Source organism: Saimiri boliviensis, chromosome 4 (assembly GCF_048565385.1).
Source record: "Saimiri boliviensis isolate mSaiBol1 chromosome 4, mSaiBol1.pri, whole genome shotgun sequence".
Taxonomy (NCBI): Eukaryota; Metazoa; Chordata; class Mammalia; order Primates; family Cebidae; genus Saimiri; species Saimiri boliviensis.
The window spans coordinates 158,353,602-158,497,780 of NC_133452.1; the positions used below are offsets into that span (position 1 = coordinate 158,353,602).

Consider the following 144,179-nt stretch of genomic DNA (forward strand, 5'->3'; position numbering starts at 1 on the left):
TGTCACCCAGGTTGGAGTGCAGTGGTGCGATCTCAGCTCACTGCAACCTCTGCCCCTGAGTCCAAGCGATTCTCCTGCCTCAGCCTCCCAAGTACCTGGGACTACAGGCATGTGCCACCACACCTGGCTAATTTTTGTATTTTTAATAGAGACGGGGTTTCACCATGTTGTCCAGGCTGGTCTCAACCTCCTGACCTCAGGTGATTCACCTGTCTCGGCTTCGTAAAGTGCTGGAATTGCAAGCATGAACCACTATGCCTGGACTAATTTTTGTATTTTTAGCAGAGATGGGGTTTCATCATGTTGGGCAGACTGGTCTCAAACTCCTGAACTTAGGTGATCCACCTTCCTTGGCTTCCCAAAGTGCTGGGATTACAGGCATGAGCCACCACCCCTAGCTATATAGCTTTAATCTTTAAAAGCCTTTAAAACAGGCTTTAAAATAGGCTTTTAAAGATTAAAGCTATATAGCTAGTAAATGGCACAGCCAGAATTTAAACCCAGATCACTCTGACTCCAAAGCTCATTCTTTCTACTGAAACATGCTACCTCTTCCACAAATTAATAGCCTACCTCGGATTTTAGCATCTTATCTTCCACTACCTTCTCTTTGAACTCTTCTCTCCACCTGCTCATCCTGGAGTTCACTAGACATAAAATGTCAAAACATCTGTTTCTCTACCAAATACCCTACATTAAAAAATTTTGGGTAAGGTAGAATGATAAATATCTCAAACCAGAATTGCAGGTGTGGGGCTAGAGTGTGAACACTTTCTTGTGGCTGTGTCGTATTTACCTTACTGCAATCACTTGGAGCTCAAGCCGGGATTCTCCCCACAGCCCCAGTCCCAGGCTGGTCTCTAATCATAAGGCGCAGGTCTATAATTACTGTGTATGTTGCCCCACTCCTCCCTCACAAACCCCACTACCGCCACCAAATGCATACTGCCAGTGATGCTCTGCAGGTGGTAATACCCACGTAGTGACAGTACTAATCTCCTCCACAGGTATACCCATAGAGGAAAGCAACAGTGATGGAACAAGAGCAGGGAAGCTGGTGGTATGTTACACCTCTAGTTCATGCACTTTGAGTACCACTTAATCTGCCCTAAAGATAGTAGTGTCACTTCTGGCTGAGCGCGGTGGCTCACGCCTGTAATCCCAGCACTTTGGGAGGCCAAGCGGGCGGATCACCTAGGGTGAGGAGTTCCAGACCAGCCTGGCTGACATGATGAAACCCCGTCTCTACTAAAAATACAAAAATTAGCCAGGTGTGGTGGCGCACACCTGTAGTCCCAGCTACTCGGGAAGCTCAGGCAGAAGAATTGCTTGAACCCGGGAGGTGGAGGTTGCAGTGACCTGAGATCACGCCACTGCACTCCAGCCTGGGCAACCAGAGGTAGACTGCCTCAAAAAAAAAAAAAAAAAAAAAAAAAAATGTGTCACGTCTACCAGTGTCAACAAATGTTTAGGGCTATGGCTCCTCAACTAGCTTGAATGTAAGACTAAAATATTCCTGAGCCTGGTGCAAGGTTTCATAGGACTTTTAACTCATCTGTTTCAGAAAAGGTAACAAGACTAAAATATTAAGGAGTCCTAGCCTGAGCTGACACATCTTATCAGGTCTTTCACAGCATTCTGAGTTTTGGGAAATTAATAATGATAATAATGAAAATCTTGTGAAAGGGCTCAAGGTGTTGCAATCCTCATCACCTATGAGCAGCGGCAATTCAGGAGCTGTTTTGCACATAACTATAAATTATGAGCTACTCTCTACATATATACCTTTCCCCACATTCCTGCAGGGGTCTCTTTTCCTGCTCAGTCTTAGGAGCAATATTTAAGACCCATGAATATTTGCACCAATTCAGGAGTCAGTTTGACAATCATTTCACATTTTTCTGATGACAATTTCTAGTTTACTAAGCAAACAAACAAACACAAAACACTATTTAAAAAATGTTTTGGGATAGGTTTGAGTCGTTGTGTGTGCTTCCAGTCGGAGAACTTCCTACAAAACTGAAGATATAAAGTGCTGATGCCCGGGCGTGCCAGCGTTCGTTGGGGGCACGACGTCATCGTGGGAAGCGTGTTCTTTTTCGGATTACTGCTTGGAGGATTAGAAACCCGCAGATCAGTTCTAGGTTAGCCCTGATTAACTGCCCTGGGTGTTTCTGGGCCAGATGGGAGGAACGTATGCTGGATTCAAACCAATGCTCGTTGTAAGACAAAAGAGTTAATTTTTTACTTCACCCCTATCCAGGCCAATAATGAAGGTACTGGGAATGATCTGGAATGTTAACTGGTGCCCGCAACCGCGTCTGCTGAACCTTCTGCCCCCACGATTCTGCCTGCCCACATGCTTCTGTCTGTCAGCCCCGACCTCGGGATCAGCTCTCGCCTTGTCATTGGTTGGATTTCAGGAAGGGAGAAGCCCACGATTTAAAGGGCTCCTTTTCCACCTGCCAGGCATCGGCCGCATGGTCCAACTTGCTTTTGGCACATATTTGGAAGAATCTCCTGCTGTCGTTCGTATATTGCACTGACTGGTCAAAGGAAAAAGAGTGTCCCCTTAGTCACCTTGACAATTCCCAAAAGCGAAACTTGCGCTCTAGACTAGATCTACACTGAGTCTGCGGGGCGCGGAGTCCCTGCCCAGGTCAGTAGCGCCGGCCCGGCGGGCGGGCGGGGACAGGGGCGGAGCCTAGGCCAGGCGTGGTCTTCCGTGGGAGAGAAGGAACGTCTTTGCCCCACCCCCTAAAAAAACTGCTCTTCTCCCAGCCAATCAAGGAGAGCTATGCAAATAGGGTCCCTGTCGCCCCGGTAACCATAATGCACGGCGGCCAATGGAAACCAGCAAGTCGCGGCCCTGCTCCAGGATTGGGACTGAATTAAAAAGACAGAGGCCCAATGGGCTGTGGAAACGGTCCTCGGCGGGTTGAGGGGCGGGGATATGCAAATATGGTTTGAAAAGCCGGCGGGAAATCTGAGTTTCGCGGGAGGACCTTGGCGCGTAAACCGTATCCCTTCATTCATTGTCAGCAGCAGCTTCCTGGAGCCATTTTTCAGCTGCCGGCCGCAGCACCCGGGCTGCCGCCGCCGCCTCGCAATCCGTTGCATCGGCCGCCCCCGACGCCTCCATCCCCGTTTGGGGCCCGATATCCGTGCGACCGGGACCCTCCTCTCTCCAGAGCCCCGATTATTTTTGGCCCCCGGGGCCTGTGCGGTGCGGAAAAATAAAAAGAAAAGAGAGAGAGGGGGCTCGGAAGCGCCGGGCGGGGAGGAGAGAAGGAGGAGAGACTTGGAAACTCCGACCGCAAATAATAAAGAAATTGAAAAAATACATTAATATACCGTAACACTAAAAAGAGCAGGAGCGAGAGATGAGAAAGGGGATCCAGCCCGCTCTGGAGCCGTACCTGGTGACCGCCGGGGGTGGGGAGGGGGCGGCTGTCGTCGCCGCCGCCGCTGCAGCCTCCATGGACAAAAGGGCACTGCTAGCCAGCCCCGGCTTCGCCGCCGCCGCCCCGGGCGCGTACATCCAGATCCTCACCACGAACACTTCCACCACCTCCTGTTCCTCCTCCCTCCACGGCGGCGCCGTCGCCGCCGGCCCCCTCCTCCCCAGTGCCCCCGGCGCGGAGCAGACCGCCGGCAGCCTCCTCTACACCACGCCGCACGGACCCTCCAGCAGAGCCGGGCTGCTGCAGCAGCCACCAGCACTGGGACGCGGCGGCAGCGGCGGCGGCGGCCCTCCGGTAATCCCCTTCCTCCCCACCGTCCCCGGCCCAGGCGGGAGGTGGGCTTGCACCGCGCGGGTCGTGGGCGCGCGGCAGGGCGAGCATCGTGGGCCTCGGGGGCTGCCCCTCCGGCGAGGGTTCATTGTGGACCTGAGTGCTCTCCCCAGCGCCAGGAGGGTCGGGGGGCTCGGCCAGGCGCGCGGGGCGGCGGGGGTTGCCTTGGCGCGAACCACATCCGACACTCCGAAACTTTTCTCGGCCCCCCTCTTCTTTCCCTGCACTTTTCCCTACCCCCACTGTCCCTTCCCCTCCAACTCGAAGCTTCCTCTTTCTCGGGCGTAGGAAGGGGTCACGCCCCGGATGGAGAAGGGGGTGGGGGAGGGAGTAGTGAACCGGGGTGCGGGGGGCTCCGAGGGGTGGAAACCGGGGGACTCTTGGGGTGCACGCCCCCAGCCGGCCTCGGAGGCCCGATGGCGGCCGGGGGTCCCTGCGGCGTGCTCCGAGCGCAGGGGATCGGCGGGGCTGCGCTTGACACATTTTAGGATCTGTAACTCCCGGCAACAAAGGGGCTGGGGGAGGTGGAGGGGAGTCGGGCGTGGGAGAGGTGGGGCTGGAAGCCGGGTGCGGACTGGGGCGTGGGCTCTCTGGGGTGAGGGGCTCGCGGGCTGGCGCTCCGGCCTGGGCGCATCCTGGCGGTGGCAGCGGCGGCGCCCGCGTGGCCCGAGTGCCCAGGCCTTCCTCGCCGGGCCCCGGGCCTGCCCTTGACCCGCCTCTCCACTTGCCCCTTCCTACCCCGCCCTGTCCCCCTCTCCGCCCTCCGGCGACGGAGGGCGGGGGCAGCCGGTTCCCGTCCCGCCGCCTGGGTCTGTCCCTCTCTCCGGGACCCGCCGGTGACGTTTCGCACACGTGCGCGGAGGACGCGCCTGTGACTGGGGAGGAGGCGGCGGCGGGAGGGGGCGCTGGAGGGGGAGAGGGGGGCACCCACTTCCTCCTGCTCGCCGGCTCCCTGGCCTGGGACGGTCCCGGCGCCCTCGCACCCGTCCCCGGCACCGCCACCCTCCCTCTCCTCTCCCCACCCCCCCACCGGCGCCCGCCCTCGCCCGGCGCCGCCGGTCTCTTCGGCCCTCCGGGCCCCCTCTCCAGCCGGTCCCCCACCTCCCCCTGGAGCTAGGCTGGTTTCGGAAATGCCCTTACAGCAGCAGGTTAGTGACCGGGACGGCTCGGGGGCCGCCGACGCCGCGGGGGCACCGAATTCTGTTGGGGGCTGGAGCGGTGAGGGTAGGCGGTTGAGCGGGGTTTTGGAGTGGGAACGGGGGGTTGGGTGCTCGAGGGAAATGAGTAAGCAAGAAAAATCTAACTAAGTAAATGCCCCGGCCTCCTGTTCTAGGAACCTCGGAGCGGGAGTGTCTGCCCCAGGGGGTGGCTGTGGTGTTTACGTGGATTTTTTTTCTAGGGGACGAATGGATGGGCGATAGAAAACCGGAGGGGGCTTGTCGCCAATGGCCGAGTTGAGCTCTGTTTTCTGTGTTCTTTCCCTTGTGCTGGAGGGGGAGGGGGGCGGGTCAGAGGGTAGGGTGTCCGTAGGATTCCCCGGCCACCCGCCACCCCCTCCCTTTGTCCCTGTAATTTATAAAGCGCCTTTGAGAGATGATTTAGGTCAGTATGCGGCTTCTCTTTTTGTTGGTACTAGAAAGAAGTGTGGCCCGGAGGTCTCCCCCTTTCTCCTTTTCTCGCCTTCATTCCCTTCCTCCATGCCTCCGGGTCTTCACCCTCGTGGTGAGGCTTGGCCTCCACGGGGCTAGAACCGAACCAGACTCGGTGAGATCCATAGTAGCCTGATCATACCAGGCGTGGACCTCACCTTGTCTCAGCTCCAAATGGGTTTAATTTTCGGAGAATCAAGATTTTGCGGGAGTCTTTAAGAAAGTCAGCACATAGGCAGCACTTAGGGCAGTGGGATGGGTTTGGGAATAATTTGGCATTTTAAAATTTCCTTTCTGTGCCCAATTTCTCCCTAGGTTCGATCTTAACTGCTTTCAACCCCCAGAGATACTTGCTGGGCATGTGTGATGTAGTCTAGTCAAAGAAGCTCATCGTTTTTTTAGTGACGAGGGTCTGCCAGCAGGGGGGAAACGGAGCACTGTACCTGCTTACACATAACAGTATCCGGTGTGCTGGGTTTTCAGTCACAAGAATATGCCATGCTTTTATTAGCTTCAAGTACTCTTACTGACTTCACCGAAGCATGTTTGGGCATATTTTAAGCATATTTGACCCCTGCACAGTTCTGTTACTATTTCATAAACCCAACCTTAAACAACTAGCTATTGACATACTTCTTGGATTAGATTCACAGATTTATGGGGGGTAGTTTGATAATGGAAAATTATGAGACCATCAAATGGCTTTTTAAAAAATCTTAACAGTGCTTGTCGGGCCAAGTCCCTTGACTATCTTTCTAGCCAAGTTTATTACATATCGTTCATTGTATTTAAGTATTTAAAGTATACAAAATTAATCCTCATCATCTTCCTATTTCAAAACTTTTTCAAAACTTTAGGCTCCTTGACATGAAATTATTATTTCAGTAATAATATCCTTTTGAGTTTGTGTGCACACAAAAGATTTTTCATTACAGGAATGTAAATATTACTCGTATACATATTCAGAAATTTTTTTATATATAAGATTGCAATGTATGCTGAATCATTGGTTATCTACCCTGGTTTTTCCTTTTTTTTTTGAGATGAAGTCTCGCTATGTTGTTCAGGCTGGAGTGCAGTGGCGTGATCTCGGCTCACTGCAACCTCCACCTCTCGGATTCAAGCAATTCTGCCTCCACCTCCAGAGTGGCTTGAATTATGTGCATGCTGGCAGCACCTGTGGTCCCAGCTACTCAGGGAGGCTGAGGCAGGAGAATCGCTTGGACCTGGGAGGCGGAGGTTGCAGTGAGCCAAGATCACATCACCGTACTCCAGCCTAGTGACAAAGTGAGACTCCCTCTCAAAAAAAAAAAAAAAAAAAAAGCAGGCTGGGCGCGGTGACTCATGCCTATAATCCCAGCACTTTGGAAAGCCAAGGCTGGTGGATCACGAGGTCCAGACATCAAGACCATCCTGGTCAACACGGTGAAACCCCGTCTCTACTAAACATACAAAAAATTAGCCGAGCATGGTGGTGCGCGCCTGTAGTCCCAGCTACTCAGGAGGCTGAGGCAGGAGAGTTGCTCGAACCCAGGAGGAGGAGGTTGCGGTGAGCGGAGATCGCACCATTGATTGCACTCCAGCCTGGGTAACAAGAGCGAAACTCCGGCTCAAAAAAAAAAAAAAAAAAAAAAAAAAGAGCAATTTCTTCTGGGACGATGTAGGAAATTTATCTAGTCAGTGTATACAAAGCACTGAGTATAGATTTATTGTTTTTCTTCTCAAAATTATATTAGACTTACACATAAGTCTTTGAATTTTGAATTTTGTTGATAACTCTTTCCCTAAGCAGGAAGGAGAGAATGGGGAAAGCTAAGTGATTGGCTGAACAAAGACCATCTGAACACTCTGTGTCCAAGAAGAGGTTGAAAAGTTCAGGTGGCCAGAGTTGCAGACCCATCTGGTTCTGATCCCAAGTTCAGTCTCAAGAATACCTAAGAATTTAACCAGAAGAAACTTACTTCTTCACCTTTTTTTCAATGGGGGGGAAAATATGAGTACTACTTTCCCAGCTGTAAAGCATCTGTTATTTATAAATTATATGTCCCTTGGCAAATAATCTCTCAGTTTCTTCTTCTGTAACATAGGGACAATAACAGTGTCACCTTTAAGGTTCTTTGGAAGAGTTGAGTGCGGTAATGCAGGCAAAATGCTTAGCGCGGAGCCTGGCCAAAAGTAGACACCCAGGGCAATTCATATTTATTATACAAATGTTAATTTTTTTCTCACTTAGCGACATAGTGTAAGGCCAGGTGCACTTGGTCCCTTTGTTGACATATATGAACAGAACTGTTAAAAAAGACTTGAAAGTCATATGTAATTATTTATGCCCAATTAATTTGGGTTTTTAAACATATAAAACATGGACATCCTAGGGGTAAAATAGGGGCATTTCAGTAAGACATGGCTATGTATTGTGATGCTGAACTCCCAAGCATATGCCTTGACTTGTGACAGGTTAAGGCTGTGTCATCCTCACTTTTTTGCCTGAGTTGTACCCTGTCCATGATTCCACAGCCCTGCCAACTTTTGGGTGCAGTTCATGCTTAGTGGCTTTTGTTAGAGCTGAAACTCTCAATCTTCACCATGTCGGAGACATGCATTACATAAATTCCGTTTTAGTTGGGGAACGGTTGGAAATGTAGGAACTCCAGAGAAACCATAGTCAGAAGTGCTATTCAATGGAGCAGACAAGGCTTCATCATTTTCCGCTGCTGCTTCTAAAAAGAAGCTAAAATGATTTTATTCTAGAAAATTTGGGATCTAGTAATGCAAGAGATGATGGCCTGTCACAGTCATGGCAACCTACTGATTATACTTTGGGAAAGAGCCCTCAATGCTTGAAATTTTCATCTAAGAATGGAGGAACCATAGGTGCTATTTCAGCAGGGTCTCTTTTCCTTCACAAGTATAAAAAGAAAAGTGCTGGGTTCCTGTGGTTCTATACTCAATAATCTTGCTTCTGCTGAGATATATGGTTGATGCCAAGTTTAAGCTGGGAAACAATTTTTAGTCACTACATACCCCAAAATGGAAGTTTTAATATAATGCGGTGCCCAGACTTGGGCAGTACAAATAGCTCCACTATAATCAGTACCAAGGGCGCCACTCTAATCATCCTCTGAAACAAAGCACCCTTAAATATGGCACTGAGCTGAAGAACTCCAGATTGTGAAGAGGAAAGAATTTTTTTGTTTTTCTATAAATCACCGCCTTGTGTATTACTTGGAAGAGTGGGTTCTGAGATTAATGTTGTGCTGTGTAAAGCGAACTTGAAAACAGAAAATAATAGTCTAAGCCTAGACATGAATAAATAAAAATACCTGGAGACCGAAAGATGGTGTAAAAGCTTTTATTGCGGTTTCTTAGAAATACATAAAGCAGTAGTTTTCCTTTAACTCTTCTGTCTTTAATGCCATCTGCAAAAGTATTTCATCCATACCTTTAACCTCTTTCTTAGGGACGTGGACTCATTTGGCAAATAGCTTTAAGTATTCATAGTTAATTTTTTGGCTGGTTTTCCTAACTTAACCTGATTTAAACGTTATTCCATTTGTAGGAGCAGTTTACATCTACTTTCCCAAGCTAACCAACTTCGATTCCCTTTTAACCATCTATTTTCTATTAACAGTTTTAAGTAGGATGGGTGAAAATCAGTTGCCTATGCTCACCAAGTCCCTGATAGATTTCCATGAAACCACTTGAAATGGTGCATGGTTAAGAAGGTAGATTTCAAAATTTTGTTTCTTAAAGAGGGGGAATGTCCCTGAGTTCTTTGAGGTACGAAGTATGTGGTTTAATGTGTATTTTCATTCTTGTTATTAGTTATAACAGAATGTTTCAGGAACTGTATTTGCAATTGCTAAAAAGCATTTTTTCTACTAATCATTTTTCATGAGACTTAACAAGGGAAGATAACTGGGAAAGAGGTAAATATAGGAAACCACTAATAGTATCTTCCTTCCTCCTACCCTGACCCTCTCTTTGGCTTCAAAAAGTGACTAGGAAAATGTGTCTTCCACAAAGAAAAGTTATACAACAGAACGTACGGAAAAGCAACAACTGCCTTTGGACAGGAAACCTGAAGAGCAGGGGTTATTATAGGGGGATAACACACCTCGTTTTTGTTTCACTAAGAGGGAAACTGATTTATTTTCTGCTCACACTTATTTCAAACCCTCTCCTCTAAAAGCAATGTGTTTTTGGAATTCAAGAATGCATTCTTTCCCCAGCCCTAACTGGGGGTCAGTCTTATGGCCACCGTATTTATCTACAATATAACTTTTAAAAAATACAATTTTGCCCTCAAATACTCTCCTATCCAATGCAATGTAACTTTGAAGAAGTGATAAAGGCCACTGGTTGCCAGATTATATCACAAAGCCCAGATGCGCTTTGCTTTGCTGAAGAATCTGAGTAACTAACACAGGTCCCCACTTAGCTTTGTAAACTAAGGCAGGGTTCATGTCATCTCGAGGTGGAAAGCAGTGAGAATTGACCGCTGATGGAACAGGAAGGGGATAAAAAGAATAAAAAATAATTGACTTTAGTCTGCTTTCTATTACTGTAGCCCAACTGTCTGGGGCCATTGGTATGGTCCAGACAACATTCTTAGAACTTGACAGTCCCTGAGAACAATACTTCGGGTTGGCATGGACAATAGTCGGTATTTACACTGGTCGTGGAATTGTAATGTTTGAGAGCTGTAAGGCACCAGAGTCCTGATCTGCCCAATCCCCTTCATTTTGCAGGAGAGGAAATTCAGGCCCAGTGCTGTTAAATTACTTGCCCAAGGTCACAGGTCTTTGCTAGTGGCAAAGCCAGAACTGAAACTGGAGACTCTTGAATTCTTAGAAGCCTCATTCACCAAGAGAAGGTTAACTGTGTCTTATGGGCCCTACATGGGAAAATTGGGGTGTGCAGAACACATTTTAGATTTCCATCAGGAGTGGTTACATTTTGGTTTTGAAAGGTGCACATGAAGAAGTGTCCTTTAAGCAGCTGGCTGTGGAGTTAATGACCTATTCCCCAAGATACAAAATAAGCAAGCCTACTTTGGTTGTTAAATGAAAGGGAATTCTTTAAAAAATGAAAGAATGACTGACTCTTCAAAACATGATAGTATTTTTAAAGATTTATTTGATATTTGCAAATTTATCTTCTGTGATTATTATAATTTCTGTTGCTCAAAAAGTAAAACATGCTTTATAGGGAATAGAATTGGAAAGGATTTTTGCAACTTTCTAGGGGATAGACAGTGCCCCTCTGGTAGTAATAGGGGGTTTTGTCCTGGGCCATCCATGTCCTGAGTGACTGTCATGGCTTCCAAAGGTCCCCAGCCCTGGCCCAGCCATTGAACAGGGTGTTCTTCCTCTGTGGTTAGCTCCGTAATTTCTGCTTTAGCAAAGCGGGTAATCAGTTAACTCTTTGAGAGAAAGTTGTCATTCCTTTGGCCAAAGCTAAATTTCCTTAAAATGCCTTTTTTCCTTTTTGGAACTGAGAAAGCTTAAAAATAGAATTGCTTCAAGCCCTGAGGCCTGAAAGTGAAACATAATCTAACATGGCTGTAGTGCACTGACTCATTAGGGACAGGGATATATGGCTTATCTGTTATCCACAAACCAGAAAGGTGTCCAGTGTAGATACGGTCTAACAGTCAGTGAAGCTGATTTCCTCCGGAAAGTTTTTTGGCGAAGTAGAGTTTGTCTTAGAGAGTGGAGGACTTGAATGCCTTGGGTCCTCCAGGCCAGTTGCTCTTGACTTGCTGCTGAGGAGAGCCTCTCTCTGCTCTAGTTTTTATGATCCTCAAGGGTGGTAGCTCTGGACTCTGAGAATAGCGGGCAGTGAACTCAGGACCTACATGTTTTCGTTCGACTCTGCCCTTCCCCATTTCTGATGCTTTGGGGCTCCATTTCTGATACATAACCAGAGCAGCATCCCTGAGGCCCACGCTGCCTCCTGTGTGTCTTTCTGCATCTGGCAGCCCCTTGGAGAGGAGGAGACGCCTGTGTTTATCACCTGCACTCTGTCCTAAAGGGCACTGAGGGGTAGCTGAGTGTAAGGTCGGGCCACTTAGCCTGGAGTGAGTGCCTGTGTTCTTGTTCTGGCTCTTCTAGCCCTGCGACTTTGGGCAAGAAACTTGGGCCTCTGTTTTCATTTCCTCATCGGTAAATTGGAAACAACGGTAATGTCTACCTTATGGGGTTAGGAAGTTGAAATGAGTTTTTGTAAAGTGCTTAGACCAGTGTCTGGCACATAAGAAGGATTATTATGTGTTAAGTAGAAACATGGGGAATTGCCCTTACCTTCCACAGCCATCTCATGGGCTGTCCTTTTGTGATCTATTATCTTGGTTTTTCTTTCCCTTTTTTTTGGAGACCAAGTCTTGCTCTGTCGCCCAGCAGGCTGGAGCGCAGTGGTGCCATCTCGGCTCACCCCAACCTCTGCCTCCCAGGTTCAAGCCATTCGCCAGCCTCAGCCTCTCCAGTAACTGGTATTACAGGTGTGCACCACCACACCCGGCGAATTTTTTTGTATTTTGTTAGAGACGGTGTTTCACCATTGATGGCCAGGCTGGTCTTGAACTCCTGAGCTTCCCAAAGTGCTGGGATTACAGGTGTGAGCCACCGTTCCTGGCCTGATCTATTTTCTTAAGTAGCCCTTACTGTTCATTTTAGCCCATTGCACCTCTCTAAACATGCTGAGGATGGGAAGAAGCAAACCGTGGAATGGCTCTCCCCTAATGCAGTCTTTAGGGTCTAGGGTCTTTGTATTTCTTTATAAGCTGCCCATTGACTTGGGAGAAAGAACAGAAGAATAAGCTTCTTATAGTAGTACTATCAGTAGTGATAGTGTCATGAATAAAACCTTTATTTCTGTGATTAAATGTGTTAATAAAACGGCACTATTAGCATGAATGACGCTATTAACAGAATTTCACTCCTGTACAGTAAACCATAGCTTAAGCCTGAATGGCAAGAATCAGGGTGTCTGGGCTCCTGGGCCTGCCAGACTCGGAGCCCCTGCCAGTGTGTGTATATCGAGGCAGGGCAGGGGGTTGTCTTGCTCTCCAGAGGCAATGGAGCCTGCCTCTGGGCCTCCCTTTCCCCTTCTCATCTCCTCACCCCTCCTTTTTTGTTGTTTTTTGAGATGGAGTCTTGCTCTATCGCCAGGGTGAGTACAGTGGTGCAGTTTCAGCTCACTGCAACCTCTGCCTTCCAGATTCAAGCGATTCCCCTGCCTCAGCTGCCCAAGTGGCTGGCACTACAGGCCTAAGTCACTACACCCAGCTAATTTTTTGTGTTTTAGTAGAGATGGGGTTTCACCATGTTGGCCGGGATGGTCTCGATTTCGATTTCCTGATCTCGTGATCCGCCCACCTCCGGGAAGTGCTGGGATTACAAGCTGAGCCACCGCGCGCGACCCACCCCTCCTTTTTTACGTTCTGTCTGTTCTTCCCCTTCCCCCTCACCTTGCCCTCGGCCTGGCTCTTAGAAAAAAAGCAGCCTTGCCGCCTTCAGTGGCTGCTTCCCGGACTCACCAAGTTAATTACCACCTTTTCCTGGCATCAAGGGATGGTGAAATGCTGCCTTTCCTGTCCTGCTTCCCATTCCCTCGGCTGCTGCAATGGTGTGGTGCCGCCCTCGACCGCGGCTTCCCTCTGGTGAGTTGCCCGCGGCTGCCCCCTCTCCACCTTGCTCCTTCTGTGGCCCTCCACCCACCGGCCCACATCAAGGGAAGGCGTAGGCACAGCCTCCCCGGTTTCCCAGGGGCTTGGGCCTCTCCCTTCCCTCGGGTTACTGCTGCTTCTCCGTAGCACCTCGGATCCTATCTTTCCTGTTCTCAACTGACTCCTCCAAACCTGTAAGCTCCGAAAATCGGTCTCGCTTGCTTCTTCATCACGTGGTACCTGCAGTGACTGCCACACTGTAGACTCGGATACCTGAAGAGGCGCGTTCATTAGACACCTTCCATGTGCTTGGCACCCCATGAGCCCTGCCGGGGCTGCAGAGGTATGAGGTGTGAGCCGCCCACTCTTGAGTTTACAGTCTGTTGAGGAGACAAGCTTTAAACACAAATTGATCTGCAAGGAAGACTAGGCAGGCGGCTGGGAGACAACAAGACTCATCCAGTCCTCGGTTGTGTGGTGTGGACAGGAGGTGCCGGAGGAGCAGGTGAGAGTCCCCGGACTCCAGCTGGGCCGTGGGGGTGGGGAGGCCAAGGCCTCCGTGGTTGTTAATCTCGGAGCACATTAGGGCGCACGCTTGACTCTCCTGGGGCGCTTTTTAAAAATCCTGATACCCAGGCCCCACCCAGACTAATCAGAATGTCTGGGGGTGAGATTAAGACATGGATTTTTTTTTTTTTTTTTTTTTTTTTTAATGTGCTCAGTTGGAACCACTGGGGTCGGTGGAAAGGGAAGATTGAGGAGGCCCTTCCTGGCAGGGAAACAGAAGTCAAAGGCAGGCAGGCAGGCAGAAAGGTTGGCGTCAGGAGGCAGCATTCTGGACTAGAGTCATCGGTATGGGGAAACAGCTGGACCGAAGGTTGGATGTGTTGGCAAAACGGATCTAGAATTGGGGTGCCTTCCTAGGCAGGGAGTTAACTGGGAAGTTTGAGTGATGTGGGGGTTCTTCCTGAACAAAGAAGAAACGTGCTATCAGAAGGAAGCCTTGGGACCTGGGCGCAGGCGGTGGCTGCCAGAGAGGGAAGAGCAGGCCCAGTGTTGTGCCAGGTCTTCAACCTTCTCAAAACGCCTCAAATTTACCAGTTTTAAAATGTTGGCTCAATTTAAAAGGAAATTGCGCAGGCCAAACAAAATAGGTCTCTCGGCCAGATCTGGCTTAAGGGCTGTCACCCGGCAGTCTCTGGTCTATGGCATAATAATAGCTAATGTGTATCGAGTGCCTGCATGTATCGAGGGCATGAAACTAAGTGCTTTCCTCGCATTAGCACATTATCCACATAACAACCTATGAAGTGGGTATCATTATCATCCCTATTCCACACGGGGAAACAGACAACCAGGGGTTAATGGCCTGGCTCAGGGCTCCACCAATAAGTGGGGCAACTGAAATTAAACCCAAGGAGCCTGGCTCCACAATCTCAGTTTATTCGTAGTATTCGTCCTCTGTGGTCTCTGGCATCGTATTAAGTACTAAAAACCCAAGATACCTGTCAAAAAGAAAGAATCCAGTGTTTCTCAAGTTTACCTGAATTCAGATACAGATTCCCTAGTCCATCCCTATCCTCAATCAGAGAAGTGCTAAGATCTTCTGAGGAAACATTCTGGAAGCGCCGCTAGTTGAGCACAGGGAAAGGTTATTGAAACTAGATTGTCCAGGTGAAGGCAGGAGCCGCATCCACGTGCGTTATACTCATCCCAGTACTCATCTCAGCTGTTTCTCGGTTGGAGCGAACAGGCCTGCAGACTCCAGGGCCCCCAAGCCTCTTGCTCGGTCTTGTGGTTCCAAAACCTGTGGACTTCCAGGTTGTAGCCAAGGCAAACCGTACAAAGATGAGTCACCCAGGCCGGGCGCAGTGGCTCACGCCTGTAATCCCAGCACTTTTGGAGGCTAAGGCGGGTGGATCATGTGGTCAAGAGATTGAGACCATCTTGGCCAACATGGTGAAACCTCGTCTCTACTTAAAGTACAAAAATTAGCAGGGTGTGTGGCACATGCCTGTAATCCCAGCTACTCGGGAGGCTGAGGCAGGAGAATCACTTGAACCCAGGAGGCAGAGGGTGCAGATAGCTGAGATTGCGCTGCTATACTCCAGCCCTGGTGACAGAGCTAGCCCTGTCCTCCCCCCAGAAAAGACAGGTCACCCAAAACTTAAAAGACGTGAAACAAGAAGTAGCCCCCCAAGCAATTGTGACTCCAAGCCCAGGAAGTCAAAGTGGGTTTGGCGGCTGCATGCCAGGCACCAGTACTAGCTGGGTACCCTTGAGTCGTTTTTCTGCCTTAACAATAGGAAAGCTTTTCATTCTGTCGAATCTAGACCTGCCTGTAACACAGGTAACCAAGTGGACCGAGCCAGAAATATGAGTCAGAGGACCAGAGCACACTCTTTAGAGTACAGGTGTTACAGAGCTGATGAGTCTGGAGGCAGGATGGCAACAGTGATGGTGTGAAAAGGCAGGTGGAAGTGAAGGGCAAGTTAAGGGAGTAAAGTACAAGACCTTTGACTCCCAAATGTTTGACTTCGGGGGCTAGAAGGATGGGTGAGGCCAACTTCTGTGTCTGGGATGTGCATGGTATAGAAGGCATGGTTAGTTAGAACGGATGGGGTGCTTGTAAGTGACACTGTAGGCCATCCGGTTTTGGGGAGGGCTAAGGCTGAGCACTGGAAATGTGACTTTGGCATAGGGGTTATAGTGGAAGTCTTGATGAACAGTGGCAGGCCAAGACCTGGTCTCCTTAGCTTACACATGAAAGAAATTGAACATGGTGCCACAGACACCTTCCATCATTTTCACTTCTCCCTCTGTAATATGAAAATGAGACAAATTCATCAGGTTGATTTTTGGGGATCGATACTGTCAGGGCTTGCAGAGTCGAGCCATCAGATGTTATTTATTACATGCTTCGCCCCGTCTCCCAGCTGCCGTGAGAAAGCCCACAGTTTGCAACCTCACAAAGCAAAGAGCCAGCTGGAGAGGGCTGTGCGTCCAGAAAGATCACATAGTCATGTCCTGAACCAAGATAGCTCTTTTTGCCATGATTTCCTAAACTGTCTGATTTTGCTGATTAAAAAAGAAAATCTTCAATTTATTTTCTTAAGGTATAGCACCCTGAAGTTTAGACATACGAGCCTTTGAATACTCCTGTGGAGGAAAGAGCCATGTAAATTTTAAGTATCTCTATAATTGATTTTTAAATACATTACTTGTGTTTAAACCCAATTTGCAACACCCCTTCCATTGATTAATTTTGTCGCTATGCTGGGTAGCAAGACTTGTGGCAGTCACACTAATAACAAAGTTTTCCACCTTTCACGTTGCTGCTTTCCTTGTTAGCATCTCAGACATCCCAATTCTAGGAATAGTCTGTAGGAGGCAAGGTTTTCAGCTTTGGAAACCTGTGCGTACCTCAGTGGTGTGGTATGGAAGACGTGTGGACTCGAAGCTCTGGCTCCAGAAACACGCTCTGCCAGTTACCAGTGTGTGACCTTTTATAAATTACATCCATGAGCCGTAGTTACCTAAAATAGTGATCCTCTCTCCTTCACTGGCTGGAAGGATTAAATGAGATAGCGTTTACACGAAATGTTCCTTAGTTCCCTCCCCTCCCGCCCTCCCCATAGTAGGAACTCTTGAGTACTCATCAAATCTGAACTTTCAGCATTTTTGCCTCCTTCAGAGGAAACAAACCTATTGGACAGGCTCTTACTGAATACCCACTTTTGTGCAGAATGCAATTCCTGATACTCTGGGAGTTTCAGAGGCTAAGAGGTCGTGGTCCTGAAAGAGTTCATCAGGAGACAGGGGAGATGACACATTTTCTTCAATAACTAAGAGAAGAAAGGACAATGAAGACCATAAGGAAATAGAAAGTTTCTTAGGCATCCAAACTTGATGGACAAAGGAGCCTTCAGGAGGTTTTACGCTAGAGCAGGATCCTAGCACTGTTGACATTTGGGTCAGGTGCTTCTTTCTGGTGTCGAACTGTCCTGTGGACCGTAGCAAATTTAGCAGGATCCCTGGCCTCCACCCACCTAGGTGCCAGTAGCATCCCCAGTTAACAACAATTGAAATTCTCTCCATACTGGGGCCGGGCGTGGTGGCTCACACCTGTAATCCCAGCACTTTGGGAGACCAAGGTGGGTGGATCACCTGAGGTCAGGAGTTTGAGACCGGCCTGACCAACATGGTGAAACCCCGTTTCTACTAAAAATACAAAAAATTGCCCAGGCGTGGTGGCACATGCCTATAATCGAAGCTGCTCGGGAGGCTGAGGTAGGAGAATCGCTTGAACCCGGGAGGCAGAGGTTGGGGTGAGCTGAGAATGCGCCACTGCACTCCAGCCTGGGCAACAAGAGCGAAACTCTGTCTCAAAAGAAAGAAAGAAATTGTCTTCACACTGTCTTGAAGAAACGGCAGAAGAGGATATCATGTTTGCATTTTCTATATATAGTACATATTTAAATTTTAAAATATGGTGTACATTTTAAAAGCCGTGGATTTCTCTTGGCTGGATTAACTTTGGAATGCCTGACCGTCCCATGGCACCCCAGAACTGGGCTTTGCTGCTCCCACTGTTAGTGGTGCTCTGTGCAGGCCACCTAAGCCCTGTCTTTTTAATGATCAGGCGTGATATTAATTGGCTGCTAGAATCCTCTCTAACTTGCAGAAGAAAGGGTCAAAGTCTGCAGTTCAGGGAAGGAAGTTTTGCTTTTATCATTGACTCAACTGGGTAATTAAGAGCAACTTTCTGCTCAGGATCAACTTCTCATCGTGGTTTTTTTTTTTTTAATTATTATTTATTTATTTATTTATTTGAGATGGAATCTTGCTCTGTCTTCAGGCTGGAGTGCAGTGGTGCCATCTTGGCTCACTGCAACCCCTGCCTCTTGGGTTCTCAAGTGCTTCTCCTGCCTTACCCTCCCCAGTAGCTGGGACTACAGGCACCTGCCACCATACCTGACTAATTTTTGTATTTCTAGTATAGACGGAGTTTTACCATGTTGGCCAGGATGGTCTCAATTTCTCGACCTCACGATCCGCCAACCTCGGCCTCCCAAAGTACTGGGATTGCAGGCGTGAGCCACCGCGCCTGGCCTCAGCGTGGTTTTTAAGCCCACTTCATAGTTAGATGATTTGGCCACATCACTTCCCTCCAAACCCTGTTTCTTCATCTCTTAAATGAGGAAAGTCGTGGTTCTGACCTCACTGCGTTACTATAAGGATTGAATGCAGTAATGTGTGTGAAGCGCTGCCTCCGTCCCTGGCCATGTGCTAAACACTCTGCCATTTGTTGTCTCCGTCATGTATATTGTCATTGTCATTAAGCTGGGCTTCCCTTCCAGGGCAGTTGAGCCCTGAGCAGCCATTCCCGTCGTTGCTGGCGCTTCTGCAGCTGTTCCTGCTCACCGACACCCACGCTGGCCCCAGTTTCAGCCGCAGGGCCCACCGACTCACTCATGTAGCAGGTATGGATTGAGTCCCCAGCATATGCCAGCCACCGATTTAGGCACCAGGAATATAGCAGTGTCAGAACAGACAAAATTCCCTGCCTTTGTGTGGCTTGTGTCATAGCTGATGAAGATTTTGCCACATCGTAAATACCCTGGTCTTGTCTTTGATGGATTCTGTTTTTTTGTTTTTGTTTTTTTTAAAAAAAAAAAAAAAAAAAAGCTGGGTATGGTGGCTCACACATGTAATCCCAGCACTCTGGGAGGCCAACGCAGGTGGATTATCTGAGGCCAGGAGTTTGACACCAGACTGGCCAATGGCGAAACCCCATCTCTACCAAAAATACAAAAATTAGCTGGCTGTGGTGACGTGTGCCTGCAGTCCCAGCTACTCGGGAGGCTGCGGCAGGAGAATTGCTTGAACCCGGGAGGTGGAGGTTGCAGTGAGCCAAGGTCATGCCTTTGCACTCCAGCCAGGGCAACAGAGCGAGACTCCATCTCAAAAAACCAAACCAAACCAAACAAAGAAACAATGGTTCTTAAGTATGTGGGGCTGGACCGGCAGCATTACCTGGGAGCTTGTTAGAAATGAGTTTTCAGGTTGTACTCCAGACCCACGGAGTCAGAAACTCAGCAGTGGGAGTGGGCAGCACTGGTGTATGGCTTAGCACGTCCCTGAGGTCACGCCAGTGCACCAGTTTGTGTGTCACTGTTTGGGAAAAGAAAGAAGTAGGGGGAAACCCCAGACCCTAATTGGGCTGTGGTGTCACATGGTGCCATCCAGTAAGGCCTTGCTCATCTCATGAGGTTCTAATAGCATCAGAGTTTACAAAGGATAGTCTTAGGTACACTGAGACAGTTAAAACTGGCAGTACCCTTTGATCTCTCTCCTGGGCCTGGCCGCCCCTCCTCTAAATGGGAGGGCTTTGGGAGGCGTCCTGAGTCCCACAGCACGCAGGACTCAGTCACAGAAATTCTTAGCCTTCCCTGGGCTTTTTCTTGCCTGGTATGCAAGGAAGTTGCTTTCCCCACTTTTCTTCAGACTTTTGACATGTTTGACAGTGACTTTTTCTTGTAATTCCTTCAGTTTTTATTGTCTGCTTACCTAGCATCCTTAAAAAACTTTATAGCTTCAGTCAAATTGCCAGCTGGGTGGATAAGGCTTATCTGGAAATGAAATGGTAGCTGTCCTTTGTATATCTGGTAATTTGGGTATTTAAAGATACAGTGAAGAGTAAATGAGATGAGAGATCATGGGCAGGTGTCCAGCAGCCATGCAGTTTGCCCCCATCCCAACTCATTATAAAAACCAGTAAAGGCATTAAGTAGACACCACGATTCTTTGTGTGAGAAGCTTGGATTACATACAGTCTGAATGAGGGAATACCATGATGTACATTATAACCAAAATAATAGAATCCAAAATCTTATTACTTAACCTTAAAAAAGTATAATTAAATAAACTTTTAAATGTTAAAAAAAAACTTGATTTTTATTTCCTTATGATGGATTAAAAAAAAAAAAAAAAAAGAAGCCCAGATCAGATTGGCAGAAATACTTTTATTTCTTCACTAGGCCAAAGCCTGGGTGTGCTTATAAGTAACCTGTCCATTTAACAGCCATCATTTAATTCACAAATAGTCATTAATTACAGTGGTGTTAAAAGGAGTGTTTGGGGTGGTCTGGTAGTTCCGTCTGAAGAAAAACTGTGTCTTGAAAATGCATATGAAAGATTACCAGCTTCTGTTATATATAGTCCAGCTTTGTCTTGGTGGTTTTATTCTAAAAATATCTCCCTGACCATCGCTGGTCATTTCCTCTCTTTCTGTGTACCTTCAGCCCAAACAAGTTCTAGTTACAGTGACAGTTTTAAGTTTGCCATTTGTGGCTGGTTCTTTTACAGAGGCTGGGAGCAGAAGGCAGGCAGTCCCAACTTCTTGCTGCCTGCCTTGCTCCAGAGGGTAAGGAGCAGCTTCTCGAATCCCTTGACTTTCAGTTCCCTGCACTGTGTGGAAAGGGGAGACAAGGGCTGGCTTTCAAACACCAGCCACCTCTGGAGGTCTAGTGTGACGAAATCACTGTCAGTCTTTCCCAAACCCAGCACGGGGGACCAAGGCGTGGGCCTCCCATCAGACTCGTGGAGTGAAATTAATTGGAAGAGGGCATCGCTGTCCAGATAGTTGAGCTTTGGAAATATTTACCAGGTGGAACTAGAGATGCATGATCACATTTGACAGTAACAAGTGGCAAGTGTTGAGCTCTTTTGAGTCTGACTTTTCATTTCTTATAATATGCAAATAGCAGTGTAAAAATGGCCAGGCAGTTGGCTGTCAGTTTTAGCTAAGGTAGGTGTCTTGCAATTTTGGCACCCTAGGGAGATCTCAGTAGGAGTAGGTCTAGCCCTTAACTGTGCAGGATGAGGAATGCTGACCTATTGCTCTGGAGGACGACTCTGTGTTCATCAGAGTTCCAAAGGCTGATAAACTTGACCGTGAACTTAATACTTACCCTGAGAAATACAACTGTCAAGTAAGGACAGTTGCAGAAATTGGTATTGCCTGTGTTCTGATCAGAAGCCTATTAGCTGTGTCAGAGTCAAGGCGCTGAGTGATCCCATTAGTATCTTCCAGCTGGGGTCGCCTCTCTAGGGTGTACCTTCAGGGGACGGGGTACTGATGGCCCCATGTGTAGCATACGGACACTGTCATTCACCCAGGTGTCCAGTTCTATGACTCTGGTGTGAAACATGGAATTTGTTTGTTACCTTTTTTTTTTTTTTTTTTTTTTTGTAACAAAGTGTTTTTAGTACCTGCTTCTTATTTTTTAAAAATTAAAAATAGGAAGTGGAGTGAAAACGGAAACACTTTCCTCATTCCTCTGAATCTTGTTTCCTTCCCAGAGATAAGCACAATCATGGCTTGGCCTTTCCTTTTTATAATAATTTGCACATCTACATTTTATTAATATAAAAGGAAAAATGATTCAAAAATACAAAAGTGCACGTCATGGCTTGCCGTTTTTGCTTAGTAAGGTATTTCCATAGGGAGAATTCCATATCTGTATGTACCGATCCGCCTTATTCTTTGTAATAGCTGCACTGCCTCTCATATAGATATGCCAAAATGTGTTTAGTTATTCCCATTTGATGGTCATTTCTGTCATTTTTTATTTCAGCTGTTGCTATTATAAACAGTGCTACGTTGTGCTTGTGTGTATTTCTGTACACTGCATTTCTAAGTGTGGAATTTTTATATCACAGGGCATGTATATTAAAATGCTCATAGATTAGGTAGGTCCCAATTACCCTCCAAAAAGGCTGAATCAATTTATATCCCTACCACAAGTGTAGAGAGTTGCCTGTTTTCTCGTACTTTTTCCAACACTAGGTAATATTAGTCTTTTTGCAGTTGTGGCTCATGCTAGATAGTACCTCCATTCATTCATTCATTTAGACAGAGTTTCACTCTGTTGACCACACTGAAGAGCAATGGTGCAGTCTCGGCTCTCTGTAACCTGTCTCCGAGCTCAAGTGATCCTCCCTCCTTAGCCTCCTCAGTAGCTGGGACTATTTATGCATGCCTGACTACTTTTTGTATTTTTTGTAGAGATGAAGTTTCACCATGTTGCCCAGACTGCCTCCTTATTTTAATTGTGTGTTTTTAAAATTATTGCTGCTGATACCAACACCACCGCTACTATTACTGCTACTGACTAATGCTCATTGAGTGTTTTTATGAGTTATGGATAGTTTTAAGCACTTCACATGAAATTACTAATTTAAACTTTAATATCGCTATAAATTGGGTGTGATTGTGGTCCACCGTTTACAGATGATGCAAAAGGCAGATTAGTAAATTTAACTATCTCTACCCTAATTTGCATTTCTGTGAGTGGCCTCTTTGAATTCTTTATCATTTTTGTGTCCAAGGCTATTTACAGTTTTCTTACTGAATCACTAGAACTTTTAATGAATTATAGATAATGGGCTTTCTCTGGTGTGTGTGCGTGTGCACGTAGTAAATACAGGCACACCTCAGAAATACTGCAGGTCTGATTCTGAAGCACAGCAATAAAGTAAATGTCGCAATAAAGCAAGTCACGTGGATTTTTTGGTTTCCCAGTGCATATAAAGTGTACACTACACTGTAGTCTCTTCAGCGTGCAATAGCATTATGTTGTTCGAAATCCGAGGTACATATTTGAACTTAAAAATACTATATTATCTGGGCGTGGTGGCTCACGCCTGTAATCCAAGCACTTTGGAGGCCAAGGCAGGCGGATCACCTGAGGTCGGGAGTTCAAGACCAGCCTGACCAACATGGTGAAACCCCGTCTTAAAACAAAACAAAACAAAACAAAACAAAACAAAATAAAAATACCGTATTACTACAGAGTGCCAGCGATCTCCTGAGCCGTTAGCGAGTCGTAATCTTTTTGCTGGTGCAGGGTTTTGCCTTCACATTGAAGACGATTGCTATTTAGGGAAGAAGTCATTGAATGCTGGGGTGGCCGTGGCAAGTTCTTAAAATAAGAAAAAAATAAAGTCTTCCACATTGATTGACTCTTCTTTTCTCAGGCTGGAGTGGCGCGATCCCGGCTCACTGCGACTTCCGTTTTCCAGCTTCAAGCAATTCTCCTGCCTCAGCCTCTCGAATAGCTGAGATTACAGGCACGCACCACCATGCCCAGCTAATCTTTTGTACTTTTAGTAGAGACGGGGTTTCACCACCTTGACCAGGATGGTCTCGATTTCTTTTTTTCTTTTTTTTTTTTTTTTTTGAGACGGAGTTTCGCTCTTGTTACCCAGGCTGGAGTGCAATGGCGCGATCTCGGCTCACCGCAACCTCCGCCTCCTGGGTTCAGGCAATTCTCCTGCCTCAGCCTCCTGAGTAGCTGGGATTACAGGCACGCACCACCATGCCCAGCTAGTTTTTTGTATTTTTAGTAGAGACGGGGTTTCACCATGTTGACCAGGATGGTCTTGATCTCTCGACCTCGTGATCCACCCGGCTCGGCCTCCCAAAGTGCTGGGATTACAGGCTTGAGCCACCGCGCCCGGCCTCGATTTCTTGAAGACCTCGTGATCCACCCGCCTCGGCCTCCCAAAGTTCTGGGATTACAAACGTGAGCCACCGCGCGCTACCTGACTCTTCCTTTCATAAAAGATTTCTCTGTCGTATGTGATGCTATTTGATAGCATTTTCCCCACACTAGAACTTCTTTCAAAATTGGATTAATCCTTTCCAAACTCTCCTGCTGCTTTAGCAACTAAATGTATATAACATCCCAAATCCTTTGTTGTCATTTCAGCAGTGTGCACAGTATCTTCCATCTCAAGAAATCGCTTTATTTGCTTATCTGTTAGAAGCAATTCCTCATCTCTTCAGGTTTGATCATGAGATTGTAGCAATTCAGCCGCCTTTCATTCTAGTCCTCTTGCCACTTCCACCACAGCTGCAGTTTCTCCAGTAAGTCTTAAACCCCTGTCATCCGTGAGGGTTGAGGTCAACTACTTCTAAACTCCTGTTAATACTGATATTTTGGCCTGGGCGCAGTGGCTCATGCCTGTAATCCCAGCGCTTTGGGAGGCGAGACAGGCAGATCACCTGAGGTCGCGAGTTCGAGACCAGCCTGACCAACATGGAAAAACCCCGTCTCTACTAAAAATACAAAATTAGCCAGGCATGGTGGTACATGCCTGTAATCCCAGCTACTCAGGAGGCTGAGGCAGGAGAATCGCTTGAACCTGGGAGGCAGAGGTTGCAGTGAGCTGAGATAGTGCCATTGCACTCCAGCCTGGGCAACGAAAGCGAAACTCTGTCTCCAAAAAAAAAAAAAAGATATTTTGGCTTTCTCCCATCAATCATGAGTTTTGATACTGGCATCTAGAATGGAGAATCCTTTCCAGAGAGTTTGTAGTCTACTTTATCCAGATCCTTCCGAGGAATCACTATTGATGGCAGCTATAACATTACAAAATGTATTTCTTAAATAATAAGACCAGAAATTGAAAACGACCCCTTGATTTATGGGCTACAGAATGGACGTTGTATTACCAGGCATGAAAAATTTCATCTCCTCGTACATCTCCATCAGAGCTCTTGCCGTGACCAGGTCTGCTGTCAGTGAGTCGTAATATTTTGAAAGGAATCTTTTTTTCTGAGCAGTAATTATCAACAGTGGGCTTAAAATAGTAAGCCATGCTGTAAACAGATGTGCTGTCATTCCGGCTTTATTTCGTCACTGATAGATCACAGAGTAAATTTAGCATAGTTCTTAAGGGCCCCCAGGATTTTTGACATGGTAAATGAGCGTTGGCTTCAACTGAATGTCACCACCTGCATTAGCCCCTAACAAAAAAGTCAGCTTTTCCTTTGATGCTTTGAAGCCAGCCATTGACTTCTCCTCTCTAGCTATGCAAGTACTAGATGGTATCTTCTTCCAGTAGAAAGCTGTTATCATCCACGTTGAAGATCTGTTGTTTAGTGTAGCCGCTAGCTCTTCTGAAGAACCTGCCGCTGCCTCTGCGTTCACCTTGGACCTCCATGACATGGAGAAGGCTTCTTTCCTTGAAGCTGATGAGCCAACCTCTGCTGCCTTCCAACTCTGCAGCTCCCGCACCTCTCAGCCTTCAAAGAACTGAAGAGATTTAGGGCCTTGATCTAGATGAGGCTTTGGCTTAAGGGAATGTTGTGGCTGCTTTGATCTTCTCTCCAGACCACTCAAACTTTTCTCCATATCAGTAGTAAGGCTGGTTTTGTATCAGTAATAATGATTCCTATCATTTGTGTAAGACCTTTGCCTTCGCCTTCACAACTTGGCCATTTGATGCAGGAGGCCTACCTGTGCCTATTTCAGCTTTTGACATGCATTCCTCACCAAGCTTAATAGTTTCTAGCTTTTGATTTAAAGGGAGGGATGTGTGATTCTTTCACGTGAACACTTCAGAGACCATTGTGGGATTACTAATTAGCCTAATTTCAGTATTCTTGTGTCTCAAGGAATAGGGATGCCGGAGAAGAAGAGGGGAAGAGACAGAACAGCTGGAAGGTGGAGCTGTCAGAGCATACACCACGGCTATCCATTAAGTTTGCTGTGATATTGCTTAGTGACTAAACGTTATTATTAGTGACGTGACATCAAAGATCACTGATCACGGATCACCATAACAGATATACTAGAAATGAAAAAGTTTGAAGTAATATGAGAATTACCAAAATTTGACAGATACGTAGTGAGCACGTGCTGTTGGGAAAATGGTGCTGACAGACTAGCTTGAAACCCGGTTATCACGAACCTTCCTTCAGTTTGTAAAACACTGCAGTAGCACAATGAAATGTGGTATCTCTGTATTTTTTTGCCCAAGCCTATTATGTTATTTTGATTTTTCTATGATGTCTTCCCTCCCCTCCCCTCCCCTCTTGTTACCCAGGCTGGAGTGTAACGGTGCAATCTCAGCTCACTGCAACCTCTGCCTCCTAGGTTCAAGCAATTCTCCTGCCTCAGCTCCCCACGTAGCTGGGATTACAGGCATGCACCACCACCCCTGGCTAATTTTATATTTTTAGCAGAGGTGAGGTTTCTCCATGTTAGTCAGGCTGGTCTCGAACTCCCGACCTCAGGCGATCCGCCTGTCTTGGCCTCCCAAAGTGCTGGGATTACAGGTGTGAGCCACCATGCCCAGCTGATGTATTTCTTTCTACCTATGTTCGGTTCATTTTTATAAAGTCAAGTGTCACTTGATGGGGGTATACTCCGAGAAATGTGTCATTGGAAAATTTCATTATTGTGTAGACATCATAGAGTGTACTTACACAAACCTCATGGTATAGCTCTGTGGTCTAGCCTCTTGCTCCTAGGCTACAAACCTGTACTGCATGTTAGTGTGCTGAATACTGTAGGCGACTTAAACCCAGTGATATTTATGTATCCAAATATAGCAATAGTACAGTAAAAATACAGTTTTATAATCTTACGGGGCCACTGGAATATATACAGTCTGTTGTTGACCAAAAGCATCATTGTTTGGCAGATAATTACATGTAAAATTACAGCTTTTTAATTTTTTTAAAATTTTTTAGATGGAGTTTCACTCTTGTTGCCCAGGCTAGAGTGCAATGGTGCAATCTCAGCTCATTGCAACCTGACTCCCGGGTTCAAGTGATTCTCCTGCCTTGGCCTTCTGAGTAGCTGGGATTACAAGCGCCTGCCACCATGCCTGGCTAATTTTTTGTATTTTTAGTAGAGATGGACTTTTTTTTTTTTTTTTTGAGACGGAGTTTCGCTCTTGTTACCCAGGCTGGAGTGCAATGGCGCGATCTCGGCTCACCGCAACCTTGGCCTCCTGGGCTCAGGCAATTCTCCTGCCTCAGCCTCCTGAGTAGCTGGGATTACAGGCACGTGCCACCATGCCCAGCTAATTTTTTGCACTTTTAGTAGAGACGGGGTTTCACCATGTTGACCAGGATGGTCTCGATCTCTGGACCTCGTGATCCACCCGCCTCGGCCTCCCAAAGTGCTGGGATTACAGGCTTGAGCCACCGCGCCCGGCGAGATGGACTTTCAACATGTTAGTCAGGCTGGTCTCGAACTCCTGACCTCAGGTTGTTGGGTACCAGCCCCAACCCGGTACGTGGGTGCCCTTAGTCCCAGCGGTGATGAGGGATTGAGAAAAGGAAATACAGAGACACAACAGTGGAATTTACAGCATGGGTCCAGGGGACCAAAGCAAGCCTGGGAATCCAGTTGCCCCCTCCCCCCAGCTCTGGGCTCCAAACACTTTTATTATGTGCATAATCTCGTTGACCTTATGGGTGTGGAAGGAGTAGGTAAGATAGCCCTGCCGAGAGCACTTGAGACGGTTCTAAGACATGGTAAACTAGTGCTCTGAGCATTTAACAGTACTTGAGATCCTTCTAAGACATGCTAAACTAGTACTCTGAGTTTATCACTGATGGTTATCAGGGTACAGCTGCATCAGAAGTCTATTGGATGAGGAGCCACCCTGTCTGACCACTCCCAATGCATCAATGGGCTTTTATCTCCAGAGCTTTGGGGACATAGAGCAATTAAAATCACCCCATACTCTGAGAACCTAGGTAGAGCCTGAGGCGTTGTTCGGTGATCTCTGCCCGGCAAGGCTTTTCTCCTCCTTACCAGCTCCCATCTGCAAAGACCCTCCCGGATATTGTGAGCAGAAGTCGGCCTGCCTTCTCAGAGTTCACCTCCCTTCTCAGAGATCTGCACAAGCCCTCTTTACAAGGCCGTCCTGCAGTCTCCATGTTGAGAAGGCATTCGTGGGCCCGGAGCAGTGTTCCCTGCTCTGCCATCACCCCGAGTGTTCCCTGGCGTTACTGTGCCCCTGGATGGTCTTTACCTTAGGCCCCCTGTTGCCAATGATTTCTAATTAACTGCACCGATAGTATAATTTAGTTCAGTGTATAAACTTCAGTGTATTCTGAGCCAAGCAAGCTTATAATTATTTAGATCGAATTAACATAGGTCTCCCCTGGCCATCTTGACCCACATCAGGTGATCCACCCGCCTCGGCCTCCCAAAGTGCTGGGATTACAGGCATGAGCTAACACACCCGGCTGAAATTACTGCTTTTACAGTTTGAGTTTGGTGGCTTGCTTTGGGAAGGCCTTCCCTAATCTGCATATCATAACAATATTCTATATATTTTTCCCCTGGCTTCATAATTTTATTATTTTGATCTTTAAACTCAGTGGAAGGGTGTGTGTATGTATTTTAAAGGTGTGACTTTATTTTTTTCTACGTGGTTAGCTAAATTAGTGCCATTTATGGAATGGTTGAGCTTTCCTCATGCATGCATTTGAAATGCCCTTTTCTCATATTAAAGAGAGAGTATGTGTCTGTGTGTACAGGCATGCACGCATGTATGTGCCGTGTGCACGTGTCTGCGTTATTCTGTATCTGAACTTTCTACTCTGCTCCACTGATACCTTTATCCCTTTTAAAGAAGGAGCACAGCGTTTTGAATACAGTGGCTTTGTGATATGTTTTGCTATAGATAGGGAAAATCTGCTTCCTGTTACATACTTGTTTTTTTCTTCATTAAAATTGCAATTTTTATGTTCACGCTTACTTGCATTTTTACAAATTGGGCTTCTTCTTCCCCATCCACTGTGAGTTCAGTGTTATAAGAAAGATTAAAACTGCCTTTATTAGATAGTCTACTGCTCTGGGGATGGCAGCAAGCGGTTTACGTTTTTTATTTCGTCTGGTAGAACAAACCTGGAGAGTTGGTGCCAGTAGCCTCCTCTGCAGATGAGGAAGGTGAGGTTCGGTGCTGAAGCAGCTTTTCTAAGGCTGCACTTCCTGGACATTGGCAGAACTAGGATTCCAGACCAAGTCCAGGAGATTTCAAAACCTCTCTTAACCATTATGCAACGCACATGGGGTTCTCTCCCACGGGAGGACAAGCCATTGTCTAGGATGGGTTATCAGGTGTTTCTCCATGCCCTGCAGGGCGATCAGGGGCCTTTACAGAGTAGAGTGTTTATTGCATGAAGGGAGGGACCTAACAAGATCTCTCTGAAGGATGTACCCCTTGGGGCAGCAAGAGTTGGAAAAATTTGATTTTGCCAAGGGTATTTGTTCAGATGGAGGATGCAAGTCAAGGTGGCATCATACTCTAAAGTTTGAGTGAGTGGGGAGAGACATTATTTACCAGATGCTTTTTTTTTTTTTTTTTAATGCCAGACACTGTGTAACCCTTCCTCAACTCTTTTCTAGAGGTGGGTCTGTGATTTGGAATCGAAAGGTGAGGAAGACGCAGGCCTGGGCGTTAAGGATGGGGCCGTCCACTGGGAGGAGCAGTGTATCCAACCCCAGGAACCTTCGCCCCTTTCAGAAGAAAGTGCAGCGAGCCTTAGCTCTCTAGTTGGGGAGCAGAGGTCTCAGGTGGATCCAGAAATGCTTTGCTGTAGAGAGGCATTTAAACGGGGACGTTATTCATGTGTCTAAATTACCCTACAGGTTGAGCCCTCCTCTCCTCCCAGGTGGCTGCCTCTTCATTTGGATTCTCGCAGGTGCCTTCTGTTGGCTCTTAGAGGTGAACATCAGGAAAGTAATTTTCTTTGGAGAAGCTGGAAGCAGCCTCCCAAACAGAAGTCCCGCTGAGCTCCCACTGGGGAGTTTTGGAAAAGTAATCCTATTTATTAGGAATAGTGTATTGATTTTGTATGTAAAATGGACTCAGAGGCCTGTGACAATGAGTCCATTTGAAATTGCAGTTTTAAATATCTAATACAGTAGCTGTGCAGAAATACTATGCTAGAATATAAATGATTAGCTGCTTAGTGAATTTCTCATGTGCATGTAATTAATTGGCAGTGGTGGTGGGGGTCAAGTTGGTTTTCATATCCTGAGTCCTTTAATTTACCTTTTCTTCAACAATTACGGGTGTAAGCACAGGGGAATGAAATCTTAGTGGCGTTTAGAAAAATAAATAGTTGTGCTTTGTCATTCATTTAGTTGTTTATTGGTCTACATTACTCGAGTTTGTATTACGCAATAGAAGGCACCTAATCAAAGACTTCTCCTTTTTACTGCATGACTACGCTCCTAGTTTTGTGAAAGCATAGGTTTACTTCCAGACTGGGAGGTGAATGAGTAAGTATTTTGTACTTGATTTACACCTGCCGATCTTGTTTGTCGGGTCTGCAGTTACGGCTGACGTGCCGGTTCCGTTCCCAGCCTCTCTTGGTGGTATCTGCCCAGTCACCACCTAGTGTCACTTTGGGATCGTGGCCACCCGTGGGCCTTCCAGGACTGTGCTGTTGGTGACCAGTGGTGTTTGTAACGCTGAAGCGTGGGCTTGGCTTTGGTTGACCCAGCGCTCCCAGGTGCCCGGGGTTTACACTTAAACGCTGCCTGCTCTGTTAGCAGTTTTTCTCTCCATTTTCTTTAAAATAGACTTTCACTCCTTCCTTCCCATCCCCCCCAATACAGCTGCCCTGGCATCCTGGCTTTTTCCATTCTTGACAAATGATCTGTCCACTGTAACTGTAGCTCCGTTGTGCTGATATCTGTTGAAATTAGACCTAGAATCTAAATGTGGCTTCATGAAACTATGGGCGAGACATTTTTTTTTTCTTCAAATAGTCTGTTTCATTGGCACCCCAAACCACCCCTATCCATACCTTCTCCACTGTGATGCTGGGGACAGAAAATGGGGTAATATGTGTGTAAAAGTGATTGAGAATGGAAAGTTCTGCATAAGGTATGATGTTAGCTGGGGGCTTTTGCATGTATAATAAAGAAGAGAAATGTTCACTACCATTCCTCTTTGCTTCCCCCAGGCGTATTAAACTGACTCCAACCTAATAACATTGCTTATCTTGTAATGGGAATCACAAACCCTCCCTATGTCCACTGCTGCAACACCCTCTTACCCTAATGAGGCTTTGTAACCCAAAGATTAAACATTTCATTTATGCTTCATTGACTGAGTTAACCAGACACGTTGTATTTGACCCTTTCCTCTTAGAAGTTCAAAACAATAATTTGGTCCTGCAACTACTCCTGCAAAATCTAGGTCCATGACAAATGTGACAGTTATGCTGGAGGTGGGCCAGAGTGCACGGTGGTGACTTGGATCCTGTGCTGAGAGAACGGCCGGCTGCTTGGGGAGGAAGGGTCGGCCAGGGCGGGGGTTTACGTTGAGGTTTGCAGTGTAGGCTGGCACCTGGGACGGGCAGGTTGCGTGGGATCAGTTGTTTCTCCTCTGGGCTCCAGCTTCTCATCTGTCAAATAAAAGTGATTTGTAAGGCCTCCTTCTGCTCGGACCTTCTGTGACTATCCATTAAGCCACAGAGGCTCACTGTGGCCATTGAGTCTTGGGGACTTTAGGGAGATTTTGCTTCCAGAGTGATTGCCCATTCCACCAGCATTCATTTGGACTCCCATTCGAGGAGACTTGGAGAGAATGTCACTGTGGAAGTTGGCCGTCCTGACACCTGCCACACACCTTCCTATTCTGCTATTTACATTTGCATCCCTGAGAGTGCTCTTTCCTAGTGAGTGGGCAGCAGTTCATCTAAATCCTAAAGCAGGTCCCTGAGTTAGGGTGTGGTTCTTCTGGCCTTTGAGATGGGTGCTGCCCAGCACAGCGGGCCTCAGGGATCACCGATATTCACCGAGGGACTTTGGTCCCTCCTGCAAAGACTCAGTGAAGTGCCTTTAAGCTCGCGCAGGGACTCTGAAATACTGAAATGTTGATTTCTAAGTTAGAGGCAAGGAAATGAAACTCAGGTCACAGACATTTAGTGATTTTCTTTTCCCCCAAGGTGGGGTAAGTGGTCACAGGCTTGGACTTTGGAGTTTAAAGTCTCACCAGCTGTGGGAATGCAGGCAGTCATTTCTTTTTCTAGACCCAAGCTTCCTTTTTTTTTTTTGACATGGAGTCTTAACTGTGATGCCCAGGCTGGAGTGCCTGATCTTGGCTCACTGCAACCTCTGCTTCCCGGATTCTCCTGCCTCAGCCTCTTAAGTAGCTGGGATTACAGGCGCATGCCACCATGCCTGGGTAATTTTTGTATTTTTAGTGGAGATGGGGTTTCACCATATTGACCAGGCTGATCTCAAACTCCTGACCTCAAGTCATCCACCTGCCTCAGCCCCCCAAAGTACTGGGATTATAGGCGTGAGTCGCCGTGCCTGGAACCCAAGCTTCCTCATCTAACACGGGACGGTTAATGACTTACCTCTCGGGGTTGACTGGGGAGGGGCGGCTGAATAAGAACTAATGTTGGGAATATAGACAGTCAGAAAGCTTAGCCCTTCTGATATGTGGCAAGCAAGGAGTAGAGTTGGGGCCGAAAACAGGTCTCCTGCCTAAATCTTGGACTAGCACACAACTTCCGCATATAAAGAGAGTTAGAGGCATCTTTAGGTAGATAAATCTATTTTAATTGTTCTGTAAATATATTTAGAACAATTTTGGTCAGCACAGATTCGGTGCAAATTTTGTTGCAGCTTCCCCCCCCCCCCCTTTTGTTATTCTAAGCTGCCCTACAATGATATTTTTAGAAATTTCTGGGAACTCAAGACTGTCATTGCCAGGGCAGAGTCACAGCACCGGCGATTCTCCTAAGACCAGTGGTTCTCAGCTGGGGAGCGCTCTCTGCCCCCGCCCCCCCTGCCCGGTGACCTCTGGCAGTGTCTGGAGACATTTTTGATTTTTGTAACTGAGGGTGGGAGATGCTACTGGCATCTAGATACTGCTAAACATCCTGTAATATGTGTGGCTGCCCGCCCACCCCCCCCAACCAACAGCAAAGAATTTTCCAGCCCAAACTGTCACGTGTGCCAAGGCTAACAAGTCTTGCTGTCAGACTGTGCCAGTCCCAGGCCTTGTTTGCCACGAGCTGCACTGTCGTGTAAGCCATCTCCAGCAAGGGTACAGTCGTCGTCCTCGTACCCACGGTGTCGCTTTTTGTGCTTTCAGTTACCTAAGGTCCAACGATACTCACTGAAAAATTCCAGAAATACACAACTCCTCAGTTTTAAATGGCACACCGTTCTGCGTAGCGTCGTTAAATCCCACCTGGGACGTGAATCCTCCCCTATATCCCGTGTATTCGCTATGACACTATTCCCCAAGCCCCGCTCCGTACTGTATAGGAAAAAACATAGTATATAAGGGTTCGGTGCTGTCTGAGGTTTCAGGCATCCGGTAGGAGTCTTGGAATGTATCCTCCGAGGATGAGGAGAGACTACTGTATTTTTGTCCTGAAAGTCTCGGACCATTTCTCAAACTAAGAGAAGGAGAGAGTTCGAGTGCCACCTGTTTCTGTTCTTCTGCATAGTTTGAGATAATGCACGATTTTGGGCTGGGCACGGTGGGTCACGCTCGTAAACCCAGCACTTTTGGAGGCCAAGGTGGGCACGTTGCCTGAGCTCAGGAGTTCGAGATCTGTCTGGGCAACACAGTGAAACCCCGTGTCTACTTAAATACAAAAAATTATCCAGGCATGGTGGCGCGTGCCTGTAATACCGGCTACTCAGGAGGCTGAAGCAGGAGAATTGCTTGAACCTGGGAGGAGGAGGTCACAGTGAGCTGAGATCGTGCCACTGCACTCCAGCCTGGGCAATAGAGCGAGACTCTGTCTAAAAAAAAAAGAGAGAGAGATACAATTTTGAGATCCAGTTAAATTTTTTTCAGCTGCTTTCTTCTTTTTGTTTATTTTTTTTCTGTATCTTAACCCACACTGATGTTTTAGCTTCTGTAAGCTAGTGCTTACAGAACACTTGCTAAACAGTGGCAAATTATACAAATAAAATGCATACTTACTACATTTTAATTGCTCTTTTTTATGTAAATAATAATACATAGTTTTTTGTTCTTACACACTGATTCTCGAGGAAATTTTAATGTTTTATTAAATATTAAATAAAATGGCCTATTTTTTCTCTTTCAGATTGAACCACCCTAGCTGTTATGAGCCATCAGTTCTAAAATGAATCCTCTCTGTTAAAATAGCTTGTTCTAACTAATCATGCTTTGAGTATTCTGCTGTGGTTAATCAAAGTGAAAACAGGAGTTTATATTTTAAATATAAATTCTACTTTTAAATTCTCATTTTGCTATTTTTCCATTCTGGAATATTAAGACAGGGTTACCGGATAAAATATACGATGCCAAGTTCAGTTTGAATTTCAGAAAAACAACAAATACCTTTTTTAGTATAAGTAGGTCCCAGACAGTAATGGGGATATAGATATTTTTAAAATTTGTTGTTTGTTTGAAATTCTAATTTAAATTACCTAGTGCTCTGTATTTTTCTTTGCTAAATCTGATAATTCTAAAGATAGGACTCAGGGTAATTGGAAAATACCAGGAAATACCATTCATGTCTCACATCTCCCCACATAACTTTATCTTGGATGTTGTACTTTACAAAGTATTAAGTAATAAATCTCAGATAGTTATTTGCCAAAAAGAAGGAAATAAATTCCTGAAGGTAATTTAGAAAATTTGTACCATAAGCACATTTGTTGGTCTTAAAGGGAAGCTTGAAGAAACTGGAGTTAGTTATTCACATGATATTCAGAAGTACTGTATTTCACCTAACACCTCAGTTCCATAGAGGAAACCTTGGATGGGAAAGAAAAATCCTTTTTATGGGTTGGCTTTTAGAGATTATTTAGAACTTAAGTGAGGTGATTTTACTCTTTATGCTTTTCTTAAATAGGATTCATTTTAGCGCTGAGGGCCAGTTGCAATAGAGGGACAGCTTGATTATAAAAGAATTAGGTCATTTTTGGCTGAGGCAGGCAGATCACCCGAGGTCAGGAGTTCGAGACCAGCCTGGCCAACATGGCAAAACCCTGTCTCTACTAAAAATAGAAAAATTAGCTGAAAGTGGTGGCATGCACATGTAATCTCAGCTACTTGGGTGGCTGAGGCAGGAGAATCACTTGAACCGGGAGGCGGAGGTTGCAGTGAGCCGAGATCACACCACCTGTACTCCACTCTGGGCAACAGAGAGAGACCCTGTCTCAAAAAAAAAAAAGGAAAAAAAATTAGATTATCTTTGGAAAATAGCAGAAAGGCCCAATCAAAATTCTCTCTTAAAACAATTCACATGAGCATGCTGAAACTGAGCATGCCAGAGACTGAGAATTCCTCAGCACTTCTTGCCATGAGCTAACGACACCCACCTGACTCTCCCTCCATCCAGGCCCACTTCCCGGGAAACTACCTGCACCCAAGTCCTTGTCTCAGCCTCTGCTTTTGGAAATACCTAAATTGAGACACGTATTCCATTTGTTCAGTAGGGCTGCCATAAGAAAGGACACAGCCTGGGTGGCTTAAACAGCAGAAATGTGTTCTCTCCCTGTTCTGGAGACAGAGTCCAGGGTGTCGTCAGGGGATTTCCTCTGAGACGCCCCCTCAGCTCGAAGGTGGCTGCCTCTTCCCCTGGTCATTCCTCTGTCAGAAGACAAAGACACCAGGTGTGTTTTCCTTCAGATTGGATTTGGGCCTACCCCGGTGGCCTCCTTGCAACTGAGTCACCTCTTTAAAGGTTCATCTCCAAATACAGCCCCATTCTGAGGCACTGGGGGTTGTGACTCCAACATAGGAATTTTTGTTTTTTAGACAGTCACCCTTTGTCGCCAGGCTGAGTGCAGTGGCACGATCTCGGCTCACTACGACATTCACCTCCTTGGTTGAAGCAATTCTCCTGCCTCAGCCTCCCGAGTAGTTGGGATTACAGGCACGCACCACCACGCCCAGCCAATTTTTGTATTTTTAGTAGAGACGGGATTGCATCATGTTGGCCAGGACGGTCTCGATCTCCTGACCTCATGATCCGTCCACCTCGGCCTCCCAAAGTGCCGGGATTACATTTGTGAGCCACTGTGCCCGGCCCAACATAGGAATGCAACAGGGATGTTGGGGGGTGGGGGTATAGCTCATGGCACCTGTGAAGGAGAAAAATCCATTTTAGAGTATAAGCTGCCCCAGCATAATTCTCTGGCCTCAAGATTGTGGCTGTTTTCACAGAACTCTTCCATCTTGTCTAGAACTTACCACCTCTGGGGCCTTGGGGAGGGGAGTCTGTGAACCCGGAGGCCATGGTGTTCGCCTCCTTTTAGATTCACCGCGCTGTCCCCGTGTTCGCTTCCGCTCTGGATGTGCGGGAGAAGGGGACGGTCAAGCTGCTGCTTGCCTGAAGGAGCTCAGTGTGTAAATAAGCCCATTCGATGTATCTGGGAAAGCAGTGTAGGCCGGTTTGAGACAAGATATATGGCACAGACCACAGATTTTACATTCGGGGGAAACATACAGCTTCAGCGGGCTGAGTTTCTTGTCACGGAAGGTGTGGTCGGGGGCTTACAGCTGTGGTTTTGGAACAGTTTCTGCCCTGAAATTGTCTGACTGAGAGATGGATGTGATCTGGAGTACGTGGAAATGGGATAGACGGAGGGAAGGTTACGGGAGAGAAGTGAACAGGCCCTTTTCCAGGTGATGAGGCCCTTGCAGGGTGTGGTATGGCCCCGTGTGTCAGGCTTAGGGAACACAAGGTGAGAAAGGCCTGCACCAAGCATCTTCCTGCCTCGGGGCCTTTGCACTTGCTGTGCCATCTGCCTGGAATGGCCTTGCCTCACATTTTCACATGACCTTGGCTCCTTGTCATCGGTTGACTCACCTGTCAGTTCAGAAAAGCCCTTGCTACCATCTGGTCCACCAGTCACTCTTTATCCTGTTGTAGTGTTTTACTAACATTCGTCACCATCAGTGGTTAGACTCTTGTGTTTGCCTGGTGTCTACAAAGTGGCCTGAAACTCACTAGGTGCTCTATGAATATTTGCTAAATGAATGAAGAACTCAAAGGAAGCTGGCAGAGGGAGTGGATTCGCTGAGATTAAGGGGGTTGGAAGGTTACTCAAGGCAGCCTCAGCTCCTTTCTAGTTTTTTTTTTTTTTAATTCAGACTATTGACTCAGTTCAGTTCATACATGTACCAAGTGCCCATCTGTGTCATACATTATGCCAGTTTGAGCTCAGGAATCAAATGAATTAGACCTTAAGGAGATCACAGACTAGCTCTGTAGCCCAGGTTGTTAATGTGGGTCCCTGGACAGAATTCTAGATATTACTTTTTTTTTTATTACTACCCTCTACCTGAAATTTAGCATTTTCTTCTAGTATGAATGTTGGCAATAAACCACAGTAGAACTGGCGATATGTTTCACTGTCACCCATAGAAATAGATATTTTCATATCATATTACACATGTTGCAGCTGTCTTGAAATATTGTTTATGCTCCTCATGACTTCGAAATTACAGTAATTTTTGACCTGCTGCTGGATCTTTTCATTTAATGCACTAACACAGAAAACATAGATTACTGTATGATAAATTGCTTTTTACTATTTTGAATAGCTGTATTTCAGTCAACTTATTTCCTTTGTAATCCTATATATATATATTTTTAAGGCATAAAAATCACTAGTCTGAAGAAAAGGGTCCAATAGACTTCATCAGGAGGCCAAAGGAGGAGTCTATGGCATGAAAACATTATGAGTTCTGTTGGAATTACGTAAAAAGAGAAGTCCTATCACTTGTTAAAATCATGTTAATGAAGATTCCTATCAAATGTGGACCCCACCTTCTGCTCTGAGTTTACTGCTTCCCTGTGAATCTTCTCCCCACTTTTGTTAATTTCGGGATGGAAGTTTGCGAGGGGTTCTTTTTTTATAGGTCGGTTGGAAGCAGTGCTCACCTTATCAGGACTGTAAGAGGATATGGCAAGCTTTGATGATTGAGCAGAAAAATCTTCGGACAGCTGGTCAGAACAAGCTTGTCCTGCCTTGTGGGAGCAACAGAGTTTTCCAAATGATCTTTTGGTTAAGACCTTAATTAAAAACAGCATAAATTCACTTGTAGCAAGAGTGTGTTAAAGGAAAACAACCACGAGCAAATCCGTGTTGTGGTATAAAAAAGGAAGCCCCGTCGTGGAAGCCAGAGGCTTGAATTCTGGTGAACTTAACACGAAGGAGCAAGAAACTTTAGACTGGTTACTTCACCAGTTTGTGATCTCTGTAATTGGGGGTGAACTGATCCCTAAGACCTAAGAATCTGTGGACTTAAAGACACTGATTTGTAGCATAATTAGATGTAGTTGAAACTGGAATATCAAGGTGTCAGAAGAAAAATGTACCGTAATACACCTCAGTTTCTTTTCTCCTGAGCCACTTAAACCTTAGACCCACCAAAAGCTCTAAATGTATCAGTGGATTTTTCATTATTTCCAAAAATATTCTGCTTGCTCTTTCTCTATCAACTATAGAGAGAAACCGGGTTTCTCCTCAGACGCCTTATGAAGTTTAATTGTTGTATAGTACAGCCTTGCTTCTTTGTTTCATTTAGGACCAGAAGGGGTCCAGGAAGCTGATTATCCCTTCCCTGCCCTGACACCCCCATTCACTGCTGCAAGCTTTATAATCCTTGTGGTCACCCTTGGTAGCAGTGAGCACTGGAGACCCCACCATGGGTAACACGAAGCAGAATCAGGCTTCTGTTCATCAGAATGAACAAAGGCACATGCGTAGAATGAGAGCATGGCAGATGGAGAGGGGTGGGGGGCCTAGAGGGTGACTGGCTTCAGGCCTCAGCAGTGGAGAGGAGAGCACAGGAGCATGGTGCCAGAGCGAACACACTTGGGACCAGCCCTGGATGCTCTGCACAGCACCCATTTTTAAATGGGTGTGCCCCTGGACAGGTGAGGTCCTACTGGATTATTTAAGAATATTTTTGGATGAGCTGTATTTGTTCTTCCCAGCAACAGCTGTTTGAAGTAGTTTAGTGGTATTTTACAGTCAGCACATGCCCCAAGTCTCCAACTCCTGGGCTCAAGCAGTCCTCCCTCCTTGGCCTCCTGAAGTGCTGGGATTGCAGGCATGAGCTACTGCACTCGGACGATATGCCCCAAGTCATATAAAAAATGAATAGACAATGCAGAATCTGTGGGAGACTAACGTATGGCTGGGCCTTTTGATTTGCTAGTGAGACCAGAACACTTTAACATAACAAAAGTTATAGCTGGTTACCAAGCCAACTTTTTAACTTCAAAAGAGAGGCAACAGTAAGTAAGCATTATTAAAATTCACTGAATTGCTGAACCCCATAATTAAAGGGATTCTGGAGGTAAGAAAAATGTGCTCCTTTCGTTGTGATGTAACAATAATAAACATTATTATTACTATTAGTACAGCTCTTTTCTTACTTTCTTTTTTTGTCCCTATCAACCTTCCCTGGGAGAAAGAGAACTTCTCCAGACTAAGATTATACGTTAAAGGATTGTTTTGTTTATTTATTTATTTATTTATTTATTTATTTATTTATTTTTTTGAGACGGAGTTTCGCTCTTGTTACCCAGGCTGGAGTGCAATGGCACGATCTCGGCTCACCGCAACCTCCGCCTCCCGGGTTCAGGCAATTCTCCTGTCTCAGCCTCCTGAGTAGCTGGGATTACAGGCACGCGCCACCATGCCCAGCTAATTTTTTTGTATTTTTAGTAGAGACGGGGTTTCACCATGTTGACCAGGATGGTCTCGATCTCTTGACTTCATGATCCACCAGCCTCGGCCTCCCAAAATGCTGGGATTACAGGCGTGAGCCACCGCGCCCGGCCCTTTTTTTTAATTTTTAAGACAGAGTCTCACTCTTGCCCAGGCTGGAGTCCAGGGGTTGCATCTCGGCTCACTGCAATCTCCGCCTCCCGGATTCAAGCGATTCTCTTGCTGCGGCCTCCCGAGTAGCTGGCATTGCAGGCGAATATCACCACGCCCAACTAAATTTTACATTTTTAGTAGAGATGGGGTTTCACCAAGTTGGCCAGGTTGGTCTCAAACTCCTGACTTCAAGTGATCCGCCTGCCTCGGCCTCCCAAAATGCTAGGACTACAGGTGTGAGCCACTGTGCCCGGCTTGACGAATTGTCTTTATGATAAAGAAATGTTTGACTTTAGCACATTTATGGTAAAATCAAGGGCCACACATAAAATACACTAACACTAATGATAGCTGGTGAGCTTAAAAAAAAAAAAATCATAGTAATGTTTTCTAATGTTTTAAGAAAGTTCATGAATTTCTCTTGGGCCGCATTCAAAGCTGTCTTGGCCACAGGCAGCCCATGGGCCAGGGGTTGGAGAAGCTAGTTCTAGTTGTTCTTCCTTCTGTCTCTGTATGTTAGATGCTTTCCCACATTAGCAGTCCTTTACCCTCTCTCTTAAAATGACCAAGCAGGACCAAGAAAGCATAAAGGCAACAAGAACACGCGGACTGGGATTGAAGCCCTTGAATTCCAGTACGTTTCTGATACGGACTTCTACGAAAGCATAATGGTTAATTCCGTTAGGGAGTGGGAACATCTTTCATACTTTTTTTAAGTGCAGGTGCAGAGGCTCCTGTAATCCCCGTGCTTTGGGAGGCTGAGGTGGGAGGATCACCTGAAACCAGGAGTTTGAAACCAGCCTGGGCAACACTGTGAAACCCCATCTCCAGGAAACCATTAAAAATTAGCCAGGGGTGGTGGCATGTACCTGGAATCCCAGCTCTTTGGGAGGCTGAAGTAGGAGGATCCCTTGAGCCCAGGAGTTCAAGGCTGCAGTGGCTGCAGTAAGCAATGACTGTGCTGCTGTACTTCAGCTTGGGCGCAGAGTGAGACCCGGTGTCTTAAAAATTTAAAGGCATTATTCCCAGGTGGACTGTACTACTGAGAAACTGTAAAACAGACATTGCCAACTGCAGGTGTTTGCTAATTTGAACAACATACAAAATTTCATAGCTTTTGAAATGGCATCAATTTTAAAGAAGGAGGTTTTTTTCTTGATCCAGGGCAAGGCTCTTATTGTGGTTTCAATACCCTTTATCCATCTGAAGAGCCTCAAAATTGGCGGGTGCCAATCAAGTTTGGAAATGGAACTGAGCAGCATAGTAACCTATAGAAAACAATTAATAACTCGAAAAATGTTTGTCCTGTAGTGTTTACATATTGTTGTTCTGTCTAATTTGGGCAAAAGTTGGTAAAATGTATTTTAGAACCTTATTTTCATTTAGTTAAGGAGAACGGAGAGCCACTGGCTTTGAGAAACTCGTAATATCCAGAAGAGAAGGAAAAGGGACGCTTGTCGTTCTGAGTTCACGGGAACAGGAGAAACTGAACGCTTTTAGGCTGATCGTCAGCCTGATGTGAAGCGACTTGAGAGACTCTCGAATCTCTTCTTTCCCTCAACCGGTTAGGAAGCCAAGTCCAAGAGAAATCCCCTGCCCAGGGCCTGGCAGAGCTGACACACAGAGAGTGGCCCTCATGGCTACCATCTTCACATAAAGTCCGTGCTCTCCAGCTGTGCTTGGTGATAAGATTTATTTAACGACATGTGTGACTCTAAGACTATTTGTGATGGCAGACACCACAGATTTGACTGGGTAATGTGATATTTGTTATTTGCTTTAAGTTAACTTTAGCCTTTCGCACGGCGTGATGGAAAGGGCACCGAACTTGTGATCCAGAAGACTTGGGTTCAAGTTTCAGATTTGACCTTAGTTTTGCTTCTGCAAATCTGAGGACCCTATTTTCTTAATCCATGAAATGGGAATAAGAATACTCACCCGATTTACGTTACACAGTTGTGAGGATTAATTGTAGGCGGCTTTGGAAAAGTATAAAGTGCTATATAAACATAAAGGGCTTAACTCACATCTCTGGTGACAGACTAAAAAGACATGCTTGTTTCAAATTTTGGATGCTCCAATTTGCAGGCTCTTACACATTCTCTTTCTCTTATTTTTACTCTGTTTTTTTCCCCTTTAGATTTCTTTCTGTAAGGAGTTACAATCTCTCTCTTCATCTGGGCTTTGTCTCTAGGTGTATAAACTTAAAGCATTACCTCCAGGGCAGTTTGTCAGTGTCTTTGTATGTTTGAATTTTTTAGTACTGTGTTCAGTACATGAAACCTGCATCCTTGGCTGGGCGTGGTGGCTCACGCCTGTAGTCCCAGCACTTTGGGAGTCTGAGGTGGGCAGATCACGAGGTCAGGAGATCAAGACCATCCTGGCTAACACAGTGAAACCTCATCTCTACTAAGATTTAAAAAAATTTAGCCAGGCCTGGTGGCACACGCCTGTAATCGCACCACTGCACTTCATCCTGGGCAACAGAGTGAGACTGGGTCTCAAAATAACAAACAAACGAAGAAAGCTGCATGTTATGTAAGACCATAGGACATTTAAACAGATATTCAAATTTCTGTTGTGAAAATCCAGGCACATTCCTTGCTAGAGATGAAGCACTGAGGACAGTATAATCACCACCTTAAAACAAACCACCCAAGCACAGCTTTGGCGGCACAGATTGGAAGGGAATTTGGTAATTACACTCTTTAGTTGTTCTGTGGATATAACTGATCTGGGCAATTTGGGCACTAGAGTGGATTTTTAGGCATGAATTATCTGGTTAAGTTAGCCAGATCATTGCCAGCTGTCTCCCGTGCTTTCTGCTCTGGAGACCCCAGCGTGAGTAATTGTCTTCTGTTTACTCATGCAAGCAAGTTGCTGGTTTCCATTTTCAAACAAAAACTAACTGCATGTTAGAATGGTATTTTAATTGAGCTATTTTTGTTGCTGATTCAGAGATTCCCCCACCCTTTGCCAAAGGAGTTGCCCAGATCAGAACCTATTAATTTAGTTGATTTGGGGGGTTCCCTTGTTGACTTTGAGGAAGACGTAAATATGATAATAGAGATTTAGAAGTTGATGGTATGAAATTTTCCGAAACTTTCAAAAGTTATGTCAAATTCGGACCAAACATTTTTCTACTGATTTTCCTAACTAAGTGAAAACTCCAGCTGTATAAATAATGATTTTTGTTTGAAAATATTTCTTCTCTTGATTTTAGAACCATCGAGGGAATTAAATTATAAGTAAGTAGCAGTAGAGATCAACTTCGTCAATGTGAAACAGAATGCAAAATTAATCACATTTTGAACTGAGTTCCAGAATATAAAGCAACTCTTTAGCATGAGTCGCTGAAGCCAGCTGCTTTTCAGGGAGGGGAAGAGGCTTACTGAGATGTTTTGTTTCTTTTTCTTTATTTATTAGTGTATTTGCCATTTCTCTGTTAGATCTGATTTTAATACTTCACGTCTTTCTGCTGTTGAGAAGTACAGTGACATGTCCCTCTACAACCATCATTTTCCTCCCATTTTTTTCTTTTCTTTTCTTCTTTTTTTTTTTTTTTTTTTGAGACAGTCTTACTCTCGCCAGGTGCCAGGCTGGAGTACAGTGGCGCCATTTTGGCTCACTACAACCTCCGCCTCCGGGGTTAAAGCAATTCTTCCGAGTAGCTGGGACTACAGAGTAGCTGGGACTACAGGCACACACCACCACACCCAGCTAATTTTTGTATTTTAGTAGAGATGGGATTTCACTATGTTGGCCAGGATGGTCTTGATCTCTTGACCTCATGATCCGCCCACCTCAGCCTCCCAAAGTGCTGGGATTACAGGCTTGAGCCACTGCCCCTGACTTTCTTTTCTCTTTTTTTTAAAGAGTCGGGGTCTAACTCTGTCACCTGGGCTGGAATACAGTGGCGTGACCATAGCTCCTCACTGCAGGCTCAAACTCTTGAGTTCAAGTGATCCTCCCACCTCAGCTTCCTGAGTAACTAGGACTAGGTGCATGCCGCCAACACCTGGCTAATTTTTACAATTTCTTTGTGGAGAGGGGTCTCACTATGTTGCCCAGGCTGGTCTGAAACTCTTGGGCTCAAGGAATCCGCCTGCCCCGGCCTCCCAGAACACTGGGATTATAAGCATGAGCCACTGTGCCAGGCCCTCCTCCAAGTTTTTCTTAAGAAAAAAGAGAATTCATGCTTCATTTACCGGACACTCCGCATCCCATTTAAGTGAATATAATGAAATACGTAAATGTATGACCAGTGTTGGTCCCTTTCTTACTGTAGGTTTGAGTTTTGATTGTCAACTTTGATGGGGAAAGCAATGGCGCCTCAACCCAGCCTGGGTGCTCTGCTGGTACTTCCTTGTCTGTTGCAGTGAAACCTCCTTAGCAGACATTACGTCCTCGCCGGCCCTCTGCATACTTGCTTGCACTCCGTTGATGACGTATCAAGGATTTACCATGTTGTGGAACAATTGGTTTCATCACATATTTTGAACTCTTATTTAAGGGAGTTGTTTTTTTATATTCTTCATTCCACAAATACTTAACCAAGGCATTTTTTTTGTTGCCACAGGTACATGACTTCCAAAACAAATCATAACAGTAGTTATTCAAAAAAATTAAAATAGTCTAGTAGTGTCCATGTCGTCTTACTTTAAACGCTCACTTTTCTAGAATGTGCCAAAGGAACAAATGGCTCTGGTGACTTTTAACCTTAGTCGCAGCCTACTTCCAGCGAAGGCAGTTCTCACTGCAGATATATGTATTCATCAGTCCAAAGAAAGAGAGAGGGAAACGTGGCTCCTGAGTATTCAGTGTGAGTGATTCACAATTCCGTACATGGAAGGCTTGGCTCCTTCTCTGTCTCTCAGGCTGCTTAGTAGGAAGTCAATGATACCAGTAGGAAAAGGCTGTGTTTTCTTTTTCTTTTCTTTTCTTTTCTTTTTTTTTTGAGATGGAGTCTTGCTCTGTCACCAGCCTGGAGTGCAGTGGCACAATCTCGGCTCACTGCAACCTCCGCCTCCTGGGTTAAGCGATTCTTCCACCTCAGCCTCCCGAGTAGCTGGGACCACAGGCACGTGGTATTTTTAGTAGAGATGGGGTTTCACCGTCTTGGCTAGGATGGTCTTGATCTCTTGACCTCATGGTCCACCTGCCTCGGCCTCCCAAAGTGCTGGGATTACAGGCAGGAGCCACTGCGCCTGGCCCCAAGGCTGTTTTTCTTACTTGGGGTTTGGTCTGCTCTCTGCAAACCACTAGAGAAACTTTTCTTTCCATAATGATCTGAAGTGTTGATAGTTACCATCTCTGTGAAAGCTCATTAAAAAGGACTTATTTTCCTTTGGAAGGAGAGGTCTCGTGCTGGAGCTAGCAGTGGAATATCAAGACCAAGGATCATAAGCCTCTTGCTGTAACTCTGGTTTCCAGATTTCGTTGAGCCTCCTTCTGCCAGAAGTAAATTTAGTGGGCATCTTGAATGGAAAAATGAACAGATGGTCAAGGAGAGAGAAAAGAGTCAGGGGTAGGGATGGGAATACCCCCAAAATCCAGTGTAGCAGGGAAGGGAAGGCTCTGCAGGGGTGAGGGCATCCAAAACACACAGTTTACTGTTTGAACCATTTTTGGGTGTCTGATTCAGTAGCATTAGCTGCATTCACAATGTTACACAGCCGTCATCCATGTCCAGAGTTCTTTCACCGTCTCTAACAGGAAATCTACCATTGAACAATAACTCCCCTCCCATCCCTCCAGTCCCTGGTAAGCTCTGTTCTACTTTCTGTCCATGTGATTTTGACTACTCTAGGTACCTCATATAAGTGGAATCATAAAATACTTGTCCTTCTGTATCTACCTTATTTCACTTAGCACAATGTCTTCAAGTTTCATTCATACCGTAGCATGTATCAGAATCTGATTCTTTTCCCACCTGAATGATATTCCATGGCATGTATAAGGCCCCATTTTGTTTATGTTTTCATTCATCAGTGGACATTGGAGTTGTTTCCATCTCTTTTTTCTTCTTCTTCTTTTTTTTTTTTTTTGGCTGAAAATTCCAAAAACCATCATTGGCTATCATGAATAATGCTGCAGTGAACATTGATGTATGATAGTATCTTCTGTTTGAGGCTCTTTTTTCAATTCCTTTGGGCATATACTCAAAAGTGGAGTTGCTGGTCATATGATAACTGTGTTTAACTTGTGTTTTTTGTTTGTTTGTTTGTTTTTGAGACAGATTCTTGCTCTGTTGCCCAGGCTGGAGTGTAGTGGCGTGATCTCGGCTCACTGCAACCTCCACCTCCCAGGTTCAAGCGATTCTCCTGCCTCAGCTTCCTGAGTAGCTGAGATCCCGCCCAGCTAAATTTTTTTTGTTTTTTTGTTTTTTTTGTATTTTTGGTAGAGACTGTGTTTCACCATGTTGGCTGGGCTGGTCTTGAACCCTTGACCTCAAGTGATCCACCGCCTCGGCCTCCCAAAGTGCTGGGATCATAGGCATGAGCCACTGTACCTGGCCGTATATTTAACTTTCTGAGGAACTATCAAACTGTTTTCCACAGCGGGTGCCCCATCTTACAATCCAACTAGCCCTGCACAAGGGAGTGGGGGCGGATCCTTGCTCTGACCCATCTACACGTCACCCAATTCTAATTTGCTAACCACGCCTCATCCTCATTCATCATTGGGTCACCTATAATTGCTTTTGCCCTTTGCTGAATCCGCCTGCCCCTTGGTGTTGGCTTTGGCTGGGGAAAGGAGCCTATCTGCTTTGCTGCTGACCTGGTTGGACATGTATGCCAGCCTGTTTATGAGGTGCTTTCTCTGGCTGAGGGAGTCAGGGGGGTATACGACTGTATTCTTCAGTGTAAGGGTGAGTCAGCACAGCAAAGTGTGCTTGCCCTGTCTCTCCAGAAACAATCTCCTTTGAGTCTTTTCATTCTCCTAGTAACCATCTTCTTAATAGCTGTGGCTTCATCTAAATGAAAAATTTATCTTGTGCTGCTTACCCAAAGGAGAGGCTCCTCACATGTCAGATATTATTTCACCAATTATCTCAGCAACTTCTGTACTTTTTATTCCTGATAGCAAAGTTTAGAATGATGCAGGTTTTCACAACATGCAGTGTTTTACGCATTTTTATCCCTACGTAGTTATAAGAAACAAAGAATTATTTAAAATAGTTTTAATACCTTCCATTTGATATGTTATTGTGTGTATATTTATATCTGGACACAATTCTTTTCATTGATCAGTACAGACAAAGCCTTTAGAGGAGAGTTAAGTTTCTCCAGTAATCATGTTTAAGGTATCTCAGGCCAGTCGCGGTGGCTCATGCCTGCAATCCCAGTATTTTGGGAGGCTGAGGCAAGTGTATCACCTAAGGTCAGGAGTTTGAGACCAGCCTGGACAACCTGGTGAAACCCCGTCTCTACTAAAAATACAAAAATTAGCCAGACATGGTGGAGGGTGCCTGTAATCCCAGCTACGTGGGAGACTGAGGCAGGAGAATCGCTTGAACCCAGGAGGCAAAGGTTGCAGTGAGCCGAGATCACGCCCTTGCACTCCAGCCTAGGCGACAAGAACAAACTGTCTCAAAAAAAAAAAAAACCCTTCAAATCTGTTTTTTAAATTTAACCTTTGAAACACTTGTGTAGCACAGGTGGCTCATGGGCACCACCATCTTCTTTTGGCAGATAACTAAACAAGCCTGTGTGTCAACACAGAAAGCTGGGTCTGCTCAAGAATTGCTGTGGGGTGCAGTGGCAGTGGGAGGGCAAGAGGGACGCAGGGGCCCCGCCTCCGTGTCTGTGGACCAGCCCTTCTCACAGTCCGTCGCTGCCTGTCTTGGCTCTATTCTCTTTCTCTTCATGGAATTATTCTGTGGGGTCTGCATATAATGATTCTGCATTCTAACATCTAACTTCCCTGTGGCTTCCTGGTTACCAAAGGCAGTTTCTTGACCTGAAATCCCCAGTCTGGGATTGTTAATAACCTTTGTTTTGTAGCCTGTTGTGCTTCAGATACTGTCTCAGCTTGTGTGAATTCCTGGTAGCATTATTGCCATATAGAAATTAGGCCGGATGCAGTGGCTCATACCCATAATCCCAGTGCTTTGGGAGGCCAAGGTAGGCTGGTCGGTTGAGCCCGAGAGTTTGAGATAAGCCTGGACACTATAGCCAGACCCCCATTCCTACAAAAAATTAATGGGACAGGGTGTTGCACACCTGTAGTCCTAGATACTTGGGAGGCTGAGGTGAGAGAATCACTTGAGCCCAAAAGTTCCAGGTTACAATGAGCTGTGATCAAACCACTGACTCTAGTCTGGGTGACAGAGTGAGATCCCATCTCTAAAAAGAGCAATGCTAGGGGCAAGAAAGTCTGTCTTTTTTTTTTTTTTTTTTTTTTTTGAGACGGAGTTTCGCTCTTGTTACCCAGGCTGGAGTGCAATGGCGCGATCCCGGCTCACCGCAACCTCCGCCTCCTGGGTTCAGGCAATTCTCCTGCCTCAGCCTCCTGAGTAGCTGGGATTACAGGCACGCGCCACCATGCCCAGCTAATTTTTTGTATTTTGAGTAGAGACGGGGTTTCACCATGTTGACCAGGATGGTCTCGATCTCTTGACCTCATGATCCACCCGCCTCGGCCTCCCAAAGTGCTGGGATTGCAGGCTTGAGCCACCGCGCCCGGCTACATTTTAGTTTTTAAAATGACAGAGGCGGGGCTCACGGACCCACCCCTGAAATCCCAGCACCTGAAGCGGCTGAGGTGGGAGGATAACTTAAGCCCAGTAGTTGAAGACCAGGCTGGGCAACATAGTGAAACCTGGTATCTACAAAAAAAAATTAGCCAGGCATGGTGGTCTGGGCCCGTGTTCCTAGCTACTGGGAATGCTGGGGTGGAAGATCACTTGAGCCCAGGAGACAGAGTGCAGTGAGCCACGTTCATGGAGCCTGGACGACAGAGCGCAACCTTGTCTTGAAAAATAAAAATAAAATGAAATAATAGAATGCCCTTCCCATCCAGATTGTAAGGCTTTTATATGTTAGCGTCTCCGTGGTATATTGTATGTTGTAGGTACACACCCCTGTTGATTACATGTTATGGTGTTTTTAGGCAGTGCGGTTTTTAATATCAGCTACTCATGATTCATAACAACTTCAGTCTTTATGAAATAAACTTTATTTGAATCCTTGAATTCCATTTTTAAGTGCAGCTACAGTTGGCACCTTAGACAAATGAAGGGTTTGTCTACACCTTAGTTCATTCCTTCAGAAAACAACGACATCTAGGATCTAATAGGATCTCTCGTGGGCCCTCAAAAACTACTCGTCTTTTTTAGAAAGCGTAGTTGTGGGTGCGTTTCTCTTTGTTCCATTGTGTCTGCCTGCCTTGTTACCGCTGTGTCTGGAAGAAAATGCAGAAAATTAGCATGGCTCCTTTCCTTGCTGTTTTGTATAACCTTTATGTCCTCACCCATAAGCAAGATCCTTGGAAATGAAATGTTATGTCAAAAAACAGACCAAAAAAAAAAACAAACAAACAAAAAACCCACAACAACAGAAAACACATTTTCTTAACTGTTGGATTCAAGGGTTTGTGACTAGGTCTTGGAAAATGAAAAAGGTCTTGGGAATTCCCCCTGAGTCATGAATGGGTGTGGTGGGACTGGGACACGGACCTCTGGGCTTTGGTTCTGATGCTGGCTTCTCCGAGGACAGCAGTCATGCTGGGGACAGCTGTTTTGTCCATTTATTCCTAGGCCCTGCCCTGTTCCTGACATACAGTAGACGCTCAATATATGCCTTTTGAAGTGAACTGCATTGGCCTGGCCAAGGCTTGAGCGCTTGGACTAATAGCAAGCTGAGTGTCAAGTTCCTCCCCAATCGGGCTGGGGAGTCAGGAGCAGGTCATGGTGAGTTGGTCCTTTTGTGTAGGCACCCCTGGTGGCAGCAGTGCCTTGTACTTAAAAATAGCTACCAACAGCCGGGCGCGGTGGCTCCAGCCTGTAATCCCAGCACTTTGGGAGGCCGAGGCGGGTGGATCACGAGGTTAAGAGATCGAGACCATCCTGGTCAACATGGTGAAACCCCGTCTCTACTTAAAAAAAAAAAAAAAAAAACATTAGCTGGGCATGGTGGCACGTGCCTGTAGTCCCAGCTATGAGGAGGCTGAGGCAGGAGAATTGCCTGAACCCAGGAGGTGGAGGTTGCGGTGAGCCGAGATCGCGCCATTGCACTCCAGCCTGGGTAACAAGAGCGAAACTCCATCTCAAAAAAAAAAAAAAAAAAAAATAGCTAGCAGCATCATCTTCCTTCCCAGGATGACAAGGCATTGAGAAAATTAGAATGTGTATATATTCTGCATTTTTTTTTTTTTTTGCAATGGAGTTCCACTCTGTCCCCCAGACTGGGCTCACTGCACCCTCCGCCTCCTGGGTTCAAGCAGTTCTCCTGCCTCAGCCTCCTGAGTAGCTGGGATCACAGTCTTGCACCACCATACATAGCTGTTTTTTTCTATTTTTAGTAGAGACGGTGTTTCATCATGTTGGTCAAGCTGGTCTCGAACCCCTGACCTCGTGATCTGCCCACCTCGACCTCCAAAAGTGCTGGGGTTACAGGCATGGGCCACTGCACCGGACCTCTCTGTTTTCTAAGACATACATTTTTTCATTTGTATATTTTATTTTAGCCTTGATCTCCCTCTACATTTGTTTATAAAACAGTGGTACCTCTTGTAATCACTTGCTTCTTAGTACTGAGGCATTTGTTTTCTCATCACTCTGAAAGGCAGTTTAGCACAGTACAGTAAGTCCTCACTCCATAGGTTCTTGAAAACCAGTTTTAAATGAATGCCGTATAATGAAACCAATTTGACCACAGACTAATTGATAAAAATAAGACTTCAGTTCCTACGAAACTACTTACAATATTAAACATTGAAATAAAGGTAAGCCATACATACGTTTAAGAAAGACTGGCAGAGTGCGGTGGCTCATGCCTGTAATCCCAGCACTTTGGGACGCCAAGGTGGGCAGATCATGAGGTCAGGAGATCGAGACCATCTGACCAACACGGTGAAACCCTGTCTCTACTAGCAAAAAATACCAAAATTAGCTGGTCATGGTGGTGTGCCTATAGTCCCAGCTACTCGGGAGGCTGAGTCAGGAGAATGGCTTGAACCCAGGAGGTGGAGGTTGCAGTGAGCCGAGATCACACCAGTGCACTCCAGCCTGGGCAGCAGAGCGAGACTCCGTATCAAAAAGAAAAAAAAAAGAAGATTAATTAAAAAACAAGTAAGATGATTATTTAATCATTTATTCCAGCTCAGGATTTCTGATGGATAGAGCCTGTCCCAGCAGCTTAGGGTGTCAGGCGGGGCAGCAGCGCTGAACAGGATGCCATCCCATCAGAGGGCACATTCGTACACAGCCTCAGTCACTCAGACCAGGGCATATCCCATCACGGGGCACATTCATACACAGCCTCGGTCACTCAGGCCGGGGCACGTCCCATCCCAGGGCACGTTCATACACAGCTTCGGTCACTCAGACTGGGACACTGTAGATCCGCCACTTCACCCCATGTGCACAGCCTTGGGGTGTGAGAGGAAACCTGAGGACCCAGAGAAAACCCACACAGACGTGGTGAAAACCTGGAAACTCCACAAATAGTGGCCATGGGCAAGAATCCATTTTTTTCCTCAACAATGTTATAACAAAATGACATTGATGAAATGCTATTCAAAGACCTGCTGTAGTTACAAATCGGTTATTAGACGGATTTAGGTCTCTACCTTGCTAGTTGCTTGCTGACATTAAGTTTCTCATCTGCAACTTAAAAATCCAGAAATGATGAAATGATACTGTTTAGCAGAGTCCGAATATATTAGCTCTAGTTGTTCTCATGAAATTATTTGACCCGAAGTTTAGGGATTTCTCCTGGAAGGCAGTCGGAGTGCCTACTCACCACGTGTGGGCATTGTTCTGTCAGACCACAGGTAGCGCTTAAGGTTGGAATCATTGCTGACCCCAACGTAAAATGCCTCTTTCTGGACAAGGAAATGGAGAGTGAATTTTGTAATTCCCCCCGTGTTATTTATTTCTTTAAAGTCATAGTCTTGCTGTGTCACCCAGGCTGGAGCTGGGGTGCAGTGGCCCAGTCTTGGCTCACTGCAACCTCCGCCTCCGAGGTTCAAGCAATTCTGCTGCCTCAGCCTCCCAAGTAACTGGGACCACAAGCATGCGCTACCACACCTGGCTAATCTTTGTAATCGTAGTAGAGACAGGGTTTCACCATGTTGGCCAGGCTGGCCTCAACTCCCGGACTCCGGTGATCTGCCTGCGTCAGCCTCTCAAAACGCAGGATTACAGGCGTGAACCACCATGCCCAGCCCTCTGTATTTTTGATGGGATGGATGGCTGAACATTTAGAGAGAACCTAAAAAGTTAAAAGTAAAAGCAAAGAAATCTTAGTAACAAAAAGCAATTTCATGCAATGTCATTGTTTTACTGCATCTTAATAAAGAAATGTGGCCACGTTAGAGCCAGAATCTGATTGATTTTTAATAGTCTTTCTTGGATAATATCAGTATAGAGAGTTTAAATTAGATTAACATATTAGCTTGCATCTTGTCCGGGAAAATAGGTAGATTCTCTGCACACGGAGGAAGGAGGGGCCTCCATGTTGTCCTGTTTAGTTTCATACTAAGGAAGAGTATGGCCAGCCGGTGCCTGGCGTTCTGCAGCTTGGGACAGTTGGTGGGGAAGGGCACTGCCTCTCTTGTGAGCTTTCTTGCCCAGGGGACAAATGAGCTAAGCAGTACTACATCATTACTGGGGTGTGTGTGTGTGTGCATGTGTGTAAATGTGAGAGAACAGAGCCTCTAAGTCTTGCCGTTTTGCTTTATCAGGCATCCCACTCCTACCCCTCAGCATAGGAATGTAGTCTTAACCCCAAGCCACTGCTTTTTCCACATGTACTTCTAATCTTGACCAGGTCTTGGGGGCAGTTCACTGCTGCACCAGCAGACTACACGACTCACAGCAATCTTTTTTTTTTTTTTTTTTTTTAAAGCAGTGATTTGCACTGGTCTAGCCTCCAAAGGGTAAAGGCCCAGATGAAACAGAGAATTTATTTTTATATCATGTCATCGTGTGCAAAGACTGCTACATAATCAGGAGTCAGAAATCTAAGGGAATAGGCTGTGAAGTCATTTTGTCCATGAGTTGTGTTACAACACATTCATTCATTGTAAACAATCACCAACAGTCGTTGCCATAATTTATTCTTGGCAGTAAATTGGGTTTTCAAGTGACAGAGTAAGGTATCAGAATTAAGCAACCAGGAGCTCCAGTTACGCGTGCTGGAAAAGATGTCTGGGAGACTTCGGGTACCACTGCCTCATATTAGAGATGAGCAAGTGGAGGCCCAGGGAAGGCGGGTGACTTGCCCACGGCGACCCAGTGGGTTAGAGCCACATCAAGAACTAGAATATTGGTCATTCATCACATTCTGTCCTTAAGCCTTTCTGCTCCACTTCCTGTTGACACAATGGGCAGGATTTTGAAATCCACTTTCATTCCTGGGGATGGATGCGAAAGGCTTTTCACTTGTCCAGTCCCATTTTCTTTCTCCAGGCAGATGACGGGTAGCAATTTCAGAAACTGAGCAGGGAATGGTGAAAGCTAGATTGTAGTGGGCTCTTTTTGGTTTGGTTGTCATGAGTGCTCTCAATGCAGAGCTTAGAAACCTCTCCAGAGAAATAATCATCAGCTCTCCAAGGAGTGCTCTTGCAGGCTAGCATGTTGCTGGCTGGTGTGTGTCTTCCTGTAAACTCCCGGCATCCAGTGTCCACACAGAGAAAAACCGGCTGACTTAGTTTCTTGCTCTGCTGTATGACAGACAATCAGAATGTAGCTCTGGTGCCTTGTCGTGTACCCACAGTCAGTTAAATGTGTTTGTCTTTAATATATAAATGTGTTTGCCTTTTATACACACACACACACACACACACACACACACACACACACACAGCAATGGAACAGATGTTTTTAAAATATGATTTTCAAGGAAATATGTAAAACCTGGCATCTCTTCAGATAGACATAGAGGTACTAAAAACTCTTGGTTAATGTGACTTGTTTGTACACTCCATGTGGTGAATTTTACACAGTATCTCAAGGTGTTTCCTTATTTTGAATTAGTTAAAAGACAGGTTTGAGATGTGGGAGAAGAGTATGTTGTATCTCTTGTCTGATCCGAGGAATTCTGTGTTCCCGAAGTCTGTAATTAGGGGCTTGTGTTGATTATTTATTGAAACAAAGCTGAAGGTGGGGGTGAGGGGAGGACCACACAGTGGAAAACGTTCTGTGGCAGACATCTGAGCTTGACTTAAAAGCATGGGCTGCAAAGAAATGTAAATTCATTGGCTTAATTGGAAGAGAGTATTTATAGAAATTGAATGATCCAGTAAAACTGAAAGCCTGGCTTCTTTCATCTTCAGAGACCTGCTTTAGTAAATGCTGTTCTGAAAATCCCTCGCCTGCAAAGTGGACTTTGCCATCGAATATCTGGCCTCCTGGCAGTCAGTAACTTTGACGTGACCCTATTGCCTGACTTGTATGGACTAAGTACTTTTCTTTTTTGGCTTTGGGTTTCTACTGAAAACATACATATAAAGAAAAAAATGGCCGTATACACTGAAGTTTTCTGATTTTTTTTAAATGGAGCTCCATAATTTGATTTCAATAACTATTATAAAGAAACTTTTATAAGAAGATAGAATTAGAAAATCTTGCTGTCCAGCCTGTTCCCACCTAACCTGCCCACCCGCGCCTTCTATAGTTTACCATTTCCATTAAATTTTCAAAAATTCTTCCACGGTTTATGCAAATCTCAAAAATTTTCTAATGCTTTTTATTTTCCCTCTTTTCTTAGAAAAGTTGACAACTAGATGTTATCTTGGTTTTACATGGGGACCATGTACTTTAATGAGCTTTTCATGTACCTAAGCTTTTATGAGCTTTTTACGTGAGATCACGTACTTTAATGAGATTTTCACATACATACGAGCTTTTCAGTACACGCAAACCTGCCTCATCCTTTTTGGAGCTGTGCAGTATTCCATTGTATGCAAGTCCTGGAATTATTTACATCAGTCTCCCAAATAGACTTTGATTCTTTCAGTCTTCTGCTATTATGAAGGTGCCATGAATAACCTTGTATGTCACTTCAAACGTGCTCAGGTGTGTCTGTAGGGTAGCTTCCTATGAAAGGGATTTGGGCCAGTAGATGTGTGCATATGTATTTGTGGTAGTATTGCTAGCCCCCTTTTTTTTTAGCTTTTAAGTTTTGGGGTACATGTGCAGGTTTGTTATCTAGGGAAACTGTGTCATGATGGTTTGTTGTACAGATTATTTCATCACAGGGATTCAGCCTAGTACCCATCGGTTACTCTTCCTGATCCTCTCCCTCCTTCCACCCTCTACCTTCTCTAGGCCCCAGTATCTGTTCCCCTATAATGTGCCCATGTGTTCTCATCATTTAGCTCCCGCTTGTAAGTGAGAAGATGCAGTATTTGGTTTTCTGTTCCTGTGTTAATTTCTTAAGGGTAATGGCCTCCAGCTCCTTCTATGCTCCCACAAAGGATACAACATCATTCTTGTTATGGCTGCATAGTATTCCAAGGTGTATATGTACCACATTTTCTTTATCCAGTCTGTCATTGGTGGGCATTTAGGTTAATTCCATGTCTTTTGCTATTGTGAACGGTCCTGCAGTGAACATATGTGTGCGTATGTCTTCATGATAGAACAATTTAGATTCCTTTGGATATATACCTGGAAATGGGAATGCTGGGTTGAATGGTAGTTCTGGTAGTTTTTTGGTCCTTGAGAAATCACCACACTGCTTTCCATCATGGTTGAACTAATTTATACTTCCAATAACAATGTATAAGCCTTTTTATCGGCAATCTCACCAACATCTCTTGTTTTTTGATTGTTTAATAATAGACATTCTGTCTGGTGTGAGATGGTATCTCATTGTGCTTTTGATTTGCATTTTTCTAATGATCAGTGACATTGAGCTTGTTTTCATATGCTTATTGGCCCCATGCATGTATGTCTTTTGAAAAGTGTCTGCTCATGTCCTTTGCCCATGTTTTAATGGGGCTGTTTGTTTTTTTCTTCTAAATTTGTTTAAGTTTCTTATCGATGCTGGATATTAGACCTTTGTCAGATGCATAGTTTGCAAAAATTTTCTCCCATTCTATATGTTGTCTGTATACTCTGAGAGTTTCTTTTGCTGTGCAGAAGCTCTTTAGCTTAATTAGATACCATTTGTCAATTTTTGCTTTTGTTGCAATTGCTTTTGGTGTCTTCGTCATGAAATCTTTGCCTGTTCCTGTTTCCAGAATGATATTGCCTAGGTTGTCTTTCTGGGTTTTTACAAAAGTTTTGGATTTCACACTTAACTCTTTAAGCCATCTTGAGCTGATTTTTTTTTCTAGTTCTGTGAAGAATGTCATTGGTAGTTTGATAGGAATAGCATTGAATCTGTAAATTGCTTATGTTTTCCCATTCGTTTGTATCATCTCTGATGTCTTTGAGCAGTGTTTTATAATTCTTGTCATAGAGATCTTTTTAGCGTATTCCTGGATATTTTATTCTTTTTGTGGCAGTTGTGAATGGGATTATGTTCCTGATTTGGCTCTTGGCTCGACTGTTGGTATATGGGAATGCTAGTGATTTCTGTATGTTGCTTTTGTATCCTGAGACTTCACTGAATTTGTTATCAGCTTAAGGAGCTTTTGGGCTGAGACTACAGGGTTTTCTAGATATAGAATCATGTTGTCTGCAAACAGGTATAGTTTGACTTCCTGTCTTATTATTTGGATGCCCTGTCTTTCTTTCTTTCTCTTGACTGATTGCTCTGGCCAGGGCTTCCAATAACTATGTTGAATAGAAGTGGTGAGAGAGGGCATCCTTGTCTTTTGCCAGTTTTTAAGAGGAGTGCTTCCAGCCTTTTCCCATTCAGTATTATGTTGGCTGTGGGTTTGTCATAGATAGCTCTTTTTATTTTGATGCATGTTCCTTCAGTATCGAGTTTATTGAGAGGTTTTAACATGAAGCAGTGTTGAATTTTATTGAAAGCCTTTTCTGCATCTATTGAGATAATCATATGGTTTTTGTCTTTAGTTGTTTATGTGATCAATGACATTTATTGTTTTGCCTAAGTTGAACCAACCTTGCATCCCAGGGATAAAGCTTACTTTATTGTGATGGGTAGGTTTTTGTTTTTGTTTTTTTGGCTTGGCATATTTTGTGTCTTGAGAAAATAGATAGGTAAGCTTTTTGATGTGTTACTGGATTTGGTTTGCCAGTATTTTACTGAGGATTTTTGCATCGATATTCATCAAGTGTATTGACCTTTTTTTTTTTTTTTTTTTTTTAAATTGTGTCTCTGCCAGGTTTCAGTATCAGGGTGATGCTAGCCTCATAGAATGAGTTAGGGAGGAATCCCTCCTCCTCAGGTTTTTGGACTACAGTGGGAATAGTACTAGGTCTTGGTAAATCTAATAGAATTTAGATTTGGCTATAAATCTGTCTGGTCCTGGGCTTTTCTTGGTTGGTAGGCTATTTATTACTGATTCAATTTCAGAGCTCGTTATTGATCTGTTCAGGGATTCTCTTTCTTTCTGGTTCACTCTTGGGACAGTGTGTGTGTCCACGACTTTATCCATTTATTCTAGAGTTTATAGTCGTGTTGCTTGCCCTTTCAGTGGACTGCTGTTTTTTTAAATGGAATGCTTCACACAGTTTGCCTGTCATCCTTGCACGGGGGCCATGTTAATCTTCTCTGTGTAGTTCCAGTTTTCATAGAGGTGCTGCTGAAGCGAGCACCCTAAGTATTCATTGATTTCTGTATTCCTGCCAACTTAATGAGGGCTGCACCAATAGAGTGGTTATCTGTCTGAAGCTGATACATGAATTCAGTGAAGTCTCAGGATACAAAAGCAACATACAAAAATCGCTAGCATTCCCATATACCAACAGTCAAGCCAAGAGCCAAATCAGGAACATAGTACCATTCACAACTGCCACAAAAAGAATAAAATAGAAACATTTCTTGTTACTCAAACTTTTGGATTTTTGCCAATCTCATTGGTAAAATATACTATATCGATAGTTTGGATTTGCATACCTTTTTTAAAAAGCAAGAGGCTGGACGTCTTTTCAAGATGTTTAGAGACCATTTCTTTTTCTTTTTTTTTTTTTCTTTTTTTTAAACCGTACTTACTTAATTCGTGTACACGATTTACTCTCCTCTTGGATTCTTGCTCTTTTTCTTGTTGATTTGTGAGGGCTCTTTATATAACAGGGAGATTAGCTCTGTGATACGATCTTCAAATTTTTCTTGGTTTGTCATTTCCTTTAGTATTTGTGGGATTGTCTGTCTTATACAGAAGTTAATTTTCCATTATTTGCTTTATGGCTTCTGGATTTCAAGTCACAGAAAGCATTTTCCACCAACCCCTTCCACACATATACATACAAGAGTTGACCCATATTTTCTTGCAGAATTTCTGTGCAATTACTTCTTTTTGCATTTAAATATTTGTTCCATTTGTGGTTTATCCTGATAGTCTGTAAAGTATGGGTTCAAGTTTGTTTTTTTTCTGGAGATCGGCTGTCGCTCTGTTGCCCTGGCTAGAGCGCACAGTCACGGCTCCCTGCAACCTCCACCCACCGTACTCAAGCAGTTCTCTTACCTCAGCTTTCTGAGTAGCTGGGACCACAGGTGCACACCACCATGCCTGGAAAATTTTATTATTTGTGGAGATGAGGCCTCGTTATGTTGCCCAGGCTGGTCTCGAACTCCTAGGCTCAGGCGATCCTACCTCATCCTCTCAAAATGCTGAGATTATAGGCAGGAGCAACCGTGCCTGGCCCAACTTTATTTTTTTGTAGTTGGCTACCACAATTTCCCTAACCACTTAGTCCAAATGCCCACCTTTCCTCTCCCTGAAGTGCCACCATTATAAAGTAAATATTTTGTAAATGAAAAATAGCTTACTGTTCCCTTGAAAACAAGAAACCCTGGGTCACTGTTTTTTGGAAACAATGTTTAGATTCTCTTTTTAACTCAAGACAGCTCTTCCATTTTGTCCTCCGAGGGTAATACCTACTCAAGAGCGAATGAATGAGGTTAACAACCCACCTGCTTGTTTCTCCCTAGGGGAATGTTAACCTATTGCCTCCTGGCACAATTCCTAAGATTTATCTTAAGACACTGTCTCCTGTCAATCAAAGTATTTGTCTCTTTATCACAAAGTCTGAAGCGAAAATAGAAACATTTCTTGTTATTCAAGGAGCATGTTTTGTCAGCCCAAAGAACAGGAGTTCTCAAAGTGTGGTCCTCAGACTAGCACCTCACTGTCAGCTGAGAATTGTCAAAAATCCAAATTGCCATCCTTGACCTACAGAATCAGAGACCCTGTGTGCACAAGCCCAACAACTAGAGTTTAATAAGGCTCTCAGGTGATTCTGAGCATGCTCAAGTTTGAGTCTTATGACCTTAGAGGTAATATTTAATTTCATAATGGCAGTTTATAACCCTACCGCACTGCCTTAGGTGGGTTCTGTCCTTAGCTTCTTGACCTGTAAAAATGTAGACTAGCAGCAGGAAGTGACATTCTGTTCTTTAAAGGAGGTATTCTTCAGAGTAGGAAACGTCGTCCCTGCGTTGTCTCAGGAGTCAGGGAGACATCTCACTAGTACTGAGTGCTTTGGCCTAGTACATCTCCCTTCCAGGATCCGGCCACTGGGTCAGTGCTTCCCTTTGTCATATAATAAAAAACCAGCAAAACTGGTCTCTAGAATTTGCTAGGGAGTTTTGTAGTGTTGGAGACTTGTCTTACCCCCACAAAAGCATCATTGTTCCTTCTCATCCCTTTCCCCTCTGCCTTTAATATTAATTTGATACCAGAACAGAATGCTTCTGATGACTGTTAGCCACGCCATCATGGTACTAGTATTTGGCAGGTTAAGGCAGAGTTCCCATAAACAGCAGTAACCTCTGAGCCTAATTGCCAGCCAGGGCTCAGCTCAGAGCAGTAGTTCTAAAGCTTTTCTGGCCATAAGTCCACTGCATAGCTTTTTAAAATCCAGCTACCAAGGCCACGTCCATGTAACAGATTCTGCATCTCAGGGGTAGAACCCAGGGATCAGGATGTTTTTTTCATTACCCAGTTGATGACAATGTGTATCCAAGTTAGTTTAAGAACCAAGGACCTGCACATTTGTTCTGAAGCAGTTTTGGTTATCATAAATAAGAGGGACCAAATACTAAGGGGCAAGAAAAGGGCCCTGAATGCCATTACAATCAGAATAAGAAATGCATAAAGAGCAACTTGCTTGAAGCTGAAGTCAACTCCGTTTTGGATGGTTTTCTTGTCTTCTGATGAACCCGTGTTGTAGTATGTGTTTCTCTCCATATCCTGTGTGTTTCATTGTAATAGTCTTGCTGATTGATTTTGTTGGCTATAAGCAAAGTGATAAAATGCCAGTGAATGCCTGTGTCAGGGAGGTCAGGACTGGACTTTCCCGCTTGGCTCTGTTTTGATGCATTTAGCAGATTGATTCCAACCCTCTTTGGAGACTCAGACCTACAAAAGCTTCTATTATCTTTGAGAGCTCCAGGGAAAGCTATGGACCTTTCTAGATCTTTTCCTACCTTTTGGCCCGTCAGATATTGCCTTGTCCACAGCAGCACTTGACGATCTGTCGTAGAAGTCTATGGTTTTATTTATTGACCCTGCTGTACAATTTTCTCTGTAGCGAGTCATAGTTGGCCGAAGAGAGAGTTGATGATTAAATACAAAACTTTCTAAACATCCTGTTTTCCCTCAAGACAGGGCACTGTTCTTAATAAAGCGAGCATTCTTTTGGACTGGCTCTGGGGCAAGGGTGTCCCAAGAGTTTTGACAGGGGTGCCATTTAGTCATAAACAGTGTGGTAATAGGGTGGAGAGAGAAAGAAATTCTCTCATCCCTTTTACAACTCCAGACAATTCTAGAACCAACTCTTGGGACCCTGGGGAAAGAACTGTGAAATGATATGCTAGCTGAGGCTTGCTGTGGCCACACCTCAGGGTTATGCACTGAAGGAGCTAGGCAAAGAGGGCTTTTTTTTTGAGACAGTGTCTCACTCTTGTTGCCCAGGCTGGAGTGCAATGGTGCCCGCCACCTCCGCCTCCTGGGTTCAAGCGATTCTCCTGCCTCAGGCTCCTGAGTAGCTGAGATTATAGGCATGCACCACAATGCACAGCTGATTTTGTATTTTCTTTCTTTTTTTTTTTTTTTTTTTTTTTCCCCAGTAGAGACGGACTTTCTCCATATTGATCAGGCTGTTCTCAAACTCCCAACATCAGGTGATTCACTCTCCTCGGCCTCCCAAAGTGCTGGGATTACAGGCGTGAGCCACCGTGCCCAGCCTGGAGTTTATGTCTTTAAGCTGCAAACTAAGTCACAGATTAAGAGGCTTTTTGCTTAGAATTCTGTGATGGTTTTTGAAATATATGGTTCTTACTTTATGTTCTTACCTATAATCCTGTATGTTTCTGGTGAATTTAGCTTTTGCCAGGTTCTAGTGGGTCTTGCCCAGAGATGGTTAGAGTAAATAAACAAAAGAAGTAATTGATGAGGATGTGAAACTTCAGAGATGCTCACAGCTCTTCAAGCCCTGGAAAGTGGTATGCCAGTGAGTTTTCTGGTCCTGTCTACGTTTCGTACAAATGAAGAAACCGAGACCCAGGGAACTCAGCCAAGGAACTTGCCATTCCTCCAGTCTCCCTGTTTAAAAAAAAAAAAAAAAAAAAAAAATTAAGTTATATTTTGCAAACTGACAGAATTATACAATGGAAATAACATTCATTTTAATGTATCTGTTCTTGTCGTTTCTTATTTTATTCACCCTCATAAACCATTCTGAGAACATTATCATAAAGAGCATTCTCCTAAATTGGAATGTGATTCAAATAGTCCTGTCTCTTTTCCTCCTTGCCTTTTATGAAATGACTGCCTACACGCACTTGCGCACATATTTTAGTGAGCAATGCAATGTGCGAATACAAATAGAAATAGATTTTGTTAAAAAAAAAAATTAATGTCAGTCCGCTAGTTTAAAAAGTGCCAGAGTCATTACAAGATCCATTAACTCTGTTTAAGAAAAGTATTGAGGGCTTTTGGGGGGATCAAGTGATTTTAATTTATAAATACTGTTCTCAGATTCATAAACCTTAACTGATTTGTAGAGATTATGAAGGTTTGTTTCTCATGCCGTTAATATGTGTTGCTTTTAAAATAACCGGGTACTTACTTTGCATTTGTAATGATTGCAATGATTTGTAATTGCAAAAAGTTAGCCCTGGTCGTAAGAATTCCTTGATAAATTCTCTGGTAAGATCTCATGCAGTGTTCCTCGAAGTTCATTTGGGGTCATTCATCAGGAAAAGCAGTGCATTTCAGGTTTATGAACTCACTTTGCCCACAGGTGAGATTTCCAGGCTTCGAACCAGCAGGAGGAGAGGCAGTGGGAGGATCTGACGTAGGTGTGGCTTCAGAGATGAAGAGAGCGTTTCTCCTCCGCACCCCCTTTGCCTACACCTGGAAATAAGTTTAGCCTAGGGAAAAAATGTTCCCCGACTTGTCAGGTTCAGCTAGTGTACCTGTTGAGATCCTTCATTCTCTCTCTTTCTTTTGAGATGAAGTCTCACTCTGTTGCCCAGGCTGGAGTGCAGTGGCCCCATCTCAGCTTGCTGCACCCTCCACACCCCAAGTTCAAGTGATTCTCATGTCTTGGCCTCCCAAGTAGCGGGGATTACAGAAGCAAGCCATCATGCCCAGCTAATTTTTTTTTTTTTTTTTTTTTTTTTGGTATATTTAATAGAGATGGGGTTTCACCATGTTGGCCAGGCTGGTCTTGAACTCCTGACCTCAGGTGATCTGACCACCTGGGCCTCCCAAAGTGCTGGGATTACAGGTGTCAGCCACTGCGCCCTGCCCATTCTCTTTTCAGTCTCCCAATTAACAAACACCTGTCCAGCATTTATTACCTAGAATTGTAGGAAGGTATATAGGATACAGGTAGTAAAGAGATAAGTGGGTTAGAAAATAATCACTCATAAAAAGGAGACAATGTCAGAGTGGTCCCCTAGCTACACATGCCACAATTGCCTCCCGAGAAATCCTTGTTCTGCATATGAGCTAAATTCCTGCTCAAATAAATTATTGCTCTTCCTATGATCATCGGGCTGCCGAGAACCAGGGTGTTTCACAGACGTCATAGGTTGTTTTTGACTTTATCACCAGTAAAAGTTAATATCGTCACCCCTTTCCTGCAGCAACACATTATCATTTTTTTCCCAACGCTCATTTAGGTAAAGAACATTTTCTTAGTATAGTTTTCATTGAATTCCGTATTATCAAGTTTGTATATTTTTAGAGCTTTTGGATCACTATTCCAGCCCACATTTTTCATAGCAATTTGTCTAGTATTTCTTCAAGATCTTTTTATGTTCATTTGAAAACCGAACATAACTTCGTATGTATTCATTAGCAATCACTGCCGTGGGCCTTTCTGTTTGATTTTTCTGAACCTCATTGTGAAGTAGAAAAAGGCTAACGAAGACCTTGGTCTGAACTTAAAGTGGGTACGCAGAAGGCTTCAGAGCCATAATCGCTACCAAAATGTTTGTCCACATTGCTGTAACAGGGAGTCATTCAGAATGAGAGTAGAGGAATTTGTCTCCTTTTAAAGAATTATGTGTGCTTTTCTACTTTCATGGTTGTGTTGCTTTGCCGGGGACATTTTGAAAGAGAAATTTTGAAAGAGAAGACTCATCATCTTGTACTCCCCGTACCGAGGGGTCTTTTTTTTTTTTTTTTTTGGAGATGGTGTTTTTTGCTCTTGTTGCCCAGGCTGGAGTGCAATGGTGCAATCTCAGCTCACCGCAACCTCCGCCTCCTGGGTTCAGGCAATTCTCCTGCCTCAGCCTCCTGAGTAGCTGGGATTACAGGCATGCGCCACCATGCCCAGCTAATGTTTTGTATTTCGGTAGAGACAGAGACGGGGTTTCACCATGTTGACCAGGATGGTCTCGATCTCTTGACCTCGTGATCCACCCACCTCGGCCTCCCAAAGTGCTGTGATTACAAGCTTGAGCCACCACGCCCGGCCTGTAAGGAGTAGTCTTTAACCCCTAGGTCAAGCAGTGACTATCAGAGTTGGTTGCTCTGCCCGCTGGTTCCTCTCTACACCTCCCCTCCCAGACCGCTTCTCCACTTCCCCAGCCTTAGGAAAAACAGCTCAAGCATGGTGCTCACTGGTGGACTTTGGAGATAAGCTTCTATTCTTGGTTGTTTTTGAGAAAACTGAATTCTCTTCTTAGAGCCAGCCCATGTCTTATCAGTGTAACTTTACTCTCCAAGGATTCCATTCTGTCCTTTACATACGAGATTTCTCAAAAATAGACAGACTTGTCAGTAAAACTCTGTTGTGACCAACAGGCACAAATACTGATTTTGTGTGGAGAGTGCCTTTTTAATATTCTGTTCCCCAGAAGTGGTTCCAGGATGCTTCCCTAGAAGTTTTTGGGAAGAACGATTGGAGTAAGAGAGGTTCTTCCTTTATCTACGCTGGTCTGGGTGTCTTCAGATGACTCTGTCGGCTCACAAGTTGTTTAATCCTGAATTTGTGTTGTCGGGAATCATGTGACATGGGGTCTATATCAGAGTTTCCACAGTTGTTTTTTTCTTTAGTGATATAGCCTGGAAGGGCCAGGCACAGAGGCTGACGCCTGTGATCCCAGCACTTTAAGAGACTGAGGCAGGTGGATGGCCTGAGACCAGCCTGGCCAACATGGTGAAACGCCATCTCTACTAACAATACAAAAATTAGTCTGGCATGGTGGCTGTAATTCCAGCTCCTCCGGAGGCTGAGGCAGGAGAATCGCTTGAACCTCAGAGGTGGAGGTGGCAGTGAGCCAAGAATGCACCACTGCACTCCAGCCTGGGCGACAGAGCGAGACTCCGCTGGAATTAAAAAAAAAAAAAAGAAAAGAATAATCGGGAAGAGCTTCAGTGGGGAGAACAGTAGGAGAAATGAAGGCCCAGGAATCATCTGAAGAGACATACTGATCTCAGAACAGTGATGCCAGCTATAAAAACGGAGTATCACTTATACCATTAGATGAAGAGCCTGTTCTGAAATCCTCCTATTACCACTCTGTTACAAAGTCTATGTCTCAACAGTCAGTGTAGCTGAGAATTGATGTCACAGTTTACACCGATTTTTTTTAATACACAGAAATGTTTTTATCTTAGCTAATTAAAGATTTGTTAGGAAATCCACTTTCCTTTCATTAAAATAATCGATTCATTCTTTCACTAAATGTTATTCTTTGCCAGTGCCCACAGAGGCTTCCCATGCCTTGACGCCCAGAAACCCAGGTGTCTCAGAACTTCTCTCTGGTTGACTGGTTCCCCCAAAGTGTCACAGCCTCTCTGGTCCCTAGGCATTTGTTTTGTTTTTAACGTGTTTCCTCTGTTTTCCTACTATTTTCACCAATTTTACAAACGAATTGCATCGATTATGTATTCCCACACCCATTCTATGGGAAGTACATAGGAGGCGTTAACGTCTAAAACCCTTCCCCTTCTCCTGACTGATGAACTTCCTTCAGGCCTTTTCCTATGTATTTCCAACAGTGGTTGTTTTGGCTTTACAGTGTAATCTATGCCTTATCGAAAGTTCTGACATTTTTCCTTACTCATTAAAGGAAAATACCTTGGCCATAGAATACTGCAGGTACATAATGTTCTATAATATGGGTATGCAAAATAGAATGGTTTATTTAACCCTTCCCTTGTTAACGAACAATAATCCTTTAGATTTTTAACTTACCCCTGTTGATTATAGTGCTATAATAAACATCCTTATACATGCCTCGCTGTGCATGTTTTTTTTAGTATTTCTCTACGGTAAATTGATTCCCGGAAGTACACTTGTAGAGTCAAAAGGTCACCATGTTTAGGCTAGGCGCGGTGGCTCACTCCTGTAATCCCAGCCTTTGGGAGGTTGAGGCGGGCAGATCATCTGAGGTCAGGAGTTTGAGGCCAGCCTGACAAACATGGAGAAACCCTGTCTCTACTAAAAATACAAAAGTTAGCTGGGCGTGGTGGCACGTGCCTGTAATCCCAGCTACTCTGGAGGCTGAGGCAGGAGAATCATTTGAACCCGGGAGGCGGAAGTTTCAGTGAGCCGAGATCACACCACTGCACTCCAGCTTGGGAGATAGAGCAAGACTCTATCTCAAAAAAAAAAAAAAAAAAAAAAAGGTCATGCATGTTTAAAATATTAACATGGCCGGATAATCCTCCAAAATAGTTATACTAAGTCTCATGCCACCCTTCGGCCTCATTGATGCTTGTTTTTAATTTTTTAAATTTATTATAACATTTCAGGTACAAAAGATAGAAGAGCATAGCGCCCATGAAATGACATTAACAACAAATTTAAGAGTCTTGTTTCTCTCCCCAAATGCATTGTTTTTTCCACTACATTTCCCTTCATTTCTCTTGCTCTACCTGTATTGCGTATGTCTACTTTTACCATGTATTTATTATTCTAATGCTGTTTTATGAAAAGACATTGTATACATTCTGAGTGTTTTTGTTTGTTTTTACTCACTACTATATTTATGTGACTGGCCTGTGTTGATAACTATTGGTTCTTGCTGCTCTCCAAATTCTTGTGTACATGTCTTTGTGCATGTGTGCAAGAGTTTATGGTACTTATTGAGGAGTTGATGGTTTTCACTAAATAGTGATACAACTCTTCTCCCGAGGGGTCCTCCCCTCAACCCTGGCTTCAAGCATGGTATCAGTTTCTCATATTTTCAGCACTTGGTGTTTTTAGACTTTGTAATTTTTGCCAACCTCATGCGTGTGGAAAGGCTATTTCATTTTAATTTATGTTTCCCTGACTTCATATTTTAATATTTTCAACCATTTAGCCTCTTCTAGGAATTCCCTATTCCTGTCTTTTATCTCATTTTCTCTTGGGCTATATTATAATCTTTTCTTACTGGCTCCTCCTATTTCCTTACCTGGATAATTTTGCTGAGGTATCTTACCTTTTCACTGTTTTACTGTGTCCTTTTGATAACAGACAGCATATGTGATTTGTGCCGTTTTCCCGTGCAGTCTCTTGCTTACCTCATTAGGTCTGGAGTTGAATTTTGTATGTGGTTTGAGGGACCCAATTTTATTTTTTCTTCCCAGATACACAGTTTATTAAATAATTCATTCTTTGCAGTATCCGCAGTGCCCCATTTGCAATATATGACATCTTCATGTATGTGTGGAGCTGTTTCTTGGTTTTCTATTCTATTCTTTTGGTCTATTTACCTTTTGCTATGCCTGTACATATTTCACTATATCTCTTTTTTTTTTTTTTTTTTTTTTTTGAGACAGGGTCTCACTGTGTCGCCCAGGCTGGACTCAAACTCCTGGGCTCACGCAGTCCTTCAGCCTCAGCCCCCATTCATTCGCAAGTGTAGTCAGCTCACTGTAACCTCAAATTCCTGGGCTTAAGTGATCCTCCCACTTTAACCTCCAAGAAGGTGTGACTACAGGTGTGCACCACCACACGTGGCTAATTTTTTTTTTATTTTTGTAGAGACCAGGGCTTGCTGTTACCTAGGCTGTTCTTGAACTCCTTGTCTCAAGAATTCTCCTGCCTCTGCCTCTGCCTCCCAAAATGCTGTGATTATAGACATGAGTCCCATTGCACCAGGCCAAATCTCTTTAAAAGAAAATTCATTTTAAAAATTAGTAAATTATGGCCAGGTGCAGTGGCATACACCTATAATCCCAGTGCTTTGGGAGGCCGAGGTGGGAGGATAGCTTGGGGCCAGGAGTTCGAGACCAGCCTGGGCAACATAGTGAAGTCCTGTATCTATAAAAACAAAGAGAGAGATTTAAATGTGGAGGAGGGACTTACACATTTACGCACGTAGTTACCATTTCTGATGCTCTTAATTCCTTCGTGTAGACTTGTTTTTCATTGGGCATCATTTTCTTTTGTTTGAGGCACTTCCTTGAATATTTTCTCAGTCTACTGGTGAAGAATTCTTTCAGCTTTTGTATCTCTGGGGAAAAGTCTCTATTTTGCCTTTGGATTTTCAAAGATTTTTGCTGGGTATGTCTGAGAAGGTATAGGAATAAACAAACTCTGTTTCCCCTACTGTAATCTCACTTCACACTTCTGACACCAGCTGTGCCGGGTGAGGGGATGGTTTCCCTAGACATCAAGCAGGCAATTCATTCTGCAACGGACACCAGCTAGGTGTCCACCAATTTGATTCTGACACCAGCTACCCAGAGATAGCGTCAGATCCCACAGGTTGAAGCCTTATCCCCCAAGAATGCCCCCCATTTCAATGTAAGTCGCCAGCCCCAGGTTGTTTTACCTGTTTTTCTGACCGAATAGCTATAAATTGGGTTTCCCACAGCCCCCTTCTTGGGTTTGATTAATTTACCAGAGCAGCTCACAGAACTCAGGGAAATGACATTTACTGGTTTAATGTAAAGGACACACATAAAGGGATGCATAGGGTGAGGTGGGGGGAGGGAGTGTGGAGCTTCCATGCCCTCCCCGGGTACGCCACCCTCTAGGAACCTCCGTGTGTTCGATTATTCAGAAGCTCTCCAAGCCCAGTCCTTTGGGGGCTTTTATGGAAGCTGCATTACACGGACACAGTTGATTGCATCATAGGCCATTGGTGATCAAATGGGCGGTTGTCTGTTTAACTTGAAACTGCTTTGAAATGCATCATAAACACAGTGGCTCTTTGTCAGTCAATCAAGCAGTGTTTATCAGGCACTGAAGAATCCAGCAGCTCCTCACACAGTTCCAGAGTCAGGCCTAGGGGAAGAGGTTATCTTCTTTCATTCCTCAGGTAGATAGCACGATCCCTTCTAAACCATTTCCATTTTACGATGGAACTCTTCTCGGCACTTTCATCGGCCCCAGACATCACCCCCAGACAGCCTGGGTATTTTATGTTCTTCATTCATAGGGGCAGTTTCAATGAATGTCTCATATCAAGGTAGTGTCTTTCAGATGACAGTTCTCTAGCCCAAATTCCCAGTAGCTGTCGCTAGGAGGTGCTCACAGGTTTTTGCCATAAGCCTCCGTCTAGGCCCCCTACGGGCTGTGCCTCCAGGATGTGTCCACACCTGCAGTCAGCTTCTACTCTGTACTCTGTGGGCTTGGGCAATCTTACGGGCTCCCATTTAGCTCGTCCAATTAATATGGCTCAAAGGGTGGACTTAAATTCCTTCTGTTTTATAGTACTGTGTAGGGGGAGCATTTCCCACTCAGATGTAATGTCCATTGTGTAGTAGAGACATAGCTGTTTCCCGTGAAGTGTGATCAAATATTACACCTCTCTCTACACTTGCACCTTAATTCCATCAACTCTTGCTTTCCTAACTGTAGCCTTCATTAGGCCTTTATCAACAGCTTTTGGTCGTGCAATTCAGTGCTAAGTAGGGGAAGTGTTCCCTGGACAGACTATTATCCATTTCTATAAAAGGCCCAGGTAGGGGGATCAGGAGTTTAGACCAGCCTGTCCAAGGTGGGGAAACCCTGTCTTTACTGAAAATACAAAAATTAGCCAGGCATGGTGCTGTGCGCCAGTAATCTCAGCTACTTGGAAGGCTGAGGCAGGAGAATCCCTTGAACCCAGGAGGCGGAGGTTGCAGTGAGCCAAGAGTGTGCCATTGCACTGCAGCCTGGACAACACAGCAAGACTCCGTCTCGGAAAAAAGAAATAGGTAAAGAGACACAACTTCTTTATATAAAGCCTACTTGTACATCCCAGCTTTGATCCTCCTATCAATCCTTAGGTTTTTATGTTCTCTCAGTCTAATTGTAGCCCACGTCAGGGCTTGCCCAGTGAATTTTGGTAGCACAGCGCCTGAGGCTCCCATATCAACGAGTCCCAGGAATTTCTCTTCACTACCCAGAGCATTTTCCCACCTGTGTCCATAAGGGTATGGGTCCCCAGCGGGGGGCTGGGCCAAGAGACCCTTGCTGTCTGTCAGTTTTTATCTTGATTAATCTGCCTGACTATCGCACCGGCAATTTCAGATCAGACTCTTCATTGTAATCTGCCTCTGACTTTTTAAACTTCACCAAACTAGGGTAAATGTAGCAAACATTTTTGGAACTCCTTAAAGTTGGGAGACCAGCAGGACCTTCCTTTGATCTATCCAGCCTTCCACAGTGTTGCATTCAAACATTTGTTTGAACCTCATGGTATTTCAGTTTCCATTTTAGTCATCCCATTTTTTTTTTTTTTTTTTTAATTTCCATAGGTTCTTGGGGAACAGGGGCTGTACAGTTATATGAGTAAGTTCTTTAGTGGTGATTTGTGAGATTCTGGCGCACCCATCGGCCGAGTAGTATACACTGCACGCATTTGTAGTCTTTCATCCCTCACCCCTTTCCCACCTGTTCCCCTGAGTCCTCAAAGTCCACTGTGTCATTCTTATGCGTCTGCATCCTCATAGCTTAGCTCCCACTTATGAGTGAGAACAGACAATATTTGGTTTTCCATTCCTGGGTTACTTCATTTAAAATAATAGTCTCCAATCTTATCCAAGTAGCTGTGAATGCTATCAATTCATTTTTTATGGCCGAGTCATATTCCATCATATATGTATACCACAGTTTCTTTATCCACTTGTTGATTGATGGGCATTTGAGCTTGTTCCACATTTTTGCAATTGTGAGTTGTGCTCCTATAAACATGTGTGTGCAAGTATCTTTTTTGAATAATGACTTTTTTCTCTCTGGCTAGATGCCCAGTAGTGGGATTGCTGGATCAAACGGTGATTTCTACTTTTAGTTCTTTAAGGAATTTTCCGTAGTGGTCGTACTAGTTTGCATTTCCACCAGCAGTGTAGAAGTGCTCCCTGTTCACATCCATGCCAACATCTTTTCTTTTCTTTTTTTTATTGTTTGAGGCAGAGTCTCGCTGTGTCACCCAGGCTGGAGTGCAGTGGTGCAGTCTCAGCTCACTGCAACCGCCACTCCCTAGGTTCAAGCGATTCTCCTGCCTCAGCCTCCTGAGTAACTAGGGCTACAGGGACACACCACCACGCCTGGCTAATTTTTGTTAGGGTTTCACCATGTTGGCCAGGCTGGTCTGGAACTCTTGACCTCAAGTGATCTGCTCACCTCAGCCTCCCAAAGTGCTGAGATTACAGGCATGAGCCACCATGTGTAGCAATCATTTTTTGATGTTTGGATTATGGCCGTTCTTGCAGGAGTCAGGTGGTATTGCACGGTGGTTTTGTTTTGCATTTCCCTGATCTTTAGTGATGTTGAGCACTTTTTCATTTGTCTGTGGGCCATTTGTATATCTTCTTTTGAGAATTGTCTACTCATGTTCTTAGCCCACTTTCTGATGGGATTTTTTTTTTCTTGCTAATTTGTTTTATTCATCCTATCTCTTAATAATCATCTAAAGATTTCCACCCTACTGGGACAAGTCCCGTGACTCTTCCCTTTGTTTTTCCTCTTAGTTTCAGCCCTATCAGTGTGCTCTTATTCACCTTATTTGTTAATAACCATAAAAAATTCCCACCTTCCCAAGAGGAGTCCTTTGACTCTTTTGCCCCAACCCTTCTTCACCATTCTCTTGTTAATTAACTTAATGTTTACATTGGCATTTGTAAGACCCATGAGGGAAGGCAAAGGTAGCACATCTCATAAGGCTTCTTGAACTATCAGTTTTGTAGCAGCAAGGTTAAATGGGTGTCCACATGGAAGGGGCACCCGTGATCACCGCGTTTACCATGATTGGGGTAGCAGGCATATTCAGCAGGTGAATAGTCCGGCGGTAATAAAGCCAGTCCCCACGTGGATCGAATACAAGCATATCAGCTGCTTCAACTTGACGTTTGTAGGTGGAGTAAGGCAGTCCACCCTCGTCCTACATTCAAAACCAATGATACTGCTCCCAAATTAGTTACTCTCACAGTCCGTTTTAGTAAAGGGAAACCCATTATACCAATCTAATAAATGAAACAGTTCCTTCACACCACATCCTCTGCTTTCAGTCGTCTCTTGGTTTTGCACTTTCCCCACACCGGCTGCCTTCTTGGTGCCCAGAAGCCTTAGGGGTGCTTTCTGGTGTCTCTGCATAATTTTTCCCTTGTGGGTGCGGGGTTCTTTGAGGCTAGAGGCTGAAGCGTAGACCGACTGAAGTCTGAGCTCGGTCTGGCCTCAAGGTTTGGCCCAGCACTCTCTTTTTACTTTCATTCTAGCTATTACAGATCATAATAACCAAGGGGTTGCACATTTTGCTTGTTTCTTATTAGTTTGCATTTCTTCGTGCGTTCAGCAAACCAGCTTCCACAGAGTTAGAGCGATCCACCTCTAAATTCCATTGGTAACTTTTACCTTTAATGAATGATGGCGGCCCAGCCGCCACTTCATACCATGGGTGACCACGTGGACACCCAGACGTCAAAGGTTTCTCACCCCCCAGCCCCTCTATTTGTCTTCTTCCCAAACGTGAGCTAGGGATGTCCTAGCAATCCCAATTCTGACACCAATTCTGAACATGCTGAGGAATGAACAAACTCTGTTTCTCTCAATGTTGTCACACACCACAGTCATGACACCAGATGTGGGAGAGGGGGTTCCCCAGACATCCAGTAAGCAGCAGACACCAGCTGGGCATCCTCCAATTCAATTCGGACACTATCTACCCAGAGAAGTGTTGCATCACACAGATTGAGGGTTCAGTCCCACAAGACCGCCCCCAACTTCTGATACCAGTTGCAAGCCCCAGGTTGTTTTAGCTGTGCTTCTGGCCAACTTGCTGTAAATCGGGGTTTCTACACCCCCTCCTCAGATTCAGTTAATTGCTTGAGCAGCCCACAGAACTCAGGGAACATTGATGTTTACTGGTTTATTATAAAGGATATTACAGAGGCTGCAGATGAATGAAGAGGTGCCCAGGGCAAGGCATTGGGAAGAAGTACAGGGCGTCCATGCCCTCCTCGGATGCGCCACCCTCCAGGAAGCTCCTTGTGTTCAGCCACCCAGAAGCTCTCCATACCCTGTCCTCTTGGGTTTTTGGGGAAGCTTCATTATGTTTGCAAGCTTGATTAAATCACTAGCCATTAGGGATCAACTAAACCTTAGCCCCTCTCCTCTCCCTGGAGGTTCAGAGATGAGTCTGAAGGTTCTGACCCTCTGATCCTGCCTTGATTTTTCCATTGACCATTGCCCATCCTGAAGCTACCTAGGGGCAGCCGGACTTCATTGAAATAATCAGCACACAAATAGACACTTCATCTTCTATAGTAGGTGGGCTTACCTTACACCAAGACTGATACAGTGAGGGGTTTTAGGAGAGAACGTCCAGGTGCTGGCTGAGCACTCATATAAAATGACAGATGTTCACGTCAGGCATCAACACAGTGTATGCAGTGAAGGGGAACTGCAGAATGACAGCCGTGCGGCAGGCTTGGAGAACCGCTAGTCAGTTCAGGTCTGGATATCAGGAGGCCAGAGAGCGTTTGGTAGAATATCTGATAGATTGGAGAGCTGGGAAATATCTGAGGATTTGGTGAGGGCAAATGGTGTCAATGAGCTGGAAAGACAATTGGAAACTCCGAAGAAAACAAGCAAATTTTACAAGAAAGGATATATAGTCTCAGTATATTGTTTGATCCTGCAGTGAATACTGTTTATATAGTCATGAAGTACAGCAGTGGTTTCTTTTTTTTTTTTTTTTTTGAGACGGAGTTTCGCTTTTGTTACCCAGGCTGGAGTGCCATGGCACGATCTCGGCTCACCGCAACCTCCGCCTCCTGGGCTCAGGCAATTCTCCTGCCTCAGCCTCCTAGTAGCTGGGATTACAGGCACGCGCCACCACGCCCAGCTAATTTTTTGTATTTTTAGTAGAGACGGGATTTCACCATGTTGACCAGGATGGTCTTGATCACTTGACCTCGTGATCTACCCGCCTCGGCCTCCCAAAGTGCTGGGATTACAGGCGTGAGCCACCGTGCCCAGCTCGCAGCAGTGGTTTCTTTATTTAACCAAAACTGATGATGTAACTATTGGGTGGAAACGGAAGAAGTGAGATGGGTATTGTGTCATTGAAGGATATCAGTGCACCAGAACTAAAGTGGCTAAACCAGAAATAGCTGTGTGAGCATGTCACTTAGAGATAACAGAGGTACCTACCAGGAGAAATAATAAAGGTGCTTCCCCCAGCAAGGCAGCCATTATAATCTCTCTGAGCTAGTGGGTTTTGAAAAACCATGTGCATCTATTTGTTTTTTAATTGTCTTAGATTATTCTTAAAAATAAAATAAGTGTATATAGAAAGGACGGCAGTCACCAAGTCATAGCTTGAATGGCTTTTATTCTGAAAGTTCTAAGTCAATATGAGATTGCTATTCCTTTAGAAACATTCATATGTATACCGTTAGATTCCCAAACTAGTCCACAAATACAGGTTTTAGTGAAATTAAAGTCTTACATCCTATTCCTTTTGACCTAGTTTAGAAATCAAAAGAAGAAAATTGACTAACTTTGGAGTCCACTCTAATAATCCAACTGAGAAAGGATGGTTTGGAGTTTTCTGCATACCTACTGAGTTCACCACTTACTCTCTGATACAGTTTGTTTTCTGATTAGGCTTTTCACCTAATGGCTTGCAGGGGATGCTATGCACGTTAGATTCTGAACTTAGCTCTTGCTATAAAAAGCTGAAGAAGACCTTGGAGCGCTTCATCTTAGGTAACTTCCTCAATGACAGGTTGACACTGGGAATGCATGTAGCTTGTCATGAAAGGGATGGTAAGCTGGTCTCTTCCTCATCGTTCTGTACCCAAAGCCCTTCCCTACTCACATGCACCTCCAAACCAGGGCTTTTTCCAAATCTCTGCTTCTGTTCTTATTTGGACAGCCCATTCAATCCCCTGACCTCACTCCCTTATCTGCACGACACAGCTCAAGAGCCGCCACCTCTTAACAGTCTCTCCAGACCTCTACCCACTTCTCCATGCACCCCTCTTCATGCCCTCCGGGACCCCACCCTGTGCTCACTGCTGTATTCATCTATGTTTCCCATTGTTTGCTTGCCTGTACACTTGTTGATAGCAGGGACCACCATGTTGCCTTTATCATCACATGCCCATGCCGGAGTTGGTCCATAGCAGGCTCTCAATAAATATTTAAATGGATTCAAAAATTATCAGGCCCATTGAGTTAATACAGAGTTACAACTGAAAACTAGCTTCTCTTAAAATCCTCATGCCCTGACCCACTAACCTAATGGCCAGAGTCCAGGTGAGATTCAGCTGTGGTCTGCTCTGAAGCTAGAAATTCCTCCTTTGGGTTATTTCACTGATGTACTTAACTTAGTCTTCATTCTTTCTATTTCTATTTTATTTCATTTTTCCTCTTCCTTTGTTTAAAATACCTGTCTCATCTTTGGCTTTGAGACAAAAGGTATCATCTATCAAGTTTTATCCCTTTCCCAATCTCCTATTAGCTAGGGAGAAGGGAGTTTATTTTAGCATTCACAGTTTGTTAACATACAGCAGGCCGTGCCTTGTTCTTGATTTGATTTTTCCCATGGGTCAGCTGCATGGTGGATAAGAACATCCCTTCCCCCACAGCATGAAGCTGGATGCCCTTTCTGGTGGCATATCCCATTTCTGTTTTGAGCCCATACATACTGAATGGTACATAAGATGTTTGACAGTCTAGAAAATAAACCACCAGACTTCTGTTTAACCCCAAATGGAAACGAACCCACGCTCACTTTAAAACGATTTTCAAGTATAAAAAGCTAAAAAGAAGAAAGTAAAATCACCATAAACCTACTATCCAAAGATTAATGCTCTTCAACTATTTCATGTGCGGTATGTATCCTTAGATACTCGCTTTCTATGCATATAATTTTCTTACAAAAATAGTTTTACTATTCACACCTGCTTTTTTTAAAAGTTACATATGTCGCTGTACATGATTATTAATTCCATAACATTTCATGATGTAAATGTACAATAACTTACTGAATTTTTCTTTTGAGGTTGGGCATTTATATTGGACATATATGGAAAAAAATCAAATAGTCAAGACACTGGCTCTGCTGTTTTTAATAGACAAACCCTAGAAACAACCTAAAATGTTGAGGATGTGTTCCAAAAAGAAATGCCAGTTACTGTGGTGTAATGTATATGTAGACACATCACTTTTTCAAAGACGATCAAAAATTGCAGACATATAAACGTGAAGTCATTAGTCATCTAATTTTACTTCCTGGAGATAACTACCGTTACCATTTGATGTGGAGCTCTTTTCAGGCTTTTTTTCTCTATGGATAGAGGAAACATTTTAGTGAGGTCTGTGGTTACGTGGTTTTTTATGTTACACATATCTCTGCAACTTGAGTTTTTCTCCTTTATATTTCTTAAAAATCTTTTGAAGTCATCTATGGAGATTAAACTCCAACCTGCCCTCCCTCCCCTCTACACACACACTAACATCTATCCCTTCTGCAGGTTGGTAACATTGGAGCTTCGTAATTTACCTGCCAAGGGACTTTGGGAATTTATTCCTTGGTTCATTCAAAATAAATAAGTCCATTTGACTGATTGCATGCCATATGCAAGGCTCTGGGGAAAGTAAGCTGCTTATGACCTGAGCTTAGAGTCCAGGGAGGGAGCCTAGAGTGTGCATTTGTCATGGTGGTAAGATCGTGCTATGGCAGTACGGATGTTGCTATGGAAGCAGAGGAAGGACATCTCTGATAAGGCTGAGGATGTCATGGTCACTGACAGATTATTTGAATAGACCTAGGTTCAAATCCTGGTATCTGGGCCAAACATGGAGGCTCGCATCTGTAATCCTAACGCTTCGGGAGGCTGAGGTAGGAGGGTCATTTGCGCACCGGAGTTCAAGAGCAGCTTGGGCAAAATAACAAGTCCTCATCTCTACCAAAAAAAAAAAAAAAATAGCCACTCATGGTGGCACTACTCAAGAGGCTGAGATGGAAGGATGCTTGAGCTGGGAGTTACAGGCTTCAGTGACCCATGATCACACCGCTGCCTTCCAGCTCGGGTGACAAAGCTAGACCCTGTCTCTAAAAAAAAAAATAAAACAAAAATTCTAGTATCTGTCACTTGTTAACTGAGACGTCAGGTAAGCTGGGTATAGTAATACCTGCCCCACAATACCAGCATGAATATTCACTGGGAAAATGATTGCAGGAGAAGAGGATTGAATGACCATTAGGAGATGTCTGGCTAAGTAAATAAACCGTGGCATATTAATTAATACAATGTTATGCAGCTATGAGAAATGAGATCATTCTGTGTGTTCTGGTAGGGTCTAACTCGGACATGTGCTATTAATAGAAAAGTGTGTGGTTTGCTACCATTTACGTGGAAACCTTTTTAAAGATGCGACGGTAGGTAGTTATACATACTTGTATTTACATAGACTATCTGAAAGGTTATTCAAGTAACTTAATAGTCCTTGCCTTTGAGGCAGGGAACTGGGATCAGGAGTCGGAAGAAAGTTTACTTTCCAATTACACTCACGCTGCTTCAATTACCCTAGACATTTAGTATATGTAAAGAAGAGTTTTAAAATCATGAATAAAGTGTGTCGTTAAGGCAATATCCATTGAATACAGCTATTCAAATATTTTTATATGGGACTTTTCGCAGTCTTTTCATGAAGTAGTTATAAGCATGGACTTGCAGATATGCTTACTGGCTATAGAATCTTGGAAAAGTTAATCACTCTAAACTTCCCTTTTCTTCTATAAAATAGGAAGTAATAATAACCACCTTGTTGAGGGTGTCATGAAAATAAGATAACAAAATTGAGTGAAAACAGTTAACACGGTGCGTAGTATATTATTATAAACACTCAAGCGTTTGTTGTATAATAAAGGTCTATATCTATTAGTGGTATTAATAATAATCTAACTCAGCTGCCTTTATCAAAAAAGGAGACTGTGGGCTCACACAAATGGAAGTCTGTGGCATGTCTGCCTTTCAGGATGGCTGTATCTGGCACCTCCCTTGAAGGCATTGGGACTCAGCCTCTCTCCAGCTCTTTTGCGTTGGCTCAGTTCCCAAGAAGCTCCAGGCTCGCACCCTACTGGCCTGATAATGCCCAGTGAAAAGAACCCAGTACTTTCCCAGTGGTTCCCAAGAAAAATTCCAGGATTGACTGACTCATCCTGCCTTGGTCATGGGCTCATCCTTACCCTAGACACGTGAGCCTTGGGATTGTGGCCAGAATTCAGCACTCACCTCTACAACCTTGATGGGAAGAGTCTTCCTGAAATGTTGAGCAAGTCTTTTGTTTTCATGCTTGGAGACGAGTAGAAACTGAGAACGTCAATAGAGCTCCTTCCCCAGTGGACAAAAATAGGGGCAGCAGGTGTCAATCAAGCAGGCAGACTGTGGATGCCTTCCACTGGCTCCAGCGGTCATTCTTTTGAGGTTTTGTTTGTTCTTGTTTTGAGAGGGAGAGATGGGAGTCTTGCTGTGCTGCCCAGGTTGATCTCAAACTCCTGGGCTCAAGTGATCCTCTTGCCTCAGTCTCCCAAGTACCTGGGACTACAGATGCATTACCGTTGCGCCCAGCTCTAACTGTATACATCTTCCTACATTGATTTTCAGAAATGCTTACCAGTACCCCTTTTTTATTACAGAGGCGTGTTATTGTTCGTGAGGCTGAGGTTTTAACATTAGCACATACCTTGTTTACAGTACAAATTACCCTGGAAAGTTCTGTCAGAAGGTGCCACATGGAGTTCCACACAGAATCTCACATAGCCAGGCTTTCCCACTGCTTGGGATCCAATGGCCCATCTTTCTGTTGAGCGCTGGATAAATGGGTTGTTTTACTGATGGGGGCATGCGGTGTAAAGACGTGTGCATAAACAATGAATACCTCTCGGGTCAGCTCACTGCTCACACTGTGAGCTAACAGAAACTGAGATGACCGGCCGGGCATGGTGGCTCACACCTGTAATCCCAGCACTTTGGGAGGCTGAGGTGGGTGGAGCACGAGGTCAAGAGATCGAGACCATCCTGGTCAACATGGTGAAACCCCATCTCTAATAAAAATACAAAAATTAGCTGGGCATGGTGGCACACACCTGTAATCCCAGCTACTCAGGAGGCTGAGGCAGGAGAATCGCCTGAACCCAGGAGGCGGAGGTTGCGGTGAGCCGAGATCACGCCATTGCACTCCAGCCTGGGCGACAAGAGCGAAACTCCGTCTCAAAAAAAAAAGAAAGAAATTCAGATGACCAAGAGAAGAGGTTTCCATCTACCCTGGTGCTCAACCCAAGGCAGGGTGGTGTAGACAGAGGTTACCCATGCTATTTTAATCCTGCCATATGGTTTATTGTTTTACCAAGCATGTACGCTTGATTTTTCTAGGTTAAGCATGAAAATAATGCTGCTCCATCCAATATCGAAATTCTTAGCCCTTTTCAAGAGATTCTAATAATTATTGCACCCATGTTCAGATCTGAGGCCAAACTGGGTAATATGTGGTCCCCACAAATCCAGTTCTCCCCTCGCTGTTAACTAAACAGGGGAGGAAAAATAACAGGGTAACCCAGCAGGAACCTCCATTTGGAAAAGAAGAAATGACATGAAGTGTGGTCCGCTCCTCCTCGTGTCCTCAACAGGGATGGCAGCTCGTAGAGCCGCGAAGTCCACCCCGAGTCCCGGGAGGAGTTCTGGGGCTGCCCCTCATTCACACCTCACTCACTTCCGGTGTGGCTTTCGGACCTAGCGACTGGTTTCCTTAGAGGTTCAACACCATGGGCCTTCGCTTTCTAGACTTAGTGATTCTCTGGCAGTAAAAGTGCCTTTAAATTTTAGTAGCTTATCCATCTGGCGTTTAGATTTCTGTCCATTTATGATTCGGTGCTTAGTAACCAGAGTCCTACGTGAAGACGGGTCCTGGTCTTTTGAATTTAGGTCCCAGTCACTTAGCAGCAGACCTCTGCAAATTTCCCGCACCTACAGTTCAATGCGTCCACAGGTTCTTTGCCTCATGGCAATCTGCAACGGTAGCCTGGGAGGGGAGGCAAAACTAATAGTCTCCAGCCTGCTGGCCAGGGGGTGGTTCTTTACTGCTGAGGCACAGGGCCCTGCGAGTTCTGGGTCCCAGACTCTTTTCCAACTTGGCCTTCCTTCTGTTGATTTTATTTTTACTTTTTGAGACAGTCTTGCTCTGTCACCTAGGCTAGATTGCAGTGGCACCAACCTCCACCTCCCAGTTCTCGTGCCTCAGCCTCCTGAGTAGCTGGGACTACAGGTGCGCGCTACCGTGCCGGGCTCACTTTTGTATTTTTAGTGGAGTCAGGGTTTCACCAGGCTGGTCTCAAACTCCTGACCTCAGGTGATCTGCCCACCTCAGCCTCAAAGTGCTGGTATTACAGGCGTGAGCTACGACACCCAGCCCCACTGTTAACTTTAATTTGGACAGAGAATACAGCTCTGTGTCTTCTGAGATGGCTTTCTGCAGAGAAGGCCTCCATAGCAAAGCTGTTTTCTTTGAGGAGGGCCAGCCTCAGATGAAGTTTCTCTCTATCTGCAGTGTCTTCCTGGCAGCCACAAGAAGTGACCAGCACACTCTTCCACTCTAACAAGGCCGGAAGTACCATATGATGGCACCGGAGCCATCTTGACTCAGCCAGTTCCACAGGCTGTCGCTGGCAAACAGTGCACTTCCGGCAAACAGTGCACTCACGGTGCTTTCAGCAGAAAGGAGAGTTCATTGGCTAATGTCACTGGAAAGTCTGGGAAAGACCATCTGTTGCCCAGAGTTTTGAGTGGCGGTCTCGGACCCCTCTCTCTCCATCTCTCCACTCTGCTTTCCCCTGGGGAGACCCCATTCTCAGGCAGCTTTAGGCTCCTCACTCACCAACACTACTGGAAAGACATACCCACTTCTTGTCAGGTAGTTCCGGAAACGTCCCTGGGATTAGCCTTTGCTCCCCCAGCCTTGGTCATGGGCCATTCTGCCTGTTCGCGGAGGGGGCGGGGAGGGCAGTATGGGACACAGCGATTAGCCAGGCCGGGATCACCTGTGTGCACAGATGCACCTGGACCCCGGAAGGGATGGCTCCCCAAGGAACAAACAGGGAGCTTCTGCCTGATAAAGGGGAATGTTTGCTGGCAGGCCCACACATGGCCTTGACAGAACGGCTGGAATGGAAGATGAAGTCCAGCAAGCAAATTGTCCTTCCGGGGCCATCAGAGTAACGTTTTTAATTCAGCACTGCAGTAGAAAGATAACGTGTGCCACTGAGGCGAGCCACATTGTAAATCACACACACACACACACACACACACACACACGAAATAGTTTTAATGCTACCCTTGACCCATTAATAATACTGGGGTTAGAGGTGCCCTAACATAGTCAAAAATGTAAATATATCTTTTGACTCCCCCAAACTTAATTAATAGCCTGCTGTTTGGGGTTTTCATTATTATTATTTGAGTGACGGGGGCCTTGCTACGTTGCTCAGGCTGGTCTTGAACTCTTGGCCTCAAGCCATCCTCCAAAGTAGTTGGGATTATAGGGGTGAGCCCTGCACCCAGCCCCAATAGCCTACTGTTGACTGGAAGCCTTACCAATAACGTAAACAGTCAATTAACACATTCTGTGTGTTACATGTATTATATACTGTATTCTTACAATTAAGCTAGAGAGAAAATGTGATTAAAAATAGTTTGGAATGAATGAAAGTGGAATCCATAGGATGGATCGCCCTCATCGGCCAAGCAGGACTAGAGGTGAGGGTGTGTGAAACAGGCCATGCTGGCCAGAGTGGGGTTTGCCTGAGTGTCTTACTCTTTTCCCCTAAGATCTAAAGCTGGATTTCTCCAACTTTAAAGTGTATTGGAATCACCTGGAAGGCATGTTAGATTGCTCAGCTGCCCCATTCCCAGAGTTTCTGATCCAATGCCTCTTAGTTCTGCTCTACTATTTCCATTCCCCAGCAGCTGACCTTGGTCCAGGGTTCAAAGTATAGAAGGCGTATGGGCATATAGAGCAGCTGGATTTAAAAAAAGGCATAAGGAAGGGAAAACAGAGTTACTGTTCATTACTGGAACTGGATCATCATAAAATTCACCCTGGTCATCTTCACGTCGAGGAAGCTGTGGTGAAAGAAAAAGAGGAGGGGTTGGCCTTACCGTCTCAGAGATGGCAGAGGAGGAAGAAAACCTGCATATAAGTGGACACACTCATGGCTGGGTGCAGTGGCTCACACCTGTAATCCCAGCACTTTGGGAGGTTGAGGCGGGAGGACTGTCTGAGCCCAAGAGTTCAACCCCAGCCTGGGCAATGTAGGGAGGCCCTGTCTCCACCAAAAAAAAATTTTTAATTAGCCAGACATTGTGGTATGCACCTGTGGTCCCACCTACTCAGGAGGCTGAGATGGGAGGATTCCTTGAGCCTGCGAAGTGCAGTGAGCTGAGATCGCACCACTGCACTCCAGCCTGTGCAACAGAGCAAGACCCTATCTCTAAAAAAATAAAATAAGTGTGCACAGACAGTCCAAACTCATGTTGTTCAAGGGTACAGTTGTATTTTATTTACTTCATTTAATAAGTGATCCCTATTGAGATTGTTGAGATATTTCACCCTGTTCTGTACTGTCTTCTAAATTCAGTGTGTATTTTACACTTACGGCATGTGTCAGTTTGGATGAGCTAGCAACCAGTGGCGATCTTTGTAGACAGTGCAGGGTTAGCTGAAACTTTCCACAGAGGAACTGGATATGTCTCCCACTGATAAGTTATTGCTTACGTTTTCACATCCTGGGGAGTTGTTTTGAAATTGCAAATCTCCTCTTTAGAAGAATCTGCCTCAGACAGGGCGCAGTGGCTCACACCTGTAATCCCAGCACTTCTGGAGGCCAAGGCTGGCGGATCACAAGGCAAGAGATGGAGACCATCCTGTCCAACATGGTCTCTACTAAACCCCGTCTCTACTAAAAATACAAAAATTAGCTGGGTGTGGTGGCATGTGCCTGTAGTCCCAGCTATTCCGGAGGCTGAGACAGGAGAATCACTTAAACCCAGGAGGTGGAGGTTGCAGTGAGCTGAAATGACACCACTGCGCTCCAGCATGGGTGACAAGAATGAAACTCCATCTCAAAAAAAAAAAAAGAAAAGGAAAGGCGAATTTGTGTGAAAATGAGCCTAAATATGAATTTTTGTGCTGAATATCTGATTGGTGCCATTGATTCCCTGAAACACCTGTCATATGCGTACAATTAGTACTTAACAACTGCTTAATCATCTATCTTCTCTCTTGGACTCAAGCCCCTTCTCTATCTTGCTGTTCCCTAAGCCCAACGCCTGGTACCTAGAAGACCCTATGTGGATATTTTAAAATTGAATTGTAGTTAAATTAAAAACTTAGGTAAGAGCTTCTCATTTGCCAGGCTTGGTGACAAAATGGAGAAAATAATACTGGTTGAAGCCCAAGACTGCATGTTTGCAGTATTTGTTTTTCTGATGAAGGACCATTTGTAGTCTGTGACTAGTTGTGTTACTATTCAATTACTCTTTCTCTCATTGAATATACAGCATAGAGAGAGAGTGATTGAAAATCTACAGAAACCCAGGCTCTGTGCCAAGCATTGGGTATACAACGATCAATGGGAAACAGTCCCTGCCTTAAAGGAAATGAGAAACAGATAAGTCTTACAGTAATATCTAATAAGTATCATGATACAAATAAACACCGAGTGTTTGGGAGCATAAGGAAGGGGGTCCAGCCCAGGTCAGAGAACAGGAGATGGGCAGAAGAGAGTCACGGTGGAAAGTCAATTTCAAAGTCCCATGGCGCCTGCGATATTCTTAGCATCCAGCCGCATGCCAGGCACATGATGTGATGAATCGATGAACAAAGTGACTCCTGAACCTAATGCTAGAGGATCGCCGGGTTTGTCCATCTGGGTGTGGACGGACGATCATGGCAGGTGAAGCGAGCGTGCATGACAGCCTGGCCTCCAATGCTAGACTCCTGGCTCTAGGGAATGACAAGATGCTGAGTGGGGTGGAGCAGAGGGGTGAGAGCTGGCACGAGCCCGCAGCATTTGGCAGGCCAGCCCACAAACTGCCTCCCTTCTTGTTCTTGTCCATATGACCAGTGACGAGAGATCGCACTTTCTTATTACAGGCAAAGCGAAGGCTGGAGCTAGGAGAAAGCGGTCATCAGTACCTCTCAGATGGTTTAAAAACCCCCAAGGGCAAAGGAAGAGCTGCACTACGAAGTCCAGATAGTCCAAAAAGTAAGGATCCTTTCATCTCTTTCCTTATTCTCCTTGGTGTGGAATTTCCAACTTTCAAAGCTTATGGCCGGAAGGATGCCAAGGTGTGAATAATTCTGGCATGTTTTGTTCCTTTTCATTTCTTTCTGAGCTTATCCAAAAAAAATAAATACAGTGTCAGCAGACAACCAGCGAAAGGCTACAGAGTCACGCTGGTACCATAAGGGAAGGCTTCGTTTAACTGTATGCAGTTTCATTTTTCAACTCGGAATACGAGCTTTTGGCATCATTCTGTATCAAATTTAATTTTAACTTCCCTTAATGGACATTGCTTCAGAGTCTGAGGCAAACTGGATGTCCATGAACTATGCCAGAGTCACTAATGTCTGTGCCGACCTCAATTTCCAGCTCAGCGTATGGAAGTGAAAGAGTTGATTGAGCCCAATAAATTGCAGGCTGGTTTTCTTTCTATCGAATACTATTACCATTTCTTGTGGGAGAGAGAAACATAGGTTAGAAATAGCCAAATAGTCCTTGATGTGTGTGTTTGCATTTAACATAAGGGCTAAATTAGATTTTGTTTTAGCTTCTCCTGTAGTTCATGCATTAGGCAACCCACAAATTATCTGTGACGCTAAATTAAAACCTTAACGTGTGCACCTATGGGGGAACAAGTGCAATTTTAAATAAGGAAATTTCCTTTAAGAGAGATGGGGAGATTTGGCAGAAGGCTTTTCTAGGTAATTATTTCTCAAATGAAGCATTATTTGAAAAATTGGGCTGGGCATGGTGGCTCACACCTGTAATCCCAGCACTTCCGGAAGCTGAGTCGGGCAGATCACGAGGTCAGGAGTTCAAGACCAGCCTGGCCAACAGAGTGAAACCCCGTCTCTACTAAAAAATAAAAAATAAATTAAAAAAATTAGCTGGGCATGGTGGTGCGTGCTTGTAGTCCCAGCGACTCGGGAGGCTGAGGCAGGAGAATCGCTTGAACCTGGGAGGTGGAGTTTGCAGTGAGCCAGGATTGCGCCACTGCGCTCCAGCCTGGGCAACAGAGTGAGACTTCATCTCCCAAAAAAAAAAAAAAAAAAAAAAAAAAAAAAAACCAAAGCAAAGAAAAATTGGTGAACAGGTGATACACGCACGCACAGATATCAGAGCCTGAAAGGCCATTTGTGATGGGTGTGTTTAAGACCCCGTCCTGCGGTGCTAGGGAGATTCATAGCCTCGCTCCATCCCGGTAGGCCCCAGGTGTCCTGCTCCCCTGAGACCACAGCACTCATTCATTTGACAGACATTTTTTAGCACCCACTATGTGTAAGTTCTTCATTAGAGTCAGGGAATAGTGTGAGCCAAGGTAGAAACTCTTGAGACCTTCAAGGTAAAATGCTTTCATGAAATCCTGGAATTTTTTACTGTCCCTTACTTGTCTAATAAAGAACTTTCATAGCTTTCTATGACTTGCCAACAACAGCAACGACAGCCGTGCTTCAGATACTAATACTTCGGCTGCAGTGGGAAAGAGAGCTTGCTTGACTGCAAAGACACCCTTCATTTCTTTACCTTTCCCCCTATCCCCCACCCGCTCGGTTTTTGTTTTTCTTTAAGCTCCAAAATCTCCCTCAGAAAAAACGCGGTATGATACGTCCCTTGGTCTGCTCACCAAGAAGTTCATTCAGCTCCTGAGCCAGTCACCCGATGGGGTCTTGGATTTGAACAAGGCAGCAGAAGTGCTAAAAGTGCAAAAGAGAAGGATTTATGATATCACCAACGTTCTGGAAGGCATCCACCTCATTAAGAAGAAGTCTAAAAACAACGTCCAATGGATGTGAGTAGGAGCCGTCCCCGTGCCCCCGGCCCCGAGGGGGTCGTTTCAGACTGCCTCGTTTCTTAGTTCTCGCTTTCACATACATGCCCACACATTCTTTCCTTTTTCTCCAGCTGTTTTCTTCTGTCTTCCCTCTTCAGCTTCTCAGCCTGAGGTTGGAAATCTCCTTACAGAGAGACTTGGTTTAGATACTGTCAGAGCTAGAAGGATTTATATTTGATAACCATCAAGCATGGGGAGCCTGGAATGCTGTTCACCTGTTAGGTTGATGTGTGTGCACCCACATGTGTATCTCACAGACGGGTACACGTCTTCAGCCTGCTTCTAATAAGAATCTGAGAGCTGGGCGCAGTGGCTCACGCCTGTAATCCCAGCACTTTGGGAGGCCAAGGTGGGTGGATCACGAGGTCAGGAGATCGAGACCATCCTGACCAACTTGGTGAAACCCCGTGTCTACTAAAAAAAAAAAAAAAATTAGCCGGGTGTGGTGGCGCATGCCTGTAGTCCCAGCTACTCAGGAGGCTGAGGCAGGGGAATCTCTTGAACCCTGGAGGCGAAGGTAGCAGTGAGCAGAGATTGCCGCTGCATTGCAGCCTGGCAACAGAGCAAGACTCTTTCTCAAAAAAAAAAAGAATCTGGAGATGATGGCTTATGGGTCATCTATGTGTATATGTACAACTGCATGATCACAAGTATCTTTATCCATGGTTCTAATAGCAGATTAACTCACTTTCTGTGTAAACTAAGGCAAGACTTACACACCTCCATTTCATCTGTAGAGCAGGGATGGTAGCTTGATCTGTGTACGCCCACACATATGATCACATATATGGTAATATATTGTGAATTTTAGAGCATCTAAATTGGCAGCAGCTGTAAGCACAGCATTGAACTATTGAAGTATTTTGGAAGGAATAACTCCGTTATAGGAGGGCTTTGAAAAAATACTAATTCAGATAGAAGACACGCAGGTACTTTTTTTGCACTTTTCGGAACTTTGTGACAGTTCGGTGACCCATTTTGGCCTCTGGTTTACGGAAACATATTGGGTGCTGGTCTCAGTTCTTGCATACATCTGTTTCCTTTACTTCCCTTTCGGTTGTTAGTATAAGACCCTCAGTAATTACCTGGGTTTTTCATGCTTTTTTTTTTAATTATTTTTTTAAAATCACTCCATCTTCCCTGTCTTTATCCTTTTTCCTTTTTCCCTTTTCTTCCCCATTCCACCTGGGAGCCATGGGGCAGGGAGGCAGGTGGCTGCCTTCTTTTGCCCTCTGAATTTGATCCTTCTAAAGACAGGCCTCCCCTGGAGGAAGTAATCCTGAAAAGAGCAGTGGTCTTTCACTCAATTTCTCTGCTGTGAAAAGTGCAGGACTGTATTTACGAAAAAAATATATATGTATACATGTCGTAAATTTAACACTAGGCTAACAAGCAATGTCACCTCCTGTGTTGTAGAGGAGACATTTACCCAGAGGACCATTTCTCCTTCCCCTCCCTCCCCTGAGTAGCCATGAACAGTCTGTGTTTGGGCTTCTAGGGGCTGCAGTCTGTCTGAGGATGGGGGCATGCTGGCCCAGTGTCAAGGCCTGTCAAAAGAAGTGACCGAGCTCAGTCAGGAAGAGAAGAAATTAGATGAACTGATCCAAAGCTGCACCCTGGACCTCAAACTGTTAACCGAGGATTCAGAGAATCAAAGATATCCTTTGTGCCACCGGTTCACTGGGGGTTAGTGCTTCCTAGACTATTTCCAGAGTTGACGATCTGACTTTTATGCACAAGGTAGATTGTTACTCTGATTCAGTCACGCAAATGAGTACACGTGTGCCTGCATGTGTGTGTATGCACGCGCGTGAGCAAACCAAGTTCGCTTTGCCTAAAAAGTCACTATGTATGGTAATATCGTCACTAACTTGATCCTATTATGATCTACTTTGATACCAGGTGGGAACTGTTTTTTAAAGCGTTTTTTTCATGTGTGGTTGAGACATATGGGTACACTCACAGCGTAAGGCCACACTATTAAAAGATGCATAAGGTGTCGGTATTAATATTAATGACAACACTAAGCAGATTCATCTTTAACTTCCCAGATTTTTGGTGGGTGTTAGCTGTCACTGTTGGGGTTCTCACATTCTATTTTCTTTTCACCAGATATTGTGGCAATTGAAATTGATTGAATCTATCTGATTGGGCAATAGTTAAAGGGTTTGAAAGAGTAGAGAAAAATTATACTATAACTCTTAAAGTGCACTCTGGTGATTCCCAGTACAAAAAATTGATTTCAGAAGCACCCCCCAAGACCTGAGAAACTCCTTTCAATTCATCTGTTCCACTACAAACATTAGTCCTTGGAAATAAAATACACAAGGTCAGTTCTTGTTCTTAGCTTCCTGACAATCTATTGATGATCTCAGGAAAACTTGCTGTTTATCATCTGACTACAGACAAAACAAGGGAGAAATTGCCTCATTATGTCAAACAAGAAGACTTGCCAGTATTCTCAGTTATTAGAAGAATACAAAAAACAGTACTGGAAGTTACCGCATCTCTAGTTTTAATTCCAAAGTTCCCATGATTCCACATCTGCCATTATTTGACAAAAATGTGTGTTCTGCCCAGATTCTTCTAGTGGCTCATCTTTAACAGGCTCCCCCTTGGAGGATATGGAGGTATTTCTTTTCTTCCAATGTTGGCAGTTTTTCAAAACTGCAGTTGTTCATTTCCTGTTGACCAAAGAATTAACCTTGTCAGCCAATAATTAGTGAGATGGAAGAGAGGTGCAGTGATTTGGACCCCCAGTGGTGGGCAAAGTGGGCTTATAGGGGAAGAAACCAACAGTTGGGCTGTTAGATTCATTGTTTGGTTAGGAGCTCCATTGTGGAAGAGATGGGGGGGTTACACGTGATTGGCAGCCTTCCGGGACATGTGGCCTATGGCATTGTCACCTATATTCGCTTTCTCTGGGGCCTTTGTTGCAGAAAATGAAAGCTTCCTTGCAGGGAACTTAGAACCCAAGGAGTAAATTCGGGAGGGAGCCGCAAAGGAAGCACTTTTAAGTTTGTAACATTGGAAAATATATTTGCACAATGTATTTCAGTTCACCATTCAGTTCCCAAGTTGGTACAGCTTGTTCACAGATGTGTTGAAATTTTCCTTCCTGCAGCATGTTGAGTAATTGTAGATGAGTTTTTCTTTTACGCTTGATCTTCTCCAAAAGGCCAAGAAGCGATGAGTTTTCATTTTACTAAATTCTTGACATACCGCTTTTTGACAGTGGGCTGTCATGTAAGTACCTGGTTGTCAGTAAAATTTAGAACTGCCTGGCCCTCTCTAAAGGCATCCGTTGGCTTCTTTGATGGTATATGCAGTGACCTACAACCCGGAATCCTGCAAGAGCAGCCACTGAATTAGCCGTCATCTCAGCGATAAAGGATTGAAGGAGATAGTCTGATAGATGATCTACATGTATATGCAGCTTTTGTGCGAATGTGCTTTTTTCCTAGAGGAGTAGTTTCATAGCTGCCTTCAGTTTCTAATAAGAAGCTACTATAGCCAGGCATGGTGGCTCACACCTGTGATCCCAGAACTTTGGGAGGTTGAGGCGGATGGATCACTCAAGGTCAGGAGTTCAAGACCAGCTTGGCCAACGTGGTGAAACCCCGTCTCTACTAAAAACACAGAAAATTAGCCGCGTATGGTGGCAGGCGCCTATAATCTCAGCCTCTCGGGAGGCTGAGGCACCTAATTCGCTTGAACCTGGGAGACGGAGGTGGCAGTGAGCTGAGATTGAGCCACTGCACTCCAGCCTGGGTGACAGAGTGGAACTCCATCTCAAAAAAAAAAAAAAAAGCTACTATTGTAAGGGATATAATTGATTCTAGGCTCTCTAAGCGCCCCCTTTTTTAATATTAAGCATATTAGATCACAGACTCTTAGCCATTACGTACATTATACTACCTGCTGAAATACCTTCATTGGTTTGTTACTTACTGTTTTAGGAATTTTTTGTGCGTTCATATAAAAAATAACTGGCTAAAGACATTGTCCATTAATTGTTTACTCCATGTCCCTTATATGAGAAAGCCATGCAGACTTTTCTTTTTTAGTGCCAAGTGTCAAGCTCACTTGAATACTTTTGGCATATCATAAGTACCATGTTCTTTCATGATAGCCTTTAGGCTTGGCTGCCAGGACATTTTAAAACACTGTTCAGTGCTTAGAGAAAAACTGCCAAAGCGAGGCACAGTGGCTCACACCTGTGATCCCAGCTCTTGGGGAGGCTGGAGGCAGGAATCACTTGAGGCCAAGAGTTCAAGACCAGCCTAAGCAAAATGGTGAAACACCATCTCTTCTAAAATACAAAAAATTAGTCAGGCGTGGTGGTGCACACCTCTAGTCCCAGCTGCTCAGGAGGCAGGCTGAGGCACAAGAATTGCTTGAGCACGGGAGGCGGAGGTTGCAGTGAGCTGAGATTGCGCCACTGCACTCCAGCCTGGGTGGCACAGCAAGACTCTGTCTCAAAAAGAAAAAAGAAATAACTACCAAGAGTACTGAGATAGTATTCTTTTCTCTTTTCCTAAATCAGTGTTTCGCAGAGCACCTGGAAACTGCTTTCTTCCCCATGAACACTCAAATATTGATAGAGTTAACATAGTAGTACCAAAGGATAATTTTTCTAACAGAAATAATGACGCTTTTTGCAAGCAATACAAAATCACAAGCAGCCCAGGTGCGCTTAAGAAAACAAGCTGTCCACCTGAGCAGTATTCTGAGTTCTTCCACTAACATATCTGTTACTTATTTATTTGTTTGGTGGCTGCTGACACTTGCTTATAGATAGAAGTAACTGGAGTTTCAAAAAAAAAATTACGGCTAATAGAGATTAACTTTTTTTCCCTGCAAATTGGAATCTGCCATCATTCAGTTTGAGTGACGGAACACTTGATTGGAGTTCACTTTGTGCTGCAAAGTACCATGGTTTCAAGAGAAAATTTCTCACCTAAGTCGTTTTTGATTTTCATATATATGATCATTTATTTTAACTATTCTGTTTCTGTGTTTAATATTTTAAATAGCCACAGTCTTTTTAGAAATGGGTGGGATAGGCTGGGCACAATGGCTCACACCTGTATTCTTAACACTTTGCGAGGCCAAGGTGGGCAGATCAGCTGAGGTCGAGAGTTCGAGACCAGCCTGACCAATATGGAGAAACCCCTGTCTCTATTGAAAATACAGAATTAGCTGGGCATGGTGGTGCATGCCTGTACTCCCAGCTACTCGGGAGGCTGAGGCAGGAGAATCACTTGAACCTGCGAGGCAGAGGTTGCAATGAGCCAAGATCACGCTATTCCACTCCAGCCTGGGCAACAAGAGCGAAATTCCATCTCAAAAAAAAAAAAGAAAAGAAAAGAAATGGGTGGGATAAAGCTATTCATTTCTTTAATTGTTTAGAGTATCAACCAGAAATTAAGTTTCATGGGAGGCCCTAAACATTTCCAGGTCCAGAAGGGAAGACATATGTATACTTTTAAGTCATAAAATACTTTAAATTTTTCCATGCATCTATTTTGCCATTTTCATCATACTTATATCTCAGGTCATTAGATGGAAGATTCCTTGACACTCTTTACGTTAGCTTATGTTACATATCAAGATATTCGAAAAATTAGTGGCCTTAAAGACCAAACTGTTATAGTTGTGAAAGCCCCTCCAGAAACAAGACTTGAAGTGCCTGACTCAATAGAGGTAAGGAGACAGCGTCTTTGTTCATCTGCAAAGATCTTTTTGGAATGCCTGAAATTCACTACTCATTGACTGATAAAGTCTGTCCCCCTACCCCAAGAACTTGATGGTTCTTTCCAATTTATTTTATTTCATCGTACATTTAAAAACATTTTAACCGTTTGATACTCATTGAGTATTCAGACAATCTAACTTTGACCTAGCGGGATGTTCAGTGCAAAGTGGAATATGACGCCCTGTCCCTCTTGTACTTTCTGTTTTTCGTAATTCGTTATCAGGTGGTTTTGATCAACTTGAACCACTTTGAAAAGTTTATATTGATTATTCTGTATATGGTTCCCACCACGAACAGATATATAAATGTTTTAAAGTCTCTCTCTAACTTGTAACTTTTTAAGAAAGCAAACGGGGCTTTGGGTTAGTTCATAGACCAGAATATTATAAGAAAGTAGGGGGCATATTTTTATGATTTTCAGATATACTTGGATAATAGAGGCCTAGACGATAACTATAACATAAAGAGGTGTAGTAAAAAGAAAATGCATAGGAGATAAAAAGAGAATGAAAGTTACATGCTTCCGTCTAGAGTAGACTTCTTGCCTTAAAAGATAATAATAGCTCTTTGACCTAGATGAAAAAGATTTTTAAACGTTAGTGTGCTGCATTCTCTTCATAGATGCAGTTCCTAGCACTTAGGAATACATCACTTGGTTATTCAACATGAAGAAGTCCTACCATAAAGGAATAATACATGGAAATACTGCATTTGGAACATTTAAAAGACCTTTTAATAATTTACAGAAAAAGAATATATCCAAAGAACACAATTCACCTCACCCATTGTGCCATTTTCAGACTGACTTTCTGCTCCCCTAAACTCCTCCCTGCCCCCACAAAAGTTTTCTTTCTCTAGAGCAGGACTCAGCAAACTTTTTAATTAAAGTGCCAGGTAGATTGTAAATATTTTTTCCTTTGTGAGCCTTACAGTCTGCGAGCTATTCAGCTGTGCACCTCTGCCACTGTAATATGAAAACAGCCAGAGGCAATCATAAACAATGGGAAATGGGTGTGACTCTCTTCCAATAAAACTTTATTTACAAACCCACTTGGTGAACTGGATTTGGCCCTTAGGCTATGGTTTGCTGACCCCCGAGCTAGAGGATGACAGTCTGATAGAGTTGGACTAGCAGAGAAGCAGCAAGTGAACAATGAACACTGTTCTTACTTTCCATTTTTAGATGAATATTACTATGGCTTTTATTTCTAAAAGAACTTCTGATTCAAACTTCTCCCACTTCTGTTCTAGAGCCTACAAATACATTTGGCAAGTACCCAAGGACCCATTGAGGTTTACCTATGTCCAGAAGAGACTGAAACACACAGTCCAATGAAAACAAGCAACCAAGACCACAATGGGAATATCCCTAAACCCACTTCCAAAGGTAAGAATTCCACTTTTGTCTTTTGGAAACTATGTCAAAAATGAAGCTGACTGGAACTATCTGTATTGGAACCACGAGCCTAGTCAAGGAGCAAAAACTTGTATTGTTATTAGGTAACATATTTTAAAAGACGTTCTGACTGGTTTACAGAATAAAATAACGATTTGGGGAAAATGGCTCCTTCACCCACTTAGGGAGTAGCTTCGGGCGTTTGCTGTTGGCAGAGAACGTTTCCTTGCAGCATTTTTGAAAACCAGCTAAAGTGAGGAGCAAAGCTGTGAACTGTCTTGGTGGATCATCAGAGACACTTGACCACACACCTTTGGGTGACGCTGCACAGCTCATCAGAGAGGGAAATGAAAAAGGCTTGACGAGGCTGGGCGCGGTGGCTCACATCTGTAATCTCAGCACTTTGGGAGGCCAAGGCGGTTGGATCACGAGGTCAGGAATTCAAGACCAGCCTGGCCAAGATGGTGAAACCCCGTCTCTACTAAAAATACAAAAATTCGCCAAGCCTAGTAGTAGGCACCTGTAATCCCAGCCACTTGGGAGGCTGAGGCAGGAATTGCTTGAAACCAGGTGGCGGAGGTTGCAGTGACCTGGAATGGCACCACTGCACTCCAGCCTGGGCGACAGAGCGAGACGCCGTCTTTAAAATAAAATAAAATAAAAAAAAACAGTTTGAAGAGAAAAGCCTTTGTTGAAGAATATTCGTCTTATTTTTCCCCCCAGTGAGATGGGGAAAGGATATGGGAGGAGAACACTAGGAAAATAAGTCTGAGTTCTTCCCACTCTGCAAAGAGCAAAGGAAGCTCTTTGCAGTATATATTTTTTTCCATTTCCTAGCTTGGGAATATATATGCAACTTTTTTCCTTATTGTCTCCCTATATAGCTGCAAGAATAAGGTTGATTTAAGTGACAGTCTGATTTAATACTAAGCAAAAGTACAGCATCTGAAACGGTAAAACAAAAGGCCATCTTTTTTCACCACAGAAATCCAAAGTGGATCTATCTTATTATATGTACTTTTAGAGATGTTTTTTAATAAGCTGGTTGTTCAGAAAAGACTGAGTTAAAATGAGTGAATTCTGCACATAGTCCCAGCTGCAGGGAGGCTGAGGTGGCAGGACTGCTTGAGCCCAGGAATTCAAGGCTGGAGTGAGCTCTGCATGCCACTGCACACCAGCATAGACAATGTGGCAACCCCCCTTCTCTTAAAAAAAAACAAAAATTTTTTTTTCAGTTGGTGAGTTTCTACTGGGAAGCCAGCTTTTCAGTATGTATATATTTTGTTTTGATTTTATTAAAACAGTGACTAGGTAGTAGAGAGACATTTTTAAACTTGTTAGCCTCTGATCATTGAAGCTATTTGCATTCTTGTCTATTGACAGTAGTTATTTGACAGATGATTGAGTAGACTAGGGCCAAAGAAAGATGGCTGGGCATGGTGGCTCAGCACTTTGGAAGGCTGAGGAAGATAGATCACTTGAGCCCCGGAGTTCAAGACCAGACTGGGCAACATGGCGAAACCCTGTCTCTACAAAGAAATACAAAGATTATCTAGGCGTGGTGGCTCATGCTTGTAATCTCAGCACTTGGGAGGCCTAGATGGGCAGATCACCTGAGATCAGGAGTTCGATACCAGCCTGGCCAACATGGTGAAACCGCCTGTCTACTAAAAATACAAAAATTAGCTGGGTATGCTCTCTGGTGCCTCTAATCCCAGCTACTCGGAAGGCTGAGGCAAGAGAATCGCTTGAACCTGGGAGGCAGGTATTGCAGTGAGCTGAGACTGTGCCATTGCCCTCTAGCTGGGGTAACAAGAATGAAACTCCGTCTCAAAAAAAGAAAAATACAAAGATGACCCAGGCTTGGTGGCTCACACCTGTGGTCCCAGCTACTTGGGAGGCTGAGGTGGGAGGGTCCCTTGAGCCCAGGAGTTCAAGACTACAGTGAGTCATGATAACACCAGTGCACTCCAGCTGACAGAACAAGACCCTGTCTCAAAAATAAAAGGCGGGGTGCTGACAAGGACTTTTTTGTACCTGTTAGCCTAAAAGGTGATCTGCATCACAAGGTCATCGCATCGTTGTTATTAGCAGAAAGTGCATGCTTTTTTTCTGACAGCAACATATACATTCTTCCAGAAAAATTCATTTGATTTTTCTAACTTATTTTTTGTTTCCACCAATGTTTTCCTTTCAGACTTGGCTTCAACCAACTCAGGACATAGCGATTGCTCCATTTCTATGGGAAACCTTTCTCCTCTGGCCTCCCCATCCAACCTCTTACAGCAGACTGAGGACCAAATTCCTTCCAGCCTAGAAGGGCCGTTCGTGAACTTACTGCCTCCCCTGCTGCAAGAGGACTATCTCCTGAGCCTGGGGGAGGAGGAAGGCATCAGCGATCTCTTTGAAGCTTATGATTTGGAAAAGCTCCCACTGGTGGAAGACTTCATGTGTAGCTGATCACACTTTGTGTGAACTCTCCTTACACACCGGTATTTTTTTATCATGGAACCAGAACATCTGTCATACAGTGTTGTCCCCTCCTACCTTCTTCCTCCAAGAGAGTATCATGAAGTAAACCACAAACTTCAGAAGAAAGCTGACATTTTAGTGAATTGTTTTTTTTTTTAAATTAATAAACAAAGTGTCTAAACGCACAGTTGCAGGCTCCCTTGGGAGAGCCTTGCTTTGCTCCAGGCTCCGCGATCTCCTGGCTAAGTCAGCAAGTGAGAAAATGTGCAATCAGGTGTCTCTCACCCCGACTTTTCCTTCCTCCTTCCTTCCCAGATTGGCTTGCTGTGCCTGACGGATGGGCTGTAGAATGGGGTCTGGCCACCTGGCCCACTGGGAAACAGCACTCTTCCTTAATAGCATTTCAAGCCGTGCCTTCTCTGCAGAATGCATGTCTTTGGGGTCTGCTAAGATGGAATGGAACTGCAGCAAATGCAAACTTGAAGTCATGCAAAAGTATGAAACGGATTTCTTCAGCTCTTCTTAGGAATATTGAAATTACTGTCATAATTCTGTGTAAGCTATGAACTGTGTGTCCCGGTAGGAGGTCAAGAAAGCCTCCACAGCCTTCTGGATGGAGAACCTGTTTTCAAATGTCCTTGTTGCAGATACAGAAGACTAGTAGAGTTCTGCCACTCTGAGCTGTTGTGGATTTTCCTGTCTCCATGAACCACTCCCGTCCCCCCGTCCCCCCGTCCCCAGTGTATTTGTGTTGCCAGTTGATTTGTAGCAATTGCCTACTTAGTTCTTTGTGGATTGGTTTAGACTTCTTGTTCTTTTAGCTGCCGTTTAAGCATTCCTGTGGCACCCATCACCCTTTCAATTTAATTGTTTACTCTGAAGCGGTTTTTGCAAATTCACATAACATAAGCAGAGGGAGAGAGCCTCTACTGATCAGAGCATCTAAACCTGTGTGATCTGAGGTTTACCGGCCTCTGCAAGGAGCATCGTCCCATCGTGCTTCCGTTCCCAGGAGGGGGAGCTTGGAGCGAGTCAGTCCTGGGGCTCGCTGACATGGGTGTCCATTGGAAAGGAGAACCAGGTCAGATGACGTGACAGCCCCAAGGAGCAGCAGGCATGGGTCCCTCCATCCTTGGGTTTCCCGGGCCCCTGTGACCGGGGAAAGGGCTCTCTTACACCGCACTCAGGGAGACCACTTCTCAGGATGGGGTCAGATGGAGAGGCCTCTAGGGAGAAAGGCACCCCCATTGTGTGAGTGGCATTTCCTTAAGCTGGCAGGAACAGGGAGCTCCCACTGTGTCGGGGGCTGGAATAGTTCTGGCCAGACCCCGTTCCCCTTCCTCTGTGAAGGAGTAAGTTGGACCAAGGGAAGTCGGGAACGCAGAAAATGAAGCAAAAGAATGCCAGGGCATCTTCCGCTTTAGTCTTCAGGAATGGTGTCCCAAGTTGGAGGCTTTGTGTCAGCTGCAAATCCTACCAGTTACGTCCAAGAATGGCTTTCCCTCGGGCAGGTGGCAGTCCCATCTCCCCGGGGAATATGGCATGGTATCTCTGGTCCGTTGCTTGGATGCCGAGGACTGCGGGAATGAGGGAGTCAGATCAAGAACAAACCTCAAAATGAACTGTTAGATTGAAATGCTATGTGCCTGACCCAGTGGGAGGCACGTAGTAGGCACTCAACTCATATGTTTAATTGAATTGAAAATGTCCCTTAGGGAAAAAAAACAAAAAACAAAACAAAAAAAACACACGAACAAAAAAACCACAAGAGCCCCAGCCAGTTTACTCCAGGTAGATTTCCACAATATGCAAAGTGGTGGTGGGGTCAAGACAGATGACACCAGCACTTTAAACTCTTTGTGTGGGTATGCGTGGGTGTATGTTTGGGAAGAAAAACAAAGGTGCAGACGATCTTCCTTTTTTCTTCTTCAGCCTCCATCCCTGGCCTCCTCCCCTCACACACACGACTTGGTACCGAATGTCGGTGTGGTCCGAGATGAAGCGTTGGGGTGGGGGAGGGAGAGGGAGCTTTGTGTTAAGTGCCTACTGGAAATGCACTGTGGGGTTTTTTCCTGTATGGGAAACCATTTATGCCAAGCTTTTCCCCATTTCCCATATTTATCTCATCTGGTTAGCTGCCTCTGCTTCCAGCTTTGTGTAATTCTCTTTGCCAGCTGCACAAAGCTGATTTTTTCCAAAGTCTAAAGACTGAGCTCACCTGGCTAGATTGTTGTGTGTTTTGTTGAAATTTTTCATAATGTCATGCCGTATTTATTGTTTTAGAAATGAAAGGAATACTAATAAGTCTTGAAAGTTCCTTCATGCATAGATTTTTTTTTTTTTTTCCAGTTACTGGGCTTAACTGGTGTACATTAATTAGATGTCCATACTGTATTCTGTTTTCATTAAGTCATTTTCTTTTTGACTTAGTATCCGGCACACAATGTGGGTTAGTACTATAGTATTCGTGTTACTTTAAGTACAAAGTATGCAGGTTTCCTGGTACCATTGAGTTGCTGCTATTAAAAGCTCACACACGAAATGGCTAAAAGTTACAAGTGTGCGAATTATGACTGTGTGAGCCTTAGAAAATAAAATGTATAAAAGGCAACACGAGCTGTCAAACAGTGTTAGGTATGTGTTTATATGTACAGAGTTGTGCATAGCAATTGTTTTATTTAAGTTGGTGGTAGTCTACTCACATGTTCATTATTTAGCAGTTTTGTACAGAAATAGCAATTAATTTGTAAACACTGCCAGAATACTTTCTAGCTGGTTTGTAATTTTTTTAAGAGTGTGGTTTTGTTTTTGTTTTTTTTTTTTTGTTCTTTGTTGTGGTTCTTGTTTTCATTTTTGTTGTACGTGTAGATCTGTAAATAAAATTGCAGTATTTAAAGCTTAAGCTTTCAGGAAAAAGAAAATAGGAATTCAGTGTGTGCATGACAACTCGTGTGTATGAGAAGGAGGGATTTGAAGGAAGATGGCTTGCAGAGTAAGTCGCGTGGCAGTCGTCAGGGTGTGGGAATTTCTTTTCCTACGGGGTACGTGATTTTGTAAAAAGGAAGTATTTCTCCCAAAACTGGGAGTCAAACTACTAATCAGTTTAGCTTTGTGTTGTATGCTAGTTTAAAAAAGAAAACATGTAATATAATGTAAAAAACAACAACAAAAAAAGCTTTTATGATGGATTTTGTAAATAGATTTGTTACAGGGTGACCTGTTCTCTAGCTGTGATCTTACCACTTCAAATGGGTGTAATTTGAATAAATTTTGTATGGTAAAGGATCAATAAAATGATTTTTTTTAAGAGTTCAGGCTTGTGGATGGATTTTCTTTAATATTATGCTCCTCTTAATTGAATTTTTTTTTTTTTTTTTTTTTGGCAGAGTCGATCACTCTTGTTCAGGCTGGAGTGCAGTGGCGCAATCTCGGCTCACTGCAAACTCCGCCTCCCAGGTTCAAATGACTCACCTGCCTCAGCCTCCCGAGTAGCTGGGATTGCAGACACCCTTTGGTAGAGATGCCATCACAACCGGCTAAGTTTTGTATTTTCATTAGACGTGGAGTTTCACCGTGATGGCCAGGCTGGTCTCAAACTCCTGACCTCAGGTGATCCGACTGCCTCGGCCTCCCAAAGTGCTGGCATGAACCACCGTGTCCAGCCTATTAATTGAAATTTTTAAAGCATTCTTTAACAAGTTAAGGAGAAAGGCTTAGCAAAAGCTTAAAACATCGTTTGCCTACATGGTGTTTGGGATTCTGAGAACGCTGAGCAAATTACTTGGGTAACCACTGCTGGTGTGCTCTGCACTCTGTGAAGCGGAACTTGTCTTGTCTCTGTGACCATGTGCAGAAACCGCTCCCAGACACCAGAGAAGTCTTAACACTGAGAAAGTGACAAGTTTGACTCTTCATAAGGGTTATAGAGCCAATACATCTAATTCTGAAATCTGGTAATTACCTCCCAGCTTCTAAATTCTGCATTTCTAGTAATGCCACCTAGGAGCAGATTTGGATTTTTTGATTACCATGTCACACTATTAACTCTGAACTTACCCTTTAAAAACCCCAAAGTGCTATATATTGTGCACACACAAAATTAATTGAGAACGGTATGAAGTTTAAAAAAAAAAAAGAGGGGCAACATTACCTGCCCGCTAAGCTATTCACCCCAGAGATGACCACCATCTCAGTTTTCTTGTATTATCCTTCCAGTCATTTTCTAGACACATCTGTGCATGAACATGTATATTTTATTTTCCTTTTTTTGAGACAGAGCCTTGCTCTGTCACCCAGGCTGGAGTGCAATGGCACAATGTCAGCTGACTGTACCCTCTGCCTCCCCAGTTCAAGTGATTCTCCTGCTTTAGCCTCCCAAGTGGCTGGGATTACAGGTGCCTGCCACCACACCTGGCTAATTTTTCTATTTTTAGTAGAGATGGGTTTTCACCATGTTGGCCAGGCTGGTCTCAAACTCGAGACCTTAGGTGATCCACCCACCTCAGCCTCCCAAAGTGCTGGGATTACAGGCGTGGGCCACTGCGCCCAACCTATTTTTTTTGTTTTTGTTTTAGAGGCAGGATCTCACTCTTGCCCAGGTTTGAGTACAGTGGCAGCTATCTTCAGTCACTGCAGCCTCACACTCCTGGGCTCCAGTGATCCTCCCGTCTCAGCCTCCTCCTGACTAGGTGGGACTAATAGGTGTGCACACTGACCCTGGCTACTTTTCTCTATTTTTGTGGAGATGAGGTTTTGTAATGTTGCCCAGGCTGGCCTCAAACTCCTGTCCTCAAGCAATCCTCCCATCTCAGCCTCCAAAAGCACTGGGATTACAGGTGAGCATGTGTGTTTTAACATGATTTAACATAAGTCATACCATATACGTTGTTATGAAGCTTTTTATCACTATATCAGACATTTGTCCATGTTAGTACTTATGGGTCATGTTCATGCTCTTCAAAAGCTGCATGGCATTCCAGATTTTTTTATTAAAAAAAATTTTTTTTTTTTTTTAGATGGAGTTTTGCTCTGCTGCCCAGACTGAAGTGGAATGGAGTAATCTTGGCTCATTGCAAGCTCTGCCTCCCAGGTTCAGGCAATTCTCATGCCTCAGCCTCCCAAGTAGCTGGGATTACAGGTACCCACCACCATTTCTGGCTAATTTTTGTATTTTTGGTAGAAATAGGATTTCACAATCTTAGCCAGGTTGGTCTTGAACTCCTGACCTCAGGTGATCCACCCTCTTCAGCCTCCTAGAAGTGCTGGGATTACAAGCATGAGCCACTGTGCCCGGCCTAAAAATGTATTTAATAATTTACTTAGGTGATTTCCTGTTAAAGAGGCAGTTTTGTTTGTTTTGCTATAAAAATATATATATTCTTATGTGGTATAATTCTCATAACAAAGTTTACCATTAGTAACATTTGATAACATCCACAGGGTTGTATAATCATCACTTCTGTCTGGCTCCAGAAGACATTTCTGTCACTCCAAAAGAAACCTTAACCTTGCGTCTGTCCATAAAGCAGTTCCTTCCTCTCCCCGACACCTTGCAGTCCCTGCTGTCTGCTTTTTTTGTCCCTGTGGATTCAGCTGTTCTGGACGTTTCCTATAAATGGAATCATGCAACTTGTGGCCTTTTCTGTTTAACTTCTTTCACTTAGCAAAACATTCGGGGTTCATCCAGGTTATAGCATGTATTGCTACTTTATTCCTTCTTATGCCGCAATAATATTCCATTGTGTGGACACGCCATGTTTCATCATTCATCAGCGGATGAATATTTGGGCTGTTTCTACTTTTAGGCTATTGGAATGCCAGGTACTGTTTTAAGTGCTTTATATGAGTATTCTATTTTGGTTGGTTGGTTTGTCTGTTTGTTTGCTTGTTTTTGAGATGAGTTTTGCTCTTGTTGCCCAGGCTGGAGTGCAATGGCAACATTTTGGCTCACTGCAACCTCTGTCTTCCGGGTTCAAGCAGTTCTCCTGCCTCAGCCTCCCAAGGAACTGGGATTACACTTACACACCACCACCCACGCCCAGCTAATTTTGTACAAAGTTTCTCCATGTTGGTCAGGCTGGTCTTGAACTCCTGACCTCTGGCGATCCGCCTGCCTCAGCCTCCCAAAGTGCTAGGATTACAGGCGTGAGACACCGCGGACATCACTACCTCATATTGTATATGTATTCTCTTTCTCCCCTTCCAGAATGTAAGCTCAGTGAGGAGAGGGATGGGGCTTTGTATTGTTCGTTATTGTGCCCCCAGTTCCTGGAGTAATGCCTTGCAAATAAGCACTTCATAAATATTTGAACGAAAGATTATTTTGCAGATGAGCAGTCCGAAGTTTAAAAAATATTTTTTTTAATACCCAAAGGCCACACACAGTGTCAGCTCAAAGGCTTTTTCCCATGTGGTGTCCTCATCTTCCTCATCTTCCTCATCTTATATTTATTTTGCTTTGCTTTGTTGATTTGCACTTTTGCATTCATCATCTTTAGTTCCATGTCGACTCCTGTTTACCCAAAGTTTGGGAACCTGACTTCTGTCATCCAATATAGCTGCTGTCCTACCCAGGGATCTGCATATTTGATCAGCAGGTAGCCAAGCCTATAGTGATAAAAGCCAGTGACAAAAGCTAAACCAAACAGTATAAAGACACATTCCTTCTTTTAGATAGACTACTGATGGGGGGAAAAAAGTAGCAAATAAAACAAGAACTGCCCATCTACAAAAGCAATGTAAAAATGTAGATGAGGCCGGGTGCAGTGATTCACACCTGTAATCCTAGCACGTGGGGAGGCCAAAGTGGGTGGATCAGTTGAGGTCAGAAGTTTGAAACGAGCCTGACCATCATGGTAAAACACTGTCTCTACCCGAAATGCAAAAATTAGCTGGGCCTGGTGCTGTGCACCTGTAATCCCAGCTACTCAAGAGGCTGAGGCAGGAGAATTACTTGAACCTGGGAAGTGGGGGTTGCAGTGAGCCGAGATCATGCCACTGCAATCCAGCCTAGGGGACAGAGTGAGACTCCATCTCAAATAAATAAATAAATAGGGGATGAATCCAAGATGGCCGATTAGGAGCAGCTCAGGATTGGAACTCCCAGCGAAAGTGCGGAGGGTGAGTGGACGCCGCATTTCCAGATGGATTTTTGTTGCCCACAGAACAGGAGATTCCCAGGGAGAGGAGCCCCATGGGTCGCCAGTGCAGCTAAGGCCTGCGTGGCTGTTTCAGCTGGAGCGGCTGTTTTGCCGGCACCCCAGCACGGCAGTTCTCCATACAAAATACACAGGTCCAGGCACTGTTTTAGCTGGCGATTGGAGCTCTGGGAAGACAGAGTTGCCCATTCAACTGCCAGAAAAGGGGACTGAAACAGGGAGCCAGGCCAGGAGATTCCCAGGCAAAAAAGCGCCACAAATCTCAGCACTGCTGTTTCAGCCAGCTCAGGTGCAGTGGGTCACCACAAGGGAAATCACACAGATCCCAGCACCTTTTAAACAGGCGACTGGAACATCTGGGAGACAGTCAACAGTTCAACTAAAAAAAAAAAATATGCTCTGAGGCAGGGAGCCAGGTGATCAGGCTGAGCTGGTTCCACCCCCACAAAAAAACAGCGATCTGAAATGCTCTGGACGGAAAGTTCCACAGCAAGCACAGCTGAACCGGGGACAGTCCAGCTCTGTGGGGGAGGGGCATCTGCCATTACCAAGGCACTCCCCCACTACCAAGGTAGTCCACCATTGCTGAGGGAGCCCGCCATTGCCAAGGCAGCCTGCTATTACAGAGACAGTCCGCCACTATAGAGGTGGGCCGCCATTGCCAAGGCAGTTCTAACTATACCCATATAAACAGGACTGCAGGGAAGTTCACAGGGCAGCTGGGCGGAGCCCACAGCAGCTCAGCAAAGCCTCTGCAGGCAGACAGTGACTAGGCTGCCTCTTCACTGGGCAGGGCAGCCCTGAAAAAAGGCAGCAGCACAACAGAAACAAGTAAATAAAGCCCTAACTCCCCAGGACAGAGCACCTGGGGGACAAAAAGGGGGGGTTATGAGTTCAGCTGCAGCAGACTTAAACGTACCTGCCCAGCAGCTCTGAATGAACAACAGAGCTCACAGCTCAGCACTTGAGCTCCAATAAAGGACAGACTGTCTCCTCAAGCAGCTCCCTGACCCCCGTATATCCAAAGAGTCACCTCATAAAGGAGACCTCAGACTCACATTTGGTAAAGAGCATCAACACAATGAAGAAACTGCATCAACTAACGAGCAAAAAAGCCAGCTAGCATCAAAATGGCAGGATCAAATTCACACATAATAATATTAACCCTAAATGTAAATGGGCTAAATGCACCAATCAAAAGACACAGACTGACAAATTGGATAAAAAGCCAAAACCCATCAGTGTGCCATATCCAGGAAACCCATCTCACATGCAAGGATACACAAAGGCTCAAAATAAAGGGATGGAGGAAGATTTACCAAGCAAATGCAGAGCAAAAAAAAAGTAGGAGTTGCAATTCTCATCTCAGATAAAATAGACTTTAAACCAACAAACATCAAAAGAGACAAAGAAGAACACTACATAATGGTAAAAGGATCAATGCAACAAGAAGAGCTAACTGTCCTAAACATATGCACACCCAATACAGGAGCACCCAGATACATAAAGCAAGTTCTTAATGACTTACAAAGAGACTTAGACTCCCACACAATAATAGTGGGAGACTTTAAGACCCCATTGTCAATATTAGACAGATCAACGAGACAGAAAATTAACAAGGATATCCAGAACTTGAACTCAGACCTGGACCAAGCAAACCTAATAGACATTTACAGAACTCTCCGGCCCAAATCCACAGAATATACGTTCTTCTCGGCACCACATCACACCTACTCTAAAATTGACCACGTAATTGGAAGTAAATCACTCCTCAGCAAATGCAAAAGAATGGAAATCATAACAAACAGTCTCTCACACCACAGTGCAATCAAGTTAGAACTTAGAATTGAGAAACTAACTTAGAACTGCAGAGCTTCATGGAAACTGAACAACTGGCTCTTGAATGTTGACTGGATAAACAATGAAATGAAGGCAGAAATAAAGATGTTCTTCGAAGGCCAGGTGCGGTGGCTCAAGCCTGTAATCCCAGCACTTTGGGAGGCCGAGGCGGGTGGATCACGAGGTCAAGAGATCAAGACCATCCTGGTCAACATGGTGAAACCCCGTCTCTACTAAAAATACAAAAAATTAGCTGGGCATGGTGGCGTGTGCCTGTAATCCCAGCTACTCAGGAGGCTGAGGCAGGAGAATTGCCTGAACCCAGAAGGCGGAGGTTGCGGTGAGCCAAGATCACGCCATTGCACTCCAGCCTGGGTAACAAGAGCGAAACTCCGTCTCAAAAAAAAAAAAAAAAAAAAAAAAAAGTCTTTGAAACCAATGGGAATGAAGACACATCATACCAGAATCTGTGGGACACATTTAAAGCAGTGTCTAGAGGACATATATAGCGATAAATGCCCACATGAGAAGCAAGGAAAGATCTAAAATCAACACCCTATCATCAAAATTGAAAGAGCTAGAGGAGCAAGCCCAAAAAAACTCAAAACCTAGCAGAAGGCAAGAAATAACTAAGATCAGAGCAGAACTGAAGAAGATAGAGACACAAAAAACCCTTCAAAAAATCAATAAATCCAGGAGCTGGTTTTTTGAAAAGATCAACAAAATAGACCACTAGCCAGATTAATAAAAAAGAAAAGAGAGAATAATCAAATAGATGCAATAAAAAATGATAAAGAGGATATCACCACAGATTCCACAGAAATACAAACCATCATCAGAGATTAATACAAACATCTCTATGCATATAAACTAGTAAACCTGGAGGAAATGGATAAATTCCTGGACACCTGCATCCTCCCAAGCCGAAGAAGAAGGAATAAGCCTCCCAACTAGGAAGAAGTCGAAATCCTGAATAGACCAATAACAAGGTCTGAAGTTGAGGCAGCAATTAAGAGCCTACCAACCAAAAAAAAGCCCAGGTCCAGACGAATTCACAGCCAATTTCTAACAGACATATAAAGAGGAGCTGGTACCATTCCTTCTGAAACTATTCCAAATAATCCAAAAAGAGGGAACCGTTCCTAAATCATTTTATGAGACCAACATCATCCTGATACCAAAACCCGGCAGAGACTCAACAAGAAAAGAAAACTTCGGGCCAATATCCATGATGAACATAGATGCAAAAATCTTCAATAAAATACTGGCAAACCAATTGCAACAGCACATCAAAAAGCTTATCCATCATGATCAAGTAGGATTTATCACAGGGATGCAAGGCTGGTTCAACATATGCAGGTCTATAAATGTAACTCACCACATAAACAGAACCAAAGACGAAAACCACATGATTATCTCAATTGATGCAGAAAAGGCCTCTGACAAAATACAACAGCCCTTTATGCTAAAAACCCTCAATAAACTAGGTATTGACTGAACGTATCTCAAAATAATAAAAGCTGTTTATGACAAACCAACAGCCAATATCATACTGAATGGACAAAAACTAGAAGCATTGCCTTTGAAATCTGGCACTAGACAAGGATGCCCTCTGTCACCACTGCTATTCAATATAGTATTGGAAGTTCTAGCCAGAGCAATCAGGCAAGAAAAAGAAATAAAGGGTATTCCAATAGGAAAGGAGGAAGTCAAATTGTCTCTATTTGTAGATGACATGATTCTATATCTAGAAGACCCCATCGTCTCAGCCCAAAATCTCCTGAAACTGATAAGCAACTTCAGGAAAGTCTTAGGATACAAAATCAATGTGCAAAAATCACAAGCATTCCTATACACCAATAACAGACTTAAAGAGAGCCAAATCAAGAATGAACTCCCATTCACAATTGCTACAAAAAGAATAAAATACCTGGGAATACAACTAACAAAGGATGTAAAGGACCTCTTCAAGGAGAACTACAGACCACTGCTCAAGGAAATAAGAGAGGACACAAACAGATGGAAAAACATTCCGTGCTCATGGTTAGGAAGGATCAATATCTTGAAAGTGGCCATACTGCCGAAAGTAATTTACAAATTCAATGCTATCCCCATCAAGCTACCAATGACCTTCTTCACAGAACTGGAAAAAAACACCTTAAACTTTATATGGAACCAAAAGAGAGTCTGCAAAGCCAAGTCAATTCTAAGCAAAAAAAAAAAAAAAAAAAAAAGCAAAGCAGGAGGCATCACACTACCAGACTTCAAACTATACTACAGGGCTATAGTAATCAAAACAGCATAGTACTGGTACCAAAACAGAGATATAGACCAGTGGAACAGAACAGAGGCCTTGGAGGCAACACCACACATCTACAACCATCTGATCTTTGACAAACCTGACAAAAACAAGCAATGGGGAAAGGAGTCCCTGTTTAATTAATGGTGTTGGGAAAACTGGCTAGCCACGTGCAGAAAGCAGAAACTGGACCCCTTCCTGACACCTTAGACTAAAATTAACTCCAGATGGATTAAAGACTTGAACATAAGACCTAACACCATAAAAACCCTAGAAGAAAACCTAGGCAATACCATTCAGGACATAGGTGTAGGCAAGGACTTCATGACACCAAAAGCATTGGCAACAAAAGCCAAAACAGACAAGTGGGACCTAATCAAACTCCACAGCTTCTGCACAGCAAAAGAAACTGTCATTAGAGTGAATCGGCAACCAGCAGAATGGGAAAACATTTTTGCAATCTATCCATCTGACAGTGGGCTGATATCCAGAATCTACAAAGAACTATAACAGATTTACAAGAAAAAAACAAGCCCATTCACAAGTGGGCAAAGGACACGAACAGACACTTTACAAAAGAAGACATACAGGAGGCCCACAAACATATGAATAAATGCTCATCATCACTGGTCATTAGAGAAATGCAAATCAAAACTACATTGAGATACCATCTCACATCAGTTAGAATGGCGATCATTAAAAATTCTGGAGACAACAGATGCTAGAGAGGGTGTGGAGAAATAGGAAAATAGGAACACTTTTACACTGTTAGTGGGAGTGTAAATTAGTTCAACCATTGCGGAAGACAGTGTGGCGATTCCTCAAGGACCTAAAAATAGAAATCCCATTTGACCCAGCAATCCCATTACTGGGTATATATCCAACCGATTATAAATCATTCTACTATAAGGACACATGCACATGAATGTTCACTGCAGCACAGTTTACAATAGCACAGACCTGGAACCAACCCAAATGTCCATTGATGATAGACTGGACAGGGAAAATGTGGCACATAGACACCATGGAATACTATGCAGCCATCAAAAACGATGAGTTCATGTCCTTTGTAGGGACATGGATGAACCTGGAAACCATAATTCTCAGCAAACTGACACAAGAACAGAAAATCAAACACCACATGTTCTCACTCTTAGTTGGGTATTGAACAATGAGAACACATGGACACAGGGAGGGGAGCATCACACACTGGAGTCTGTTGGGGGGAAATAAGGGAGGGACAGCAGGGGGTGGGGAGTTGGGGAGAGATAGCATGGGGAGAAATGCCAGATATAGGTGATGGGGAGGAAGGCAGCAAATCACACTGCCATGTGTGTACTATGCAACAGTCTTGCATGTTCTTCACATGTACCCCAAAACCTAAAATGCAATTAAAAAAATAAATAGCAAAAATTAAAAATGTAGACAAGCTTTACACCGTGGCAGTATTGTAGCCAATGAGGCATGATTATTGCTAATTGAAAAATGTAGACAAGATGAAATTGCATCAACCATGTAGTGCTGCATTCTTTAAAAAGTTGATGTTGGCTGGGCATGTAGCTCATGCCTGTAATTCCAGCACTGTGGGAGGCCTAGGCGGGTGTATCACCTGAGGTCAGGAGTTCAAAACCAGTCTGGCCAACATGGTGAAATCCCATCGCTACTAAAAATGCAAAAAAAAATAGCCAGGTGTGGAGACAGTTGCCTGTAATGCCAGCAACTTGGGAGGCTGAGGCAGGAGGATTGCTTGAACCTGGGAGGCAGAGGTTGCAGTGAGCCGAGATCATGCCATTTCACTCCAGCCTGGGCTACAGAAAGGGTCTCCATAAAAAAAAATAATAATAAATTTTTTTAAAGTTGATATAGGAATAGGGTATTATGAATATTTTATAATTTAGAACTTAACCCAAAGTACTGTTTTAGAAATGGGTTTCACTCTGGGGAAAATTTACCAGTGAGTTTCAGTAGGGAGATCTCATGGAAGTGAGGAAGGGAGTGGAGAGATGGAGGAAGGGAAGGAGGGAAGAAGAAATCAGTATCAGTCCTAGTAATACTGAGAAATAGCATATAAGACTAACACAGAGGGCCGGGCGCGGTGGCTCACGCCTGTAATCCCAGCACTTTGGGAGGCCCAGGCGTGTGGATCACGAGGTCGAGAGATCGAGACCATCCTGGTCAACATGGTAAAACCCCGTCGCTACTAAATATAACAAAAAAATGAGCTGGGTATGGTGGTGCTTGCCTGTAATCCCAGCTACTCAGGAGGCTGAGGCAGGAGAATCGCCTGAACCCAGGAGGCAGAGGTTGCGGTGAGCTGAGATCGCGCCATTGCACTCCAGCCTGGGTAACAAGAGCGAAACTCCGTCTCAAAAAAAAAAAAAACACTAACACAGAAAAGTGAATTGTATTCAGTGATTCAGTGGCCATTAAGGGAAACAGGTTCAGTCACTCTTTGCATGAATATAAAGTGATTACTGGATGCCAACAGCTGTTCTAAGTACTGGAGTCCAAATTTCAAAAGGCCTAGGTCCTGTCAGGAAGAGGAAGTTTGCAGTCTAGCTTTAGGGGAGAATCAAGTTTTAGCTAGGGGAAGCACACCGGAAGGCCAGACCTCGAATGAGCTATTTTTTCTGACTGAAGCCATTTTTGGAAGAATTCGAAGCACAGATGGTTAGAGGCAGAATGGAAATGGGAGGCAGATGCAGCCTTGCCACTGGAAAGCTCTACAGAGCCACCGAGGTCCTGATCTGGGTGGTTTGGAGCACTTCCCAGCCCATGCCTGCACATCTGAAGGCAAGAGCGCTTGGAGATGACTCTCAAGTTGGCATGACTCAAAAGAAACCAGTGGATTCCCTTTCCAGGATCAAGGAGCCGGGGGAGCCCCAATCTAGATCTAAACTATAACTGTGATATGAAGGGAAAAGACAAACTTAAATTGTAGGTCATACCCCGGGATATTAAGAAGACTTCCTGCACTCACTACATAGACTTAATCAGCCTGGAGTCAATCAGAAGCTAAGGCAGTGACACTCAGCAGACAGCTGCAGTGTTCCGTAGAACACAATACTGCAAGCCTTTCTCATTATGCCCCTAAATCTAGGACTTGGAAGACTGAAAGACAAACAGAATGTATCAAAAATGTTTGAAACACCAGGCGCTACTATTACGCTTTTTTTTTTTTTTGAAACGGAGTCTGGCTCTGTCACCCAGGCTGGAGCGCAGTGGCCCAATCTCAGCTCACTGCAACCTCCGCCTCCCAGGTTCAAGCGATTATCTTGCCTCAGCCTCCTGAGTAGCTGGGGATTACAGGCACCTGCTACCACGCCCAGCTTGTTTTTGTATTTTTAGTAGAGATGGTGTTTCACCATGTTGGCCCGGCTGGTCTGGCAATCCTGACCTCAGGTGATCCACCAACCTTAGCCTTTCAAAGTGCTGGGATTACAGGCGTGAGCGACCGCGCCGGGCACTATTATGCTTTCGGTGTGTGAAGAGCACTATCAAAAAGCTCTGGAGTTCCTAATGCTGAAGTGTTTTGCAAGTGCGGTGGAAAGCAGAGGAGGGACAAAGCTGCAGGTAATCAGAGACTTGCCTCAGAAGCAACACTGGAAACTCCAGGCTTGCTTCTATTATGTTTTCGGGCTTTGGTGTATTTCGTATAACAGAATAGAGTTAGTGCCTTGGCGAAGGACAGGCTGTATCTTCTCTTCCCTACATCAACTATGTGGTTGACGTGACACTACTGTATAGTGACACGGATATTAAAACCCAGGGAATTGAGATAAACCAACAAACCAAAAACAGTAGCGAAGATTTAGCTTTTCAACTCAGGCAAAAGCATGTCAACTGGTAATGATCAAAGAATCACAGGGTCTGAGTTAGAAGGCCACCTTGCACCCAGAAAGGAGCTGGTTTCATCAAGGGACAACACTGTGATTAATTTTTCTTTCTTTCTTCTTCTTCTTTTTTTTTGGAGACAAAGTCTTGCTCTGTCACCCATGCTGGAATGCAATGGTGCCATCTTGGCTCACTGCAACCTCTGCCTCCTGAGTTCAAGCAATTCTTCTGCCTCAGCCTCCTAAGGAGCTGGGATTACAGGCGCATGCCATCATGCCCAGCTAATTTTTATATTTTTAGTAGAGATGGGGTTTCACCTTGTTGGTCAGACTGGTCCCAACCTCCTGACCTTGTGATCTACCCGCCTTGGCCTCCCAAAGTGCTAGGATTACAGGTGTGAGCCATCGTGTCCAGTCTAATTTTTCTTTTGCCAAGAACAGTCTCCAGATTCTTAGTCCAATGGTTTTTCTGCTGTGTCTATAAGATCTCTTAGTTCCCTACTGAGATATGCACATCAGAAACCTGCCTATTCCCAGTCTTATCCCTGGAACCATAGGCTGGCTGTCATGATTAATTAATTATTTTTGAATTAGCTTGAACTTCTGGGAGATCCCTGTTTATAATCTCTACCAGCCCTGTAGTTGCTTCTACTCTTCCAAACTATGTTTCACGATGCATGGCGGTCATTATACTCTTAGCCTATGGCACAATAGCAAATGGCAGAGATGGATACCACTAAGAAGAGTGTTTGTCTTTAGTATTAGATTAAAATGGATTTGCCTATTCAGATGGAGGAAGAGTCACGTTGGCAGCATCTTCTAAACTGGGTGCTCTATTTCCTACTTCTCTTTCTGTATAGACCACTTTTCAGCTTCAGAAGCCTTTAAGACACTTTCTTCTGCATAATCAAAGTCAGGGGCATTTGCCTCTGCTGAAGCCTAAATTACAGTGTTTACCTTATGCCTGAATAGCCCTTAGCATTGTAGAAGGCTTTACAATTTGCAAAGTATTTTCATATGCCTATCTCTTCAGCTAAAGCCATTGGTAAACTGATGGCAACAGCTGCAGAAGTAACTAATCAATCTCAAAAGTGATGGAACCGTATGTGGCCAGTGCTGCAAATGGAGGCAGAAAAGAATTTAGCTCTGAGCCACCCTCTGGAATCCCAAAGGGCAAAAAAGAGTATTGCAGTTCCACAGGAGAGAGCTGAAATAGTGATGTCAGTGAACAAAAACTTAAACATGCCAACAAAAACGATCATGTTTAAATGAATAGGAAGGAGAAGAGCGAGTGAGAGAGAGAGAGAGAGAGACAGAGAGAGAGAGAGAGAGAGAGAGAGAGAGAGAGAGTGTGTGTGTGTGTGCGTGTGTTTCTGTGTTCAGAAATGGGAGGAAGCAGAAGGATACCCAAAATGTTTTAAAAGAGCCACAAGCTAAATTCTGTCCTTGACAAGAAACCGAAGAATGAGTGTTCCTTTAGTCAAAAAGGAACTGCCCTCACCATTGACTGAGAGTTGGGGTATCTTTTCAGGGAGTAGATGAGTGCTATAGAACAAGGCAAGCACTGGTGTATAACAAAGGGCAGAGGAAGGTAAAAATTGTTGAAGCAATTCCCACACCTGGTTCTGAGAAGGAGATAATCCATCAAGTGGGGAACAAACTTAGTTGTAAGTACAGAAAAAAGAATTGGATAGGACATTTTTTTTTTTTTAGAGACAGGTTTTACCATGTTGGCCAGGCTGGTCTCGAACTCCTGACCTCAGGTGATCCATCCCTCTCGGCCTCCGATCGTGCTCGTGAGCCACCACGCCTGGCCTGGATGAACTTTTGCTTCCATCAATATGGCAGATTAGATAGCCAGGATTCAGAATGAACCATTCAAAACATAAAGAAAAAAAAAAAAAAAAGAGGATAAGCAAGAAGTCCCCTCTTACAAAGCGTCTAGATTCAACCAAAACCATAATTTTATGTTGTTTTCCCAAAGGACCAGAACAACAACAATATGAGCTGAAATAAATGTTAAGATGCATACACATGAAAAAGATAGGTACACCTAAGGACAGATGCCAGTTTTCTTGCCAATATTTTGTTGGAATCGAGAAATAGTTTTGGGCCAATAAAGAAAGACAGCAGAACTGAAGCTAAGACTCCCAAATTTGACCTGAAAAATTGGAAGAAGGCTCTAGTGCTCTCAGGTTATAATCATGTTCCTGGCTTTCAGCAAAAGCAAACATAAAGACAAGGTATCTAGACAAAGTATCTTTAATGTGGTACCACAGATAAGATCTACCAACTATGAGCTCACAATCAAAGATCACCAAATGCATAAGGAAACGAACCGTCATTAATAGCAGAGGCTGCACACATCAAATTTAGACCTCAAAGAATTCAAGTAATGGAATCATCAGATACAAGATATGAAATGAATATGTATAAAATGCTTAAAGAAATAGAAGATGACATCACAAAAATGGGTGAGCAACAAGAGATGACCATAACCTGCCATATAGATAAGAAAGAGAATTTTTTATCTGCTAGAAATTGAAAATACAACTTTTTTTTTTCTTTTGAGGCAAGCCGTCACTTCTTCTCTCAGGCTGGAATGCAGTGGCATGATCATGGCTCACTGCAGCCTCAAACACCCAGCCTCAAGTGATCCTCCTGCCTCAGCCTCTCAAGTAGCTGGGACTTGGCATACCACCATGCCCAACTGATTTTTTATTATTATTATTATTATTATTATTATTATTATTATAGAGATGAGGTCACCCTGTTTTCCAGGCTGGTAAATACAACTATTGGGCAGGGTGCAGTGGCTTATGCCTATAATCTCAGCACTTTGGGAAGCTGAGGCAGGTAGATTTCTGGAGCTCAAAAGTTGGAGACCAGCCTGGGCAACATGTTGAAACTACAAAAAAATACAAAAATTAGCTGGGCGTGGTGACACATGCCGATGGTCTCAACTACTCGGAAGATTGAGGTGAGAGAACGCTTAAGCCCAGGAAGGTCAAGGCTGCAGTGAGCCATCTCACACCACTGCACTCCAACCCTGGTAACAGAGGGAAACCCTGTCCCAAACAAAAACAAAACAAAACAAAATAACAAAACCCAATTACTGAAAGAAAAGGAAAATAAAGCAATCAATGCATAAATTAACAGATTAGATATAGCTAAAGATACAATAAACTGGGAAATAAATCGGACAAAATTACGTAGCATAGAGAGAAAACAACATGGAAAATAAAATGAAATGTTAAGAGATATGGATCATGGCTTAGATTTTTTTTTTTTCTGTAAAAAAACAGATAATAAATATTTTAGGCATTTTGGGCCATAAGATCTGTCAAAACTACTCAACTCTACTTCTATAGCATCAAAGCAGTTATACACCATATGTAAATAAATGGGCATGACTGTGTTTCAATGAAACTTTATTTATGGAAGCCAAAATTTTATTTTCATTTAGTTTTCACTTGTCATGAAGTAATATTCTTTCAATTTTGTTCAACTGTTTAAAATAATTCTTTTGTTTTGTTTTGTTTTGTTTTTGAGACAGTTTCACTCTTGTTGCCCAGGCTGGAGTGCAGTGGCACAATCTTGGCTCAGTGCAACCTCCACCTCCTCGGTTCAAGCAATTCTACTGCCTCAGCCTCCCAAGTAGCTGAGATTACAGATGCCTGCCACTACACCTGGCTAATTTTTTGTATTATTAGTAGAGTCAGGGTTTCACCATGTTGGCTAGGCTGGTCTCAAACTCTTGACCTCAGGTGATTGATCTGCCTCGGCCTCCCAAAGTGAAGTGCTGGGATTACAGGCATGAGCCACCAAGCGCAGCCTGAAAAATATTTTAAAATCCTGAGTTCTACAAAAACAGGTGGTAGACAAGTTTCCAGTCTGCAATTGTTTGAACAGTTATCCTTATCCAAAACTCATGTTGAAGTGTAATCACCAATGTGGCAGCATTGAGATATGGGGACTTTAAGAGGTGATTAGATCTTGAGGGTTCTGCCCTCATGAATGGATGAACCCATTCTTGGCTTACTGGATTAATGGGTTTATGGATTAATAGATTACCATGGGAATGAGACTGGTGGTGTTTTAAGAAGAGGAAGACCTGAGCTAGCGTGCTCAGCCACGTTTCCATGTGAGGCCCTGTGCCACCTGGGGACTGTGCAGAGAGTCTCTACCAGCAAGAAGGCCCTGCCAAGATGCAGCTCCTTGACCTCGGACTTCCCAGCCTCCAGAACAGTAAGAAGTGAATTCCTTTTCTTTATTCTTTATGAATTGCTTAGTTTCACGTATTCTAAGCAACAGAAAATGGACCAAGACAGACAACCGCTGCCAACGAGTGAGTTGTTGTTGTTGATAACAAATATCTAAATATACGGAAGCAACTCTGGAACTAGGTAATGAGCAGAGACTACTTGGCCACTTTTAACTGCTTACATGAAGCGGTGAGAAGGAAAACAAGACTTACAGGCAGAATTTACTATCAAAAGATAAGTAAGGCAAAAAGACTTGGAAAACTCTCAGCCTGGCCAGGTACAGAGTGAAAAAACATGTTTGGGACAGAAAACCAAGAGTGTGGCCCAGTGACTTTCTGCCAAGGAAGTTAGTACAGAAAGAAGAGATCATCAAGAGCATGGTTTCGAGAAAGACCTTGAAGACATTTCAGAGATCTTGAAGGTTGTCCCTCCCCTACAGCCACAGGGACCCAGGAGAGGAAAGTGGTTTCTAGGGACAGACAGATATCTGCATTCCTATGTTCATTGCAGCACTATTTGCAATAGCCAAGATGAGGAAGCAACCTAAATTTCTACCAATTAATGAATGGATAAAGAAAATATGGTGTATATATATGCAATGAGGTTTTTTTTTTTTTTTTTTTTTTTTTTTTTTTTTTTTTTAAGACAGAGTCTCACTTTGGAGCCCAGGCTGAAGTGCTATGGTGCCATCTCGCATCACTACAACCTCTGCTTCCTCGGTTGAAGCGATTCTTCTGCCTCAGCCACCCAAGTAGCTGGGACTACAAGCACGAACCACCACGCCTGGCTAATTTTTGTATTTTTAGTAGACACGGGGTTTTACCACGTTGGTCAGGCTGCTCTCTAACTCCTGTCCTCAACTGATCCTCCTGCCTTGGCCTCCTAAAGTGCTGGGATTATAGGCGTGCATACAATGAAATATTATTCAGCCTTAAAAAAAAAAAAAGAAATCTAAGCTGGTCCAAGTGCAGTGATGATGTTTCCAACTAATTGGTCACAACCAGTCACAGATTTCTTTGTTCTCTCTCCACTCTCAGTGCTTCACTTGACTACCCTTTAAAAAATCATTGTTTAGAATCCTGCCCTATGTGACAACTTGGATGAATCTTGGGGATGTAATTCTAAATGAAATAAGCCAGTTACAGAAAGACTGCATAATTCTATTTACGTGAGTGTCAAAAACAATGAAACACATGGGAGTAGAGAGTAGAGTAGTGGGTTCCAGGAGGTAGGGAACGGAGAAATGGGAAGTAGCTAGTCAACAGATCTAAAGTCTCAGTTATACAAGACTTTTAAGTTCTGCCATTCAACACTGTGCCTCTACTTTACAACATGGTGTTGTACACTTATGAATTTGTTAAGAGGGTAGACCTCATGTTAAGTGTTCTTACCGCAGTAAAATTTTTTTAGAAGTAAGGGGATGGAGAAAGCTATACTATGTGAACACTAATCAAAAGAAAGCTGGAGGAACTGTGTTAATTTCAGACAAAGCATCTACAGAGTAAGTTAAATTATCAGAGATAAGGAAGGGCATTACATCATGATAAAGGGGTCGACTTTCCAAGAAGACATAACAATTCTTAATGTGTATGCATCTAAAAACCTGGTGTCAAAATACATGAGGCAAAAATTTATGCAATCATAAAGAGAAACAGACAAATCCACTATTAGAATTGGAAGACTTTAACACTCCTCAGTTAGTAATTAACAGACCCAGGCCAGGCGAGGTGGCTCACTGCTGTAATCCTCACACTTTGAGAGGCCGAGGCAAATGGGTCACTTGAGGTCAGTAGTTTGAGACCAGCCTGGTCAACATGGTAAAACCTTGTCTCTACTAAAAATACAAAAAATTAGCCTGGTGTGATGGTGCGCGCCTGTGATCTCAGCTACTCGAGAGGCTGAGGCAGGAGAATCACTTGAACCCAGGAGGCAGAGGTTGCAGTGAGCCAAGATTATGCCACGGCACTCTAGCCTTGGTGACAAAGTGAGACTCTGTCTCAAAAAAGTACTAACAGGCCTATTAAGCAGAAAGTCAGCAAGGACATAGTTGAATTGAATCAGTCAACTAAGTCTAATTGGCATCTATAGAATACTTCATACAACAGCAGAATACACATTCTTCTCAAACTAATGTGGAACATTCACCAAGACAAATCACTTTCTTGATCACAAAACACACCTTAACAAACATGAAAGAAGTCATACAAAGTATGTTCTTGGACCACAATAGAAATAAACTAGAAACCGGGCGCGGTGGCTCAAGCCTGTAATCCCAGCACTTTGGGAGGCCGAGGCGGGTGGATCACGAGGTCGAGAGATCTAGACCAGCCTGGTCAACATGGTGAAACCCCGTCTCTACTAAAAATACAAAAAATTAGCTGGGCATGGTGGTATGTGCCTGTAATCCCAGCTACTCAGGAGGCTGAGGCAGGAGAATTGCCTGAACCCAGGAGGCGGAGGTTGCGGTGAGCCGAGATCGTGCCATTGCACTCCAGCCTGGGTTAACAAGAGCGAAACTCCATCTCAAAAAAAAAAAAAAAAAAAAAAAAAAAAAAAAGAAATAAACTAGAAATCAGGCCAGGCGCGGTGGCTCAAGCCTGTAATCCCAGCACTTTGGGAGGCTGAGGTGGGTGGATCACGAGGTCGAGAGATCGAGACCATCCTCGTCAACATGGTGAAACCCCATCTCTACTAAAAATACAAAAAATTAGCTGGGCGTGGTGGCTCGTGCCTGTAATCCCAGCTACTCAGGAGGCTGAGGCAGGAGAATTGCCTGAACCCAGGAGGCGGAGGTTGCTGTGAGCCGAGATCGCGCCATTGCACTCCAGCCTGGGTAACGAGAGCGAAACTCCGTCTCAAAAAAAAAAAAAAAAAAAAAACTAGAAATCAATGGCAGAAAGATACCTGGAAAATTCCCAAAACAGACTTCCAAGTAATACATGGATCAAGAGATGTTCCAAGTAATACATGGATCAAGGAATTTTTAAATTTCTCAAGAGAAATTTAAAAATATTTTAAACTAAATGAAAATGAAAACACAACTTGCCAACATTTGTGAGATGCAGTGGAAGCCCTGCTTAGAGCATTGTGTGCATATATTAGAGAAGAAAAAAGATATAAAAATGAATCACCACGTCTGTAATCCCTAGCACTTTGGGAGGCTGAGGCAGGCGGATCATGAAGTCAGGAGTTCAAGACCAGCCTGACCAACATGGAGGACCCCCCGTCTCTACTAAAAATACAAAAATTTTCTGGGCGTGGCGATGCATGCCTATAATTCCAGCTACTCTGGAGGTTGAGGCAGGAGAATCACTTGAATCCAGGAGGTGGAAGTTGCAGTGAGCCGAGATCACGCCACTGCACTGCAGCCTGGGTGACAGAGCGAAACTCCATTTCAAAAAAGAGGGGAAAAAAAAAAAGCAATCGTCTAAGCTTCCACCTTAGGAAACTAGAAAAACAGCAAATTAAATCCATAGTAAGCAGAAGAAAAGCACTAATGAAAATTAGAACAGAAATCAATGACATTGGAAACAGGAACTCAATAGAGAAAATCAGTAAAACCCAAAGCTGGTTTATTGAAAAGACCAGTAAAACTAATAAACTCTTAACCAGGTTAACTAAAAAAGGGGGAGAAAAGAAAAATTGCTATTAGAAATGAAAGAATGGCCATCACTACGGATCTCATGGACATTCAAAACATAATAAAGGCATATTATTGACAACTCAGTGGCCACAAATTTGGTAACTTAGATGAAATGGACCAATTTCTTGATGACACAATCAACCAAAACTTACACAAAGAGAAATAGATTATGTGCATAAACCTGTATCTATTAAAGATGTTGAATCATTTATTGGTAACCACCCACAACAGAAAGCACATTGGATTGACACAAATGAATTGACTGGAAACTTCTGCCAAACATTTAAGGGAGGAATTACACCAATTGCCTATCATGTTTTCCAGAAAATGAAGCAGAGTGAAAACTTTCCAACTTATTCTATGAAGCTAGCATCATCCTAACATGAAAACCAGACAAAGAAACTACAAGAATGGAAAACTACAAATATTTTTTGTGAATATAGACCCTCAACAAAATATTAGCTAGAAAATGCAACAATCTAGAAAAAGAATATACACCATGACCGAATGGAAGTTAGTCCAAGGCTGGTTCAACACTCAAAAACCAATTAATGTAATTCATCATATCAACAGGCCAAAGAAGGAAAATTGTATGATCTTATCCATAGATGCAGAAATAACATTTTATACAATCTAACACTCATTCATGCTGAAGACTTTCACAAACTAGAAATAGAAAGGAACTTCCTGAACTTAATAAAGAACATCTACAGAAACTCTATAGCTAACATTGGACTTGATGGTGAGACACTAGATGCTTTCCTCCTAAAACTGGGAACATGACAAGGATATTCCTTCTCACCTGTTTTATTCAACAACATGCTGGAGGTTCTAACTAACGCAATAAGACAAGGGAAGTAAATAAAACGTATATTGATTCGGAAGGAAGAAATAAAATTGTGTTTGCAGATTGCTATGACTGTCTATGTAGAAAAATTCAAAACATCAACAAAATACCTCCTATAATTTAAGTGATTATAGCAATCCTGCAGGATACAAGGTTAATATATAACGTCAATTGTATTTCTAGATACCAGAAATGAACAATTGGAATTTGAAATGTAAAACACAACACTATTTACATTAGCATCAAAATACAAGCTCTACATGAGTAACACTGTAAACTTTTCATGAAAGAAATCCAACATCTGGATAAATAGAGAAATAGTCCATGGTCATGGATAGAAAGATTTAATATTTTGAAGATGTCGGTTTTTCCCAAGTTGATCTATGGATTCAACTCAATCCCAGTCAAAATTCCAGCAAGTTATTTTTTGTATATCAACATCCTCTTTCTAAAATTTATACAGAAAGAAGACCTAGAATAGCCTACATGAATATTGAAATAGAAGAACAAAGTTGGAGGACTGACACTCCCCAGCCTGAAGACTTATTCTAATGTTACAGTGATCGAAGCAGTATGACACTGGTGAAAGAATAGACAGATACATCTGTGGACTAGACCCGCAAATATATAGCCAACTCATCCAGGAGCGAACACAATTCAGTGGAGAAAGGAGAGTTTTTTCACTGACTGGTGCTGGAATGACTAGATATCCACATGCAACAAAATAAATCTTGACAGTCTTTCACAAAAATTAACTCAGAATGGATCATAGGCATAAACATAACACGTAAATCTATAAAACTTCTAGAAGATAACAGAAAATCTAGGTGACCTTGAGTTTGCTGGAAACTTTTGAGATACACTACCAAAAGAATTAGCTATGAAAAAAAATTGGTGGCTGGGTGTGGTGGCTTATGCCTGTAATCATAGCCCTTTGGGAGGCCGAGGTGGGTGGATCACCTGAGGTCAGGAGTTCAAGACCAGCCTGCCCAACATGGTGAAACCCCATATTTAAAAAAAAAAAAAAAGAAAGAAAGAAAGAAAAAAAAATTGGTAAGTTGGAAATACACAATGGTATTGTTGCCTTGTTCTTAAATTAGGCAGTGAATTCACAGGTATTCTTTTTATTGCTAAGCATCCCAATGTACGTTTCTTACATATACAGTTTTTGTATGTAAAATTATTACAAAATTAAAAATAATGTTTTAAAGGTTAGATCCCGACATTTCAGAAGGATAAAGTTAGGTGATTGACAAGTTCTTTGACAACCAACTGGCCTTAGAGGGCCAAATGTCATGTTTCACTACCTAGTGTATAGCTAATCTAATTATGGTGGAGATCTAAATTTAGTTACAGAAGAATACACACCGTGGATTGAGTTAATCTTTTTGTCTTGCTGTGCACTTCAATAAAGTGTTCTGATAAAAAGAGATAAAAATGGGCCAGGTACAGTGGCTCATGCCTGTAATCCCAGCACTTTGGGAGGTGGGTGGATGACTGGAGGTCAGGAGTTTGAGACCAGCCTGGCCAAAATGGCAGAACCTCATCTCTACTAAAAATACAAAAATTAACTGGGCACAGTGGCTCACACCTCCCAGCACTTTGGGAGGCCAAGCCTGGAGGATCACTTGAGGTCAGGAGTTCAAGACCAGCCTGACCAACACAGTGAGACCTTGTCTCTACTAAAATGACAAAACTTAGCTGGGTGTGGTGGCACACACCTATAATCCCAGCTACTTGGGAGGCTGAGGCAAGAGAATTGCTTGAACCCGGAAGGCGAAGATTGCAGTGAGCTGAGATCATGCCATTGCACTCCAGCCTGGGCAATAGAGCAAGACTCCATCTCAAAAAAAAAAAAAAAAAAGAAAAAGAAAAGGAAAAAAGAGGGAGATAAATATAGAGAATTGAGTTAAATTAAGAGAAAGGCAAAACTTTTAAGTTCTTCTTTTTAAAAATCAATCATTAAATTAAAACTTGGAAGAGAAGCAAGGAGACAGAAACATGTAGAGTTTTACTGCACCAGGACTATTGAGCGCTTCGCTTTGCTCTCTCTTCTTTGATATGTGCAGATGGCGTCAGGAACTGCCATTGATAAAAAGTGCTTTTCTGGCTGGGCGCGGTGGCTCAAGCCTATAATCCCAGCACTTTGGGAGGCCGAGGTGGGTGGATCACAAGGTCAAGAGATCGAGACCATCCTGGTCAACATGGTGAAACCCCGTCTCTACTAAAAATACAAAAAATTAGCTGGGCATGGTGGCACGTGCCTGTAATCCCAGCTACTCAGGAGGCTGAGGCAGGAGAATTGCCTGAACCCGGGAGGCAGAGGTTGCGGTGAGCCGAGATCGTGCCATTGCACTCCAGCCTGGGTAACAAGAGCGACACTCCGTCTCAAAAAAAAAAAAAAAAACACAAAAAACTGCTTTTCTTCCAGGCCCCTTGTCCAGCTGTTTTCAGTTAGCTTCTCTTCAAAAGCCCCAAGCATGACTGGCTCATAGATAGATGCCAACAGGGAAAGCTGATAATGGCAGGAGGAGCTGAGAAGCAAGAAATGCTGCTGAGTCTGTGCTATGCTGTGGCCCTGCCCCTTTCTTGATAACTTCATGAAAATAGTAGAGGAAAAAACGTGGTGTTCGGAAACCTTCCTGAGCCATTCTTCTTCTTGCCTCTGCCTCCCCTTGAAGTTTCACTATGTATGTCCTGTGTTCTCTGCTTTCCCTCATTTGGTCACTCTCTCAGCTTCATTTGGACACACCTACCCGGCACCAATAACTTTACCTTCCCTGCTCCCCCGCAAGCCCAAATACCCCCTTGCCACCCTGTGTTAGTATTTGACATCTTAGACCTTATTATTTCAGCTCTGGCTTTCACAGCACGCAGTTGACAATAAAATAATATTCCTATCGACTATTTTCTCAAAATAGCCACTCAGCTCAGCTTAGGATCTTCTTGAGACCCTCTGCTCGTTTTCCTCCTTTTTTGTACTTTGGGGGAAGATGTCACGTAATCCATATACATTTTTCATCTTTGTTTGTTTGTTTTTTGTTGTGTTTTTTTTTTTTGGGGGGGGGGGGACGGAGTTTCGCTCTTGTTACCCAGGCTGGAGTGCAATGGCGCGATCTCGGCTCACCGCAACCTCCGCCTCCTGGGTTCAGGCAATTCTCCTGCCTCAGCCTCCTGAGTAGCTGGGATTACAGGCACGCGCCACCATGCCCAGCTAATTTTTTTTTTTTAGTTTTTTAGTAGAGATGGGGTTTCACCATGTTGACCAGGATGGTCTCGATCTCTTGACCTCGTGATCCACCCACCTCAGCCTCCCAAAGTGCTGGGATTACAGGCTTGAGCCACCGCGCCCGGCGCACATTTTTCATCTTTTAATTATTTAGCTCCTTCAAGAATAATTATAAAAGTATTCATTTCATGGAGAAATTACCAATTTTTTTCTCTCATATTTCTTCACGTGACTATTTGTTATATCTGAAATACATAGTGCTAACCTTTTAATGAAATTCTATATCATGTATGAAAACTTCTGTTTAGGGCTACTATATATATATACATTTTTAAGACATTCTTGTTATGCCGCCCAAGCTGGAGTGCAGTGGCATGATCTTGGCTTGCTGCAGCCTCTGCTTCCCAGGTTCAAGAGATCCTCCTGTCTCAGCTTCCTGAGTAGCTAGGATTGTAGGGGTGAGCCACCACAACTGGCTAATTTTTGCATTTTTAGTAGAGACAGGGTTTTGCCATGTTGGCCAGGCTGATCTCACACCCTTGACTTCAAGTGATCCACCCGCTTCAGCCTCCCAAAGTGCTGGGATTACAGGCATGAGCCTAGCCAGGACTACTATTTTTTTAAATTATTATTATTAACATGGGGTTTCACCGTGATGGCCAGGCTGGTCTTGAACTCCTGACCTCAGGTGATCCACCCATGTCAGCCTCCCAAAGTGCTAGGATTACATATATACATATATATTTTAATAAGGGCAAGGGAGTAACCTGATAACAGTGGTAAAAATGGAGACGGAGCTCTGGCCGCTTCCTTTTGGACATGTATTTGTAAAGCTGCTGCATTCAAGGCCTGCTTCGGGAACACCACATAGACAACATGGAAAGCCTTAACTCATGGTGACTGTCCTATTGCTGCACTTACCAAAACTATATGGTTGCAATGCAATCTCCTACACTTAATTATATAGAGCTATTATTATTATTATTTTAAGACAGAGTTTCACTGGAGTGCAGCAGTGCAATCTTGGCTCACTGCAACCTCCACTCCCAGATTCAACTGATTCTCCTGTCTCAGCCTCCCAGGTAGTTAGGGTTACAGGCATGCACCGCCATACCTGGCTAATTTTTGCATTTTTAGTAGAGACGGGGTTCCACCATGTTGGCCAGGCTAGTCTCAAACTCCTGACTTGAGGTGACCCACCGGCCTCGGCCTCCCAAAGTGCTAGGATTATAGGCATGAGCCACTGCACCCAGCTATGCCAGCCATATTTATTGAACAGATTCAGGTGTCATCTCAAAGGCCCCCTTCTCTTGGTTCTGTTTTTGCTCTCAGCTCTTTGATTTTGGCCTTGCTTTTCAGCTCTACCACCCCAGAACAAAGGCCCACTTTTAGAAGTCAACATTTTTGAAGATCTGAGAAAAAGAGCCTAAGTTTTAAGATGGTAAAAGAAAAGCAATTTAAGCTGGTAAAAAAAAAAAAAAATGTCTGGAGGTGTTTAACAGCTCAATGTTTTGCAGCATTGAGCACTTGACTTTCATTACGCTTCGAATGCTAAGAGATTGATGATACATGCTGGGTTTCTTTTAAACCTGTAAACAGGACGGCTGAAATGGAAGGGATGCGGGAATCGTGTCATATGAGGACTTCTGAAAGACTGCAAACTGCTCATTTTAGAATCATTAAAAATGAAAGACATTGGTCTTGGCTCTGTGAAAAGGAGACCAGGAATTTTGACAAGTGCTTTCTTTATTAACTCACATTCTTCCCATAAAGTCCTGTTAAATAAACGTAAAAACAAATGAGTGAGGCAATTAAGAAATGAAAAATGAGAATAGCTTTGAAGGTAATAATGCACACAGGAATGAGATTAGTGTACAAAATGCATCTGTAAGGTGCTGCGCATTTCCTAGAAAGGAAACACTAATTAAAGTCCAATCTCCCTAGTTCCAAAAAGAAGAGAGAAATAGGATATATTACATGATTCAGAGTTCATGTGATAAAGCAAACCAAGGCTCAGAAGAAGGCCTAAGTCTTCTTGGTTCTGAGATTCTGAGATCACAATTTATCTGAGGTCCTTCGCAGAGCAACACCGTTTAAATGTACTAGGCCACAAAAGCAGTTCGGTTCCACAAACGTTTCAGTGTCTGGATGTTTCAGTGAGGGTGTTTTTGGTTGAGATTAACATTTAAGTCAGTGGATTTTGAGCAAAGCAGACTTCCCTCCCTGATGTGAGTGGGTCTCACACAATCAGATGAAGGCCTGAGAAGAACGAAAGACTGACCTTTGAGCAGGAGGGGATTCTGCCAGGAGACAGCCCCTGGACTTGAACTGCAGTATCAGCTCTCCGCTGGGCCTCCAGTCAGCCAGCCCACCTGAAATATTTGCACTTGCCAGCTCTGTAATCTCAATCTCTCTCTCTCCCTCTCCCTCCCTCTCTCTCCTTCCCTCTCTGTCTCTTTCTCTCTCTGTCTCTCTGTCTCTCTGTCTCTCTGTCTCTCTCTCTCTCTCTCTCTCACACACACACACACACACACGCACACGTATACTATGGGTTCTGTTGTCTGGAGAGCCCTGACTAATACAGCATCTGTGTAGTAGAAACCTTCTCAGTGTCTGTTCTTCTTCTACTATCAAACCACAGGGTGAGGCCAGTGCACAGTGGCTCACACCCGTAATCCCAGGGCTTTGGGAGGCCAAGAGGCTGAAGGATTACTTGAGGCCTGGAGTTTGAAAGCAATGGCCTGGGCAGTGTAGCAAGACCCTATCTCTAAAAATTGCTTTTTAATTAGCCTGGTGTGGTGGTGTGGTGGGGGTAGTCCTAGCAACTTGGGAGGCGGAGGCAGGAGGAGCCCTTATGCCCAGGAGTTGGATGCAGTGAGCTGTGAGGACAGCACTGTACTCAAGCCTGGGTGACAGAGCAAGATCCTGTCCCCCCCCAGAAAACACTAAAACCAAAAAAAGACTCTACAGGGTCACAGGCGAGCCCCTGTTATGACATGAGCCTCCCTTCCTAGGCTCAACTGACTAAACCCAGTATCCTCCCCAGAGATTGGAACTGGGGGTAAGCAAGCAATATTAGTATCTATCTTGAATGAAGGAGATGTAACCATCAGGAGGGCGCCATCTTCCAGTGAACTGAGTAGCAGAGAAAGGCCTGGCAGTTAGAGAAGGGAGCTCAGGAGTTGAGAGAAACAGATGAGAGGGAGAGAGCAATGCATTCTTGGGCTTCCTGGAGCCAGCTGCACTCTGGAATTCTCATCACAATGAATGCTTCAGTGCTTCGTTGGGCTTGAGTTTACTTCTACTACTTGCAACCGGCAGATCCCAACGAGTGTATCCTGGTGTGTCAACCCATTTGCTGGCCACCAGGAAATCAGAGATTTAAAAAAAAAAAAACCAGAAACAGCAAGAACTTCTATTATATGCTATGTATGATTCTATTTTATTCTTTACTATGTCTATATGTATTATATAATTTAATGTTACAAACATTCTGAGACATGAATCTTTTACGAGACAGAGCCTCACTTTTGACACCCAGGCTGGAATGCAGTGACTCCATCGCAGCTCACTGTACCTTCAACTTCCCACGCTCAGGGGATGCTCCCACCTCAGGCTCCTGAGGAGCTGCGACTACAGGCACCTGCCAGTGTACCAGGCTAGTTTTTTGTATTTTTAGTAGAGATGGGGTTTTGCCATGTTGCTCAGGCTGGGCTCAAGCGATCCACTCACCTTGGCCTCCCAAAGTGCTGGGATTATAGACATGAGCCACCTCACTAGGCCTTATTCGTCCCTTTTGACAGATGAGAAAACTGAAGTATAGCAACGTTAAATAACTTGCCGAAAGTCACAGACAACACCTTTAATGAAGTGTTATTGTTATTATAGCAAATTATTAGGATTCCTATCATGTCTGCTTTAATCTACTGCATGACAGAATACCTCAAAACTTACTGTCTTAAAACAGAAGTAAACATTTATTTTCTCAGCTGGGCAGTGGCTCACGCCTGTAATCCCAGCAATTTAGGAGGCCAAGGTGGGTGGGTCACAAGGTCAGGAGTTCAAGAGCAATCTGACCAACATAGTGAAACCCCATCTCTACTAAAAATACAAAAAATTAGCCTGGTGTGTTGGTGTGTGCCTGTAATCCCAGCTACTAGGGAGGCTGAGGCAGAAGAATCATGTGAACCTGTGAAGTGGAGGTTGCAGTGAGCTGAGATGGTACCATTGCATTCCAGCCTGGGCGACAATATGAGACTCTGTTTCACACACACACACACAGAAACACGTTCATTTTTTCATATAGCTTTTGTAGTCAGGAATTCAGGAGTGGCCAATCTGGGGTGCTTCTGGCTTGAGTATTTCATGAGGTGGCAGTCAGGGTGGCAGCCAGGGTCATGGTTATTTGAAGGCTTGTCTGGGGCTGGAGGATTTACTTCAAGCTGGCTCGTTCTGGTAGTTGGCAAGTTGTGCTGATTGTGGGCCGGAGGCTCAGCTCCTCCCCATGTGGATTTCTTCATAGGACTATCTGAGCGGGTATCCTCATGACATGGCCACTGACTTCCCCAGAGCAAATGATCCAAGAGAGAAAATGGCGTATAACACTATAAGGTCTTTTATGATGAAGCCTCAGAAAGCGCAGTGTCATTTCGTCAGTATCCTACTGGTGATACAAGTCTGCCATATTCAGTGTGGGATGGGAATATCTAAATACGAAGGTAAGGACCATGGGGGTCTCTTGGACATTGGCTGCCACATGTCCCTTTGTCTGGCTGTGTGGCGTTGAGTCGCGGCACCTGTCAACAGTGCGGTCCGGCTCTCAGCTCATCTGACTTAACTCACAGATAGATTTTTAGAGACAAGCATGTACTCTGTACCCTTAAGGCAATCCTCTGTTAATATTGTATCTGTCAACCAAGCTTTAGTCATTGTTGAGCATCAGGACAACAGACATTATAATTACTGACAAGCTTCTTGAGGGCAATAAATATCTCTTGCTGGTTAAGGGTATGGCAGACCCAGTGTAGCTGATCTCTGCTACTTCTAAACCTCATCTCATTCCACTCTTACCTCCTTCATACGTTCCGATCTCACTGGCTTTTCCCCACCACGGAGCCTTTGAATTTGCACTTCCCTCTGCCGGGAATGCTTTCCCTTGCTTCCTCACACTCCCCCTCCTCCTTGGCTGCCTATTCTTTTCTTCTAGCTATTTTGAAATATGCAATGAATTATTGTTATTTATTTTTTCTTTTTTTCTTTCTTTCTTTTTTTTTTTTTTTTTGAGACGGAGTTTCGCTCTTGTTACCCAGGCTGGAGTGCAATGGCGCGATCTCGGCTCACCGCAACCTCCGCGTCCTGGGTTCAAGCAATTCTCCTGCCTCAGCCTCCTGAGTGGCTGGGATTACAGGCAAGCGCCACCATGCCCAGCTAATTTTTTGTATTTTTAGTAGAGACGGGGTTTCACCATGTTGACCAGGATGGTCTCGATCTCTCGACCTCGTGATCCACCCGCCTCAGCCTCCCAAAGTGCTGGGATTACAGGCTTGAGCCACCGCGCCTGGCTTCTTCTTTTTTTTTTTTTTTTTGAGACAGAGTTTCACTCTTGTTACCCAGGCTGGAGTGCAATGGTGCGATCTTGGCTCACCGCAACCTCGGCCTCCCAGGTTCAAGCAATTCTCCTGCCTCAGCCTCCTGAGTAGCTGGGATTACAGGCGCACACCACCACGTCTAGCTAATTTTTGTATTTTTTCATAAAGACAGGGTTTCTCTTCTTCTTCTTTTTTTTTTTTTTTTAAATAAAGACCGTGTTGGTCAGGCTGATCTTGAACTCCTGACCTCAGTTGATCCGCCTGCCTTGGCCTCCAAAGTGCTTGGATCACAGGCATGAGCCACCACGCCCGGACTTTTTTTTTTTGAAGACAGGGTTTCATCATGTTGGTCAGGCTGTTCTTCAGCTCCGCATCTTGTGATCCACCCACCTCAGCTTCCCAAAATGCTGGGATTTTAGGTGTGAGCCACAGCGCCCCACACAATGAATTATTTTTAACTATAATTTCCGAACTATACTACTAAATGATAGAACTTACTCCTTCTATCTATTTTTTCGACAGGGTCTCACTCTCTCACCGAGACTGGAGTGCAGTGGCACAATCTCGGTTCACTGCAACCTCTGCCTCCCAGGCCCTCATTGCAAGTGATTCTCCTGCCTCAGCCTCCCAAGTAGCTGCTATTACAAGCGTGTGCCACTACCAACTGGCTGGCTAATTTTTGTATTTATTTTAGAGACAGATTTCAACATGTTGGCCAGGCTGGTCTCGAACTCCTGACCTCAAGTGATCCATCCACCTCAGCCTCCTGAAGTGCTGGGATTGCAGGTGTGAGCCACTGCACCCAGCCCTTGTTGTATTTTTGTACTACCCATTAACCAGCTTCTCATCCTCCCCTGCAACCCTCTTCCCTTCCCAGCCTCTGGAAACTACCATTCTACTCTCGACCTCCAAAAGACTCACTTTCTTAGCTCTCATATATGAGTGGGAACATTTGTCTTTCTGTGTCTAGCTTATTTCACTCACCATGACGACTGTCAGAGCTCCATCTACGTTGCTGCAGATAACAGGATTTCATTCTTTTTAATGGCTAAATAATACTCCATTTTATATATGTACTGCATCTTCTTTATCCATCCTCTGATCGACACTTAAATTGATTTCATGCCTTGGATATTGGGAAGGGTGGTGCAAGAAATGCAGAAGTATGAATATGTGTGTCTTTGAAATACTGATCTCCTTTCTTTTGGATATATACCCAGCAGTGGATCATATGGTAGTTCTGTATTTACTTTTCTGAGGAACCTCCATTCTGTATTCATAATGGCTATGCTACTTTACAGAGCACCTTTTGTATGCATTATGAATATAATATAAATCTACCTCCTTTAATTTATTCTAAGTATCCATTAAGTCTATTTTTGAATGCATCAGGACCTTGTACACAATACTTTATCCGCTCAGGTTCTCACTATTGATGCCGAAGAATTAAAATCGCCAATATAATTTTGATAATGCCGATAGCCTGTATTTCTAACAAACACATATTCACTGAGGCTTTGACATCTGGGTCACATTCTTCTCTGCCTAACTTCTACCACTTTCCTAGGTAATCATGCATTCCATTTCTTAGCCTGAGAGTTCCTCTACCTCTATTCCAGTTATTGCTTTCTTTCAACAGGCCACTCTCCCAGCCACATCCTGGAGCTGGTTACAGTTCAGGCCTCCTCTGCTTTCGACATCTCACTCTTACAACACGTCCTCCCGACCTTCTCCTCATGCCTGACTCAGAAGGCAGCAGAGTCATCTAAGCTTCTCCTCCAGCCTCAGCCCTGTGCCTCCTTCTAGTTCAGTTTATCCCATTTGGGGTTCTCTTTCTTTTCTTTTCCTTTTTCTTTTGAGATGGAATTTCGCTCTTGTTACCCAGGCTGCAGTGCAATGGCGCGATCTCGGCTCACCGCAGCCTCCGCCTCCTGGGTTCAGGCAATTCTCCTGCCTCAGCCTCCTGAGTGGCTGGGATTACAGGCACGCGCCACCATGCCCAGCTAATGTTTTGTATTTTTAGTAGAGACGGGGTTTCACCATGTTGACCAGTATGGTCTCGATCTCTTGACCTCGTGATCCACCCGCCTCGGCCTCCCAAAGTGCTGGGATTACAGGCGTGAGCCACCGCGCCCGGCCTCTTTTTTTTTTTTTTTTCAGATGGGGTCTTGCTGTATGTCACCCAAGCTGGAGTGCAGTGGTGCCGTCATGGCACACTCTAACCTCAATCTCTCAGCCTCAGCCTCGTGTGCCACCATACTCGGCTGATTTATTTTTAAAAAATTTTTTGTAGAGTCAGGGTCTCCCTGTGCTTCCAGGCTTATCTTTGACTTCTGGGTGGAAGTAAATCACTTGAGCCTCAGTCTCCCAAAGTGCTGGGATTACAGGCATGAGTGAGTCACCATTCCTGGCTGATTTTCTTTCTTCTCAATCCAACTTGACCTTCATTTCTAGCCCCTTCAACTGTGTTCCCACCGGTGCCCTCAATCGCCTTCCCCTCCTGTCTTTCTACTCTATCTGCCCTAGAAATTCCCACCCCTGGATTAATACATTCATCTGCCTTACCTGATGCTGTCTCCGGGGAATGCAGAATTAGTAAAGACTCTTTATTGACAACGATAATCCAGCTGAAGCTAGGTTCAAAAAATTAATATGAGAATTCAAATTTGTACCCTTAGGAAACCAAGGATGAAGAATGTAGGCTGTAAAGGATCAGAATCAGTACTTCTGTCTTCAGTTTTCATCTCTCTTTCTCTCTGAGAGAGAAACTCCTTTCTTCGCTTTTTCTCTCTCTCTCGAACAACTTTCTGTTCTCACACAGTAACATGGAAGCTTCGTAATGTGCAATTCCTGTTAAAGCGATGTCAAAAGTGATAGTGGAATCTCTTAGCCTTGATTTCCAATTCATGGGGGAAAGAGCTCTGATTGGCCTGATTTGATGGGAATCTACTCTAGATAGACGAACTAGGGCCAGACAGGCAGGGCCAGCCGGGCGCAATGGCTCATGCCTGTAATCCTAGCACTTTGGAAGGCCAAGGTGGGTGAATCATCTGAGGTCAGGAGTTCAAGACCAGCCTGGCCATCATGGTGAAACCCCATCTTAAAAAACAAAAACAAACAGAAAAAAGAAAGGCAGGGCCATATTTTATAAAATGATAGCTGGGGACTCACAGCTGTTACCATGTACGCCTCCATGAACCTGCTGCCGGGGAGGATTCAATATGCTGTACATAAGTACATGTAGAAAGCTACAGGAACTTGGCTTGGCAAGGTGGCTCCAGCCTATAACCCCAGCACTTTGGGAGGCCCCGGCAGGTGGATCACCTGAGGTCAAGAGTTCAAGTCAGGCTGGCCAACATGGTGAAAACTTGTATCTACTAAGAGCACAAAAAAATAGCTGGGCATAGTGGTGCACTCCTGTGATCTCAGCTACTCCAGAGGCTGAGATAGAAGGATTGCTTGAACCTGGGAGGCAGAGGTTGCAGTGAGCTAAGATCATGCCATTGTATTCCAGGCTGGGCGACAAGAACAAAACTCTGTCTCAAAAAAGAAAGAAAAAGAAAGTTACAGGAACTCATGAAATCTGTAACCGTAGACAGAGGAGTACCCAGCTCTGATTGAGCTAGTCTTAGTCACATGCTGATTAGCAGAGGCTGAGATAGTCTGTGCCCATTAGCACAGGTAAGAAGAGTGTCTTCTCAATGAGAAAAAATGAGTGTCTGGCACAGTTGCTAGAAGATAGATAAGGAAGCTGTGAAACTCCCTGGCGATTAATTACCATGTATTTATTTCAGTTTAATATGTGCGGGGCCAGGCTATGAGCTGACTATATTTTTACTCAGTATGTTTTCATTGCTTTATTTAAAATTTTAAAAGATCTTAGAATGTTAAAAATACCCAATTCGTTGCTAAATGTAAAGCAATTTTTTTTTCCAAAATCAAATCTAAATGACTTTAGATTATTTTGGATTAACCACACCATTGTTTCCCTCCATTAGCTAAGATAATCAGCAATCAATTAAATATATTTCCATGTGTCATTTTTCTAATAATACATCATAATTATATGAAAACAAATCGACTTCAGGGAGTCATTTCGCTCCAAGCAAATTCATTTTGGATATGAATTCTGCCCATATTTATACACAACATAATTAAATATATGCTTTGAAAAGAAATGCTGTAACAATTCACTGAGTGCCTTTTTACTAAACATTTTTTCTGTCTCCTTACCAATCATCATTGAGAAATTATAGAGGGCAAACATAAGAACACAACAAAGGATAGAGGGGAAAGCCTTACTTCCTTTATTCTGTTCTGGCTCGCTTTTACTTTGATCTCTGCTTTTACTTTCCTACTGAATGGACAATAACCCCAAGGAGGCCTTCGAGAAATCTAGAATAAGCAAATAAACCAAACTGAATGCTTCCTTCTTCCCCTCCCAGCTGTTGCAATTTAAATCTACTTCTTCTGTAGGTTCAGGGAATAAATTCTCCTGAAACCAGCTGCCCCAGGAGTTCTGTTCTGTTCTGTTCTCTGACAGTTTCTCACTACTAAAAACCCTCCTTGGCCTTTGGTATTCTCACTATTCACTCTCTTTTGTTGTTATTGCTGTTGTTGAGACGGAATCTCACTCTGTTGCCCAGGTTGGAGTGCAGTGGCTTGATTTTGGATCACTGAAACCTCTGTCCCCCATCCCGGGTTCAAGCGATTCTCCTGCCTCATCCTCCTGAGGAGCTGGGATTACAGGCATGTGCCGCCACGTCCTGCTAAGCTGTGTATTTTTAGTAGAGGTGGGGTTTCACCATGTTGCCCAGGCTGGTCTTGAACTCCGAACCTCAGGTGATCCACCCGCCTCAGCCTTCCAGAGTCCTGGCATTACAGGCGTGAGCTACCACACCCAGCCTCACCGCTCACTCTCAAAGGGAGTTGCTTTCAGTGGAACTGCAAGCCCCTGAATTTCTTCTACAGATTTATCACTTGTAAGAAAATATTTGGAAAAAAATCCTGGGAGAGATGTAGTTAACAAAGAGCATGAAAGACGAAGCCCAAGGAACTGTCCTCAGTTGGGACAGTTAGTAGTATCGTGTCAATGTTAATTTCTTCATGCTGAGGATTGTAATTCGGTTCTATGAAATGTTAGCACCTGGGGAAGGTGGGTAAAGGCTGTGCATGAATTAATGGAAATACTTTTGCCACTTAAAAAAATCTGAAATTATTTCAAAATGAAACAGAAAATTTAAAAATTAAAAAACCTGCCGGGCGCGGTGGCTCAAGCCTGTAATCCCAGCACTTTGGGAGGCCGAGGCGGGTGGATCACGAGGTCAAGAGATCGAGACCATCCTGGTCAACATGGTGAAACCCCGTCTCTACTAAAAATACAAAAAACTAGCTGGGCATGGTGGTGCGTGCCTGTAATCCCAGCTACTCAGGAGGCTGAGGCAGGAGAATTGCCTGAACCCAGGAGGCGGAGGTTGCGGTGAGCCGAGATCGCGCCATTGCACTCCAGCCTGGGTAACAAGAGCAAAACTCCGTCTCAAAACATAAAAAATAAAAAAAAAAAGGAAAAATCTGAACTCCTGGTTTTCTCCATTTCTACTCCCAAACCTGCTCCGTCTGAAGTCTCCATCTTCGTGGATGGCCATTTCATTCTTCTTGTTTAGGCCAAAGCCTTTAAAGTCATTTTTTAAATGTCTTTTTTCCCTTTCTACCTCAATTCCATTCCACAGGACATTTTATGGGCTTTGTCTTCCTATAAGTGCAGTATCAAACCACTTCTTATCACCTCTCTTGCTGCCTCCCACATCCAGTACATTGTCAGTGCTGGCCTGGGTTATTGCAACAGCTTTTTTTTTTTTTTTCTTTTTGAAATGGAGTCTCGCTCTGTCGCCAGGCTAGACTGCAGTGGCTCACTGCAACCTCCACTTCCCTGGTTCAAGCGATTCTCCTGCCTCAGCCTCCTGAGTAGCTGAGATTACAGGCACGCACCACCATGCCCATCTAATTTTTGTATTTTTAGTAGAGACGGGTTTTCACCATGTTGGCCAGGATGGTCTTGATCTATTGACCTCGTGATCTGCCCGCCTCGGCCTCCCAATGTCCCGGGATTACAAGCGTGAGCCACCACGCCCGGCCTATTGCAACAGCTTTCTAATTGGCCTCCTTGACCTACTTCTCTTTCCTAACCCTCCAGTGGCTCTCATTTTATTCAGAGTAAAAGTCAAAGTTCTGACTACAGCTGATGAGGCCCTTCGTTTTTCCTTCACTCTCTACATGATCTAGTTTTGACCTCCATTTTTTTTTTTTTGAGATGGAGTCTCGCACTGTTGCCCAGGCAGGAGTGCAGTCTTGCAAGCTCGGCTCACTGCAATCTCTGCTTCCTAGGTTCAGAGGATTCTCCTGCCTCAGCCTCCCAAGTAGCTGAGATTGCAGGTGCCCATTACCATGCCCAGCTAATCTTTTGTATTTTTAGTGGAGACTAGGTTTCACTGTGTTGGTCAGGCTGATCTCAAACTCCTGACCTTGTGATCCTTCCGCCTCAACCTCCCAAAGTTTTGCGATTACAGGCGTAAGCCTGACCTCCTCTCTTAATACTCACTCACTCACTTAATTTAAACCACTCTGATCTACATTTTTAGAGACAGGGTCTTGCTCTGTCACCCAGGCTGGAGGGCAGGGGTGCAATCATAGCTCACTGCAGCCTTGACCTCCCGGGCTCAAGGGATCCTTCTGCTTCAGCCTTCTGGGAATACAGGCACATACTACCATGCCCAGCTATTTTTTAAATTGTTTGTAGAGGTGGGGTCTTGCTGTGTTGGCCAAGCTGGTCATGAACCCTGCTGTTTCTCAAACAGGTCGGGTATGCCCCTACCTGTCGGCTTTTCCACTAGCTGGCCCCTTTTCCTCGAATACACATTCTTTGGCTCATCCTGTCCTATTTTTTCGAGGCTGTACTTAAAGGTCTTTTCTCAATAAGACTACTCTGACCACCATCTTTAAAAAGTGCAAGCCCTGGCCAAGTGCAGTAGCTCACGCCTGTAATCCCAGCACTTTGGGAGGCTGAGACAGGTAGATACGAGGTCCGGAGTTCGAGACCAACCTGGCCAACATAGTGAAACCGCTATCGCTACTAAAAATACAAAAAAAAAAAAAAAAAATAGCCAGGCATGGTGGCAGGTGCTTGTAATCCCAACAACTTGGGAGGCTGAGGCAGGAGAATTGTTTGAATCTGGGAGGTGGGGGTTACAATAAGCTGAGATCACACCATTGCACTCCCACTCAGCCTGGGCGACAGTGTGAGACTGTCTCAGGATTTTTAAAAAATTGCAAGCCCTGCTTCTGGTTTTTCTTAATCTGCAGTAATTTTGTGGCCATCTTTATCACCTTTGAACGCACAATACAATCTTCACATAATATTTCTTGTGTTTTATCTATACCTATTAGCATATAAACTCTTAAAAGGAGAGTGATCTTGCCTGTTCTATTTCTTGAACATTTAGAACAGTACTTGGTATACTGTATATACTCAATAAATACATTATTATATAACTCAGTAAGTTTGCAATATTTGAGTCACATATTACTGAAAGACAGAGAAAACATCACATGTCTCCTACCCACAGATAATTATAAGCAATCAGGGAGTTAGACAACAGATGCAAATTATTATTTTTTTAATCATTAAGAGAATATGTAACAGCAAGAAGTTTAGTCGGAGCTCTTCTGGTTGCAAGTCATAGAAATCCACTCAAATTAGTTTAAGAAAAGAAGAAAAGGATTTACTTGTTAACATAACTGGACACCACACAGAGAAAGCTAGCTCCAGGCGAGCTGGGTGTAGGGGCCTTACAACTGTCCTCAGAACGTAGTGATTTCTCCTTTCGTCTCTCAACTCTGCTTTCCTCTGAAAGCGCTTCGGGCAGGTGGTCTCCACGTGATAGTCCTGGAAGCTTCAACCTCAGAATTTCACAGTCACCGACAGCCCCAAGTGCACACTGGCCTGGTGCTGATTACATGTTGTGTGATGTTCTCATTGCTTTGGTCTGGGCTACAGGGCACTTGTACACCCCCCAAAACACGTACTGAGAGTGGGAGAATGAACAGCTAAACTTAATTACAGAATTGAACAAAACTTGGCAGGGCACGGCGGCTCGCGCCTGTAATTCTAGGACTTTGGGAGACCAAGGCGGGCAGATCACTCCATTAGGAGTTCGAGACCAGCCTGGTCAACATGGTGAAACCCTGTCTCTACTAAAAATACAAAAATTAGCTGGGCTTGGTGGTGCTTGCCTGTAATCCCAGCTACTTGGGAGACTGAGGCAGGAGAATCACTTGAACCCGGGAGGCAGAGGCCACAGTGAGCTGAGATCGCGCCACTGCACTCCAGCCTGGGTGACAGAGTGAGACTCGGTCTCAAAATAATAATAATAATTGAACCGAACTTATCTGTATAAGTTGATAGAATAGAATAGACGGTAGTAAGGTTGAGAGACGTGGTTCAAGTCTGCAATCCCAGCACTTTGGGAAGCTGAGGCCGGAGGATCACTTGAGCTAGGAGTACCAGACCAGCCTGGGTAACATGGAGACCTTGTCTCTATAAAAAGCTTAAAACATGAGCTGGGAGTGGTGGTGTGCACACCTATAGTCCCAGCTACTCAACAGACCGAGGTGGGCAGATCGCTTGAGCTAGGGAGGTCGAGGCTGCAGTCAGCCGTGACGGCACCACTGCACTCCAGTCCGGGTGACAGAGCCAGAAAAAAAAAAAAAAAAAAAAAAAAAAAAAAAAAAAAAAAAAAAAGGTTGTTAGTGGAAGTATGGCACTCTGACCCCTAGTGGTTAAATTATGCAGAGAAAAATTCAGCACTGTCCAGAGACAACAGGAGGTTAATTTATTTCACATCGTGTTCCTACATGATCTTTTTATCTATGAACATCAGCGTTCTTCCCTTTTATTCTCTACACTGAAGCATCCATCCATTTGGGGTGATTTTTCCTTTCATATAGATCCAGTATTTTTTCTACCCTCCCCCACCCCGCCATTCCCCTGCTGTTACCATCTTTCTTCTTGGTTTCATTCAACACCTGAAAAATCTTCCAAAAAACTATTTAGTTCGCCAGACATGTGGCTCAGGTCTGTAATCCCAGCACTTTGGGAGGATCATCTGAAGTCAGAAGTTCGAGATCAGCCAGGCTAATGTGGGGAAACTGCGTCCCTACTAAAAATACAATCACAAAAAATTACGGGGTGTGGTGGCGGGCGCCTGTAATCCCAGCTACTCAGGAGGCTGAGGCGGGAGAACTGCTTGAACCTGGGAGGCAGAGGTTGCAGTGAGCTGAGATTGCACCACTGCACTCTAGGCTGGGTGACAGAGCAAGATACTAACTCAAAGAAAAAAAAAAAAAGATAGTAGAAATATAGCAATCTGACCCCTAGTGGTTAAATTATGCAGAGAAAATTCAGCATTTGTCCAAAGACAATAGGACTTTATTTCACATCATGTTCCTACATGATCTTTTAATCAGTTTATTTAAGAACATCAGCGTTCTTTCCTTTTATTCTCTACTTTGAAGCATCCATCCATCTGGGGCAATTTTCCCTTTCACATAGATCGAGTATTTCTCTCCCCGCCTCTCTTCCACTGCTGTTACCATCTTTCTTCTTGGCTTCATCCAACACCTGAAAAATCTTCCTAAAAAACTGTTTAGTTGGCCAGGCATGTGGCTCAGGCCTGTAATTCCAGCACTTTGGGAGGCAGAGGCGGGCCAATCACCTGAGGTCAGCAGTTGGAGACCAGCATGGCCAAGGTGGCGAAACCCCCTATCTAGTAAAAACACAAAAATGGGCCGGTGCGGTGGCTCACGCTTGTAATCCCAGGACTTTGGGAGGCTGAGACTAGCGGATCACCTGAGATCAGGAGTTCGAGATCAGCCTGGCCAATGAAGGGAAACTGAGTCGCTACTAAAAATAGAAATATATATATATATCTGCGTGTGGTGGCAGGTGCCTGTAATCCCAGCTACTCGATAGGCTGAGGCAGGAGAATCGCTTGAACCTGAAAGGCAGAGGTTGCAGTGAGCTGCGATTGGACCACTGCACTCCAACCTGGGTGATAGAGCAAGACTCTGTCTCAAAGAAAAAGAAAAAAAAAGTTGGTAGTAGAAGTACAGCACTCTGACCCCTAGTGGTTGGATTGTGCAGAGACAATTCAGCATTTGTTCAAAGACAATAGGAGGTTAATTTATTTCACATCATGTTCCTCTATGATCTTTTTAACAGTTTATTTAAGAACATCAGCGTTCTTCCGTTTTATTCTCTACATGGAATCATCCATCCATTTTGGGCAATTTTTCCTTTCACATAGATCTAGTAGTTCTCTTCCCCATCCCCCCCGCCCCCACCATCCTTTTGCTGTTACCATCTTTCTTCCTGGGTTCACCCAACACCTGAAAAATCTTCCTAAAAAATTGTCTAGTTGGCCAGGCACGTGGCTCAGTCCTGTAATCCTAGCACTTTGGGAGGCTGAGGAGGGCGGGTCACCTGAGGTCAGGATTTCAAGACCAGCCTGGCCAATGTGGCGAAACCCCGTCTCTACTAAAAATACCAAAATAGGCCGGGCGCGGTGGCTCAAGCCTGTAATCCCAGCACTTTGGGAGGCCGAGGCGGGTGGATCACGAGGTCAAGAGATCGAGACCATCCTGGTCAACATGGTGAAACCCCGTCTCTACTAAAAATACAAAAAATTAGCTGGGCATGGTGGCACGTGCCTGTAATCCCAGCTACTCAGGAGGCTGAGGCAGGAGAATTGCCTGAACCCGGGAGGCGGAGGTTGCGGTGAGCCAAGATCGCGCCATTGCACTCCAGCCTGGGTAACAAGAGCGAAACTCCGTCTCAAAAAAAAAAAAAAAAAAAAAAAAAACAAAATGGGCCGGGTGAGGTGGTGTGCACCTATTAAAAAAATTAAGAGCACTTAATACTCATATTTTTCACTTTGGTTATCTATAAATAGCTTATACATATAAGTCTGTTTTAACTCCCATTCTACTAAATTTACCTAATGTTCTACATAGAAAGTTTCATGTAAATTGTTTATCATTTTTCAAGAGTGAATTAAGCACACGAATAGTTTCTCATGAAAAAGGATATTGATTCGTACAGATGTATAAGTATAATGGCTACTTGCTCAGATCATAAACTAAATCTAAAACACGTGTTCCAGCAGGCCTGGTGGCTCATGCTTGTAATCGTAGCACTTTGGGAGGGTGAGGTAGAGGATTGCTTGAGGCCAGGAATTCAAGACCAGTCTGGGCATCATAGTGAGACACTGTTGCTACAAAAAATTTTTAAAAATTGGTCGAGTGTGGTGCCATACACCTGCAGTCCCAGCTACTTGGGAGTCAGAGGCGGGAGGACTGCTCGAGCACAGGAGTTCAAGTTTCCAGTGAGCTCTGACGGTGCCACTCTTCTCCTCTGGGTGACACAGTGAGAGACCCTGTCTCCAAAAAGATAATCGTTTTTAAAAGTTCCCAATTTTTTATATTTATTTATTTTTGAGAGACGATCTCATTCTATTGCCTGGGCTGGAGTCCAGTGGTGCGATTTTGGCTCACTGCAAACTTGCCCTCCTGAGCTCAAGTGATTCTCCCACCTCAGCCTCACAAGCAGCTGGAACCACCATGTCTAGCTAATTTTTTGATTGTTTTGTAGAGATAAGGTCTTGCCATGTTGCCCAGGCTGGTATCAAACTCCTGAGCTCAACTGATCCACCGGCCTCTTCCTCCCAAAGTGCTAGGATTACAGGCATGAGTCACTGTGCCTGGCCCCAGATTTTTATAATTCTCATATTTTATTCTTGATTTCTTGGTTAGTCACTGAGAGAGAGGGTAAGAATTGTCTAACTTCTTTGTTTTCCATATTTTCTCTTCAATTTTTACTGTGAAGGCCAGCATAAAATATTGAATCAGTCACTCTGAAAGCGAACAGATTTTATTCCACTTTTTCTTGATCCCTTTTTTTCTCTCCAATGTTTTTTATCTATTTGAAATTTTGCATTATTGTTGCTTTCGTCTGAAATATTCATATAGAGTTGTTAAAACAACTGAAGTCAGACTGTGTAAGCTTCAGGTTTCTTCTCTGTTAAAGAGAACAAGATAATAATAGTCCTCATTTATAGGGTTACTTACAGGGATGTTTGTGGTTATTGGCACACATTTATAAGTGGTTTAAAAAATCTTAGCTTTATTATTATTTTATAGATTCACTTGCATTTTTAATGTTCTTAGTGTACACCAGTTGGTTTGTTTACTACCAAATATTTATAAAGCATTTATTGTTACATTGTTGGCTGAAAAAGCAATAACAAAGTAGGGTGGTGTATGTTTATGAAGCTTAAATTTAAGAAACAAAGCATAAATATATACGTATCTATACTTGAGACAGAGTTTCACAGGCTGGAGTGCAATGATGGATCTCAGCTCACTCCCACCTCCACCTCCCAGGTTCAAGCGATTCTCCTGCCTCAGCCTCCCGAGTAGCTGGGATTACAGGCATGAGCCACCTCACGCAGCTAATTCTGTATTTTTAGTAGAGACGGGGTTTCACCATGTTGGTCAGGGTGGTCTCAAACTCCTGACCTCAGGGGATCCATCTGCCTTGGCCTCCCAGAGTGTTGGGATTATGTGCATGAGCCACTGCTCTGGGCCTCACCTGGTTGTTTTTCAAAAGCTGTACAGTTACTATAAATATATTTAACCAATCCTTTATTGAAGAGCTGGAGAGGGTTTCCAGCCTTTTGCTATTATAAGGAATGCTTCAAAAAAGACTCTGGAACATAGGTCATTATGTGTACTTCTGTAAGCTAAATTCCTAGAGGTAGGGTCAGTGACTTCAAATGATTTAGAATAAAGGTGCTTAGAGAGGTTTCACCCGTTTGTTTAGTTGCTGTAGCCAAACCTTGGAAACATGCTTTCTTCCTCTCTTCTCATACTTATCAATCACCAAGTCTTGCTGTTACCTCCTTAATCTGTCCTTCCTTCCCATTCCTCACAGCCAGCAACTCAATTTAGGCTTTTACTATTTCTTCATGTCTGAAATACGGTCCTCAAAACCATTGTCGTGAGAGAATAATCTGCTTGGATACATTCATGCTGCCTACTGCGTACATTCAGGATTAAGTCTAACGTCTTTGAGCACACGAGGATCACCTTGATCTAGTCCCTGTGCTTCCCCTTCTCTGGCAGACTTCTTCCATCACCAGCTTCACTCTCTCCGCTTTTACACTGTGGAATAATTCATCGTTTTAGGCCTCCTTGCATTTGCTCTGGCTGACTCTCCAGCCTGGAATGCCTTCATCCATTTCTCTTCACTTTTGTGTTCCTGTGCCTTTATCTTTCGTAGTGATTGCTCTTCTCTACTGAAATGAATTTCCCCAAACTAGCCTGCAATTGCAATAAGGAGTACTTTTTTGTCTTTTTTTTTTTTTTTTTTTTTAGCTCTAGCGTCTATCACAGTGCTTGTGGTCATGGGGTGCGTACTCAGTAAAATTTCCTTTACTGAACTCAACTAGATCTTGGGGGAAAAGGGATGGAGTCTTTCATTCATTCTTCATCCAACATATGTTTATTGAGAAGCTATAAACATAGGCACAAGGTTATGTGCTAGGTAGTGCAATTACAACCAAGAAGATAACCAAGGGCCTACTTTCAGTCTAGTGAAAGAGATGGAATTAGATGGGTGTGGTGGTACACACCTGTAGTGCCAGCTACTTGGGAGGCTAAGGGGCATGAGAACTGCTTGAGCCCAGAAGGCAGAGGTTGCAGAACTGTGATCATGCCACTGCACTCCAGTCTGGATAACAGAAGACCATATCTCTTTTTTTCTTTTCTTTTTTCTTTTTATAATTCAGTCTCCATAGAGACTGTCAAAAATTACCAATGCTGACTATATTTCAAGTCATCATGGAGGGGTATTGGAAAAAGTTTTCAATTAGCAATAATCACGCCTTAGATAAGCCTCATGAACTATGAGACTGCCACGGAGCAACGCTAGAAGTCCGTAACTGAAAAAAAAGGTAGGGCAACATAAATACACAGTTTTAATTCAGATGGGTAAAGGCAGCAGTGGATCCCAGGGCACAGTTTAGATTATTTTATGGATATGGATACACAGAGAAAAGTGTGGCTTTTGTTTGTTTTTTTTAGAGACAGGGTCTCACTATGTTCCCCAGGCTGTTTTCAAACTTCTGAGCTCAAGAGAGCCTCCCATATCAGCCTCTTGGGTGGATGGGTGGCATTTTCATTAGATGAAACTGTACTAGGAAAGGCATCTGCAAATCAAGGTAATTGCCCCAAATCACTGTGAAACCCGAGTCAGGCATGAAACTCATGATTTCTGCCCCTTGTTCATGGCCTTTTGCCTCCTATTGCCTATACTTTTTAAAGTAAAGATATCCTTTTGGTAAACACATGGTCAAATACAGTGTCTTGGGTAATGAATAATAAAGTGGGATAACATATGTAAAGCAAGCGGGTGACAATCAGTATACTCCATCGAAGTTTTTTTCCTCAATAGGTGTCTGCTAAAGTGCCATCTAAGCTTTCCAAAACAAAAAAACCAAAAAAACCTGGGTGGGGCTAAAAGATGTCTAGTCAGCGAAATCTATCCCAGCTGACCTTTATCCTTTCCTTCCTGCTTTTTAATATTAAAGAAGAGACCCCTTTTCACAAATGATTGAGGAGGCTGGTACAATGCAGTGAGAAGAGCAAGTTCTTTGGGAATCAGACGGTGTCGGATCCAGCCCAGCGGACAGCACGACTAGTCAAGTAATTTAGGGCAAGTCCTTCCACTTCCAGTGTCCTCTTTTGTAAACTGGGAATAGTAATAATAAATAAATAGTGAAATAATGTTGATGCAAAGTACTTAACACAGCGTCAGACAGATAAGAGCTCAGGAAAAACGGGCTATTAAGCGTTTCTAGGAACCCGAGAACTTGGGGCTGTTACTTTAGTTTCTGGAATTAGAGGCACTTCAAGCGTAAACATTCCCAAACCAAGTTAAACCAGAACTAGCACTTTGCGCAATGAGGTAATTTGACCTCTTCGGGCTACCGTCGCTGCGCATGCGTAAATAAACGTGGCGGGCCGTAGGTGTCATGGCGCGCTCCATGTATAGTCTGTGCAGCTTCCGGAGAGTGGCGGCTTGATTCTCTCACTTTGGACTGGTTTTTACTTCCCAGCTTCTGGGTAAGGGTGGCGGATGGGTGCTTGTAGGGCAGGGTGTGGCCAGAGCTCCTTTTATGGCCAAGCCTTGTTTCTCCAGTTTCAGTCGTTCTCGGGCTGTTTGCTCGTCTGTTTCGTAGTTCAAAGGAAATTTGCCAGCTGGGATGGGGGAATGGGGAGGCAGATGGGGCTTCCAGGAGCGAGTTGGGTCTTCGGCCTCAGGTGCTGCTCGCCTGTTAGCCGTACTTTAGGCATCTCGTTTTTTATTGTCAGATTTAACTTCATTTGTTCTCCCACTTTATACCTTAGTGAATTTGTAGATGTTATAAGGCTTTCGCGGTTGCAGAGCTTTCCCAGAGCAGTTATCTTTAAGAATTTAAGCAAAAGTTATTGAGAAAAGCAGGTGTGTTGCTTTTTCACTTTCCGTTCTTCTTTACTCATAAAACCTTTTTCTGAATCTCGGGACACTTACCTTTCGGATGGAACGTGATCTGGATGTCTACTTAACCTTATTGACTTATTCCTGTTCTGTAGTAGTTGGTTACTCG

At 44.1% G+C, this 144,179-nt stretch overlaps 2 protein-coding genes and 2 non-coding genes across 10 annotated transcripts in view; 2 read left to right on the forward strand and 2 right to left on the reverse strand.

Annotated features, from left to right (window-relative positions):
- Positions 1–3,030: 3,030 nt before the first annotated feature.
- Positions 3,031–99,030, forward strand: E2F3 (E2F transcription factor 3). Of its 3 annotated transcripts, none has more exons than XM_039462733.1 (7): positions 3,031–3,758; positions 84,132–84,243; positions 85,831–86,050; positions 87,591–87,749; positions 91,684–91,798; positions 93,102–93,237; positions 95,444–99,030. In XM_039462733.1, the coding sequence occupies exons 1-7, from the start codon at positions 3,384–3,386 to the stop codon at positions 95,704–95,706; spliced, it is 1,380 nt and encodes a 459-aa protein (XP_039318667.1). In that variant the 5' UTR covers positions 3,031–3,383; the 3' UTR covers positions 95,707–99,030. The 3 variants fall into 3 exon arrangements, with proteins under 3 accessions (XP_039318667.1, XP_074254605.1, XP_010336318.1); XM_074398504.1 differs by having other exon boundaries at positions 3,110–3,758; positions 85,849–86,050; positions 95,444–97,775; XM_010338016.3 differs by lacking the exon at positions 3,031–3,758 and adding an exon at positions 4,698–4,942 and having other exon boundaries at positions 85,849–86,050.
- Positions 57,582–57,689, reverse strand: LOC120361177 (U6 spliceosomal RNA). Its single transcript, XR_005577526.1, has one exon. It is a non-coding gene; the product is annotated as a U6 spliceosomal RNA (small nuclear RNA).
- Positions 99,031–142,319: 43,289 nt separating the features above from the next.
- LOC120361168 (U4 spliceosomal RNA) lies at positions 142,320–142,460 on the reverse strand. The gene has a single exon (XR_005577518.1). It is a non-coding gene; the product is annotated as a U4 spliceosomal RNA (small nuclear RNA).
- Positions 142,461–143,543: 1,083 nt separating this feature from the next.
- Positions 143,544–144,179, forward strand: part of CDKAL1 (CDKAL1 threonylcarbamoyladenosine tRNA methylthiotransferase) — a 731,789-nt gene continuing 731,153 nt past the window's right edge. For 4 of the 5 annotated variants that reach the window (XM_003927310.3, XM_074398506.1, XM_010338014.2 and 1 more), the window contains exon 1: positions 143,544–143,655. The gene's annotated coding sequence lies outside the window, so the exon portion shown is untranslated. Of the gene's footprint in view, positions 143,656–143,682; positions 144,035–144,179 lie in introns of those variants that run through there. The other variant, XM_074398505.1, reaches the window with a different exon arrangement.

What these genes read in the sequence shown, in the direction of transcription:
- E2F3 (XM_039462733.1), top strand. Translation starts at nt 3,384, where the DNA reads ATGAGAAAGGGGATCCAGCCCGCTCTGGAGCCGTACCTGGTGACCGCC. An exon ending in GCGGCGGCGGCGGCCCTCCG is followed by an intron (nt 3,759 to 84,131) that starts GTAATCCCCTTC and finishes TTCTTATTACAG; the next exon opens with GCAAAGCGAAGGCTGGAGCT. An exon ending in GAGGATTCAGAGAATCAAAG is followed by an intron (nt 87,750 to 91,683) that starts ATATCCTTTGTG and finishes GACACTCTTTAC; the next exon opens with GTTAGCTTATGTTACATATC.